Raw genomic sequence first — 108,293 nt, 5'->3', positions numbered from 1 at the left:
TGATGCGGAGGAACGAAGCCCCGCTCCTCACCCCCTCCTCTCTGCGGCACCGGCATTGTCACTGTGGGAGCCCGGCTGTGGCTTCACATCCGGGCACGAACTGCGCATGCCGTGACTGGCCGGGAAATCATCTGGGACCTGTGACGTGTCCCAGATGATTGCCGAGAGGGAGTGGGGGAGAGGTTAACTTGCTTCCGGTGCCGCAGTGCGCTGGGAGGAAGTGGGAGCTGGAACCCTCTAAAAAAAATGACATGCCAAAATGTGGCATGTCAGGGCGTCGCCTTCACTTAAAGTTCCATTTTTGGGTGGAACTCCGCTCTAATGTACACGGGACGTTTTTCCAACCACTCCAGAACGATTTAATTAGACAGATAGTAACCCACTTTTATAACGTCCGTTTTACCGCGTTTACATGCTGCATTTGCGTTTAGAAGCGTTTAAAAATATATATATATATTTTTTTCAAAATAGCCAACTATGAAAAACGCCTGTAAACGAAACGCGGCTAAATGCCAGTTACCGCGTTTAGCTGTGTTTAGAAGCGCTTGGTGCTTGAAATGCCTCTAAACTCATTTTTTTGCTTTGCAAAAAAGGCCTCTAAACTCAACTGCCTAGAAATGGCTGTAAATGACCCTGTGTACATGTACTGATAAGATAACAGAGGAGAGTTCAGGAGCAGTTGAAAAAAATGGCCAACTGCTCCTAAACATCCGTTTACCAGCAGCAGTGTACATGAGGATTTTCGTCTGGGTATTGTGTAATGACAGACTGTTTGCCTAAAATCCGACCATTAGTACGCTCCATCAGACAATTGTTGGCCAACTTTCCGCCAACAAATGTTGGATGGCAGACTAGTAAATTTTCGGCGGACAACAGTCTGTTGTCAGATTTTCTGAGTGTGTGTACACAAGTCCGTCACACAAAAGTCCAAAGTACAAACACGCATGCTCGGAAGCAAGGACGAGCCAGAAGCGGTCGGTCTTGTAAACTAGCGTTCGTAATGGAGAATTAACATTCGTGACGTGGCAAATTATGAAATCTAGAAATGTAGCGCACAATTTTCTTCTTTAATGGGATAATAATGAAGCTGCTTTGCTGGTGATACTGATGGAGTTCTGGCAAACAAATTTTTTTTCTAGTGATATCAAGAATAATATTATTATGCTTTTTTGTTTGTTTTTTGGCAAGTTATCACAACACCATTATCCCGTAGTTTTTAAGATCAAAGATACAACTATGTTGGTGTCCCATGTTAATTTTACATTGAATTTTTTAAAATGTAACTGCCTACTAGGGATGAGCTTCGAGTTCGAGTCGAAGATCGAACATTATGGGGCGTTCGCGCCAAATTTGAGTGGCGCGTCACACCCTATAATGCACTGTGTCATCGCAGTGCATTGCTGGCTGATGATTGGCCAAGCATGCACTATGACCCGCATGCTTTAGCCAATCACAGCGCCGTAAGCAAAGAGAGCCATAATTGGCCAAAGGCAGGGTGCCTTTGGCCAATTATGGCTCAGGGGGTTAAGTCCACGCCCCACACTATATAAGGCAGTCTGCACGTCGGCCTTGTGTAGTGTGTTGCTGGTGGAGAGAGAGATAGAGAAAGAGTGCCATTTCATTTACTTTGAGCAGGCAGTTTATTCAGTTAGCTAGATCTCTGCAGATCACTGCAGACCGTTTCTGCTGTACTGTTTCTAATCTACTTCAGGCAGGCAGTTGATTCAGTTAGCTGCAGTGTATTTTGTATATATATATATCTATATATATATCCCGGCTTTGTATATATATATAGATATATATATATATATATATATATATATATATATCTATATATATATATATATACACACACACACACTGTATCCAGTTTAGGTAGATCTCACTGCAGGCCATTCCTGGTGTACGTTTTCAAATACACTTTCAGGCAGGCAAGTGATTCAGTGATCTGCAGTGCATTAAATATATATATACAGTCTCCAACATATATATCCACTGCATTCTAGTCTAGCCAAGCCTATATCTGACTGCAGGTAGTTCCTGGTGTACATTTTCAAATGCACTTTCAGGCAGGCAGGTGATTCAGTGATCTGCAGTGCATAAAATATATATACAGTCTCCTACATATATATCCACTGCATTCTAGTCTAGCCAAGCCTACTGTATATCTGACTGCAGGCCATTGCTGGCGTACGTTTTCAAATACACTTTCAGGCAGGCAAGTGATTCAGTGATCTGCAGTGCATTAAATATATATACAGTCTCCAACATATATATATCCACTGCATTCTAGTCTAGCCAAATACACTTTTAGTAAGGCAGGTGATTCAGTGATCTGCAGTGCATAAAATATATATACAGTCCTCTACAAATATATATCCACTGCATTCTAGTCTAGCTAAGCCTATATCTGACTGCAAGTAGTTCCTGGTGTACGTTTTCAAATACGCTTTCAGGCAGGCAGGTGATTCAGTGATGTGCAGTGCATAAAATATATACAGTAAAACCTTGGTTTGAGAGTAACTTGGTTTGAGAGCGTTTTGCAAGACAAGCAAAATGTTTTAATAAATTTTGCCTTGATATACAAGCAATGTCTTGATATAAGAGTAGCGTCATGTCACAACTGAGTATAAAAAAGAAGAGAGGAGCCTCTAAGTGTAGCAATATGGTTACATTTAATGAAGGTACAACATTTAGCAACTTATTGCTACACTTAGAGGTGCCTTTCTTCTCTTTTATACCCTGTAAAAAAATGCTTTGATATACAAGTGCTTTGGATTACAAGTATGTCTCTGGAATGAATTATGCTTGCAAACCAAGGTTTTACTGTATACTGTCTCCTACATATATATCCACTGCATTCTAGTCTAGCCAAGCCTATACCTGACTATAGGCCATTCTTGGTGTACGTTTTCAAATACACTTGCAGGCAGGCAGGTGATTCAGTGATTTGCAGTGCATAAAATATAAATACTGTCTCCTACATATATATACACTGCATTCTGGTCTAGCCAAGCCTTTACCTGACTACAGGCCATTCCTTCTGTACGATTTCGAAGACACTTTCAGACAGGAAGGCCAGCCATGTGATTCAGTGATCTGCAGTGCATGAAGATATATATACAGTCTCCTACATATATATCCACTGCATTCTAGTCTAGCCAAGTCTATACCTGACTGCAGGCCATTCCTGGTGTAATTTTTCTAGTAAACTTCAGGCGGTGTTTTGCTAATCCAATTTTACAGCATGTCTAGAAGGCCACCAAGGAAAGGAAGATGTTCATAGGCCACTAAAAGAGGGCAAGCAGGCTCTGTGTCTACAGCCAACAGTGTTGGTTGTGGACACGGTGCATCCTCAGCACGTGGCCGTGGGGCACTCTTGTCCTTTTTTTTTACAGCTGGCCGTGTTGAGCCACAACATGCAGAGGAGTTGGTAGAGTGGATCACAAAGCCGTCCTCATCCTCTGTCACCCAGGCTAAGACAAGTTTGGCTGCCAATGCAGCTGCCAAAGCAGCCTATTCCATTGGCTCAATGGCATCAGTCACTCCTTCCCTAGCCCCACCATCATGTCCTGAGGAGTCCCCCGAACTGTTCGACCACAGTGTTGGGTACATGCTGCAGGAAGATGCGCAGCGTTTTGAAGGCTCTGATGATGGTACCCTGTTTGAGGATGAAGGCAGTAACATGAGCCCAGAGAGAGGGGGTGCCCAAGAAGGACAAGAAACTGGCAGTCATGTTCCCCCAGCTGTAGCATACTGCCAGGTTTGCTCCAGTGGCGAGGAGGGAGGGGATGATGAGGTCACTGACGTGGGTGCCTAATAGAAGAGAGGAGGAGGAGGCACATCTCCAACGAGGCAGGATGCCCTCCAGGGGCCAGCTTAAGGACAGCCAACTGACTGCATCAAACCACAGAGCTCCGCTTGTGCTGGGCGCTGCTGACCCTGCGCATTTTTTCAAAAGTTCTTTGGTGTGGGTCTTTTTTGAGACGTGGGCAGCAGATCACATCGTTGCTGTTTGCAACATATGTCTGAAGCGTATCAAGCGTGGCCAAAACAGCAGCCACTTGGGCACCACATGCTTGACCAGACATATGTCGAGCTCCTATGCAGTCCGTTGGAAACAGTACTTAAAAGACCCACACCAAAGAACAAGATGGACCTCTCCTTGCTCCTCATCAGCTGGGATCTCCAACCCCACTATACCTTCAGTCCTCTCAGAGACCTGCACTGAGAGGAATGAAGGTGTAGAATTAGGTGTCCCAATGGGCAATCTGCTAGCTGTACACCTAAATCCGATTGTAGCAGGCAAATTTCCCTACCCCAGTTGCTAAACCAGTGAAAGAAATTCAGTTCCAGCCATCCACATGCTCAGCGGCTGAATGCTACTTTGGCTAAATTGCTAGCAATCCATTTGCTGCCTTTTCAGCTGGTAGACTCTGCCCCCTTTCGAGAATTTGTGGAATATGCGGTACCTCAGTGGCAGGTTTCCAAACGCCATTTTTTTTCTCGGAAGGCCATTCCAGCTCTTTACCGGCATGTGGAAGGCAATGTCTTGGCTTCGTTGGACAAGGCGGTCAGCGGTAAGGTGCATATTACCGCTGACTCTTGGTCCAGCAGGCATGGACAGGGATGTTACCTTTCTTTCACGGCGCACTAGGTATCCCTGCTGGCAGCTGGGAAGGATACAGGACAGGGTGCAGTAATGTTGGAGCTTGCTCCACCACCACACCTCCAAAATGCTGGTAGTGGTGATTCTGCCACACCTCTCTTCACCGCCCCCTCTTCTTCTTCCTCTATGGCCTCTTCCTGTGCAGATTTGTCCTCAGAACCAGTGGTGCTCCATAGGTGTTCTAAGGGCTATGCAAGCACTCAGGCAAAAAGATGCCATGCGGTGTTTGAGTTGGTCTGCTTAGGGGACAGGAGCCACACTGGGGCAGAGATTCTGGCAGCTCTGCAGGGGCAGGCTCAGAGGTGGTTGACGCCACACCAGCTTCAGCCAAGAATGGTGGTTTGCGACAATGGCACCAACCTCCTCTCCGCCCTCCGACAGGGACACTTGACCCATGTTCCCTGTTTGGCTCACGTCCTTAATTTGGTGGTGCAGCAGTTCTTGTGCAGGTACCCAGGCTTACAGGATCTCCTGAGGCAGGCCAGGAAGGTCTGTGGGCATTTCCACCGGTCATATAATGCCAGTGCACGGCTGGCTGACCTTGAAAAGGAATGCAACCTGCCCAAGAACCACCTCATCTGTGACATGCCCACCAGGTGGAACTCAACATTGGCAATGCTGCAGCGGCTGCACATGCAGCAGGAGGGCCATCAATCAGTACCTGTGCGAGTATGGCACCAGGACAGGGTCAAGGGAGTTTGGCTTTTTTTTGCCACGCCAGTGGCTAATGATCAAGGATGCATGCACTGTCCTGTCACCATTTGAGGAGACCACGAGGATGGTGAGCAGTGACAGTGCATGCATCGGTGATACTGTCCCTGTTGTCTTCCTGTTGGAGCACACGCTGCGTGGAACAATGGACAAGGCACTTGAGGCAGAACAGAGGGAGGAAGAGGAGGATTTCCTTACCTCTCAAGGCCCCCTTTATCCAGACAGTATTCCTGCAGGCCCGCCTATCACACAGGAAGTGGAGGAGGAGGATTGTGTCAGCATGGAGGTTGAGCCTGGCACTCAGCATCAGTAGCAGTCTTCAAGGGATTGTTTTCAGTCCCCAGAAACCCATGAACTTGTACGTGGCTGGGAGGAGGTGGCTGCGGATCATTTTGTCCTTATTGACCCAGAGGACTCCGAACCGAATGCCTCAGCAAGCCTACGCTGCATGGCCTCCCTGATCCTGCAAAGCCTACGAAAGGACCCTCGGATTTGTGGTATCAGGGAGAGGGATCAGTACTGGCTGGCAACCCTTCTTGATCCACATTACAAGGGTAAGGTTGCGGAACTTATCCAGCCTTCCAGAGGGAGCAGAGGATGAAACATCTTCGGGAGGCCTTGCAGAAAGGTTTGTGCAATGCATTTCCAAAGCCTGGGAGGTTACAATTTCCTGGTCCTCCTGGACAACGTGTTGCTGAGGCTTCGGTCAGTCACAGAAGGAGCGGTGGAGAAGGTGGCCATCTGACCAATGCGTTCAGACAATTTTTTAGTCCGCAGCCCCAAGGTCTGATCGGTCCCAGCAACCATCGCCAGCGTCTGATTTACATGGTGCAGGAATACCTTGGGGCAAGATCAGACTTGGAGACCGTTCCAACCGAAAATCCACTGGGTTACTGGGTCTTGAGGATGGATCACTGGCCAGAGCTTGCACAGTATGCAATTGAGCTACTGGCCTGTCCTGTATCCAGCGTTCTATCTGAACGCACATTCAGTGCTGCTGGAGGCTTTGTAACCGATCACAGAGTGCACCTGTCCACAGACTCGATTGATCAGCTCACCTTCATAAAAATGAATCAGTCTTGGATCACCAGCTACCAAGCATCTGATGCTGATGTAACCAATTAATTTTTTTATGAATGTGAGATTCCTTGAAGACTGCCTATGCTGATGCTGAGTGACTATCCTATTCCTCCTCAATGTTCATGTCGATAGCTTCTAAGAACATTTTTGGTTCTGGGCACCAGCACCAGTGCCTAAAGCCCAATTGTTCTGCCCCTGTTTAACAGGGACATGTAATTACAATTTTTGCTGTAATATTTTGCAGCAGGGCTCGTTCCTGCGCTCAACTAGAGTATCTGTGAGGGGTTGCAGTGTTGTGGCACCAGTGCCTAAAGCCCAATTTTTCTGCCCCTGTTTAACAGGGGCGTGTAATTAAAATTTTTGCTATAATATTTGGCAGCAGGGCTCGTTCCTGCGCTCTACTAGAGTATCTGTGAGGGGTTGTAGTGTTGTGACACCAGCACCAGTGCCTAAGGCCCAATTTTTCTGCCCCTGTTTAACAGTGGCGCGTAATTACAGTTTTTGATCTAATATTTCACAGCATGGCTCGTTCCTGCGCTCAACAACAGAATCTGTGAGGGGTTACAGTATTGTGGCACCTCCACCACTGCCTAAGGCCCAATTTTTCTGCCCCTGTTTAACAGGGGCGTGTAATTACAATTTTTGATCCAATATTTCACTGCAGGGCCTGTTCCTGCGCCCACCAAGAGTAACTGTGAGGGTTTACAGTGTTGTGGCAACACCACCACACCACCACCAAAGGCCCAAAGGCTCCCGGAAAAAATGTCAGTTTTTAAAATTTTCTTTTGCATTGATACATGTCCCCTGGGGCAGGACCCGGGTCCCCAAACCCTTTTTAGGACAATAATTTACATATTAGCCTTTAAAATTCGCACTTTTGATTTCTCATGTTCGAGTCCCATAGACTTTACAGTGTTCAAATGTTCGCGCAAACTTTCGGTCCGTTCGCATGTTCTGGATGCGAACCGAACCGGCCAGTGTTCGGCTCATCCCTACTGTCTACTCCCAAACTGTCATTTGAGGTAAAACACATAGACAAGTATTACTCTACACAATTTTTTTTATTGTGCATTGAAAAACAAAACAAAATTTAATTATAGATGCTATCTGCCATCCAAATATAAGGAACTTAACCAAAAAGTGCATTCTATGCATACCAAGCTAAATAAAATATAACAAAGAAAATCATTATTCAACAAAACCATTAAAAAATAAAAATAAAGGGGGTAGGGGTGCAAATCCCCAGAACAGTGACCTTGTTGGGGGTCTTGTGGCTGGTATTGCCACTGACCGCCATGTTGCTGTGATGGATGGGGTGGCTGTGGTGGGTGGGATTGCTGTGGTGGGGGGGTGGATGTGGGGCCAGAAAATCACACACATGTGCATACCTCCCAACTTTTTGAGATGGGAATGAGGGGCACCTATCGGCAAAAGTATGCAGGCATAGGACAAACCCCTTGCCACGCCCCCTTAACCACTTCCCGCCCGGCCCATAGCAGATGACGGCCGGCGGTGGTTCAGTTATCCTGATTGGGCGTCATATGATGTCCAGCAGGATAACATGGGGGCGCGCATTGCGGCGATCGGTGGATCGGTGTGTCAGTCTGACACACCGCTACACCGATATTGGTAAAGAGCCTCCGGCGGAGGCTCTTTACCACGTGATCAGCCGTGTCCAATCACGGCTGATCATGATGTCAATAGGAAGAGCCGTTGATCGGCTTTTCCTCACTCGCGTCTGACAGACGCGAGTAGAGGAGAGCCGAACGGCGGTTCTCCAGACAAGGGGGGTCTGCACTGATTGTTTATCAGCGCAGCCCCCCCTCAGTTTACCACACTGGACCACCAGGGAGAGGGGCAACATGTGGATGGCCAGGTATGTACCCCATGGCCATCCACATGTGCCCAATGTGCCCAGTCAATGCCCAATCTGTGCCAATCAGTGCCCACAAATGGGCACTGATTGGCACCATTATATAGCACCGATGCCCAGCAATGCCACCCTTAGGGGCATCAGTGCCATCAATCAGTGTCACCCATCAATGTCCATCGGTGCCACCTGTCAGTGCCCATCCGTGCCACATAACAGTGCCACCTATCAGTGCCGCCAATGAGTGCCCATCGGTGCCGCATAACAGTGCCACCTATCAGTGCCCATCAGTGCCACCTATCAGTGCCCATCAGTGCCGCCTATCAGTGCTCATCATCAGTGCCACCTCATTGGTGCCACCTCATCGGTGCCCATCAGTGCCGCCGTATCAGTGCCCGTCAGTGCAGCCATATCAGTGCCCGTCATTGAAGAAAACGTACTTATTTCCAAAAATTTTTAACAGAAACAAAGAAAAACTTGTTTTTTTTCTAAATTTTCGGTCTTTTTTTATTTGTTGCACAAAAAATAAAAACTGCAGAGGTGATCAAATACCACCAAAAGAAAGCTCTGTTTGTGGGAACAAAATGATAAAAAAATTGTTTGGGTACAGTGTAGCATGACCGCGCAATTGTCATTCAAATTGCGACAGCGCTGAAAGCAGAAAATTGGCCTGGGCGGGAAGGTGTCTAAGTGCCTGGTATTGAAGTGGTTAAAGGAGAATTGTACAAAAAAACAAGATTGGTTAACCACTTGACTACCGCCTCACGCCGATGTACGTCGGCAAGGCGGCACGGACAGGCAAAATCACGTACATGTACGTGATTTGCCTTCCGCGGGTGGGGGGTCCGATCGGACCCCCCCCCCGGTGCCCGAGGCGGTCGTCTTTTGTCCCACGGCGATCGGAGGTGAGGGGGGGGCCATCCGTTCGTGGCCCCCCCCTCGCGATCGCCGCCGGCCAATCGAATCATTCCTTTGCTGCTGTATGCTAAACAGCAGCAAAGGAAATGATGTCATCTCTCCTCGGCTCGGTAATTTCCGTTCCGGCCCGAGGAGAGAAGACAGGTATGTGAGTGCACAACACTACACACACACAGTAGAACATGCCAGGCACACAAAACACCCCGATCCCCCCCCCCCGATCGCCCCCCCGATCCCCCCCCAATCACCCCCCCCCCCCCCCCGTCACAAACTGACACCAGCAGTTTTTTTTTTTTTTTCTGATTACTGCATTGATGTCAGTTTGTGACAGTTACAGTGTTGGGACAGTTAGTGTTAGCCCCCTTTAGGTCTAGGGTACCCCCCTAACCCCCCCTAATAAAGTTTTAACCCCTTGATCACCCCCTGTCACCAGTGTCGCTAAGCGATCATTTTTCTGATCGCTGTATTAGTGTCGCTGGTGACGCTAGTTAGGGACGTAAATATTTAGGTTCGCCGTCAGCGTTTTATAGCGACAGGGACCCCCATATACTACCTAATAAATGTTTTAACCCCTTGATGGCCCCCTAGTTAACCCTTTCACCACTGATCACCGTATAAATGTTACGGGTGACGCTGGTTAGTTTGTTTATTTTTTATAGTATCAGGGCACCCGCCGTTTATTACCGAATAAAGGTTTAGCCCCCTGATCGCCCGGCGGTGATATGCGTCGCCCCAGGCAGCGTCAGATTAGCGCCAGTACCGCTAACACCCACGCACGCAGCATACGCCTCCCTTAGTGGTATAGTATCTGATCGGATCAATATCTGATCCGATCAGATCTATACTAGCGTCCCCAGCAGTTTAGGGTTCCCAAAAACACAGTGTTAGCGGGATCAGCCCAGATACCTGCTAGCACCTGCGTTTTGCCCCTCCGCCCGGCCCAGCCCAGCCTACCCAAGTGCAGTATCGATCACTGTCACTTACAAAACACTAAACGCATAACTGCAGCGTTCGCAGAGTCAGGCCTGATCCCTGCGATCGCTAACAGTTTTTTTGGTAGCATTTTCGTGAACTGGCAAGCACCAGCCCCAGGCAGCGTCAAGTTAGCGCCAGTAGCGCTAACACCCACGCACGCACCGTACACCTCCCATAGTGGTATAGTATCCGAACGGATCAATATCTGGTCCGATCAGATCTATACTAGCGTCCCTAGCAGTTTAGGGTTCCCAAAAACGCAGTGTTAGTGGGATCAGCCCAGATACCTGCTAGCACCTGCGTTTTGCCCCTCTGCCCGGCCCAGCCCAGCCCACCCAAGTGCAGTATCGATCGATCACTGACACTTACAAAACACTAAATGCATAACTGCAGCGTTCGCAGAGTCGAGCCTGATCCCTGCGATCGCTAACAATTTTTTTGGTAGTATTTTGGTGAACTGGCAAGCACCAGCCCCAAGCAGCGTCAGATTAGCGCCAGTACCGCTAACACCCACGCACGCAGCATACGCCTCTCTTAGTGGTATAGTATCTGAACGGATCAATATCTGATCCGATCAGATCTATACTGGCGTCCCCAGCAGTTTAGGGTTCCCAAAAACGCAGTGTTAGCGGGATCAGCCCAGATACCTGCTAGCACCTGCGTTTTGCCCCTCCGCCCGGCCCAGCTCAGCCCACCCAAGTGCAGTATCGATCGATCACTGTCACTTAGCCCGGGTTCACACCTATGCGAATTAGATGCGGCTTACACCGCATCTAATTCGCAGGACATTTTAAAATACATTCATATGAATGCATCTGGTTCACATATGTGCGTTGCATTCGCACTGCGCATTGCACAAAAAACGTGTGCGTTTTTTGGGCATTGCGGTGCGAACTACAAGCCTATTATCTCCTATGGGAACGCATCTGATTCGCAGATGCATTGCGTTCTGAACAAGGAATTTCTACTTCTCTTCACTACATCTCCCCCTCCCCCCCCCCTCCCTCCCCCTCTCCCTGCTCTCTGATACTGAGCAAAAACGCAATGAATTCTTTGAACAGGAGATTTTTATCTCCCTAGTGAAACCTGAGCTTCAATTCGCACCGCACAAGTGTGAAACAGGGCTTACAAAACACTTAACGCATAACTGCAGCGTTCGCAGAGTCAGGCCTGATCCCTGCGATCGCTAACAGTTTTTTTGGTAGCTTTTTATTCAACTGGCAAGCGCCAGCGGCCTAGTACACCCCGGTCGTAGTCAAACCAGCACTGCAGTAACACTTGGTGACGTGGCGAGTCCCATAAGTGCAGTTCAAGCTGGTGAGGTGGCAAGCACAAGTAGTGTCCCGCTGCCACCAAGAAGACAAACACAGGCCCGTCGTGCCCATAATGCCCTTCCTGCTGCATTCACCAATCCTAATTGGGAACCCACCACTTCTGCAGCGCCCGTACTTCCCCCATTCACATCCCCAACCAAATGCAGTCGGCTGCATGAGAGGCATTTTCTTGATGTCCTCCCGAGTACCCCTACCCAACGAACCCCCCCAAAAAAGATGTCGTGTCTGCAGCAAGCGCGGATATAGGCATGACACCCGCTATTATTGTCCCTCCTGTCCTGACAATGCTGGTCTTTGCATTGGTGAATGTTTTGAACGCTACCATTCACTAGTTGAGTATTAGCGTAGGGTACAGCATGGCACAGACTAGGCACACTTTCACAGGGTCTCCCAAGATGCCATCGCATTTTGAGAGACCCGAACCTGGAACCGGTTACCGTTATAAAAGTTAGTTACAAAAAAAGTGTAAAAAAAAAAAAAATATATATAAAATAAAAAAAAATAGTTGTCGTTTCATTGTTCTCTCTCTCTCTATTCTCTATTGTTCTGCTCTTTTTTACTGTATTCTATTCTGCAATGTTTTATTGTTATTATGTTTTATCATGTTTGCAATTTTTTATACTTTACCGTTTACTGTGCTTTATTGTTAACCATTTTTTTGTCTTCAGGTACGCCATTCACGACTTTGAATGGTTATACCAGAATGATGCCTGCAGGTTTAGGTATCATCTTGGTATCATTCTTTTCAGCCAGCGGTCGGCTTTCATGTAAAAGCAATCCTAGCGGCTAATTAGCCTCTAGACTGCTTTTACAAGCCGTGGGAGGGAATGCCCCCCCCCCCCCCACCGTCTTCCGTGTTTTTCTCTGGCTCTCCTGTCTCAACAGGGAACCTGAGAATGCAGCCGGTGATTCAGCCAGCTGACCATAGAGCTGATCAGAGACCAGAGTGGCTCCAAACATCTCTATGGCCTAAGAAACCGGAAGCTACGAGCATTTTATGACTTAGATTTCGCCGGATGTAAATAGCGCCATTGGGAAATTGGGGAAGCATTTTATCACACCGATCTTGGTGTCGTCAGATGCTTTGAGGGCAGAGGAGAAATCTAGGGTCTAATAGACCCCAATTTTTTCAAAAAAGAGTACCTGTCACTACCTATTGCTATCATAGGGGATATTTACATTCCCCGAGATAACAATAAAAATGATTAAAAAAAAAAAAAAAAAAAAAGAAAGGAACAGTTTAAAAATAAGATAAAAAAGCAAAAAAATAATAAAGAAAAAAAAAAAAAAAAAAAAAAAAAAAGCACCCCTGTCGCCCCCTGCTCTCGCGCTAAGGCGAACGCAAGCGGCGGTCTGTCGTCAAACGTAAACAGCAATTGCACCATGCATGTGAGGTATCACCGCGAAGGTCAGATCGAGGGCAGTCATTTTTGCAGTAGACCTCCTCTGTAAATCTAAAGTGGTAACCTGTAAAGGCTTTTAAAGGCTTTTAAAAATGTATTTATTTTGTTGCCACTGCACGTTTGTGCGCAATTTTAAAGCATGTCATGTTTGGTATCCATGTACTCGGCCTAAGATCATCTTTTTTATTTCATCAAACATTTGGGCAATATAGTGTGTTTTAGTGCATTGAAATTTAAAAAAGTGTGTTTTTTCCCCAAAAAATGCGTTTGAAAAATCGCTGCGCAAATACTGTGTGAAAAAAAAAAATGAAACACCCACCATTTTAATCTGTAGGGCATTTGCTTTAAAAAAATATATAATGTTTGGGGGTTCAAAGTAATTTTTTTGCAAAAAAAAATAACTTTTTCATGTAAACAATGAGTGTCAGAAAGGGCTTTGTCTTCAAGTGGTTAGAAGAGTGAGTGATGTGTGACATAAGCTTCTAAATGTTGTGCATAAAATGCCAGGACAGTTCAAAACCCCCCCAAATGACCCCAGGCTTTCTAAGGGCGTGAATTTTTGATTTCACTCTTCACTGCCTATCACAGTTTCGGAGGCCATGGAAAGCCCAGGTGGCACAAAACCCCCCCAAATGACCCCATTTTGGAAAGTAGACACCCAAAGCTATTTGCTGAGAGGTATAGTGAGTATTTTGCAGACCTCACTTTTTGTCACAAAGTTTTGAAAATTGAAAAAAGAAAAAAAAAATGTTTTTTCTTGTCTTTCTTCATTTTCAAAAACAAATGAGAGCTGCAAAATACTCACCATGCCTCTCAGCAAATAGCTTGGGGTGTCTACTTTCCAAAATGGGGTCATTTGGGGGGGTTTTGTGCCACCTGGGCATTCCATGGCCTCCGAAACTGTGATAGGCAGTGAAGAGTGAAATCAAAAATTTTCACCCTTAGAAATCCTGAAGGCGGTGATTGGATTTCGGGGCCCCGTACGCGGCTAGGCTCCCAAAAAGTCCCACACATGTGGTATCCCCCTACTCAGGAGAAGCAGCTAAATGTATTTTGGGGTGCAATTCCACATATGCCCATGGCCTGTGTGAGCAATATATCATTTAGTGACAACTTTGTGCAAAAAAAAAAAAAAAAAAGTGTCACTTTCCCGCAACTTGTGTCAAAATATAAAATATTCCATGGACTCAATATGCCTCTCAGCAAATAGCTTGGGGTGTCTACTTTCCAAAATGGGGTCATTTGGGGGGGGGTTTGTGCCACCTGTGCATTCCATGGCCTCCGAAACTGTGATAGGCAGTGAGGAGTGAAATCAAAAATTTACACCCTTAGAAATCCTGAAGGCAGTGCTTGGTTTTCGGGGCCCCGTACGTGGCTAGGCTCCCAAAAAGTCCCACACATGTGGTATCCCCGTACTCAGGAGAAGCAGCTGAATGTATCTTGGGGTGCAATTCCACATATGCCCATGGCCTGTGTGAGCAATATATCATTTAGTGACAACTTTTTGTAAATATTTTTTTTTTTTTTTGTCATTATTCAATCACTTGGGACAAAAAAAAAAAATATTCAATGGGTTCAACATGCCTCTCAGCAATTTCCTTGGGGTGTCTACTTTCCAAAATGGGGTCATTTGGGGGGGTTTTGTACTGCCCTGCCATTTTAGCACCTCAAGAAATGACATAGGCAGTCATAAACTAAAAGCTGTGTAAATTACAGAAAATGTACCCTAGTTTGTAGACGCTATAACTTTTGCGCAAACCAATAAATATACGCTTATTGACATTTTTTTTACCAAAGACATGTGGCCGAATACATTTTGGCCTAAATGTATGACTAAAATTTAGTTTATTGGATTTTTTTATAACAAAAAGTAGAAAATATCATTTTTTTTCAAAATTTTCGGTCTTTTTCCGTTTATAGCGCAAAAAATAAAAACTGCAGAGGTGATCAAATACCATCAAAAGAAAGCTCTATTTGTGGGAAGAAAAGGACGCAAATTTCGTTTGGGTACAGCATTGCATGACCGCGCAATTAGCAGTTAAAGCGACGCAGTGCCAAATTGGAAAAAGACCTCTGGTCCTTAGGCAGCATAATGGTCCGGGGCTCAAGTGGTTAAACCCACAAGTGCTTTCTTTTTACCACTACTATTCCTTTATATTGGCTTTTGGAATTTACAAATGCAGCAATTTAGAAATCAGATGAAAGATTTAGCACTGGGAAACACTTTTTGATGGATAAAAAGTGCATATTATATACAACTTTATAGATCAGACCAAAATAAGGGACAAATGAGGAGGAATGAGGAACAGAGGGACATTGCTCCAAATCAGGGACAGTCCCTCAAAATCAGGGACAGTTGGGAGCTATGCAGGTGTGTGTTTTCAGAGATTTGGCCCCTCACCCCCTTGTTGAGGAGCTGCAGGATTAGTTCCTCAGACCTGCTTCTTTGCTCATCTTCCATCTGCCTTAATTTATTGGCAGTCAGCACTGCAAATCCCTCAGCCTCATCTGGGCTGTCCTGAGCGCAGTAGTGGCCTGGCTGAGGAAGGCAGCTGTGGCCTCCTCCAGATTCCTGCTCTTCCTGGCCCTTTTAGCAGGAGGGTGTAGGGGAGGGATCTGGGACTCCGTCTGTGTAAGAGTCCAGGGCTTACTACGCATGCACTAATGGCGCGTTGCCGCAAGAGGAAATCCGTGCCAACTGAGCATGCGCCAAAGACCCCACAGGGCGTCAACCCGCACTTGCGCAGAAGACTTGATGGAAAAAGGCAGGAAAAAGCCCAGGATGTGCACAGGAAGTGACTTCAAACTTCCCTATATAAGCCCAGCGCAGGCACTGCCAAATTGCTGGATTATCTTCAGTCTCCCCTTGATCCTGAGCTAGTGTGTGATCTGTCTGAGCCTGTTGTGACCTGGAAACCTATTTGACTACTCTTGATTGCTGCTTGCCATTGACCTCGCATTTGTACCTTAACCATTCTACTTCTTTGCCCGTTTTGTACTCAGCTGCCAGATTGGAACCGACCCCGGCTTGGATCTCAACCATCCTTTTTTGGGTTAACCCTTTTATGCTTCATTGCCCCGACTGGACTTGACCTCGGCTCGGATCTCAGACTAAGGCTTGCACGGTAATCCGCACCCCTGCCACTCGGTGTCCGCCAAGTCTCTGTCTCCATCCCCAGAGGCTTTAAGGACCCGAGGTGCAAGGGAGGCCTCCCCACTACTTCGATCTCACATCAGGTATGTGGCCCTTGTGACAGAATAATCCAGCCATGTTTGAGACTGAGGGGAGTGCTTCCGCCTTCGAGGCCCTGTGGCCTCTGTGCCTCAGGCCCTGATGTCCATACAAGAGGGGTACTTTCAACTGGAAGGTCGGCTGACTGCAATGGCCAATCCTTCAGTTCTGAGCCCTGCGGAACCACCTGCGATGGCTATGGAGTAGCCCATCTCTACTCCAGCTCCTGAACCATGGGTTCCTATGCCGGAACGCTTTTCAGGGGTTCGCCACAAGTTCCGGGCTTTCAGGAACGCCTGTCGGCTGTACTTTACCTTACAGCCCAGGACCTTCTCTTCAGAGGATACACAGGTCGGGTTCGTAGTAACCTTACTTACAGAAGAACCTCAAGCATGGGCTCATCAGCTATTGGAAAGGGAGAGTCCTATACTGCGCTCACTGTCTTCTTTCTTCGATGCCATGGCAATCCTCTATGATGACCCACAACGAACCACAACAGCTGAAACAGTGTTGACCTCTCTACAACAGGGGAAACACCCTGTTGAGGACTACGTAACGGAATTCCGCAAGTGGGCTGCAGACACTGCATGAAACAAAGCTGCCTTGCGCCATCAGTTTGGGCCTGTCCGAGCCCCTCAAAGACTAATTAGAAAGAGTGGGGCTCCCTGATACTTTGGAACCTACAATTCAGTTGGCTATCCAACTTGATTGCAGGACTCAGAGAACGTCGCAGGGAACGATCCAGTTTGGCCTGTTCCACATGGATGCTTCCACAAGTACCCATGGATCCACACCTGAGAACCCCTGAGACCCATGCATCAACCCCAATTCATGACGCAGAACCGATGCAACTCAGCTTAGTTCGTGCACCCCTCACACCGAAGAGCGACAACGCCGTCGCTTGAACAATTTATGCCTGTATTGTGGTGGAGCGGGTCACTTTCTTCAGGGATGTCCCATTAGGCCGAGTAAGTGGATCGAACCCCCATCTGTTTCACCGTACGCTGTTAAATCTTCACATCTCACTCTCTGCCTTTCTTTGCAGATACTGGGAAGGATAATCCGAGTAGCAGCCATTATTGACTCTGGGGCTTGCAGCTGCTTTATTGACATCCACTTCTCCAAAAAGTATGGAATCCCACTATGCAAGACACCCCAGCCATTTACCGTTTATATGGCAGATGGCTCCACACCAACCTCAGGTCCCATAACCCATGAGACCACCCTCATATTGGCCACCACCGAAGCAGACCATCGGGAATATCTTCGGCTGGACGTGATTTCTTCCCCCATTTTTCCGGTTATTTTGGGGTTACCGTGGCTTCAACAGCACCAGCCACAGATTGATTGGTCCACTGAAGTTGTGTCTTTCAGCTCACCCTATTGCTTACACCACTGTTTCCCACAACAAGCCTGTTTGATGGTTCAACGCCTTTCCACAGATGACAACACTCTTCTCCCCCAGGTTTACAGAGACTTCCTAGACGTCTTAGTTAAGAAGGGGGCTGAATCCCTGCCGCCTCACTGGCCGTATGATTGCCCCATTGAGATTCTTCTTGGTTTTGAAATACCATTTGGGAGGATCTTCCCACTCTCTGAGCCTGAATTAGAAGTCCTCCGAAAATACATTGATGACAATCTTAGGAAAGGGTTCATCCGGCCCTCTACCTCTCCTGCTGGCGCTGGACTCTTCTTTGTGAAAAACAAGGACCATTCTTTAAGACCATGTATCGACTACAGAGAATTAAACAGTATCACAATCAAGAATCGATACCCGTTGCCTCTAGTCCCTGAGATCATTCAGAGGTTCCGCACTGCTAAAGTCTTCTCAAAATTGGACCTACAGGGGGCCTACAATTTAATATGCATAAGAGAGGGCGATGAATGGAAAACGGTCTTTTGTACTAGGTTTGGCCATTTCGAGTATTTGGTCATGCCATTTGGGCTGTGTAACGCCCCAGCAACTTTCCAACACTTGGTGAACAACATCTTTCGGGATTTTCTTGACCTCTTTATGATAGTGTACTTAGATGACATCCTTGTTTTTTCAACTTCCCTCAAGGCACATCACATCCACATGCGAAAAGTCCTTTTTCGCCTGCGATCTCATAAACTCTACGCCAAGCTTGAAAAACGTGAGTTTGAGAAAGATACCATACAATTCCTTGGCCTCGTTATTTCGACTTCTGGCATCTCCATGGACCCCCAGAAGGTAACTGCAGTTCTTGAATGGCCAGTACTTTTGGACCGTAAGAGCGTCCAGAGGTTCGTGGGAGTCGCCAATTTTTATAGAAGCTTCTCGTCAATAATTTTACCTATCACATAACTCACCAAGCAAAACAGCCGTTTTCTGTGGTCCCCCTCAGCACAAACGGCTTTCGACAAACTCAAGAAGCAATTCACCTCTGCCCTGGTCCTTCGTCATCACGACCCAGCCCTACCTTATGTTTTGGAGGTCGATGCTTCAGAGATTGCGGTTGGGGCAGTCCTTTCTCAGTGCCATGAAAACACAGCCATCTTGCATCCTGTTGCCTCCTTTTCCAGGAAGTTGTCCCCAGCTGAAAGGAACTATGATGTTGGGGACTGGGAACTCCTTGCTATTAAACTGGCCCTGGAAGAATGGCGATATCTATTGAAAGGAGCCTCGCACCCTATACTACACTGATCATAGGAATTTGGAATACCTCCGTACAGCTAAACGTCTCAGACCTAGACAAGCCAGATGGGCTCTCTTCTTCACCCATTTTCAAATGCATATCATGTACCGTCAGGAATCCAAGAATTGTAAACCTGATGCTCTATCCCGCATGTATCCCACATCAGATAACTTGCCAAGAATGGACGCAATACTCCCTGCCTATAATTTCTTCCTACTTACAGATGGCCTCTTGTCCAGGATAAAACTGGCCTCCTCTCTAGACCCACTGCCCTCAGGAAAACATCTGCAAGAAAACGACGGACTTTTCTTCCACAACCATGCTGTGTTTGTGCCCCTTCAACTGAGAGTTCCTGTGCTCAAACTCTGCCATGACAACAAGTTAGCAGGGCATTTCGGGGTGGCCAAAACCACCGATCTGCTTTTGCGAACCTTTTGGTGGCCTACCCTCAAGGCAGACTGCCACGCTTATGTCAATTCCTGCCCGGTATGCAATCACAGCAAAACGGAAAGGAATAAATCATGGGGTCCTACGCCCCTTGCCTGTTCCCTCCAGACCCTGGGAACAGATCAGCATGGATTACATAGTGGAGCTACCACCCTCTGATGGGTTTGCATCCATATTTATTGTTGTGGACCGCCTTACAAAAATGGCTCATTTTATTCCTATGATTGGCACTCCTTCCGCCCCAGAAACAGCTCAGGCTTTTATCAAGGAGATCATACACCTCCATTGGGTCCCCAGCAATATTGTATCAGATCGTGGGGTCCAATTTACCTTTAAATTCTGGAAGGAGCTCTGTCTTGCTCTAGACATCGAGAACCACTACTCTTCGGCCTACCACCTTCAGACCAATGGACAAACGGAACGCACGAACCAAACTCTTGAACAGTACCTTCGTTGCTTCTCCACTGTCAGAGAGGTACTCACTGAGGCTGAGATGCTGAGAGCGGTTCACTCTTGCGACTAACTGCACTCCACCCCTAGTGGTGGTACAGAGGGTGAAGGGCACAAAGAGGCATGAGCCACCAGCAGGCTGGGCAGGTCTTGCGTGAAGGTCACTGGGAAGCTGGCAGCTGTGCAGGGACTGGTAGACACTGGAGCCCAATGAGGTAGATGAATAGCAGAGTCCAACAGCAGGCCGAGGGTCAAACACAGGAGACTGGTAGCAAGTCTCTAAACAGGCTGAGGAGTCTCGCACAGGAGACTGGTAACAAGTCTGTAAACAGGCTGGGGGTCAAGTACAGGAGACTGGTAGCAAAGTCCATAAGCAGGCTGAGGGTCAAGCACAGGAGACTGGTAGCAAAGTCTGTAAGCAGGCTGAGAGTCAAGCACAGGAGACTGGTAGCAAAGTCCGTAAGCAGGCTGAGGGTCAAGCACAGGATACTGGTAGCAAAGTCCGTAAGCAGGCTGAGGGTCAAGCACAGGAGACTGGTAGCAAAGTCCGTAAGGCAAGCTAAGGGTCAGGTGCAGGAGGAGATCAGAGCAGGTCAGGGTCAAGCCGGGTCACAATGGGTAATCACAAGGCAGGATACAGAGGTAAGGAACACAGGAAGCTGAGAGATAAACCAGCAATTTAAACATGGAATGGAGCAGCCTTTTATAGGCCAGCAAAGGAACTCACGTTATGCGTCTGCCAGTGCGCATGCGTGCGCGCCGTTCCATTGGATTGCGCACACGTATGCGCCGAAGCGCCGCTCTACCGCTAATGCGAGCAAGAAAGCGGCGATACTGGCAAGGCTGGTTCCTGTTTCTTCCCTGACATCCACCTTTCTCCAAGACAATTGAGCGTCCCTACTTCCTTGCGCAGAATTCACATACAACAGCGCAATACATTCTACCACTAAGCAATCAACTTAGAACTCCTAAAGGATACCATGGCTAAGGCACAGCTGGATTACAAGACCATCTATGATCAAAGGCAGCGGGGGGACCTGGATCTTTAACTGGGAGACAAGGTTTGGCTGTCTACCAGGCATTTCAAGTTGGCCTGTCCCTCCAAGAAATTGGGCCCTAAGTTCATTGGGCCCTTCCCTGTCCTGTCCCGATTCAACCCTGTTGTCTACAAACCTCAACTTACTGGATCCACCCTGTCTTCCATGCCTCCCTCCTGAAGCCCGTGGCCCCGAACCCCTTTGGGGAACGTGGGGCCTGTCCTCCGCCTCCCTCTATGATTAAAGGGATTCAGGAGTACGAGGTGGAGGCCATCCTGGACTGCTGTAGAAGGGGCCGCGGATGCCAATTTCTGGTACAGTGGAGGGGTTACAGCCCTGAAGAGAATTCCTGGGAACCTGAGTCACATATCCACGCTCCAGATCTTCTCTGGCAGTTCTTTCAGCGAGTTTTATCCCGGAAGAGTCCAGGATTTACTACACATGCACCAGCTGGGCCTGCCACTGTATGGTCTGCATCAGTTGGCACTGAGGCAAGGTAGAGGCTAGTATTCCTCCATAAAAAATTATGGAGGATAGAGCAGCACAATACCACATGGTTGATTTTGTATAGCGCAAAGTTAATTGGGGTTAAAAACAGCCTGAAACAACTGGAGAGGATGCCAAAGGCATTTTCAAACACCCTTCTGGCACGAGAGAGCCTGTAGTTAAATATTCTCTGCTCTGGGGTGAGGTTCCTCATAGGAAACTGCTTCATAAGATGTTCCCCCAGAGCAAAGGCCTCATCTGCAACAAATACAAAATTGAGGCCCTCAACATTCTCCTCAGCAGGTGGCAAGTTTAAGGTGCCATTCTGGAGCAGCTTGTAGAACTCTGTCTGCATAATGACTCCTCCATCAGAGTTGCGGCCGTTCTTCCCAACATCCAGATACAGGAACTCATATGTGGCAGACACTACAGCTAGCATGGCTATGCTGCAAAAGCACTTATGATTAAAATAATATGAGCCCGAGTTGGGTGGTGGGACAATCTGAACATGTTTTCCATCAATAGCACCACCACAGTTGGGAAAATCCCACTGGTGCTGGAACTGGGCTGTAATGTCCGGCCATTGCTGTGGGTTTTAAAGAAACTGTGGATTAAAAAAAGAAAAAATTACTACTTCTGCACATGCAAGCAGATTTGACACAAACATGGTTAGCCAACATAATGAGAAAATGTAAGTATTTAAAGACAAAAGGGTAAGGTCAACTTATCTGATCTCCCACTCTGGTGGCCCATTATCAAAATTTTCAGGTGGGGGGGGGAATGGGTAGATGTTTTGGACAGGTAACCCTCTCCACTTCCATGAGAGCTGTTTGCATAAATAATCTGGGATACTTTAGCCAGCCCCTCCTTACTTACTATTGGCAGCCCAGTGGACAGGTAAGAAGTGTCATAATCTAAAAATATGGATCCACACTGTCCAAATTGCAGCACATTTTGACATTCAGAAAATACATATCAGTATAATAGGAGACAAAAACTGTCTATGTTACAATTTGTAGGTAATCAGGCAGGCCCTTGTACTACATGGTTGGGTGAATTTATACAGAAATATGACCACAAAAGAGGGATAGTGTGTATGGGTTTTGCAAAGTCAGCAGATTTTGTATCTGTTGGCTTAGCATTTTGGGGGGGAGGGAGGGTTACAAATGAGTTTGGGTCCAAAAAAAATAGCCTCTTCCACTCTGCCTGAATTGAAGGACAACAATAACATTTGGACACATTTTAGGGGGAGTTTAATGTAAGCACAAAAATGTAGCTGACAAAATACATTGCTAAGTTACTAGGCTAGGTGTGTATGGGCCCAGGATAGCACGCTGGGGAGGTTAGTGAAGGAAAATATGCATGTAGGCCAAAAAAGGAGCAGGAAAAGCTTACAGCATGCATGAGGACAAAGAGGACATTCACAGCATATTACAATAATGTTCATTATGGAATCAAGAAATTAATACAATACATTAGCAAACATTAAATACATAGAATATGATGTTAAAGGCAAAAACTTACCGAATATAGTCCTTCTGCAGGACTTGAATAATGGCTGAGCAGGTGTCTGGAATAATGAGTCCCAGAGAACTTCTACTAACACAAAATTAGCAGAAGGAGCCCAAAGGGTGGCGCCTGCCAATTGAACTTTCTCTTTATCGGCTCGTAGTAAGTCTACTACATCAGTACGTTCGTGTTTGTTGGCCGACAATTGTGTACCATTTGTATGCAAGACAAAATCCAGGCACACGCCCTTCGGACAAAAGTCAGACGCTTTGTCTGCGGAAAATCAGATTGTGTGTATGAGGCTTAAGGAGTCTGCTCGCTATCTGATGTGTCTCCCCTCCTGGACGGCAGCCTGTTTCAGCACGGTGTCAGTGCACCAAAGCTGTCCCCTCCTCCTTCTTCTTTACACACAGAGGAGGAGGAGGGAGAGCAGGGACATGCACTGATTTCAGGTCTGTACAAAGTTTCCTATGCTCTGTAGATGGACAGGGGAGGGGGAAAGAGTGACTGGGAAGGAGAACAACCTTTAAAAATGTGTTGTTATTGGGGGGTTAGGAGGATATGTGCTGGGGGGCACTTTGGCAGGGGAAAGGACTAATGCTAGAAGTGTGGGTTGGCTTTTAAATCTGACAAGCCCATTTTGCCTGTGGATCAGGAATGCACCCGATTATGCATGTGGAATTGCTTGCCTCTTAAAAGTGATCTGCGATGGATCGCTTTTCAGAGGACAGTAGGTGAGAAGGTGTTATGTGGCCTCCTCACTATATGCTTGGGGCACTATTCCTCCCACTGATGCAAATGATGGGGCACTATTCCTCCCTCTAACACCAACAATGGGGCACTATTCCTCCCACTGACACCAACTATGGGGCACTATTCCTCCCATTGACACCAACAATGGGGCACTATTCCTCCCACTGCTACCAATGATGGGGCACTATTTCTCCCACTAATGATGGGGCACTATTTCTCCCACTGACACCATTCATGGGGTACTTTTCGTCCCACTGACCCCCCTTATACCAAAGAGGGGACACTGTTTACTTTCAGTGACACCGGGACATTTTCTACTCCTGCTGGCCACAGTCTGGCCCCCCCTAAAGTTTGAAGAACAGTAAACTGGTCCTTTGTTTATAAAGTTTGGAGACCCCTGCTCTACTGTCTAAATTTGTTCATGCCTCTAAATATATGTATGCACTTTCTGTCCCTGGTTGTTAGCTTGGAAGCCCCAGAAGGAGGAGGTGGAGAGAGAGAGAGAGAATGTCTCTGCTACATGTCCTGTCCATGGCTCTGGACCAAAAGAGACTATTATACACAACTACGGTGGGACTAATGCGTAGAGTAGATAGGCTGACAATTCAGACAAAAATTCGGACTGAAATTGGACCTGAACCGGGGAACGGGGATGCACCGGACCCCTGCAGCGAGCCGCTCTGTGCCGCAGTGTGAACCCAGCCTAAAATTTTTTCAAACACTTTGAAATTAACGTGCTGTGAGAGAAATACAGGGGCTGCCACCGAGTATTTTGTTTTGCTGACGTTCAAATGGGTGAGGTTAGACACAAGTTATGATGATCTGAAAAGTCGGAGAAATCTTCCTACTTGTTTTGGGTCAGGGACTGAAGAAGAACAAAGGTCATCCTGATATAGAAAGCCAACTAGCAGTTTTTAAAAGCAGAGGTCAATATTAGCAGCCTCCATGTCTTCACACCATGGTGGACAAATAAAATGGAACTCAGAAGCCAGACTGTCCAGGAGCCCACAGAATTTCTTTTAGAAGCCACCTCCATTGATAACTGGAGAAAACCTCAAAAATTATGTGCAGCTGTAATTTTTAAGGAGCATTGGTTACCTGGCTCCTAGGACTTGTCCTGCCTTATTTCACGATAGGTTTCCTTTGAACTTCCTGATCACTGTGATTGGCTGTCACATGATAGAAAGCCCATCCTGTTGGCTCCCAATCATAAACAGATGAGGAGCTGTCTGTGAAACCCTGGCCACAAAAAGCACTTATGTGGGCATTAAGGTCCACCCTCCTTGCTCCTGCACCTATGTATTACGTGATCGGTAAGAACTTACTCTTCAGTTTCCCATTGTGTCTGTTGTGGCTACTTGGCCTTGCCAGAGTCAGATCATTCACAAGGCATCCTAGGTGGGAGCTTGGGGCTACAACCTTTATATTGCTGCAGTAACCAGGGGTCTCCAAACTTTTAAACAAAGAGCCAGTTTACTGTCCTTTAGACTTTAGGGGACTGGAATGTGTCTTGTGGGGAAACCCCCCAGTATTAGTGGGAGAAAACAATGCCTTAGGCTTGGTGGTCAGTGAGAGTGAAAAAATGACATACCGCCTGTTGGCATTAGAAGGAGGAATCGTGCCCCAAAGCTTTGCCCAGTCAGGGCACAGTGTACCCTGGTTGTTAAGGAGCGGGGCCCTGGAAGCTGTCATCACTTTTTGGACCTTAAGCATAATTAAAACCACTGCTCCTGCAAAAATGATCGTTTAAAAAAAAAATAAAAATGGTTTGATACATGTCCCCCAGGGCAGTACCCAGACCCCCTTACCCCATTTATGGCCAATAACTTTCATATAAGCCTTCAAAATGGGCACTTTTGATTTCTCCTGTTCGGCTCCTATAGACTTCAATGAGATTCGTCGTTCAGGTTAGAACATTTCCACAACCTGCCCAACCTTACTCGCTTATTACAATTTTAAGGCTGGGTTCACACTAGAGATCGCAGCGGCTCATAGCAGGGTCAGGTGCGTTTCCATTCACCGTTTCAGGTCCGATTTCAGCTCGAACTTTAGGGCTGAATTCAGACCTGAAACGGACCAAAAGACGCACAGGACTTCTGTGCAATTCACATCGGAGATGTGTGAACCGGCTTCATAGTGAGCCGGTCACAATCTCCTGCTATGCGAACAAACCCACATCCAATTCGCACTAGTGTGAACCCAGCCTAATTGTACTAAGTTCTTGGGGATCCTAAGAAGGATAATAAGCAAAGAGAGGCATAACTGTGTGTAAACCTGTGTCGTACATCTGTAAAGATTCACATCAGGACTACATAAGACAAGGGGTTCCAGGCTTTTTTTTTTTGTTTATTAAAAGTCAGCAGCTACAAAAAGTTTAGCTGCTGACTTTTAATAAACAACCACTCACCTGTCCCGCGGTCTAGCAACGCGGCTGCACGGAGCCTCGCATCTCTCCCCCTTCTCTCCGCGGCACCTCCATTGAGACTGTGGGCACCTGGCCGTGACAGCTTGTGGCTTGATGGCTGGGCGTGCAATGCGTATTCACGAGTGGCGCTGCGCTCTCCGATTGGACAGGCAATCATCAGGGACCTGTGACGTGTTCCAGAAGATTGCAGAGAGGGAGGGGCTGCCTAGGGGGAGAGGAGGAGTCGCCTAGGCAGCCCGTAGTCAGAAGCAGGAAGTCCCACTCAAAGCTAAGCACCCACTCCCCCCCCCCCCCCAACAAAAATGACATGCCAAATGTGGCATGTAAGGGGGCGAGGAGCATTTAAAGCAGAAGTTCCACTTTTGGGTGGAACTCCGCTTTAAAGTAGACAAAATGGACAATGGACAAAACTTTTTTCTTCATTTTGGATAGAGTAAGAGAAGGTTAGAACACCTGTCAGATTTTTTTTTTCCTCACCATCTGTGTCTCATTGTGGAGATTTCCCTCTTCACTTCCTGTCCCATAGCCAAACAGGAAGTGAGAGGAAATGCCTGCAAATTAATGGAATCATTTGAGGTCCCCATTGGAAGATTTCCCCTCTATTACTTTTCTGGGGACAACCCAAAATTTGTGATTTTCATTTACTTTCAATGATAATGGTAAACAGAACAAATAGAGAGGTTGGATCTCTTCAACAGGGGCACAGACAGTAATACAAAAAAGAAGGAAAGTGGGACTTTGAATGAGATGGATGACTTTGTGGAGGCATGGGGTAAATTCATATATATACATGTGACATATAGACAGCAGCAGGAGTATGGATGTAGGAAATAAAACCATAATTGATAAATAAATGAATGTCAGAATTAATAATCTACTACTACCAGGATCAATGTGTCCTTTACAGACACAGGTCAGCATCACTTGTGCTCGACGCGTTTCGTGTAGAGACACTCCTCAGGGGCAGATGCTCAAATATGTCTGCAGAGTATAAAGGAAAAAATGGTGACATAGGTCTGGTTCAAATTGGTAATATAGAGATAAGGCTAATTAGCCCATCCTAAATACTCACAAAGGGTCCAATACGGTAAAATGCTGCGGCCATGTGATCAGAGTCCCAAAACAGTCTCAGGTCATCCACATTCGTTTGTCACTTTTGTTTGGTGTTTCTTTCCTCTTTTGGTCATCACTGTTGCCAATTTTTTTTGTTTCAACATTTACTTTCACTATTCATTAGTATTTTTTTCACCCATTTATGTAACTTTAGTAATGTCACATATTGAGTCAACACACACCCTTTTTTACATTTATTTTATATTTGTATATATATATATTTTTTTTCACATCATTTACACATTATTCTATTTTACACTTTTACAGATCACTCTAGGTTGCCCTCACAGGGCACCGCAGCTTTCCACTTATGCACCAGCATTTTGTGTCTTGGGTCATCGAGAGGTTGTGTTGCATGCGCCCTGCTGTGCGCGGCTGCATTTGCCTCAGTTCCCGGGGGAGATTGTTTTGGGACTCTGATCACATGGCTGCAGCATTTTACCGTATTGGACCCTTTGTGAGTATTTAGGACGGGCTAATTTGCCTTATCTCTATATTACCAATTTGAACCACACCTATGTCACCATTTTTTTCTTCATACTCTGCAGACATATTTGAGCATCTGCCCCTGAGGAGTGTCCCTACACGAAACGCGTCGAGCACAAGTGATGCTGACCTGTGTCTGTAATGGACACATTGATCCTGATCTGCAGATTATTAATTCTGACATTCATTTATTTATCAATTATGGTTTTATTTCCTACATCCATATATTCCTGCTGCTGTCTATATGTCACATGTATATATATGAATTTACCCCATGCAATGTATTATTGAACTGTTTTAGAAATATCATACTTATGCAATCTTTTACCCATGCCACACCTGTATGTTATGTGTGGGTGGAGCGAATATGAATTATTGTACTGACTGTATATGTGGTTTTAATATTGCCATATTCTCTATAAAGCTCTTCATTAATACAATTTGCAATTTTTTCAACTTCGCCTCCACAAAGTCATCCATCTCATTCAAAGTCCCACTTTCATTCATTTTTGCATACATTTTAGGGATGGAGGCACACCGCATATGTGCTTCATCTAAAGTCTCAAATCCCCCCTTCCATCAGACAGCAATACAAACTGACAGGTGTTCTAATAACTCTCCATTTTATTCAAAACAAAGAAAAAGGGGTTTTGCTTTTAGTCATACTTTAAGCTTTGTTAAAAGAAAAAAAAAAAATATATATATATGGCTCCTAACTTTTTTTTTAGCTGGCTCCTAGATTCAAAGCAAATGTATCAAGCCCTGGCTTAGAGTGTACTTGTACTGAAAATGTATTAAACTGCGGACAGAAGATAACTGAACAAACCTAGGTTTAGTCATCTTTAGGAACGCATGGCAAGCTTGGCCCCCTCCCACCTCCTGTGCCTCTCTTTTTTTGTCAGTAGGGGATCTATCATAGCAATAAAACATGAATGAGGGGCAGCAGGGAGTGCAGGCCTCATCTCACCATAAGGTCTTGAAGTTGGAAGGATAAAGTTCCTGGTTTTTGTTGCTGAAGGAAGTGACTTATGCTTTGTGCAGGTACCTCTAAGTGCATTGGACTCCTGCCAGGGGAGTTGTATGGTCAGTTGTATGTACAGTGGAGATTTGAAAGAGAATACTTTATAAACACGTATTGATTTACATTGCAGGATGTGTATGGGCGTTGTACCAGCATGCACAGGTAATGAAAAAAAAAAAAAAAAACACAAAACACAGAAGACTTTGCTTTGTTTCCATAAAATAAATTGCTGTATTGTTTATTACAAATCTTATTATACTTTGGTGATCAAAGCGTGAAACCATACTTTCCTTATTTACCTGAAGATAACCTCTTTTCAAACTTTCGAATCATAAAAAGGCACTTGATTTGTCGTCTTTAGAATATTTATTTACCCCGGCATTGCTTGCGTTCACTACACTGCTCCTCAACAACTCATTGGCTGCTAGTAGCAGTGTGGTATTCGCAATCAATGCTTCCAACTTTCCTATGGCCACCCCTGACAGTTCGAATCTCAGCCTGTTCAGCAGGAACCGGACAAAATTCGAACCATTAATGGGCAGGCTGAATGGACAGATCGTGTTGATGCGGGAATCTCTCCAGCTGGACCATTGTCTTCTCCTGGCAGGCAGGGGAAGACATCCCCACCGCGAGAAGACAGTGATTATCACTATTACAATTATCACAAGTGAATCCGGATTCCGCTCGTGATTATCGCAAGCAGCTGCTATAACTGCTAGTGATAATCACGGCCTTCTCACGGTGGGGATGACTTCTCCTGCCTGCCAGGAGAAGACAATGGTCCGGCTGGAGGAATTCCCGCATCAACACGATCTGTGTTGATGAGGGGAAATCGAGAAAATGTATTTCCTGCAAAATTCGCTCTGTGTATGGCCAGCCTTAGCAGACACATCTATATCCCAGCACTGCAAATTCAGTCCTTTGACTCCACTATTGAGATTCTATTGAATCGGTCAGGGTTCTTTCACACTCGCAGTAATGTTTATCACCCTCTGATCTGTGGTGGATTGCTTTTCTGTGGGCAGAAGCACTACTGCCACCTCCTGATGCCTCTTTTTTAAATTGCAGAATGTTAATTTTACTTTGCTCCACCAAACTGCAAGTCAAGAGCTTGGCTTGCAGTTGCAGTGTGGCCCCATTGATCTCAATGGACGGGTTTGACAGGTGATGCCGCCTGTCAAACTCTGCAGCCCAAGTTAAAAATGTCACGGCATAACTCTGCTGATGAATAACTTATTATTGCTGATTATTTCTTTGCACTACTTCCTTGTTAGGGGACCCAAGAGCATCTGGATATATCTCTTGTTTCCATTTTGCTTTTTCTGTGTTTTGTAAAAAAAAAAAAAAAAAAAAAAAAAAAAAAAAAAAAACCACAACAAATTAAATGCAAAAATAATAATAAAAAAATTATATATATATTATATTATATATTATATTATATATATTATATATATGATCTTTTCTATGACTGACTAAGCAAATTCCTTGTTTCACTCTTTAAAGCTCCATGAAAAAATAAAAAGAGAAGTTATCATTTCAGTGGGTTTCCCCTACCAACTGTAATGCTACGTACACACGATCGGACATTCCAAGAACAAAACCGTGTTTTTTTTTTCAACGGATGTTGGCTCAAACTTGTCTTGCATACACACGGTCACACAAATGTTGGAAATTCCAAACATCAAGAACGCAGTGACTTACAACGAGACGATAAGAATGAATTTCAATCGCCAGTGCGGCTCTTCTGCTTGCTTCAGAGCATGCGTGGAATTTTGTGTGTCGAAATTGTGCACACACGCTCAGAATTTGCGACAACGGATTGTGTTGTTGGAAAATTTGAGATCCAGATCTCAAACATTTGTTGTCGGAAATTCCGACAGCAAATGTCCAATGGACCCTTCACACGGTCGGAATTTCCTACAACAAGCTCACATCGAACATTTGTTGTCGATAAATCCGACCGTGTGTACGGCCCATAAGGGTTAACAGCTCAATTTGCCTAGGGGATTATGAATAGGGCGATATACTTACCTTATTCCTCACCCCCACAGCATCTTCCTTTTCATACAGTCAATCCCCAAAGTCTTTTTCTTCGCTGTCTGACTGATCTACATCTGACATGTCCAAGCTCTCTGACATCATACCGTACAACACAAGACCAGCAGTCCTCTATTGTATGGGAGGATACCCAAGGCCTGCTCCCATTCGAACATCTGACAGCAGTAGAGAGCACAGATTTCCAGGAAGCAGGAAACAATGACAGCAGATCACCTTATTCTTTATCTCCTAGGCAAAATAATCTTTGAAGAGGGGAGGAAAACCCACTGCAAGGGGCAATCTTTATTTCCTAGAGTCCAGCTTTAACATATAGGCGAGTACAAATCATAGTAAAAATTTAACAAAGTAAAAATAATCTAATACACCAAATCAGCTGCTTTATTTTAGATATCTTGAATCATATTTGTTAATGCTATGCTAATCCTTAAGAAAGTTTATTAGTTAAAAGAGGAGTCTCCAAACTACAGCCTGTGGGCCACATCTAGCCCACAGGTAGGGGCAGTGGTGTATCCTTGATGTGCACTGATTGTGGATTAAGGTCATCAGAGACTTCTTATGGTCTCTGCTTCTGATGTAACAGCGGGACTCTGATTTTTTTTTTTTTTCAGCCTGCAAATGTTTGTAAAATTCACTATATTTCCAAAAGTATTGGGACACCTGCCTTTACACGCACGTGAACTTTAATTGCACCCCAGTCTTAGTCCGTAGGGTTCAATATTGAGTTGGCCCACCCTTTGCAGCTATAACAGCTTCAACTCTTCTGGGAAGGTTGTCCACAAGGTTTAGGAGTGTGTCTATGGGAATGTTTGACCATTCTTCCAGAAGCGCATTTGTGAGGTCAGGCACTGATGTGTATGAGAAGGCCTGGCTCGCAGTCTCCACTCTAATTCATGCCAAAGTTGTTCTATCGGGTTGAGGTCAGGACTCTGTGCGGGCCAGTCAAGTTCCTCCACCCCAAACTCGCTAATCCGTGTCTTTATAGACATTGCTTTGTGCACTGGTGGGCAGTCATGTTGGAACACGAAGGGGCCATCCCTAAACTGTTCCTACAAAGTTGGGAATATGACATTGTCTAAAATGTCTTGGTATGCTGACGCCTTAAATTGATATTAAGTCTAATTTTTTTTTTTTTTAGTTAATAATAACAAACATGTTATACTTACCTGCTCTGTGTAGTGGTTTTGCACAGAGCAGCCCTGATCCTCCTCTTCTCGGGTCCCCGTCGGCGCTCCCGGCCCCTCCCTCCGGTTAAGTGTCCCCACAGCAAGCAGCTTGCTATGGGGGCACCCGTGCAGAAGCTCCGTGTCCATTCAGACACGGAGCCGCGGCCCGCCCACTTTCTCTCCTCATTGGCTGGCTGACAAAATGGTCAAACATTCCCATAGACACACTCCTAAACCTTGTGGACAGCCTTCCCAGAAAAGTTGAAGCTGTTATAGCTGCAAAGGGTGGGCCAACTCAATATTGAACCCTACAGACTAAAACTGGGATGCCATTAAAGTTTGTGTGTGTAAAAGCAGGCGTCCCAATACTTTTGGTAATATAGTGTATATCATGTGGCCATCATACTGAAAACTGGGTAGACTCCTGAGTTAAAAGACTCCTGCATAGAATTAATGCGGCCTCTTTTTTTATTATCTTATTCAGATTCATCGTCCATCCTTTAGTATTTAGGAGCGACACATATAATATACCAGTTGTGAACTCTGCACTTACTAGAGTGTTTTACAATGAAAATAACCGAGCTGGACTTGAAAGCAAAGAACACACAAACACTGTAAGACATTTATTCACAGCAACATTCTTACAGTTCCTCCACCGTTAGATATTTAGTACTTTACCTCCACCATTAGTTCTTCAGTATTATGGGTTACACAGAGCAGCAGGTCTTCTCTCTCCAACTGTCAGACACGGCTCAGAGTCTCTCCACCTCCAAATACCTAATTATGTTAAAAGCAGTCCACACCCAATGTACCTTTATATACAGCTTCCATAAAAAATGAACAGGTGGAATGGGCAGCCCCGAGGAGGTGACATGGTCCGGAGTGTTGTGCTTCCTCCTAACTGAAATCTTAGAGTAACAGTAATTATACAGATAGGTCTATGGTCCGGTTATTTCTCATAGCTGTCCAGAGGGTAATGCTCCCCATACAACTTCAGATGTTTCCCTAGGGACTCTTCCTGTTTTTTTATATGTTGTGGCATTTCAGCATAGACATCACTGAAAAGGTATTCGAGTTTGGGCTTACGTTTGCGTTCAGCCTCTTCAAAAGCTTCCATCACCTACAAAAAAAAAATGCATTGCTGTCATGGGTATAGGGACGCAAACATGCTAAACTCTGCAGCAAAAAAGCCTCCATACTCCATTGGCACCTGGTTAGTAGCTAAATATCGCTAACTCCAATACTACAACCATATTGCTTTGCCAGCCTACAGCGAAGAAACAATCCCTTTCCATAGCACTCCTGCCTTTCAGATTAACAGATGGTAAAAAAAGAAACCCTGAAAAAAGGCTGCTCAATGGCTGATCAAGTCATGTGACCAAAATTCTTGGCCACTGATAACGAGAGGTCTGTTAGAAGGAAATATCAGATTTTGGGCCTTAATGTCAGTTCCTGGAGCCTCTTCAGCTAGGATCACATGACCAATACCTACACATTTGATCATAGAACCTGCCACAGGGGGTCCAGGGAAGTCTTTTTTTCTGTAAAACAGATTTCAAGGTTCTCTTTTAAACATCTCCAGGAGAAATTAGGGGAGCAGGTTGGACAGGGGGGTTATTTTGCTAATGTGCTAGTTCTAGTTCAGTCGATCATTAGAGAAGGATCAGATAACAGTTCCAGAGCCCATACTTTAAAATACAAACAATGGCAGTATATATATATATCTATCTTGTGTGGGCTTTCAAGCCTAAAACTTTTTTTGTTTTGTTTTGGATGAAGTGGAGAGGGATTAGAACCCCTGTCAGTTTTTTTTTTTTCTGTCTGTGGCCCTATTTGGGAGATTCATCCTCTCTATTTGTCCTGTTTACCATTATCACTGGAAGTTAAAAAAACAAATTTTGGGTTGTCCCCAGAAAAGTAAAAAAGGGGAAATCTTTCAATGGGGACACTTAGTTCTGGTGACCTGGGGGGCCCAAGGAATTCCCTTAATTTGCAGGGATTTCCTCTCACTTCCTGTTTGGCTATGGGACAGGAATTGAAGGTAAATCTCCAGAATGGGACACAGATGGTGAACAAAAATCTGACAGGGGTTAAAACCCTCCCTTACTCTATCCAAAAAAAAAAAAAGTTTTGCCTATAGTTCTACTTTAACTCCAGTTAATTTGTGAAGAATAAAAAAATAATAATGTAGTGCAGCAGGATCACTTATAAAAAACACACAAATGTGCTATGTACACATATGCAAAAAAACAGGTAGGTGGCAGTTGATCATATTAGTTTAATGCCATTGGGCTTTAGCTCACTTAGGTTAGTGTGTGTGTGCACACACAGTATATATAGACATAGACCAGGGGTATTGAATTAAAATTTATAGAGATCCGATCATTAAAATTTTCTTCCAGCAGAGATCCAAACCACATATTTGTGCAAGGTCCTTTGCATCACAGCCCCCTCCTCTTATATCACAATCTCCCCTTCACAGCAGTGTCTTCACCCCCCCCCCCCCCCCCCCCAGTAATGTCCTCTGACCCCCTACACATCATTCCAGCCCGCCCTTCTTCACAGCTGTGCCCGCCCCCCCCCCCCATCACAGCATTGTCCTCTGCCCACCCCTTCACATCACAGTTGCCCACAGCTCTGCCCCCATACTTCACACCACAACCCCCCCCCCCCCATCCCCCTGGCAGCTCTGCCCCCACTTTACATTACAGACCTCCACAGCTCTGCCCCCTACTTCAAACCCCCATGCAGGTTTCCCCCCACAGCTCTGCCCCCCCACTTCACCCCCCTGAAGCCTTGCCCCCCACTTCATACCACAGCCCCCCCCCCACAGCTCTGCTCTCTACTTCACACCCCCCGCAACTCTGCCCCCCACAGCCATCTCCCACTTTACACCCTCTGCAGCTCTGCCCCCCACAGCCTCCCCTGTAGTTCTGCCCCCCCACTTCACACCCCCCTCTGCAGCTCTGCCCCCCATTACACACCACAGCCTCCGTGCAGCTCTGTCCCCACACACTCTTACCTTTCCACATGTGTTCTGCAGAGCACAGAGCTGGAGGCAGGACAGCTCTGGACAAAGGGTGGAAGTAGGAGCTACAGCTACTTTTCATATTAACAAGCAAATTGGTTGCTAGAACTGCCCTGCATCCTAGCAACCAATCACCTGCTGGTTAACCCGATAAGTTAACTCCGCTAGCTTCTGCTCCCTCTCTCCATCCACTACTGTTCCACCTCCAGCTCACCAGGAAAGAACAGGCTACTAAATGGTGGGACCGCGGTAGTCTGGGTGGGACAGTGACCCGGTCCGCCAATAATGATGCTTGATATAGACCATCTCACCAGTTTGCGGGACTTTTTCCTCCATATTTTCTCCTGATCCTCATCCCACCAGCCCTTGTGCCCCATGTAGTGACGAAGCCGAGAAATGGGGTGATCCTGTTTGTCCCAGTAGTTGACTTCATCCACTGACCGGTAGGCAGAACTGTCATCGCTGGTGCTGTGATGTCCAATCCTTTAATAACAATGGCATAAGGATCAGTCCTGTTCCCTGGAGAACCATCCCTCCCACATATCTAGTACATTCCTAAATTACCTGTACGTCATAGCCTCTATGAGGAATGGCTGGTTCTCTGCTACTGCTCTGCGTCTTGCCTCTTTGGTCGCATTGTACACTGCAAAGACATCATTTCCGTCCACTCGAATAGACATGATTCCATAACCAGGACCTCGGGCAGCTGCAATAATAGAATAAACTTTAAAAGGTACACTGTTATTAAATAAGAACATTCAGAACAGAACAAAATGGGGGAAGGAGGGGACACACATGATACCTGTCAAATTTATCATTCTGGCTGTCCTGCTATCAATGGACTTCTCCTGCTAGTATCTTTATTTCTCGGAGTCGGTGCAAAACTGCAGACCAGGTAATGCTCGGTTAACACACACCTCACTGCACTGCTCTTTTTTCTTGGAATGCACCCTTTGCTTCTGACTTTCTCGCCTAGATTTTCTGCCTGAAGCCACCTGGGATTCTCACATTCTGTATCTCAGAAGGCTTCAAGGCAATCTACACCACAATGTGTATGCGCTGCAGTGCATTATGAAGGGGTGGCTGCAAGAACCAAGGAGAGACAGCCAGTCCTCTGATGAAGAATGAGAAGATGAGGTCATAGGACCCGCCATACAGAAGCGGAGAAGCAGATTACATCAGACAATACTGGGTTCACTGGATGCATGTTTTCTGAAGACAACCCAGCAGAAAAGGTAAGAGAAAAGATTAAAAAAAAAAAAAAACAGTGTGGGGGCACTCGGCAGGAGGGAGGGGCCAGAAGCGGCAGCGAGGGACCAGAGAAGAGGATCTGGGCTGCTCTGTGCAAAACCACTACACAGAGCAGGTAAGTATAACATGTTTGTTATTTTTAAAGGAAAAATATCACTATAAAGTGGTTGCAAACCCCAATTATGAAATGTGACCTAAGCACATATATCTATAGTGTTTTCTTATTTCTCTCCAAAGCTCTAAGTGCGGTCGCTCTCACACATTGTAAGCCCAGACTCCACGCCCACCCCTATGTGCTGCTAAAACAGGAAGAAAGACTTAGTTAGACTAACCGTTGACAGTATTTCTAAGAGCCTTTCAGGACAACCTTGGAGAGCGCAGCTCTGCCCATTTTTTGCAGCCTTTAAATCCCTCCTATTCCACCATGGCTTAAGTTATTGTGTGGTCTCCGACATACTGGGAAACAAAGCACAGAAAACCAAACAACCATGATAGACACTTGAAACCACTTCTAAGATAAACAAGGGAGGGAATTAGCGGTTGTCCTGAAAGGCTCTTAGAAATACCGTAACCGGTAAGTCCAACCAAGTCTTTCTCAAATCGCCTTTCAGGACAACCTTGGAGAGGATAACCAAGAAACTTACCCTAGGGTGGTACTACTGCCTGCACTACCTTCCTGCCGAAGGCTTGATCTGCGGCGGACAGTAAGTCTAACCTATAATGTCTGAGAAATATCGAGTAGTTGGACCAAATGGCAGCCTTGCAAATTTGTTCAGGCGTAGCACCGCCCCTTTTCGGCCTAGGAAACTGCTGTTGATCTTGTAGAATGAGCAGGAATACCTGAGGGAGGCATTTCTCCCTTGGCCTTGTAGGCCTCTGTGATTGCCAATCTAAGTCATCTGCCCAGAGTGCTTTTGGAAGCTTTCTCCCCTTTATGAGAGCCTGAAAATATCACAAAGAATGCGTTTGACCTTCTGAATTCTTTAGTGAGTGTTAGAAAGTGTAACAAACATCTCCTCACGTCCAGTGTGTGAAGGGCTTCTTCCCCCCGGATTGGCAGGAGTTGAAGAGAAAGTGGGCAGGACTATTTTGTGAGCAGTGAAAGGTCAAAGAAACCTTGGGTAGGAACGCTGGGTCTGTTTGAAGGATCACTCTGTCTGAAAAGACCTTCAGAAAAGGTTCTGTGAGTGCCAGGGCCTGAAGCTCGTTGACTCTTCTTGCCGATGTGATGGCTACCAAAAAAAATTTTTACTTTCTCTAAGGGTTCAAATGGAGCTCCCGTGACACCCTGTAAAACAACAGGCAAATCCCAACTGGGAGAAACTTTGGGCTACTGGCCTATTTCATGCCAGTGCCCTAAAAAATCTTGAAATTAAGACTTCTCTGGATAAAGTCCTCTAAAAAAAAACTGATGGAGCCTCCACCTGGGTTTTCAGGGTGCTGGCTGCCAGCCCCTTCTCCATTCCATCATGGAGAAATTCTAAGACTGACACTAAACTTTTGACCTGGAGGCCCTTAGAAGTGCACCAGGAATTGATTTTTTTCCAAACCTTCAGGGATATGGCCCAAGTTACCTCTTTTCTACTGGAAAGTAGGGTCTTCACTAATTTATCAGAAAGTCCCTTGGGTTTCAGGAGGTCTTTCTCAGAAACCAAGCAGTTAGATGTAGTCGGGCAGCTTCCATGGAGGTTCTGTGGCCAGGTTTTTTGGCCACAAGGGAGTGACTAGGATCAGATTGATATTTTCCGCCTTGAATTTCCTTAGAACCAGTGGTATCAGGGGAAAGGCGTAGCACAGCTGGTAATCACGGATGGGCGAGAGCATCTATGCCTACTGCCTGGTCTTCTCGGTGGAGAGAGAAGAACTTCTGTAATTTCGAGTTCTGTTGGCTGGCGAACAGATCTATTTGAGGTTGCCCCCAAGCTTCGGAGATCATCAAGAAAACTTTTTGGTTTAGACTCCACTCTGATTCTACCAGTCTCCTTCTGCTTAGTAGGTCTGCTAGCAGATTCTGGGATCCCTTCAGATGGACTGCTGACAATGAGGCCACGTTCTGTTCTGCCCAGGTAAGTAGCTGACTGGCCAGCTCTAGGAGCCCTCTGCTCCTGGTTCCTCCTTGTTTCAACACATAAGCTACTGCAGTTGTATCGTCAGAGAACCTGAACATGTTGTCCCCTTACCACTTGTTGAAAGGCTAGGAGACCAAGATCGCCTTCAATTCCCGCCAATTTGAGGACTTTTGGGCTTCCGCTTTGGACCAGGCCCCCTGAGAGGTCTGACCATCCAGGTGGGCTCCCCAGCCCCAAGAACTCACGTCTGTTAGACATTTGTCAAGGGGAAAGACCCAGGAAAGACCTATTGCCAGGTTGGTTGAATTCCTCCACCACCAGAGCGCCCGCTTTACGTTTGAGATAAGTTTGATCTGTTTTTCTAGCGGCTTCTGGTGTGACCATCTTTGTAAGGTATTCATTTGGAGGGGTCTGGAATGTAATCTGGCCCACTGAATTGCTGGAATTGATGCCGTGAGGCCTAAGACTGCCATGGCTGATCTGACTGACACTGAGAGGTTGGTCTAAACCTGTCTCATCGCAGATCTTCTCCCTCTTCTCCTGTGGCAGAAAAACCTTTTTGAAACTCCAATTTTATGGTATAGCCCATCTCCTGCGTGGGCTCTAGATTTGATTTTTCTAAATTCAAGAGCCACCCTAAGTCTTTGAGGTGAGCCTGAGACACTTGGAGATTTGTCAAGACTTGTTCTATGCAGTCTGCGAAAAACTACAGGTCGTCCAGATATGGGATGACTGAAATCCCTCTCAGCTTCAGAGGTTCCAGAGCTTCTGCCATTATCTTTGTAAAAATTTTGGAGGAGGATGAAAGTCCGAATGGCAGAGCTCTGATTTGGAGAGGCCAGACTGAGGTCCCCAAGTTAAGGGCCAGACGTAGAAAGTATTGAGAAGCCTGAGTTATCAGGACATGTAAATAGGCACCCCTTAGATCTAGAAATGCCATGAAACAGTCTGGAGTCAGTAATTTCATGACTGAATGGATCGTGCCCATCCTGAAATGTTTGTAGCGGATCGATCTGTTCAGGATCTTTAAGTTCAGAATCAACCGATAGTTCCCTGAAGGCTTCTTCACCAGGAAGGTATGGGAAAAGAAGCCTGGGCCTTCCTGACTTTTTGGGACCTAGATAATCACTTCTGGTTGAATCAGATCCTGCAGCAGGCTCATCGTTGCAGAAGCCATAACATAGAATCTGCTCGGGGGTGGCTCTGAAAACTCCAGACTATATCCCTGGGAGATTACGTTTTTCACAAACAGGCTTGTAGTTGTTCTGTTCCACTGTAGGTGAAAGGCAGACAATCTTCCCCCTACTGGGGTAAGACTCGTTTGTTTTTAGGGGGCTGGTCTGGGGGAGATCTGAAGAGAACTCCTCTTCCCTTACCCCTTTGGGAGACCCAGCGGCTCTTGTGGTCTTGATCCCTATTTTTGTGGGGCTGTTGAACAGTACGAAAATTCTTTTTGATCGGTTGTTTCTTTTTGGAAGGGAAAGCCTTTTTCTTGTTGGCTATCCTGTCCAAGACTGTTCCACGATCCGGACCAAAGAGAAGATCACCCGAGAAAGGTAAGCTGCACAGCTTAATCTTGATAACTGTGTCACCAGACCAAGTTTTTAGCCAGATAGCACGTCTGGCTGAATTCACCAGCGCCGACGACCTTGCTGACACCTTAACTGATTCAGCAGATGCATCAGCCATGTACTTTACTGCCTTCTGTATCAATGGAAAGGACTCAAAAAGATCTTTCCATGATGTGCCTTCCTCTACGTAGCTTTTCAACTTCTCTACCCAGCATTCAAGGTTTCTTGTGGCAACCGTGGAAGCCATAGCAGGTTTGAGGCTGGCTGATGTGGAATCCTACGCTCTTTTCAGGAGGGAGTCTGCTCTTTTATCCATCGCATCCTTCAGCACCCCCATGTCCTCAAATGCTAGGTCTGTGTGTTGGGAAACCTGTGAAAATGCAGCATCTCATGGTTTCTTTTTCCATACCTCTGACTCTTTATCTTCGAAGGGAAACCTTCTCCTAAGGGTCTTGGAAAAGAAGGGGCCTCTCTCTCAGTCCACACTGCAGGGTTTGAGTGAAGTAACCTCTGACCGTGCATCTACAGGCTCCCTGCAGGGAGGACCCAACAAAACAGCAAAACATAAGCCCATATGGGTCAGAATAAAGGTACCACTGTACCCCTCTTACCTGGGCCTGACTGGTGCTTGGGGCGCCTGCTTCCGCCGTGGCTGTCGGTCTCTCCTCCATCTTTGGCAATGGACGCAGCAGAGTACTGAGAAACCATCTGGTTTTTTACTTTTCCCGGTCCCGGCATCTTTAACGAGGTCCGGAACCGGAAACGTCATTCGACATACCCGCCCCCTAGTTTCTGCGTTCCAGGCGCTTGGAACCACTAGCGCCATGCAGGAAGCTGCGTCACCAGATATGATGTCACCTATCGACTGGGACCCAGAACTGATAAGCAGGACACCCGGCTGACCAGCAGCGGCACCCACCCGGCCACCAGAGCCATGCCAGCGGACCCTGGGCACACAGACGCTGCGCCTCCTGCGGGCACTTACATTGCGGAACACCCTCCACCTTGGAGAGAGCACAGCCCCCTGGTTCCAGCATGGGCTTCCAACATAGCAGAGGAAACACAATAACTGAAGCCATGGTGGAAGAGGAGGGATTTAAAGGCTGCATGTGTTTCCTAGAAAATGGGCGGAGTTGCGCTCTCCAAGGTTGTCCTGAAAGGTGATTTAAGAATGATTTTAACACGATCTGCACTTTCCAAAGAGTGTAGAAAGGGAAAGACAGCAGATATACAAGTAAAACTTATGTAGGAGGATTTGTTTCATCTCTGTGTATCATCTGAGGCTATTCCCTTCACTGGGTATATGCAAGGGTTTACATCCACTTTAAGCCTAGTACACACTAATCGTTTTTCTGTTGTTTAACCCAGCACAGCTGAACAAAAAAAAAAAAAACTGACGGCTCCGGAGGAGCTGCTGTACTAACAATCTGAAGTTAGTACAGTGATTTCCCCTGCTGTGCTATTGTGTTCTGACAGGGGGAAGGCCCCCCCCACCAGAACACTCTGGTCAGCCACTGGCTGAGAGCGTCGATCGGGAGCCAATCGGCAGACCTATTTCGGTCATGCCTCATCGACAGAAGCTGGCTGAATGGCCGGCTTCTGTAAGACCGACTACAGTACACACGGGCCGAATGTCGGATAGTTTCTATTGAACCGGCCAATGCCACCCGACATTTGAGCCCGTGTGTACTAGCCTTTAGCATGTAAAAAAAAGAAATTGTGAAAAAATGCCAAAAATAACGCAAAATTTAAGTGATATATATAACAATAATATGAATTGACTGCTTTTGAGATAAATACCATCATTGGGTATTTTAACTCAAAAATACATGCAGGATTTATCTCTTGGTGAATTGACCCGATTAGGATCAACTAACAGCACAACAACCAGAAAATGTAACTATCAAATAAAGTCAATTAATGCATTTAATATATCGGATTCTGACCCAGGTGTACAGTGTGGTCCACATGTAAGACTCACCAATGCCATCCCCGCGGTACTGCTCAGAGGTCGGGGTGGATATGGCATATCCATTATTCCTACAGAAGAAGATCACTGGACACTCCAACGTGGCAGAAAAGTTAAAAGCAGCATGGGCGTCTCCTTCACTTGCTGCACCTTCCCCGAAGTAGCAAATGACGGCACGATCTACATTTTCGCGTTTTATGGCATATGCTGCACCCACAGCTATAAGGAAATTATCATAGGAAATTAATATATACTGTACATCAGGAAAGCTAGTATTATGTGCGGTACAGAATGATGGCAACAACAAAAATATGAAGGGGGGGGGGGGTTGGGGAAGGACAGGTTTTAAACAAAACTCAAAAAGCTGCTAAAAATACATCTGACATACATTTATTAGCACATCTACTAGCCAATGAGCTAGTAAATCCGTTCAACCAAACTTGCTATTTTCACACCTCTGCCACACTGCACAAGCAGCCAAGACACATATATATTTGCTGGATCAGCATTGCAGCTTCCTTTGTCGCTGGCCCACTTTTACTGAGCAGTGCAAGAGCATCAATGTACTGTCCAGTAAGCAAGCAGATGAAACTGGAAATTTAAAGGGGCAGTATTAAACCCCACAGCAAACATTATTTTGCAGCTTACCAATTCTTAGATATAATGGCTGCACTATTTTTCCTTTTAAGGTTTTCTTTGTATTATTTTCACCTGGTGATCCGGTCAGTAAGTCTGTTGTTTTTCAAAAGAACAAGCTCTCTTGCAGATGTAGCAGAGGAAAGAGAAAATCCATTTACCACTGACAGGGGTGTTTATAATGATCAGCTTTTATTTACAGTATTTCACAAAAGTGAGTACACCCCTCACATTTTTTGTAAATATTTCATTATATCTTTTCATGTGACAACACTGAAGAAATGACACTTTGCTACAATGTACAGTAGTGGCGAGGCCTGTTCTGAGTGGAACCTGTCCTGTTATATCGCTGTATGGTCTTGGCCACTGTGCTTCAGCTCAGTTTCAGGGTCTTGGCAATCTTCTTATAGCCTAGGCCATCTTTATGTAGAGCAAGAATTCTTTTTTTTCAGCTCCTCAGAGAGTTCTTTGCCATGAGGTGCCATGTTGAACTTCCAGAGACCAGTATGAGAGAGTGAGAGCGATAACACCAAATTTAACACACCTGCTCCCTATTCATACCTGAGACCTTGTAACACTAATGAGTCACATGACACCAGGGAGGGAAAATGGCTAATTGGGCCCAATTTGAACATTTTCACTTAGGGGTGTACTCACTTTTGTTGCCAGCGGTTTAGACATTAATGGCTGTGTGTTGAGTTCTTTTGAGGGGACAGCAAATTTATACTGTTATACAAGCTGTACACCCACTACTTTACATTGTAGCAAAGTGTTATTTCTTCAGTATTGTCACATGAAAAGATAGAATAAAATATTTACAAAAATGTAAGGGGTGTACTCACTTTTGTGAGATACTGTATATATGTAAATTTGTATATATGTAAAACCTTTATCCTAAAAGGAAAAAGGAAAAAAAAAAAAAAAAAAAACAAAAAAACTGTTTGCTGGAACTGATTGATGAAGTGTTAGCTGGAGTTCAGGTTCAGTTTGTTAGTGTATCTAAGTCTGCTAGTGTAACTAACACTTCCCTCCCCCAAGATTACCATAGCTGCTGTCGAAAAAATAGGTTAAAAATTAAAACTAATGCAATCATCACATCTAATGAATGGTATGCTGCATAATATTACGTTTTTTAAAGTGATTGTAAAGGCCCGTTTTTTAAAAATTTTTTTATTTAAAATAACAAACATGTCATAGTTACCTCCACTGTGCAGCTCGTTTTGCACAGAGTGGCCCCGATCATCCAATTCTGGGGTCCCTCGGCGGGACTGTTAGCTTCTCCCCGCATCAGATAACCCCCCAGGAGAAGCGCTTTCCCGGGGGGTTACCTTGTGGGCACGCTCCTAAATCCAGCATTTAGTCGATAGACGCGAATGCCGACTCGGCCCCGACCCCGCGTCATTGGATTTGATTGACAGCAGCGGGAGCCAATGGCTGCGCTGCTATCAATCTATCCAATCAAGAGCCAGGACCCTGTGTAGAGCGGGACAGCGCGTCTCCGCCGAGGGAAATTCGGGGCTCAGGTAAGTAAAATGGGGGGGCTGGGGGGTCGGTCATTGCCAGGTGTTTTTTCACCTTAATACATAGGATGCATTAAGGTGAAAACACACAAGGGTTTACAACCCCTTTAAAGTATAACTAAAGGCAAAACTTTTTGTTAAGTTTTTAGAGTGGGGAGAGATTAGACCCCCAGTCAGCTTTTATTGCTGTCTGTGTCCCTGTTAAAGTGATACTAAAGTCTAATTTTTTTTCTCTTTAAAAGTAACAAACATGTTATACTTACCTGCTCTGTGTAGTGTTTTTTGCACAGAGCAGCCCCGATCCTCTTCTTCTCAGGTCCCTCCCTCCTGTCAAGTGCCCCCACAGCAAGCAGTTTGCTATGGGTGCAGCCGAGCCGCTGCTCCCCACCCTACACTGTCCCCAACTTGTGTGGGCATAGTACCCAAACTGCCAACATGAAAACAACATAATCCAACCTGTGAAGGAAATGCATAGGATCCAATGAGAGCATGGCACAAGGTTGTAAGTAAAAGGAATATAACATATGGAATAAACAATAATGCATTCTAGCACAGGCTCGCAAAAGGGAAAAGGGGAGCGAAATTTCGCTGCATAACAAAACATACCATAGGACTCAGCCCACGTGTTGAAGTGAGCTTCTTGGTGAATTGTTCACGTTTCCGCCAAACAAAAGGAAGAAGTGCGACTAGTCCAACATCACCGAAAACAGAGGAGATGATTGGTTAGCACCCGGGGCGATGAAGGGAAGAAGACAAAAAGTTTTCGTGCAGTCTGACCGTAGGTGTACAGTATAAGCGTAGGTGGAGACAAAAGTGGAACAACAGTGACCTCCAGTGGTAAAGAAGTCAAAAGTCAGGGGGAGAAATTCCTGCATGTATAGGGACATGTACAAAACACAGGTACATAGTTTTGTCAGGCACAACAGGATAGGTCAGACTGCATGTCAAGGCTGTATAGCCGCATAACTAGGAGAGTGCAAAGGGCCGGGCATCAACCAATATTTGAAAAGGGGGGGGGGGAATGCACAATGTGAGGAGCTGGCACTCAGGCTGGGCAAAAGGGGTCATGGAAATGAAAATTAGTCAGCCAGTGATGCAGGTGAAGTATAGAGAAATAAGTGAATAACATACTTAATTGCGGGCATCTCCACGTTCAAGCCAGGCAATGGCTGCATCAAAAAAGTGTAATCTGTCCTCCCCCTCTACCCGTAGGCGAGCAGGAAAGAGCATGGCGTACTTCGCGTGTTTAATGCGGAGGGGTCTTTTGGCTTCAGTGAAGGTTTTCCGTCTGCGCTGTACCTCCGCAGAGAAATCCGGGAACACCGCAATCGTCTTGTTGCCGTATGGGATATTCCCCCTCTCTCTACTCAGACGCAATATGGTGTCACGGTCCCTGTAGTTTAGAAATTCAGCTATAAACGTATGTGGAGGAACCTCGGCCGGGGGAGGTTTACCAGAAATGTGATGAGCCCTCTCAACTACAAAAGGTGGGTGAAAAAGCCTCCTTAACCGGTTCCCATCCGGCTCCTGTACATTTACGTCGGCAGAATGGCACGGCTGCGCAAAGTAACGTACCCGTACGTTACTTTGAATTTGCCGCCGTGCGCGCGCCTGCCGCAATCTCCGTGAGTCGGGTTTGCGGGTCCCACGGACTCGATTGCTGCGGGCATACCCGCGATCGCCTCACGGAGAGGACGAGCGGGGAGATGCTGATGTAAACAGCATCTCCCCGTTCTGCCTAGTGACAGTGTCACTCGATCTCTGTCATCGGAGCAGAGATCAGTGACGTCACACACACAGCCCATCCCCCTGACAGTTAGAATCACTCCCCTAGGACACACTTAACCCCTCCCCACCCCCCCAGTGGTTAACCCCTTCACTGCCAGTGTCGTTTACACAGGAATCAGTGCATTTTTATAGCACGGATTGCTGTATAAATGACAATGGTCCCAAAAATGTGTCAAAAATGTCCGATGTGTCCCCCATAATGTCGCAGTCACAATAAAAATCGCTGATCTCCGCCAAAACTAGCAAAAAAAAAAAAAAAAAAAATATTAAAAAAAATGCCATAAAACTATCCCCTATTTTGTAAACGCTATAACTTTTGCGCAAACCATATGAGTTGCTCCAGGATTGAGGATGGGTCTGCTCCCTCCACTCCTTCAGGCAGACCAATGAACCTCAGATTGCTCCTTCTGAGTCTATTCTCCATTTCGTCTTGCTTCTGTAGGAGCGGATTCACTTGCAGCTGCATGTTGTCTGAGGAGTTTTGGAGAGGGGGGAGGGAATCCTCCACTGTGCTCAGTCTGTCTTCAGCGTCCTTGACTCTGTCTCGGAGCTTCTGGAAATCTTGTCTCACAAGGGATATGTCCACTTTTACCTCCTCAATCCTGGCGGTCAGAGTGGTTTGGCAGGACGCGATAGCTTCCTGGAAGGCTGTAATAACATCTAGCTCTTGCGCTGTGTCTGTCCCCACATTAGACTCCTCTCCCAGCGTGGCGCCGTCATCTTGCTCAGAGGGGTCCTGATCTCCTCTGCGATATTTGCCCAGCTTAGCCACCGAATCCGTAAGTTTTTTTTGCTTGGACATGGTCTCAGAGGGTTCCGGACTCATAGCCAGCCTCAGGTGGGTGGATTGCAGGGGATGGGGGTCACAGGATGTGTCTGAAAGGATATCGGTTCAGCGGAGCTCTGCTCACCAGCGTCCTACTTCATGCCGCTCCAGGCCACGCCCCCAAAATTTGGGATTTTCTTTTATTTTCACTTTCAATGATAATGGTAAACAGGACAATGAGAGAGGGTGAATCTCCTTAATGTGGACTCAGGCAGCAATAACAACAGACAAGAGCTCTAATCTATTTCCCCTTTATCAAAAACGAAAAAAAAAATTTTGCCTTTAGTTATACTTTAAGATGAAAAACCTTCTGCCTTTACAACCACTGTCCTGTTTGTCCTGTTTACCATTATCCTTGAAAGTGAAAGTAAAAGAAAAGAACAAGTTTTGGGTTGTACCCAAAAAAAGTATAAGAGGTGAAATCTTCCAATGGGAACATTAGTTAGGGTGACCTGGGGTCCCCAAGGGATCCTCTTAATTTGCAAGGATTTCTCTCACTTCCTGTTTGGGGATGAGACAGGAAGTGAAGGGAAATCTCCCCAATGGGACACAGATGGCGAAAAAAAAAGTGACGGGTTATAACCTTTCCTTGCTCTATTCAAAAATGAAAAAAAAAATGTTTTGCCCATAGTTCCACTTTAATAATTATAAACTGTAATGTTGAACCAGGAAATAAAGGAGTTTCTTCCTGGGTGATAGAACTGCTTGGAGAGTGTTGAATGAATGTTACATTGGGAATGTATGAGGGTATTTGGGTAAAGACATTTGGCTCAAATCACAAATCTAAAAACACACCGGGAAAAAAAGACCCCTATCTTTTAAAAAAGTTACCCTTACATTGGGTCATCCTCCACACCGCAACGGCTACATTGTTGTGTCTAGAGGGAGCGAAATAAGGTGAAACACCATATTCCTTTCTCCCAAAGGACTTCCTTCACGCAGCATGACTGGTCCCTTGAAGCTGCTTCTCTTCGCTGTACAACCGATGGCAGTTCTCCGACGTCATCTTGTACAATGCAGGACAAATGATCCTGCACTGTACTGTAGACCTTCAGGAACTTTCCTGTGCTTCACCGACAACAATGTGCCTGTGTAGTCGAATGTGGCTGTTTACGGGCACTTCCTGGTACCGTTGTCGGTGTCTGTGTGAGGCTGGCCATACATTATACAATTTTCTTATTTCATTTCCTTTAGATTTACCTTCAACTATGTAGTGCAAGGGCCTGCCTGATTGGATACAAATTGAAAGTGTTAAGGTTTGACCTAATATTATATGGTTTTGGGAAATCTAAAGGAAAATTTTATAACGTATGGTCAGCCTAACCAGCACACCATAGCTCCTCTCAGCCTTGCCCCCATCCTGTCCTGCATGTTCACACCCACCAGTGAGGCACTTCATATCTGGAAATTATGCTACTAGAAGGAAACAGTTATGTTCACAAGCCGCCTTACCTGTATAAACTTGCGGTCATGTGACATCAATGTTTTTTAACCCCTTCCTGCCACCACCTGGCCCTTTAAGAGCTTCTAGATGCCGTGAGGCAGAGGCGGACATTTGGGTCATGGGACCACTGTGATTGGCTGTCACAGGGGTCACATGACTGGAAAGCTAGCGATCGCAAGTATGCATGGTGAGCTTTCCCAACTTGGTTGGCAACTGTACTAGGAGCGTGCACTCTCAGCAAGGAAATGTTTACATTTAGGCTGCAAATATGCGTAAGGCCGGTGGTTAAAGAAAGGAGGAAACAAACATCTTTTAAACGTTTTACACATATGTATATGGTTTAACTGATTGCAGGAAGTTAAATTAAAAGAAAGCCTTTCCTTCCACTTAAATTTACCTTGTGGTATCTGTGTTGCTAATGGAGAAGAGATGGTAACGAAATTCCGTTCTTTACAGCCATAATGTACAGGCATTTGCCGTCCCTTGCCAGGGTCTAAGGCATTACCATAGCACTGTGCCATGAAGAGATCCAGAGGATACCCCCTGTACATCAGGACTCCTAAAAAGAAACATACAGGAAAACTGGTTACAAGAAGAATACACATTATATGTTTTAATTTAATTGCATATTTAGAAATTGTAGCTCACCTGCCTCTCGATACTGTCCAAATACCAAGTCTGTGTCATTAAGAGCTGCTGCGCTGCCCACATGAGTGCCCTCCTCACCATAATTTGTCATGTAGAATGAAATTCTTCCCTGGAACATAAGAAAATTAGATTTCACCAGTATAAGTATTTCTACAACATGGTGACACGGATGGAAGGGAGCTAGCAGACATGGAGTCTGTACCTGTCACTGCAGGGTGACACAGACAGAAGCCAGTATGATTAAGCCCCAAAAAGGGCGAAATGCCTCTGAGGAGTTCTCTACAGGTGAAGAACAGGAGCAGAAGCCATCTTTTACCCATTCTATTCACACTCATGCAACAGGGAGTCAGTGTCTGTGTGCAGACGGCCACCATTTTGTTATAGACAGAAAGGAGCTACGAGACATGGGGGTCTGTCAATCTCACTGGTGGGTGACACAGGAAGAGGACAGCTATGATATATGGAGTCCCTCCCTTCCAGTGCAGGGTGACACAGACAGAACTGCACTGTAAGACAAGGGGGGGGGGGGGGGGGGAGTGAGAGGGAGATTAAGGCCCCTTTCACACTGGGGCGGGGGCGCCGTCGGCGGTAATGCGCCGCTATTGAAAGCGGCGCTTTACCGACGGTATTCGGCCGCTAGCGGGGGGTGGTTTCACCCCCCCCGCGCTAGCGGCTGAGAAAGGGTTAAAAACCACCGCAAAGTGCCAGCGGTATAGCCACACTGTCCCATTGAATTCAATGGGCAGGAGCGGTGAAGGAGCGGTGTATACACCGCTCCTTCACCGCTCCGAAGATGCTGCTAGCAGGACTTTTTTTCCCGTCCTGCTAGCGTACCGCTCCAATGTGAAAGCCCTCGGGGCTTTTACACTGGAGAGACAGCAGCGGCTGTTTCGGGTCGGTTTGCAGGCGCTATTATTAGCGCAATAGCGCCTGCAAACCGCCCCAGTGTGAAAGGGGCCTTACTAAAACTGGAGCACTCAGAACCCTGTGCAGCTGTGCATGGTAACCAATCAGCTTCTAACTTCAGCTTGTTCAATTAAGCTTTGACAACAAGACCTGGAAGCAGATTGGTTTCTATACAGAACTGCACTAGATTTTGCACTCTCCAGTTTTAGTAAATCAACCCCTATTGGAGTCTGTCTCTCCCACTGCAGTATGACAGACAGAAGTGAGCTATGAAACATGGATTCTGTCCCTCTTACAGCAAAGTGACAGAAAGAAAGTAGATATGAGGCAGCTATAACACATAGAGTCTACTCCTCTCTGTGCAGGGTGAGACAGACAGGAGATTGCTATGAAAAATGCAGTCTACCCTTCCCATTGCAAGGTGACGCAGAACAAAAAGGAGACATGTAGTCTGTTCCATCCATTGCGCAGGATCACATAGAGGGGAACCATGAGATATGGGGTTTGTCCCTCCCACTTCTGGGTAACAGACACAAGGCAGCTATAAGGTAGCTATGGTATGGTCTTCACCACCCAATGCAAGCTAAAGAATTACGTACCTGTCTTTGAGACTCATACAGGATCCTATCCATAGTGTTGAGTAGGGTCATAGTGTGGTATAACTTAAGTACTTGCTCCTTAGGGATCTGAAAGAAGGGATAAGAACAAACATTGTAACTGGTTACTTATTAAAATGTACTCCTTAAAGTGGAGTTCCACACAAAAATGGAACTTCCGCTTTTTGGAACTCTCCCCCCCCCTCCGGTGTCACATTTGGCACCTTTCAGGGGGGAGGGGGGGTGCAGATACCTGTATAATCCACACAAGCAATGTGGATTGGGGAATTCTCCCGACTGTGTTATTTTATTATGTAAGTGTGACTCCTCCGCTGTCAGAATACAGCTGATGGCTGCATCGCTGATCAAAGGAAATTTTTCCAACAAGCTGGTCTGAGAGAAGTCAATTATTAGATTCTGTCAGAAACAGCCATAGATGGATAAAAAAATCTGGCTGGTCCCTGCGCAATCTGATAAATTTCGATCCATCTATGGCCAGCTTTACATTTGTTTTTTGACCCAGAGTTATATTGTATGCAACGTGGAATGGGGAACATAGGTACCAAACACAGTAAAGTGACTTTATTTAGGTACCAACACCTCAATGCGTTTCAACTCAGGAGTCTTCATTCTCCTGTTATAGGCGTTCCCCCGATGAAGACACATTATGAGTTGAGGTGCGGGTACAGACTCATATTTAAGATATTTGCACATGATAGAATGTATACATGTGCTATAAAAGGATTGCAATCCTTTTGTGTCAATATTTTAACTTTTAATTGCGAACTAATAAAGAGCTACCATATATACTCGAGTATAAGCCGAACCGAATATAAGCCGAGGCACCTAATTTTACCACAAAAAACTGGGAAAACTTATTGACTTAAGTATAGGCCTAGGGTGGGAAATGCAGCAGCTACTGTGTAAACAATGCCCATCTGCAGCTGTACCTTTGATAACCAAAAAATCGTGTGTCTCCCGCTGTGTCATGCAGTCTGTTCGGCGGCCGTCCACTGTAGCAAAGCCCCATCTCCTCCTCGTCCGTGATAGACGGAACACTGATACAATGCTGGGAAACTGAATCAGTGTTCCGTCTATCACGGACGAGGAGGAGGCGGGGCTTTGGTACAGTGGACAACCAACGAACAGACTACATGACCCAGCGAGAGATACCCGCTGTTTTGGTTATCAAAAGGTACAGCTGCAGATCGGCACAGTGAGGCTGCACCCTCACTCGAGTATAAGCCGAGGGGGGCTTTTTCAGCATAAAAAACGTGCTGAAAAAGTCAGCTTATACTCGAGTATATACGGTATATCTTTTTAGATAATTTATTTACTTTGTGTGTTTGGTACCTATATAAAGTCCTATTCCATGTTTGCATACAATATACATTTATTTGGGATGAGGTGCCTTTAATTATAATGGTCAGGTGAAGGCAATAAGAGTTTTTAGACCCAGAGTTAGCCAATAGCGGGCTATTGATGGGGCAGAGCCACTTCAGGCTCTGGGAGGATCCTGACAATATTGTCAGCAGCCACCCAGCTGCCTGACTGACAAGCTGGCTCCAGATCTCAGCGTGTGGCTAAGAACCAGAGCCAGTGGCACCTAACCTCCCCAGCTTGGTGCTCCAGTGAGCACTGGAAAAGAGAAGTGGATAGCAGTGACTGACAATCTTTGCTTTCCGCTTGGAGCAGACCGAGAACTGAGCAATCAACAGTCATGTGATCACTCAATTTTTCGGCTTAGAGCTGATGTGGAAGAACTACAGTATCACATATAGCTGCGGCATGGAGGGGAGTGTGTAGGTTTTTTTTTTTTTTTTTTTTCATAAGCCCATACTTCTCCTTTAACTCTTCTTCTGCATACTTAGTCCATGTCCAAACATGTAAAAAGGGCCAATACAAATGCCTGCTTTGATATAAGTGTACTGACCCCTTATTCAGAGATGACAGATCCTCCCTAGTAACAAAAAGCAATCTAATCCAAGCACGCAAACTGGCACATACATTGGGGTCTTCACTGGCGTTGAGAATCTGCCCCTGTCGGTCCATCACCCGATACACCGGAATCCCAGAGATGACATTGGGCTGAATAAACTCCAGAGAGTCCACAAACACAGCTGAGGCTCCCGGGAACTGCGACTTTTCCTCCAGAGATGTGAATTCACTGAGGGGGCGAGTAGCCTGGGATGACAAAGCACAATAAAGATAAAGAATTCAAATTGCTAACAGGAACAACAAGGCAGCTTATTTACCCAATACAGAGGCAACCATGAAAAACTGAAGGCCATACATTGCATTATAGTTTATCTATAGCCAAAACCTTTTTTTTTTCTATTGTGAAAAGAGCAGATAATGGTTAAAACTAAGTCAGTGTTTGTCCTGTAGGAGACATTTTCCTTCACTTCCTGCCCCAGAGATGAAACAGGAAGAGGAAATCTCTACAAAGTGAAGGGAATTCCCCTCTTAGACAGATGTCACCAGAATTGGTGTCCCCATTGGCAGTGCTCCCTTCCCCTCTTGTTCTTGTAAGAAATGTAAAATTGTGAATTTGCCGTCATTTTCTTCCCTGATGACAAAGATCACCGGGACAAATAGAGAGGGTGAATTTCCCCAACAGGTACACAGGTGTACTACAGCACACATCCGTACTCAGGTGCTGTGCATCCACATGGTTTTCAAATTGGGAGCAGCGCCTGTCTCTGTGCAACTGCTGCGTCCCAATCGACTTGAATGGGATTGCATGACTTGAATGGGATTGCATGACGGGGATACACAGAACACCTGTGCATCCCCCACCCATGCAGGTAAACATGACCCTCACACGTGTGTACCTTGTAGAATGCCCCTGTGAATGAGGCCCAATCCTTCCCTACTCCATTCAGAAATTAAACAAAAGCCATATGTACAATTTAACCACTTGCTGTCCTGGGCAATTCTTTTATTTATTTATTTTTTTTCCCTCACACGTTAAAATCAGCATTTTTTTTTCCTTTCTCAAGAAAATACTTAGAACCCAGAAGCATTACATATTTTCTGAAAGCAGAGGCCCTGAAGAATAAAATAGTGGGTGTTACAATTTTTTAAAGTACACGATTTGTGCAGCCGTTTATCAAACGCACATTTTCAAGAACAGATACACTAAAAATCAATTTTAGTGCAGACAAACACAATATGATACCAATTTTTTTTTTTTAAGCAAAAAATAAAATTTGAGGTTGTGTTGAGTAAATAGATACCAAACATGTCAGGGCTCAAAATTACATGTGCCCGTGAAATGGTGACAAAATACAATACCTAAAATCTCATTTTTATAGGTGTCGTTTTAAAAGTCTTTACAGGTTATCAGTTTAGAGTTAACTGTGAATTATGGCCCTGGAATTATTCCTCACACACCAATGCTCACAGTGATACCTCCTGTGTGGAGCCATTGCTGTTTACATACGCATGTGGGACTTATGTGCAGTGGCGCTTTAATATATATTTTTTTTAATTTGCTTTATTAAACTTTTTATTTGTATTGAACTTTATTGCTATTGCAAGGGGACTAGCAATGTTATAGCTTTGGGCAGTGACAGGTATTCCTTATGGAGACATCAAAGGTCTATTAGACCCTCGATATCTTCCCCCGCCCTCCAAACCAGCTAATGAAGCACAGGTCATGCTTGATTAGCAGGTTCCCTGGCTCACAGCTCTGAAACTGCAAGATTCATTAAAGTGGAGCTCCACCCAAAAGTGGAAGCTCTGCTTGTTCGCACCCTCCCCCCTCCACTGCCATATTCTGCACTTTTTTTTTGGGGGGGGAGCGGGTATCTGGTTTTGATAGGTACCCGCTCCCACTTCCAGGTAAGATCACCGATCTACAACATTTCCGGCCCCTCCTCCTTCCCCCAGCTGCCTTCTGGGACACACACAGGTCCTACAAGACAGGTCCATTCAGAAAGCGCAGCGCGACTCGTGAATGTGCAGTAGGAAACCAGCGGTGAAGCCTGAAGGCTTCACCGCTGGGTTTCCCTACCTACAATGCCGGTGCCAGCACCTGAAGCTGACTGATCAGGGTCGGCGACATTGCGGGCTCCCTGGACAGGCAAGTGTACTTATATTAAAAGTCAGCAGCTACAGTATTTGTAGCTGCTGACTTTTAATTTTTTTTTTTTTTTTTACAGACTAGAGCTCCTCTTCAATCACAGCAAAGAACAGGGAATTGATGCTACTCCATCTCCTCTGTGTAAAGCAATCCCAGTGGAACGAGAAATCCTTGGAACCATCGTAGGCGGTCAGAGGCGGAGTGGCCCTTCTCAGTACTGTATTTTTTGTTTTGTTTTACAGCCACCAATCAGCCGTTTAGCAAAAGTGATCTGAATGGCTCTGCAAAAAAAAAAAAAGGCACCAAGATCATGGCTGCAGCTAACAGGATGTATATCTACGTAAGAGGTCAGCAAATGGTTAAAGTTGAACTCCAGGAATTATCTCTATTACATAGTTACATTGGAGCAGTTCGCATACAGTAGATGGAAAGCTTTGGTTTCCTGCCACCACGGGTTGATGGGGGAAACCCTCCGTTTGTGTTGATAAGGGGGGGGGGGGGGGGTCGCAGGAAGCCCCCTGGCTGGAGGATCATAGTGATTATTGCTAGCAGCTATAGCCACTGGCAATAATCACGTGCCGAAATTCCAACATGCTTTTTTTTTTATCAATGTGGCTGTGGTTTGAGAAGGCGGTCATAAATGTTTTTTTTTCCCCATCCATTGTACTGAATGGGCTGCCTAAATGCAAAGATATAATACACTGCAGTGGATTGATTTAGTATATTATGGGCTCCGAGACTTACCCCCAGACACAATAATAAATAAAGCCGAAGTTTCATTTTTTTTTTTTAATCGGAGTAAGGGATGATAATTAGATTCAGGGCCAATTCACATTATGTGCTTTGGCAGACAGGAAACAATTGTTTCCTACGTGTCCAATTTACACTGCAGCGCACCCTAGCACTGTGCTAAAAAGCAGACATGCTGTATTTTATCATAGGGCACCGGTCCGAATCGCACTGCAATGTCAGAAAACGCAGCGCTGAACATTGCAGTGAATGAAGTGTAAGTTTTGTATACTTCAAATAAAGCTCATACAAAATTTTAAAAAAGGGAGTAGTGTGATGAATTGCGCACCACACTGCCCCCTAGTGCAGCCGACAACGCAGAGTGGTGAATCGCTCCTGCCGCTCTGTATTGTAGTGTGAATTGGCCCTCAGTAAGAAGTGTGCTTTGTTGTGGTCGCTCTCTTAAGTTGAAAGCTTCCATCCTCTGTCCAACACCCCCAACCGCGGCCATTTTCTGGGGGTTAATATAGCTGCTGGACCCATCACAGGCACTGTTAAAGCATACCACTATGCCCCTTCTCCTCCATTCACAGAAGCTGCACTATAGCTTCCACAAATAAAAAAACACTCTATAAGGCCTGGTTCACACCTCTGCATTTTTTAGTGCATTTCAGTTTTGCAGAAACAGTCCATTTAACATGGTTTCCTATGGGTCACGTTCACATCTGTGCATTTTATGGAAAGAGCCAGGGACTTCTGTTTTTTGGTTCCATAGAATTCAATGGATCAAAAATGCACCTGGAGTGTGCAAACTGCATAGGTGTGAACTCGGCCTGAATGGAGGAAGGGCAGATGGATGAAAGGTCCATTCATAGAGTGCTTTTTTATTGATGGAAACTATAGTGCAGCTTCTGTGAATGGAGGAGGGGTGTGATCCGACTTCCTGTTAGAGAGTGGCTACATTCATTCTTCATGTTCCCACCGTATGTATAGAAGTAGACACCCATTTCTTGCTCGCTCCTGGAGATAGACCATGGGATGTGAGTGTGTATGAGCAGTGTACAGGACCACAACAAATGTGCACTACTTGTTCTAAAACAAGGGAAGTGAGGAGGGAAAGGGAGAGGTTCAGGAACTCGCAGAGGATGTTACAAGGAGGCAGAAAAACACAGCAAGGGACAAATAAATGAAAAGTAGATTACAGGGACCTTAAGTACTGAATGGGGAATAATGATATTGTTTAGTGTCACTTTCACCACCTCCCGCCTGCCGGCCGTCATATGACGTCCTAGAATTTGTGGTGGTATATCTGAATGATGGGTGCAGCTACAGGCATCATTCAGATATTGTCTTTTTCAGCCGGCAATTCCCTCCACCATAAGAATGATCATAGCGGCTGGTCAGCCAATTGATCCTTCTTACAGGTGGTGAGAGGGGGCGTCCCCCGCTCCTGCCGCCCTCCGATGCTTCTACCGACTCACCGCTGCCATCGGGGAGTCGGAGAACAGCTCCCCTGGCCCAGGATGTTTACCATAGAGATTTCCGGTGGACCAGATGGTTGCCGGAGTCTCTATGATCGTTCGGAGGCCAGGCGCGATGTTATCACGTCCCGCCCGGCCTTTGCATTCAAACAACTGGCGTCGCCTCGGCTGGGGAGCTGAGAACATCTTTTTTTATTTCAGCCTTCCCAGCCTAGAGGTGAGATGTGGGGTCTTATTGACCCCATATCTCACTGTAAAGAGGTCCTGTCATGCGCTATTCCTATTACAAGGGCTGTTTACATTCCTTGTAATAGGAATTAAAGTGATCAAAATTTTTATTTATTTATTTTTTAAAAGTATCAAACTAAAAAATTTAAAGTAAAATTAACAATAAAAATAAAAAAAAAAAAATTAAAGCGCCCGTGTCCCCGCATGCAGAAGCGAACGCATACGTAAGTCCCGCCCACATATGAAAACGATGTTCAAACCACACATGTGAGGTGTCGCCGTGAACGTTAGAGCGAGAGCAATAATACTAGCCCTAGACCTCCTCTGTAACTCAAAACATGTAACAGTAAACATTTTTAAAGTGTCACCTATGGGGATTTTTAAGTACTGATGTTTGGCGCTATTCCACAAGTGTGTGCAATTTTGAAGCGTGACGTTAGGTATCTTTTTACTTGGCCTAACTTCATCTTTCACATTATGCAAAAAAATTGGGCTAACTTTACTGTTTTTTTTTTTTTTTTTTTAAAGCATGAAACTTTTTTTTTTTGGGAAAAAAAAACAAACGCGTTTGAAAAATTGTTACGCAAATACGGTGCGAGATAAAAAGTTGCAATGACTGCCATTGTATTCTCTAGGGCAGTGATGGCGAACCTTGGCACCTCAGCTGTTTTGGAACTACATTTCCCATGATGCTCCACTACACTGCAGAGTGCATGAGCATCATGGGAAATGTAGTTCCAAAACATCTGGGGTGCCAAGGTTCGACATCACTGATCTAGAGTCTCTGCTAAAAAAAAAAAAACATATATGATGATTGGGGGTTCTATGTAATTTTCTAGCAAAAAAATTATGATTTTTACATGTAGGAGAGAAATGTCAGAATTGGCCTGGGTGGCAAGTGATTAAGCAGCATAGAGCTCTGATTTTCTGATTAGTGATGATGTAGTGTGGCCATTGAAGCAGAACATCTGTTTGACAGGTGCAGAATTGTTATATCTTCTTTATTCCTGTACAAGCTCCATCCATGAACTCCTATGGGAAGTGAATGTAAAGGGTGAAATGTGTATGTGTACAGCTGTCAGCGTCCTGATAACAGGAAGGTCAGTTACTGCTAGAGGAGGCTCGTCTGCAACGTGAGTGCTGATTGGCTGACTCCCTAGGGGCGTAGGGAAGGCCGGTGTGACCGGTTCTGCCTCCTAGATAACAGATCAATGCAGCTTGTTGTGGCCTGGAGCATAGGAGACGACTCGTCTACATACACAACACATGCATTGAGTTAGAAACAAGAATGCTAGTGAATGCGTGAGAAGTCATTTTATGTTATGTTGGCTATTTACATTCTGAAAGGGGAATAATTATTTGCAGCTTCCCCAGCAGCTTTATAGATATGAATACTGACTTTAGCAGAGACTGGCTGAGATACGAACATATGTATGGGCAGGCTGAATGTACCCACGTTAATCCGTGCTGTGCGCTGCACTTTAGTGTACAGGGGGTTGGGATGTACATTACCGCCTGCTGGATGCAGTAGGAAGATAATTTTGCCACAAAGGATTACAACCTTTGCTTCTTAGAGGGAGCAGTTGGGGGGTGGTAAAAACGCAGCTCAGCTCAACCATGGGGTTGATTTACTAAAACTGCAGAGCGCAAAATCTGGTGCAGCTCTGCATAGAAACCAATCAGCTTCCAGGAATGTCAAAGCTTAATTGAACAAGTTGAAGTTGATTGGCTACCATGCACAGCTGCAACAGATTTTGCACTCTCTAGTTTTAGTAAATTAACCCCCCCCCCCATGTGTTTTTACCATCCCCAACTGCAAGTGTAAACCAGCCCTTACATTGGTCCAGTTTGGGACTGCTGTGGAAGCAGAGATCTATTGTAGTAGTCTACCACATTGATGGCCGCTGTCCTCCAGGTGCTGTGACTGGTGGCTGCCCCACTACACACTGATCACAGGGGGTCAATTGGTCAGCTTGGCACTGCAGCCATTCACAGATCACCTTGCATCTTTCTCAATGAATGCAGAACATTTTCTGATTGGATGAGGTGGAGATCGTGACACCACCACTCCCATCTCACCCAATTAGAGGACCCCTTGGCTCAGTTTACACTGCTGTGACTTGGGATCAGACTTGTGAGACCCCAAGTCGCATGACATGTGAAATCCCATGTTAGTCAACGAGAGACGTCTTTATTAACACTACTGAAGTCGCTCCGACTTTAGAAAAGGTTCCTGTACTACTTCAATGCGACTCCTGCAGCATAGTGACCCCAGGGGGTGGCTGGATTGGAGCGGGGGCCCGGAGGAAAGCATTGGCGCTACTACGGTGATTCCTGCCACATAGTGACCAAAGGGGGTGGCTGGCTTGGTAAGGTAGGACAGTGTTGGCACTACTACGGTGATTCCTGCCACATAGTCACTCCGGGGGGGTGGCTGGATTGGAGCGGGGGCCCGGAGGAAAGCATTGGCGCTACTACGGTGATTCCTGCCACATAGTGACCCCAGGGGGCAGCTGGCTTGGTGCGAGGGCCCAGAGAAGAGTGTTGGTGATACTACGGTGATTCCTGCCACATAGAGACTCCGGGGGGTGGCTGGCTTGGTGCGGGGGCCCGGAGGAAAGCGTCAACGCTACTACGGTGATTCCTGCCACATAGTGACCCCAGGGGGCAGCTGGCTTGGTGCGGGGGCCCGGAGAAGAGTGTTGGTGATACTACGGTGATTTCTGCCACATAGTGACCCCAGGGGGCGTCTGGCTTGGTGCGGGGGGGCCCGTAGGAAATCGTTGGCGCTACTATGGTGATTCCTGCCACATAGTGACCCCAGGAGGCGGCTGGCTTGGTGCGGGGGCCCGGAAGGCAGCGCTGGCGCTACTACAGTGATTTCTGTCACATAGTGACCCTGGGGGAAGGTCGCTCGCTCAGCACAGGACCAGAAGACAGCAGCCATCACAGTTGTTGCACTGACTACTACAACCATTGTCACCTTCCCCTCAGATGTATGGAATCTACACACCTATACCGTGCCAAGCTGGCCCATTGTCCCCATACAATACATTCCATAGCTGGAGGGGGCTGTACAGGAGACTGGATGGTGTATGGTCACCCCTACATACAGACCCTACCAATGTCTTCATTCTATACACCCCCCACCCCTATATACAGCCCATACTCAGCCCCTCTCACCTGCCTGCCCACCATCCCCCTCCATCCAGCCGGAGCCCGGATCCTCAGCAGTGCCCTCAGCGCCGCCATCTTCCCTCAGACTGCCCTTGACCTGCCCGATCTCATTTAGGACCCCGACTCCACACAGACATTTTTTGTCCCGAGCTCAGCATGCAGGGAACCCCTCACACACATCTAGGTGCTCACAATGACTGGGAATTTCACTATTCCGCCGATCAGGCAGGACAAGGGCAGCCCGGGGCGGGATGAGGACCCCGGAAGTGCTCCGCACGTGTAGCCAGGAGAAGGATGGAGGCGGCAGAATCGAGTCTGCGGGAGATTGGCTGTGAGCAGAACCTGCTGAGCCGGCCGGATGGCTCCGCCAACTTCATGCAGGGTAATGGCTTGTGAAAGGGAGGAGGGGAGTGAGCATGGTGTCCCCACTGACCGGATCCCAGCAGTGAGGACTACAACTCCCCGCTTCCCCATAGATCCCCGGGTTTAAAACGGAGATCTGTATAAACAAATAACAACTACATTCTCATGTAACCTTTTGGTTAAATCCGCTTCCCAACAAACACTGAAGGCTGTAGAGTTTGTTTTATTTAGAAAGCAGCCCCAGCCTGAGTAGAAAAGCTTCTTCTACCAGAATTCTGCAAAGTAGGACCCATGGGCTCTGTGTGGAAGCAGGGGTCTCTCTGCAGAGGTTTGACATACCTTCTTAGAGTCCATTCACACTGCAGCGTGTGCGGTGACAATACATTCACATGCTGTGTTGTGTTTTAGGCTCCATTCATGCCTGATCGCAGGAAGAATCACCACGATTCCAAATCATTGCAAAAACGCTTACTTACTTCTAATGACACCCCAATTGCGCTGCAATTTTGCTGTGTGGCCCAAAAGAAGCTCATGTTCCTTTTTGAGTGACAAGCATTGCGATTGCAACAATCGCGGCAAAATCTTGGCTGGATTGGGGTGCAGCGAATTCTGCCTGCGATCAAGTGTCATAGGAGCCTGAAGGTCTTGTTTACACAGGTGTACTTAAAGCAGTATGAACTGCTTACTATCCAGCCAAAATACGTTTACTGCAGCACGGGTCACATACGTATACAGCTTAAAGTGATTATTAATCCCCCAAAAAGATGTTCACAGATCCTGGTCCCTTAACCACCTCAATACAGGGTACTTACACCCCCTTCCTGCCCAGGCCATTTTTCAGCTTTCAGCGCTGTCACGCTTTGACAATTGCGCGATCATGCTACTCTGTAACCATGTGAAATTTTTATCATTTTCTTTACACAATTAGAGCTGTCTTTTGGTGGTATTTAATCACTCCTGGGTTTTTTATTTATATTTCTTAGTTTCTGTCAGTAAATCTTTCTCCTTCACTTATGGGCGCTAATTAGGTGGCACTGATGAGGAGGCACGAATATGCTACACTTATGGGCACTGATAGGTGGCACTGATAAGCGGCACTGGTGGGCACAGATAGTCGGCAGTGATGGGCAGCAGTGATAGCCAGCACCGGCATCACTAATGGCCACTGATTGCTGGCACTTGTGAGCACTGATTGGCACTCGTGGGCACAGATTTGTTGCAATTGTGGGCCCTTGTTGGCACTGATTACTGGCAGTGGTGGGCACACATTTCTGGCACTGGTCGGCACTTAATTGTAATTAGGGCACTGATGATCAGTGCCCTGATTACATCCCTAGCTGTCCCCTGTGAGGAGATGCCACTGATTGGCTCTCCTCACACTCTGTCAGTGTGAGGTGAGGAGCGCCAATGTTCTCCATGTTTACATGTGACCGGCTGTGATTGGACACAGCCGATCACATGGTTAAAGAGCTGCGGCCATGGCCCTTTACACAGATCGGGGTTGCGCCGTGTCCTAGCAACAGAACGAGAGCCGTGCCGCCCAGACGTCATTTGACAGCCGGCAGGCAGGAAGTGGTTAAAGCAGATTACACAGCACAGTGTTTGTGATGTGTAATCTGCCCCCCTCTAAACTGTAAAAAAAAAAAAAAAAAAAAAAAAACTTCCCTGAACCTGGCACTTCCTGTATCCACTCTCTATACTGACCACAAAAATCAGGGCTGCTCAGCCCTGACCACCGTGGTCAGAGTACGTCCCTCCGTCATACGTATCTGTCCCCCCTGCTCTCTCCCCCCTCCTTCCTGCCTGTCATCTTCCTCTCTGTGTCTGTCTCCACCCCACCCTTCCGCCGCTATTCTTGAAAAAAAAGGTACAATTGTCATGGCAAGCCCCTCTATTAGAGGCTGGTATAGCACATTATGTAAGGAGTTTTCAAAAACAAGCAGTCTAAATACTGAATTTGAGCTATCTTCAGGCCAGTCATATGACTCTCGGCCGCTTTCCAGCTATGAGACAGAGCTTTTGCGGAGGAGACGAGCGGCCACGTGATCTCCCCGGCTGACGTTCCTCGGCTCCTCCCACAGAAGACATCAATCAGAGCTATAAAGTGGCCGTGAGTCACGTGACCGGCCTGAAGACAGCTCAAATTCAGGATTTACAATGCTCGTTTTTTAAAACTACTTACATAGTGTGCTATGCCAGCCTCTAATAGAGGGTCTGGCATAGTTTTATTTTAATGGGTTAACAAACCCTTTAATGGAACGCCGCTCCCGCGACTGCTGTGTCCAGCAAACACCCCCTCACTGCCTACTCATCCCCCTCTGAATAGTGATCCACCGTGGATCTCTCTTCAGAGGGCTACTGTTATTGTAAATGAGCACTTACCATTACAAATTTGTCTGAGGAAAAAAAAGTCCATCCCTCTCCTTATATTTTCCTCATCGCTACATTTGAATGCGATTTGACCGCACTAGTACACTGAAAACCAGGGCACCGATTATCGGTACAGTCCCAAGAGTGCCCATCAGTGCAATAGTGCAATATCAGTGAAAGAGAAAAATTTCCTGTTTGCAAAATTTTATAACAAACTATGAAAAAAATTTTTTTTTTCAAAATTTTTTGTTTTTATTTGTTTAGCAAAAAAATACACAGTGGTGATTAAATACAACCAAATTTTTTGTGTGAAAATTATGATAAAAGCTTGGGTACAGTGTTGCATGACAGCGCCATTGTCATTAAAAGTGCAACAGTGCTGAAATGTGGCCTGGGCAGGAAGGGGGTAAAAGTGGTTAATGGCACGCCGATCCCGCGACCGCTGTGTCCAGCCAACACCCCCTCATTGCCTACTCATGATCCTCTGAATGGCGATACACCATGGATCTCTCTTCAGAGGGCTACTGCTAGTGTAAATGGGCACTTACAGTTAAAAATTTGTTTGAAAAAAATATTTCCACCCCGCTCCTTAAAATGTTCTTATCGCTACATTTGAACATGAATGTCGATTTGACCCCACTAACCATTAGCAAGTTGAGTAACTGTTCCTCAAAACAACATTTTTTAAATGAAATTCTACTAGGCAATGGCCAACTTTAGGGCCAGAGCTTTTCAATGAGCAGGTGGCTTATTTGAATGCAGAACTGTAGGTCTGGCTCAGCAGGGGGTGGGGGTTGCAGAAGGATCACTTCTTCCACTCGAAGAACAAGGATCCCACTTTGCAGCTGATGGAAAGAGACAGACATTTCTTAGGCTGCAGCAGCTATTAGAAATTAAACAAACTGTAAGATATTGAACACCTTTTGTTTTGATGCACCTGGAATGTATTTTGCTGATTTTAACCACTTGCCTACAGGGCACTTTTACCCCCTTCCTGCCCAGGCCAATTTTCAGCTTTCAGCACATTCACAGTTTGACAATTGCGCAGTCATGCAACACTGTACCAATATGTCATTTTTAGCATTTTTTCCACACAAATAGAGCTTTCTTTTGGTGGTGTTTAATCACCACTGGGTTTCTTTCTATTTTGTGCTAAAAAGACTGAATATTGTGGAAAAAAACTAAGCTTTTTTCATAGTTATAAAATTTTGCAAACGGGTAATTTTTCTCATGCAAATGAGGCGAAACAAATGTCAATGTAAAAAAAGAGACAAATAATTCCACAGTAGCGCACTAATTAAACTACAAATCTCTTAGCATTGTGAAATGATCAACATAAAACACCCATACAAAATGAAAAGTGTCCATATGGCATATCCAAAATATGCATATGCTCCAACATATGCAAATCAAGATGGTAATACAGTTCAATTTAAAGTGATAAAAAGATAGTGAAACAAGATCTCATTGATCCAACAAAATCCTTCACCAAAGTGATGTATGCCAACTCCACTCCCTGAAGAATAAAGCTCACCAGATGCTGTTGCCATTCACTCTTGTGTCTGGCAAATATCGCCAATAGTGTAAAAACACCTTAAGGTAATCGGTTTATTAAAAGTAATGCACTTACATCATAAAGGATTCAAAATCTCCTTATTAAAATTCCAAACATCCCAGGTGACTCGGTGTTGCGAATGGAATTTAGAACGGAAACATTTCCAACACTCAGTACAGGAATACTCTTTCTCACCCGTATGAGATTTTTTATGAGCATTAAATCTGCATTTATAATGAAAACACTTCCCGCACTCAGTACAGGAAAACCTCTTCTCTGTTGGAAGGACGGCACCGTCCCTCGCAGTCTGAGGTTCCCCAGGATAAGAGGAGTACGATGGTGCTTCCTTCGTGCATGTGGAGTCACCGTCTCAGTGTTGCCATGCAGCCACACACTGACGCGTTTCATCACTTTCGACTTCGTCACAGGGGCACCCCTGATGTGAGTGCATTACTTTTATTAAACCAATTACCTTAACCACTTCCCACCCAGCCTATAGCAGAATGGTGGCCGGGCGGTGGTTCTGTTATCCTGACTGGGCGTCATATGATATCCAGCAGGATAAAATGCTGGCACGCGCAGCGCGGTGATCGGTGGTGCTGTTTGCCACTCTGACACACTGCATCTCCGATCATAGTAAGGAGCCTCTGACGGAGGCTCCTTACCACGTGATCAGCTTTGTCCAATCGCAGAGTGAACCAGGAAGTGCCGGTAAATGGCTTTCCTCGGTTCGCGCTGACAAGGAGAGCCTCCCTGTCAGAGGGAGGGTCTGCGCCGATAATTGGTATATTACTTATCAACACAGCCCCATCAGATGTGCCACAAACAATGCCCATCAGCTGCCAGTCAGTGCCCACAACAGTGCCTGTCACAGTGCATATCATTGCCCATCAATAATACCTGTCAGTACCTCATCATCAGTGCTGCCCATCAGTGCCATCTATTAATGTCCATCGGTTCCGCCTGTCAGTGCCCATCAGTTCCTCATGTCAATGCCCATGAGTTCCGCCTGTCAGTGCCACTTATCAGTGCCGCCTATCGGTGCCCATCAATTCTACATATCGGTGCCAACTCATCAGTGCCTGTCAGTGAAGGAGAAAACAAAATTTTATAACAGATATAATTTGTTTAGCAAAAAATAAAAACCCCAGAGGTGATCAAATACCACCAAAAGAAAGCTCTACTTGTGGGAAGAAAATGATAAAAATGTAGTTTGGGTACAGAGTTACGTGATCGCACAATTGTCATTCAAAGTGTGACAACGCTGAAAATTGTCCTGGGCAGGAAAGTGCCCGATATTGAAGTGGTTAAGGTGTTTTTACACTATTGGAGGCTCTGTCTCGATTTCTATCCCTACATGCGGAGAGTGTCTTTATTGATCTGGATGGAGATTGGCGTGTATAAGTGGCTTTTCAATAACCTCTAATAAGGCGATATTTGCCAGACACGAGAGTGAATGACAACAGCATCTGATGAGCTTTATAAGGGAGTGGAGTTGGCACACATCACTTTGGTGAAGGATTTTGGTGGATCAACGAGATTTTGTTTCACTATCTTTTTATCACTTTAAGTTGGACTGTATTACCATATTGATTTGCATATGTTGGAGCATATATATATTTTTTCGATATGCCCTATGGTCACTTTTTTTATTATGTATGGATGTTTATGTTGATCATTTCACAATGCTAACATTTAGGAGATTTGTAGATTAATAAGTGCGCTACTGTGGAATTATGTCTCTTTTTTTTACATTGACAATTGTTTCACCTCATTTGCGTGTTTATTGCATATTAAGTGGCAGCACAAACAGGTGTTTTTCATTAGCGCAGTGCGCACACATATTGGTAATTTTTCTCCTTCACTGATAGTCGGCACTGATGGTCACGGATTGGCAGCACTGGTGGGCACTGTTGGGGCTGCCCTGATTATCATCGTAAATGCCCCTTTTACACAAGCTGGTTACTGATTCTCTTCTTCTCAATGCTGTCAGCATGAGGAAAGGATTGGTGATTAATGGCTTGTGTTTACATTGTGATCAGCTGTGATTGGACACAGCTGATCAAGTAGTAAATGGCTGCTGTGATTAGCTCTTTACCCCAATCTGTGATCAACTGTGTACTAAGGACACAGCAATCACAGAGCGCGATCACAGGAGGATGTCATGAACTAGCTGACTGTGCTGTAGACGTCATTCGGCTATAGTGTGGTAGGGAAGTGGTTAAACTGAAGCTCCAACAGGGCTTTACTATGAGCCAGAGAACAGGTGCTTTAAATGATTCGGTAGGCCAGGCTCCTGATCTTGCCTAACTGTGATTGGCTGCATGGTACTGACATCAATTTGCCCTACTGACATGTCCCATTGGCTGTTGACTCTGTGCGGTCAATGAGAGCTCAGTCACAGTTCTGGGGGTGCTGATGGAGTGTGCCCCACAACAAGACAGTGATGCATATATGCAGTGGCTTGGTGTTTAGGCCCTGCCGCCACATATAGACATATTGCTGATGGTTAAAATGGTTGTAAGGGCAGAAGGTTTTTACCTTTGTGCACAGAATGCATGAAGGTATAAAAACCTCTGTGCAGTATCCCCACCAGCCTGCTCTTAGGTTGCATTCACACCTGAACATAGCATTTTGCTGGCTTTTTTAAATGAGATTTTTTTTTTTTAATTTTGAGCGTTTTTAGAAGTGTACGGTATTACAAGTATTTTACAGCTTCAAGCGTTTTTGTTTAGCCAATAGAAAGATCCAGGGGGAGGAGAGGTGGAGGAGATTAGGGGTGGAGAGCTACTGTTTGAGCAGAAAACACGCTCATAAAACAGACCAGACACAGCCGAGGACTGATCAGCGTGCTAACCTGCTGCCGGTACCATGTAATCGCTGTGACCAATCACAGCAAATCGCATGACAATGTAAACAATAAATGGCTTTTGTTCATGCCATTTATTGTATACAATTGTGTTGCTAGCTGTGATTGGACAGTATGTAAAAAAAAATTGCGATAACACGTTGTAATTGGCTGAACAGTGCTGACATCTCCAGGAGTCCGTCCTACCAACTCCCGATTGTCAGTAGTTGACTGTGAGCTGCCAGTTCTTGTGGAGCAAAGCCTATGCAGCGGTTGGATGGTAAGGCCCACCCTCTATAACACTGCATTTATGTGTACAGTTGTGCTAAACGTGCAAAGGAGCATGGTGTAGTTTTTGTATGATGAAAACTCTTGTGGTGTAATGCTATAGACTAAATTTGAACTTAAAGCGGTTGTATAGTCAAAAAAAAAAAAACCTGTAAGGCAGAGGCATAATGAGCTAGTATGCACCGCATACTAGCTCATTCTGAAATACTTACATTAGAACGAAGCCCCTGCACCGTCTTCCGGTCACCGCAGAGGAAGCTGACGTTTTGCCTCTGCGATTCTTCCGAGAATCCGTCATTCTTCCGTCACTCATGCACATGTGCGTGGGAGCCCTCCATTCCGGCAAGCTCCAGCATGATACGCCAGGCCTTTGCCGGACCTTCACTGCATGCGTCGCTGTCGTCAGTGGCTGCATGCAAGGGAAATATCTCCTAAACGGTACAGGTTTAGGTGATATTCATTTTACCTACAGGTAAGCCTTATTTTAGGCTTGCCTGTATGTAAAAATGTGCTAAAGGGGTATACAGCCCCTTTAAACAATATTAAAGGGTTGCATGTGCATGCACTGTTCTGTTATTATAATCACCCTTATATGTTTTTGCACCTCAAGCTCTTTTTGGCAATTTCAGGTTCTTATAACTCTTTGAACGTATGTGTTGTGCATGCGTACCAGCTGCTGGATACAATAGCCAGCAGGGGAGAGCCTTTCATCCACGCTGTTTAGCAATTGGAGAAATCTATATGTGTATGCCTAAAGCCTAAATTTGCCACCTTGCCTAGAAATCTTTTTTTTTTTTTAATATCATTGGCAAGAAGGCATATTTTAGGTAGAGCTTTGTAAAGCCAGGCCACTGCTCTATTTCGTAAAAAAATTGAGGTAGGAAGGTAAGACAGGAAGTGGTGGACTAACCAGTGCCTTGTAGGGTGAGGGTCGGCAACATGTCAATTATGATCTACCTGTTGACCACAGGCCTTGCCAACCTAGTGCTTTCCCCCAGTGCTGTAGAGTGGCTTAGGCACACGTTCTGCCAATCCTGAGCTGCAGAGACAGCCCCTGGTTCTTGCATACCTAGGACTGTGGGGCAGGGAAAGCCTGTGCAAAAGCTTGGGTGAGTTCTTCCCCTGAGTGTAGTGCACTCACCCCACTTGTCCTCTTTTCCGATCCATCCCAGGCGGTTGTGGGATGAATGACAGAGGAGGGCTGGCAAGAATCAGAACATGCAGATTTGTAATGGTGGCTTCCTTGCACCACTTTGCATTAGGAAACAACTTCTGTGCCCTCTTGACACTCCAGTACCTTTCCCTCCTAACCCCCCCCCCATTCCTGATCCCCCAATACTGTGCCCTCCTGCCCCCCCCCCCCCCCCAAATACCATACCTTCCTGACCCCCCCCTGCACTCTTCCCTTTTGATCCCCCTGCACTCTTCCCTTTTGATCCCCCTGCACTCTTCCCTTTTGATCCCCCTGCACTCTTCCCTTTTGATCCCCCTGCACTCTTCCCTTTTGATCCCCCTGCACTCTTCCCTCTTGATCCCCCTGCACTCTTCCCTCTTGATCCCCCTGCACTCTTCCCTCTTGATCCCCCTGCACTCTTCCCTCTTGATCCCCCTGCACTCTTCCCTCTTGATCCCCCTGCACTCTTCCCTCTTGATCCCCCTGCACTCTTCCCTCTTGATCCCCCTGCACTCTGACCTTCCTGCACCATGCTCTACTGATCCTCCTGTAGAAAAGAAAGAATCTGACAAAGTAGATTAAGAGAGTGTGCCACATCCCATATACCTAAAAGAAAACATGGATTCCCCTATGGCGGGATTTTGAAGGCACTACCATACAAATCAATAGAGATCTAAACAGCCAAATATTAGAAATTATTGAAAGGTTTTTGTTTGGCCATAAGCTTTTGGTAAAGCCATAGATGTTCTGTATCATTGGCACTGGCCAATCTGGATGTGGGTGGTGAGGATACAGAGCTCATATACCATATAATATCATTTCATTCATTTATGTATTTTACAGGAGATACCTCAGTCCTGGCTGGAGTCTATGGACCGGTAGAAATTAAAATCAGCAGAGAGTTGCATGATAAATCCACCATTGAGGTGATGGTTAGACCCAAGGTGGGTTTACCTGGTAAGTACTCATTTTTTCTGAGCATATCTATTAGTTTTTTTGCCTGTATCTTAATTTTTGCCTTTTTGCCTTTTGCCTTTTTTTGCCTGTATCTTAATTTTTCGCTGACCACCTCCCGCTTAACATCCCTTGATTGAAACATCCAAGGAGATGGACAGCAGAAGATTCGTCCCTCCATGTTGTATAATGTGGATTAAGAATTTTGTTTGTTGTTCATTCAGCCAGTTTGTTGGCAGCTTTGTACATTTGCTAGCCAAGGGGGCACAGTACAGTGTTTTCATGGTCTTGCTTAGGCAGACATTACATGGTGTGAATATGTTTGCAGAGCAATTGTCTTCTCCTGGGGGGGGAACCCCGCTATAGCCGCTAGCGATGATCGTAAGATAATCTGGTTGTACCCAAGTTGATCGATCAATCAGCTTGGTACATTCAGCCTGCCCATCAACAGTTTGAATCTGGGCCTGTGCAGCAAGATCCAAACTGTGTATGGTCGGCCTTACTATTCTTAAAGTGATGGCAGAAAACAAATACTCCTGCGCACAAGTGGGCCAACCAGGTGGGTTACAGTTCGTAGTGGACAACGCCTCAGGCCTTGCTGCCCTCAAGGATAGGGGTATCCTGACAGTCAAAGGAGAAATAGAAAAAAGAGGGTGCACCAACCTTGTGCATTATCCTTGGATATATTTTATATATACTGTTTTGGGTCCTTACTGTTGTAAATCTGGGATGGCTATGAAATGATTGTCCAATGTTACTGTATAACTATTTATGGGATGAAATTCCGGACCACCAGGTTTGCCCAACTTTTGCTGTTTCTGACCTTTGTCTTTTGGTTACTTTTATCGTATCTGTTTGGTCTATGCACTGACAGAGGGAGATCTTTTGACAATTCACTGTGAGTACTGATGTCTGTAACATTATCTGCATTGTTCTATGGGCACCCAGCTAATTGATTATATAGGTGTGCATGTCCCCTTATGTCAATTGGGCGTCACCACTTTTGCCGAGTACTGCCCACAATTTGTGGGCGGGACCTCTGTACTCCTCTTAGAGGTGCCTCATTAGTGCACACTCTTGTATGCGTGTTTAATGTGTGTGTGTGTATATATATATATATATATATATATATATATATGTGTGTAACTGTGTGTATGTATATATGTATGTGTATATATATATATATATATATATATATATATATATATATATATATATATATATATATATATATATGAAGCTGAAGGAGACAACGCTGCTGGGCTCTGAAGAAGAAGGTATTCCTTCGAAACTCGTCAGCCGGCAGTGGCCCTTAAAATCTTCTCCATTACCATCTGGAGTCTTTTGTCGTGAGACTGATGGCCATCATCTGAAGGCTATTTATATTGTGGTTTTCTTTCACATGTTTGTGAGTAGTTTTTAATTTTACTTTTTTATTAAAATATATCCAAGGATAATGCAAAGGTTGGTGCGCCCTCTTTTTTGCTATTTCTCATTATTCTTAAAGTGACCCTGTCATTATAGCAAAGTTTTCAAGGCAAGCTAAGCTAAACAGGTAAGAGAGGAAACCTTCGCTCTCCTGCCTTCCATCACAGTTCCATTTAATGGATATCTTCTGAAAACTGACACTTCTGGGAGTGTTGATCTCCTCAGTTGCTCATTGCTCTGACTAGTTCCTCCTCTTGACGTTCGTGCCACCACTGTACCTTGTAGTGATGTGAAGGTCAGCAGGAGGAATGCATGAGGGCTGCGGGGAACCAAGGAGCTCAACACTTACAGTAGTGTCAATTTCTAAGTTGACTTCAATGTGCAATTTTTCAGGAACAGAGAAGCATTGGTGCTGTAGGAGAGGTACATATTACCATTCCTATTTTACTGTTACATGTAAAGTCTTACCTGCTGTAGGAGCTGCCACCACAAAATGATTCTTGTTACCTTTATTTAAAGTGGTTATTTTTCCAGCATGCCGGAAATGCTAACTGTCACATTTGCATGTGCTCTCAACCAACCTGTCAAACCATCAAATGGCTGGTGTCATAACTGATCACACCGCAGTTGCAAATCAAAAGTCCAAGATGGCAGCTTCCTTGAAAAGGATGGGACGGTTTAGTTCCACTTTAAGTTGAGGAAATTTGGGGGTTAGTAGCACAGTAGAACAGATTTTGGAGAGAGGCTCATAGGAAGCTTTTCTGGCTGGTATCATTATTAGCAGACATTTTGCAGTGTCTGTACTTTATGCAGATCTTTTATTGCCTATTCAAGGCAAAGTGACAGTCGCTTAAAAGCTCACCCTTGACCCGCCTATACTTTTGTTTGCATAACTGCCACTTTGTTGCTCGGTCTGAGCCCTTGTAAAATTCCTGTGTCTTCTGGGTATATGATCTCCTCTCAGCATGCAGTCCTTAGGTCTGAGCGGTGAGTCAGGCCTGAATAGTGTTACACAAAGGAGGGGATGAGAGTCTCACACTCGTGTATGCTCCAGTACAAAGTTCAATCAGGTTTAGTACTCTGCAATCCAGTGGGGTAGTGGAACAGCAGACAAGTGCAGGGAACATGAGTATCCGTGGGCCAACAGACACACAGTTTGCATTCTGTCATCAGTCTTGAAATCAAGGACCAGAGATGCCTCATGGTTGGTCACACATTTCAGAGCACCTTGGATGCTCTGTCTTGCAAATGTCAGACGGTATATGTAGTTGAGAGCTTGATCTTACCTTCTGTGCCTCACTATTGGCCCATAAGTTAGACTGGAGGCCTTACTGACCAGAGAGGAGGTGCAGGTATGGAGCCCAGTGCTTGACTCATAGCCACTATGCCCTGTGAGTCGGCATGGCTGTGTCAAACATTTCACAGAGTCTGCCTTCTGAACTACAGAGGTTTTGAGAGGAGGAGTTTCAGGAGGCGGAGTCAGTACAGGAATCACTGCTTCAGACAGCAATGTACCATGGGTTATGTAGTCCTTAGAAATTATAGAGAAACGGCAAAGCATGCAGGGAATCCAGAAAGCTGCGGATAGAGATGGCCAACAGATAGCAATCGCAGCATGAAAAGAGATTTTTCAAGTGAGCTTGCACTGATCGGCCATAACTTTATGAATATTGACAAGTTAAGTGAATTACATTTGATTGAAAATATTGAAAATAAAACCTGCGCCAACAAACAAAGGAAAAAAATGGAAATAAAGATGACCGATAGAGCTGCTCCCCTTAAAGTATACACATTCTAACTTTAGTAATAATGAACAGAAGTGAGGGGGCGCTAGTGATGTGAATATAATTGATTCAACAATAACATATAATAGACAATCAATTTCATAAACAATAGTAAGTGCACCGTGCTCAGTATTATTATGATCGAGTGATAAACCAATCCTTTGTGAAGTCCATAAGTTATTTAGTGGTAGATTTTCAAAGTGACATAAAAATTATGACACCTTCACCATATGGCAGTATACAGTTGTGCTCATAAGTTTACATACCCTGGCAGAATTTATGATTTCTTTGTCATTTTTCAGAGAATATGAATGATAACACAAAAACTTTTCTTTCACTCATGGTTAGTGTTTGGCTGAAGCCATTTATTATCAATCAATTGTGTTTACTCTTTTTAAATCATAATGGCAACAGAAACTACCCAAATGACCCTGATCAAAAGTTTATATACCCAGTTCTTAATACTGTGTATTGCCCCCTTTAACATCAATGGCAGCTTGAAGTCTTTTGGTGGTATTTGTGGATGAAGCTCTTTATCTTCTCAGATGGTAAAGCTGCCCATTCCTCTTGGCAAAAAGCCTCCAGTTCCTGTAAATTCTTCGGCTGTCTTGAATGAACTGCACGTTTGAGATCTCCCCAGAGTGGCTCCAATGATATTGAGGTCAGGAGACTGAGATGGCCACTCCAGAACCTTCACTTTATTCTGCTGTAGCCAATGACAGGGCGACTTGGCCTTTTGTGTTTTTGATCATTGTCATGTTGGAATGTCCAAGTACGTCCCATGCGCAGCTTCCTGGCTAATGAATGTAAATGTTCCTCCAGTATTTTTTGATAACATACTGCATTTTTCTTGCTATCATTTTTGACTAAATTTCCTGTGCTTTTGTAGCTCACACATCCCCAAAACATCCGCAATCCACCTCTGTGTTTCACAGTAGGAATGGTGTACCTTTCATCATAGGCCTTGTTTACTCCTCTCCAAATGTAGGGTTTATGGTTGTGGCCAAAAAGCTCAATTTTGGTCTTATCACTCCAAATGACTTGTGCCAGAAGGTTTGAAGCTTGCCTCTGTACTGTTTGGCGTATTGTAAATGGGATACTTTGTGGTAGTAATGGCTTTCTTCTGGTGACTCGACCATGCGGCCCATCTTTCAAGTGCCTCCTTGATGTGCATCTTGAAACAACCACACCACATGTTTTCAGAGAGTCCTGTATTTCACCTGAAGTTATTTGTGGGTTTTTCTGTGCATCATAAACAATTTTCCTGGCAGTTGTGGCTGAAATTTTAGTTGGTCTACCTGACCGTGGTTTGGTTTCAACAGAACCCCTAATTTTCCACTTCTTGATTAGAGTTTGAACACTGCTGATTGGCATTCTCAATTCCTTGGATATCTTTTTATATCCCTTTCCTGTTTTATACAGTTCAACTAACTTTTCCAGCAGATCCTTTGACAATTCTTTTGCTTTCCCCATGACTCAGAATCCAGAAACGTCAGTGCAGCACTGGATGAAAGATGCAAGGGTCTGTCAGGAGTCCAGAAACTCATTGAACTTTTATACACACATGCTAATTATAAGCAAACAGATCACAGGTGAGGATGGTTACCTTTACTAGCCATTCAAACCCCTTTGTGTCATGTTATTAGGCCAAAATCACCAGGGTTATTATGATTTAAAAAGAGTAAACACAGTTTATGGATGATAAATGGCTTCAGCCAACCACTAACCATGAGTGAAAGAAATGTTTTTGTGTTGTTATTCATATTCTCTGAAAAATGGCCAAGAAATCATAAATTCTGCCAGGGCATGTAAACTTATGAGCACAACTGTATCTGCAGAATATACTCTATGTGCTTGATAAATATTTCCTACTCACCAGACGAATATGACCTCTTTAATTAAAAAGGTCGTCAAGCAGCGCTTTAGTGGGTGGAGTCTTTAGACTTGCTTTAACAATGGAGATAACAGGAGACTTTGTTTATATCGACCTCTCCTCCATGATACCCCTCAAAAAAAAAGGGAAGGCAGGATCCATAGCGTAAAATTTTTTAATAATGAATAAAAACAAGTAACAAAATGCTTGCTTCTCACGGCACTCGGAATAGCCCACATGTATCACTAAGCAGGAACCATCACCACCCAGCTCACGTTTGTGGGTCTGCATGCGATCCACTGCCGTGGTTAGGATAAAACCGGAAGTTCGGGACCCAGAAGTATCACTAGTGCCTCCTCACTTCTGTTCATAACATATGATTATCTCTTTATAATGGAATCTGAAAGTTGGTGGGATATACAGTGGGGCAAAAAAGTATTTAGTCAGCCACCAATTGTTCAAGTTCTCCCACTTAAAAAGATGAGAGAGGTCTGTAATTGTCATCATAGGTATACCTCAACTATGAGAGACAAAATGTGGAAACAAATCCAGACAATCACATTGTCTGATTTTTGAAAGAATTTATTTGCAAATTATGGTGGAAAATAAGTATTAGGTCAATATCAAAAGTTCATCTCAATACTTTGTTATATATCCTTTGTTGGCAATGACAGAGGTCAAACGTTTTCTGTAAGTCTTCACAAGGCTGTCACACACTGTTGCTGGTATGTTGGCCCATTCCTCCATGCAGATCTCCTCTAGAGCAGTGATGTTTTGGGGCTGTTGCTGGGCAACACGGACTTTCAACTCCCTCCAAAAGATTTCTATGAGGTTGAGATCTGGAGACCTTGAAATGATTGAAATGCTTCTTACGAAACCACTCCTTCGTTGCCTGGGGGGTGTGTTTGGGATCATTGTCATGCTGAAAGACCCAGCCACATTTCATATTCAATGCCCTTGCTGATGGGAGGAGGTTTGCACTCAAAATCTCACAACACATAGCCCAATTCATTCTTTCATGTACACGGATCAGTCGTCCTGTTCCCTTTGCAGAGAAACAGCCCCAAAGCATGATGTTGCCACCCCCATGCTTCACAGTAGGTATGGTGTTCTTTGGTTGCAACTCGGCATTCTCTCTCCTCCAAACAGTTGTGTTTCTACCAAACAGTTCTACTTTGGTTTGACATTCTCCCAATCCTCTTCTGGATCATCCAAATGCTCTCTAGCAAACCTCAGACGGGCCCAGACATGTACTGGCTTAAGCAGGGGGACACGTCTGGCATGGCAGGATCTGAGTCTCTGGCGGCGTAGTGTGTTACTGATGGTAGCCTTTGTTACATTGGTCCCAGCTCTCTTCAGGTCATTCACTAGGTCCCCCCGTGTGGTTCTGGGATTTTTGCTCACCGTTCTTGTGATCATTTTGACCCCACGGGGTGAAATCCTGCGTGGAGCCCCAGATCGAGGGAAATTATCAGTGGTCTTGTATGTCTTTCATTTTCTAATTATTGCTCCCACAGTTGATTTCTTCACACCAAGCTGCTTGCCTATTGCAGATTCAGTCTTCCCAGCCTGGTGCAGGTCTACAATTTTGTTTCTGGTGTCCTTCGGCAGCTTATTGGTCTTCACCATAGTGGAGTTTGGAGTGTGACTGTTTGAGGTTGTGGACAGGTGTCTTTTATACTGATAACAAGTTCAAATAGGTGCCATTAATACAGGTAATGAGTGGAGGACAGAGGAGCCTCTTAAAGAAGAAGATACAGGTCTGTGAGAACCAGAAATCTTGCTTGTTTGTAGGAGACCAAATACTTATTTTCCACCATAATTTGCAAATAAATTCTTTCAAAAATCGGACAATGTGATTGTCTGGATTTGTTTCCACATTTTGTCTCTCATAGTTGAGGTATACCTATGATTACAATTACAGGCCTCTCTCATCTTTTTAAGTGGTGGCTTGGTGGCACAATTGGTGGCTGACTAGATACTTTTTTGTCCCACTGTATTAGGCAGCAAGTGAACATGTTCTTAAAGTTGGTGTGTTGAAAGCAGAAAAAATGGGCATCACATATTGTTTTGTATGGGTCTGTGTAGTTGCATACTGGTCAGGGTGCCCATGCTGACCCTTGTCCACAGCCAGTAGCTAGTACAATGGGCACGTGAACATCGGAGCAGGACCACAGAGCAATGGACGAAGGTGGTCTGGTCTGATGAATCATGTTTTCTTTTACATTATGTGGATGGCCGAGTGCATGTGCATCACTTACCTGGGGAAGAGATGGCACCAGGATGGGAAGAAGGCAAGCCGACGGGGGCAGTGTGATGCTTTGGGCAATGTTCTGCTTGGAAACCTTGGTTCTGCCATTCATTTGGATGTTACTTTGACACATATCACCTACCTAAACATTGTTGGTGATCAAGTACACCCCTTCATGGAAACAGTATTTCCTGATAGCCCTGGCCTCTTTCAGGAGGATAATGCACTCTATTACACTGCAGAAATGTTCAAGAATGGTTTGGGGATACAAGAATGAGCTTGAGGTGTGGCCTTCAAATTCTCAATCCAATCAAGCATCTGTGGGATGTCCTGTAAAAAGAAAGAGGCCCCACCTCAGAACTTACAGGACTTAAAGCGGAGCTCCACCGAAAAGTTTTGCTTCCTCTCCGCCTCCACTGCCACATTTGGCACCTTTTGGGGCGAGGTCCCCCAGAAGTTCACCCTTCCCCTGCCATTGGGCCATTCACACAGCGCAGCAGGGAACCGGTTGTGAAGCCGCAGGGCTTCACTGCCAGTTTCCCTTACAATGAATGGCGGCAGCAGCACCTGAGAGCCGATTGAAAAATCAGCTCTGGTGCCGACATCGCCTGGGGTCTGGACAGGTAAGTGTCCTAATATTAAAAGTCAGCAGCTACAGCATTTGTAGCTGCTGACTTTTAATCTTCTGGTAGGGGGGTGTTAAATATACCGTATTTATCAGCGTATAACACGCACATTCATTTTAAGAGGAAAATTTCAGGAAAAAAAACTTAAATTTTAAATGAGGAACGTTGAAGCAAAATAAGGGTCAGTGCCCATCTGCAGCCTCACCATTGCCATCAATGCAGCCTGATCGATGCCCATCTGCAGCCTCACAAGTGCCATCAATGCAGCCTCATCAGTCCACATCAATGCAGCCTCACCATTGCCATCAATGCAGCCTGATCGATGCCCATTTGCAGCCTAGAGGGGACAGGGAGGGGGGCGGGACGAGCGCCGACAGATTATGTACAGTGAGAATCTCCTATGATAGACAGAACAGTGGTCCAATGGCGGCCCAGGAGATGGGACTTCCTATTACAGAGGCCACCAAGTAAAGAGATTCTCACTGTATGTAATCTGAGGGCGCTCGTCCCGCCCCCCTCGCTGTCCCCTCCGAAGCAGCTAAAATTGAAGTATTGGCGTATAACACGCACACACGCTATTTTCACCCGATTTTTCATGGTGAAAAAGTAAGTGTTATACGCCAATAAATACAGTAATAATATTCTCTTGATTTTCTGTAAACTTATATTGATGAGAAAAGTTCCAAAAAAGTCCTTTCAGTTCTTATGTAAAAACTCAAAAATGGATTTAATAATAAAAAAGTATAAGATTACAAGAAGGATATTTAAAATACAAAATGTAACAATATCAATAATGTAGTTACAGTATATTTTCGAGATGGAGATTGTATATATAATCAGATTTGTGTGTCTGTGTAAGAAGCTGATAGCTTCCCCTATGTGTCTGTCTGACTCCCAATGTACATCTACCTTTTTCTCTATAAAACCGGCTGGTTTAAAGTACTTCTTTGTCTTTTAGTTCCACAAACTCCAATGTATTTCTACCTAACTCCTATCTCCCTTTACTCAACTTAGTGAAATATAATGCCATCTCTATTCACAGCATTCCAATAAGAACCTAGGGGGATGGGCAAGAATCATATGTAAAACCATTTAACTTATACAATATAACTTTATCTATCGTCTATATCAGGGGTAGGCAACCTGGACCCCTCCAGCTGTTCCCATGAGGCATTGCAAGGCTGGCAGTTACAATTACTCCCAGAGGCATGATGGGACTTGTAGTTCTGCAACAGCTGGAGGGCCCCAGGTTGCCTACCCCTGGTTCTAAATCAAATAATACATATACCAATATATGTATACATTATACTAATTGAAAAGCCATTGTTATTATTTATATCTTAATCAAGAAATATTATAGTATAAAGAACTTATATTCTTATGCATAATCAAACCTCTATGTATCTTCAAGAAATGTGATACCTTCTCCATTTGCGATGGGGGAGGAAGGATAGCCTAATTACTACCACATGTTAGCTCTCCAAAGCTATGCTTATGGTAATGAAAATTTTATATATATATTTTATTCATTCACAGAAACTGTAAAAACTACTTGTTACATTTCCAAATCTAGAAGAGATAAATATATATAACTCAATTATAATAAAGATCTAACCTATTCGTACATATGTTAATTGATAAATATTAGATTAAGGAAGGCTCCTAACAGGGGGTCTGTAGCTCCGCTTTAAAGTGGTTGTGAAGGCTGGAGGTTTTTTTTTTTTTTTTTTTTTTAACTTCTATGCACTCTATGTATGAAGGTAAGTAACCTTCTGTGTGCAGCAGCCCCCCCCCCCCCCCCCCCCCCCCAGCTTTCACTTATACTTACCTGAGCCCCATCGCTATCCAGCAATGTGCACAAGAGCATCGACTCTTGGGGACACTCCCTCCTCATTGGCTGAGACAGCAGTGGGAGCCATCACATCCCAGCCAATGAGGAGTGAGAGGGGCTGGGGCAGAGACGCGGCTCCGTGTCTGAATGGACATGCAGAGCAGTGGCTCGGGTGCCCCTATTGCAAGCTGCTTGCTGTGAGGGCACTCGACAGGAGGGAGGAGCCAGAGCGACCCGAGAAGAGGAGTGTTGGATCTGCTCTGTGCAAAACCACTGCACAGAGCAGGTGAGTATGACATTTTGTTGTTTTAAAAAAAAATAGCTTTTTAATATCACCTTTAGGCCTCGTTCACACCATGGTGCAGAGACATCAGTTTTTCTGCACACGTTCTGCAAGGGCACAAAAAAACAATTGTTCTCTATGTGCCCTGTTCACATCACAACACTGGTATCGCGTGCATACTTTTTCTCTACAGAAAAAAACCGACATGACATCAACATTGGTGTGACTAGGGCACATACCTGACCTGCATGAAAACTGTCTCTGCAAGTGAAATCGAAGTGGTTTTCCCGTCAGTTCCCATCTGTTTTCATGCACATATGGTTTGAAAGAGCCCTAAAGGATCTGCTACTGATAGCTTGGTGCCAGATATCACAGTATACCTTCATAGGTCTAGTGTAGTCCATGCCTTGATGGGTCAGAGCTGTTTAGGTGGCAAAAGTGGGAACTACTCAGTATTAGAGGAGGTATGTACCAATGTATTGGTGTATATTGGATTGTCAAAAATAACTATTTTTTTTGTATTGTTATTACAATGCTGATGTTCTAGAATGGAAATGTATGCTGTGACCATAGATTTCATTTAAAATAAATCGATTTTAAATAAGGTCCTTTTGTAATTGTGGTGGAAATGAGTACTTTCTGTTTGGAAGTGTTTGTAGTCCACAGCAATTTTGGAGCACATTTTGTTCCACTTTGACTCACCTGGTACTGTAAATAAGAAGGATCACTTGGTAATGCTCCACTATATACTTTTTCTAACTTCTTCATGTTGTTTCCAAATCAGCAATACAAGAGAAGAACCAGGAGCAGTTAATTCGAGAGACATGCGAGTCTGTAATTCTAGGCACCCTGCACCCCCGAACATCGATCACCATTGTACTACAGATTATTAATGATGCCGGTTCTGTATCCTTTGCTAAACGCTGGTTTTGTCTGAGCCATAATTTCTGTGTCGAGCCACTAGAGGGCACACTTTCCTTCCCTAAAGCCTTATGTAGAGCATCTGCAGTGTTTTCAATTACTCATTAATCCATCTCCCCTTGTTATTCACACAATGTTTTATTCCTTTTAATGTCTTCCACTGTGGGTGAACTTTCTTCCTCCTGCTGCCAGTTCCTCGTTTGTCTCGATTATTTTTAGCAATTTATTGATACAGTGCAGAAAGATTGTGAAGATTTACTGGTCCCTGAGGTCATAAACTTAGAGAGAATAATCAAGAGCAGCAATGGACATATTCTGAGATTCAGCAATCATTAGCCTAAAATATTTTCTTAGTATCTTCCTCCTTCTCCTCTGCCACTCTGGGCATTAACTGAGATCAGCCACAGACTGCTAATGCTGTAATAGAAGCATTGCCAATCTGTTAAAAGCAGAAACTTCACTTGGGTTACCATGAAATATTTTGGATTATTATTTCAGCTCCATATAGGTTAAAAGCAGAAAATGTTTGGTTGATATGGTCTTGATACCTGGGATTTGTATTAGAAGTGTTGCACACAGGTTATTTAATTTTTTAATAATTATTAATAAATTAAATGAATTATTTATAATTATTAAAGCAGTATTAAACCCAAAAACTGCCAAGCTGCAAGCTAACACAGCCATGTTAGTACACACTGCCATGGTTGCAAGGTGGCAAGATCTATTCTACAGGTTGCGTTGAGCAGGCAATACCACCGCCCAACATGACCTATTCATGTGAATGGGACCGTTCCCCCAACTGCTTTGCAGCCGTGTGTAATGTGGGTGGACGAGCCTTCCGTGGTTAACATGGGCATGGAGGAGGCAACATATCACCTGTGAGTCTCTGAGAACACTAATGGGGAGTTAGGGACACTAGTTCAGATGACTGGTGACACACCAGGATTCCCTCACTTTGCAGGGATTTTCTCTCACTTCCTGTTTTAGCAATGGGACAGGAAGTAAAGGGAAATCTCCTCAGTGGGGCACAGATGGCAAAAAAAAACCTGCCAGGGACTATAACCCTCCTTTACTCTATCCAAAATGGGAAAAACTATTTTTTTTGTCTTTAGCTACACTTTAAAGCTTCAGTCCCCCCCCCCCCCCCGAAGATTAAAACAAATTCAAAATCAGCAGCTACAAGTACTGTAGCTGCTGACTTTTAATAAAAGGACACTTGCCTATCCAGCGATCCAGCGCCATCCTCACCCAGGCCAGTTCTTCAATAGTCTTCGGGTCCCCAGCAGTAGCATATTAAGCAAAGGTGGCTGTGACACCTTGCAGCGTCACAGCCGGCTTCCCACTGCGCCTTGTGAATGGTTCCACAGCCTTTGACATGTCCCAGAAGGCTGCTGGGTGAGAGGGGGGCAGGCAAACTTCTGCATGGATTACCTAGGCTTAAGTGGGAGTGGATACCTGTCCAAACTAGGTACCGGCATTTGTCCAAAAGCGGAGGAGAGGAGGGAGGAGGCAAAAAAGCAGAAATTTTTGACCACGTTGAGCAGGAGCAGTATTGAAAATTATTCTCCTTTTTAATTATGTGAACCTGTATTGCACATAGTATATATCACCATGTACTGTTTGATTTTGCCACCCTGGTATTAGGCTTAATTCACACCTTTGCATTTTAAGTGCTTCTTGCATTTTGCAGATTTGCTCTACAGAACGTGTTCCATAGGAAACCATGTTAAATGCGCTGTAGTGCAAATCTGCAAAATGCAAAATGCAAAAAGCACTAAAAATGCATAGGTGTGAATCAAGCCTTAGCATTTGTAAAATGCGGTCTGACTGTCATAGGAGGTTATTGGAGTATAGCTCAGGAGATGTTCCAATCCTCCCTCTTTCTGAAGTCAAAGGTGTTCTAGAAATAGCCAAGCGCTTTGCTCCATTATACAGTCTCATGTACACACTAAACACTGTTATTGTACAAATAAATGTAATTCAGTGGTGTAGAGCAATCAAAGGTAAGATGGGAAGTATGTAATCATGGTACGTTATCTTTCAAACTCGCAAACTTGTAGAAAAAGGCTGCCAAGTAGAGAATCTTAAAGCTAAACTCTGGGGGGGGAATACTGGAAAGTTAGCCATACATTAGTAGAAATAGTATAAGGACTGCTTTAACCAACTGAAGCATTTTCTGACACTCTTTGTTTACAAGTTTAAATCCATATTTTGCAATCCGTGAACGCTAGTAAATTACTTATAACCCCCAATGAATGAATAATAAAAAATAAAAAAAACACAATGTATACCAAATTTTATTGTAAAATATGATGTTACGCCAAGTAAATAGATACCTAACATGTCGTGCGATAAAATTGCGCCAAACTACGGTACTTAAAAAAAATCTCCATAGGTGATGTTTTAATAATGTTTACAGGTTACCAGTTTTGAGTTACAGAGGTGGTCTAGTGTTAGAATCAATGCTCTCGCTGTAACATTCGCGGCAATACCTCACATGTGTAGTGCAAACTCCGTTTACATATTCATATGTGACCTATGTATGCGCGTTCTCTTCTGTGCATGAGCATGGAAGGATGGGGGTGCTTTAATTTTTTTTTTTTTTCCCTTCACTTTTACTGTAAACATCCCTTATAATAGAAATAAGGATTGCAGTTCCTCTTTATGGTGAGATCTGAGGTCAAAAAGACCCCAGATCTCACCTTTTACCTTTAAAAGCAAAAGATTAAAAAAATGTGATCTTTTGCTTTAAAAAAAAAAAAAAAAATATTCACTTCCACCCTGGACCAAAAGTGATGTCATGATGTCGCTCTGGTCCAAGGCCATAGAGGCAATCAAAGACTATCTAGTCTTTGATTGTCGCTGTGACCAGCCGGCCGCACAGTTGGATCATTTCTCTGGCGTGCTGGTGGAAAAGGTAAGCGTGATGAAGAACCGGCAGGAGGAGGGGGCATCCCCCCCATGATATGCCCCCCCTTTTTTGTGAGAAAGCCAGCCACTGGCTGGACAAAAGACAAATACCAGGGTTATAGCTTCAGCCATAACCCCAGTAAACCACTTGCAAACCGCAACGTAAGCATAAGTTCGCCTTTTGGAACATGTTACTTTTTCCACCCGTATTTTTGGTAGCAACCTCCCCTCCGAACCCCTCCCCATGACAGCGAGCCGGAAATCTTCTCTCCGTACCCTCTCTTACTATTTGAAAATTACGTGGCCGTACGGGGCTCTGCCCACACGGTCTCGTATTTCATTCACAATTTCCTGTGAATGCATGAACTACAACTATTTTCAGCTTTTGCAGCTGACGGCTTGTAGTTCTGAATGGACTGCGAGGTCACTAAAGAGCGGCCTTGTACTTCATTCACAAGCCCCGCAGCCCATATGCAGGTACTGGCTGAAAGCTGCAGGGCTTGTCTGCAGGAGTCTGCCATTGCACTTCTGATCCAATGATCATGGGTGCAATGCTTTCCAGGCTCCTTAAGAAAATAAATAAACGCACATTCTTTTTTTTTTCCTGCAAAAATTTGTGCATTTATTATTTTTTCCCAAAAGGTGCACTTATCCTTTGTCAGAGCTGGTTAATGGTTCTTTGCCAGAGCTGGTTCTAGTATCCCGGATTTGACAGATCTTTGTGCGTTAGATTATTCTGGTGAAATAGAAAACTTTAGAAATCAGGACTTGTGCTAATAAGACACAGGATCATTTTCCCTGCAGTTTGTCACAAATTAGCAAGTCAATTAACACCATACAGGTAGAGCGATAAATTAGGATGTCATAAACTCCTGAATGGAAGACGTCTGTGCTGCAGTAAACGCGCTTAAAATAGGACTGGGGAGAGACTTGTCAGAAATGTTATTTTCTAATTAGTCTGAATGCCATCCCCATCGTTCTTACTGACCTTCGCGCCAACGGTATTCATGTTTCCTCCCGGAGTGCTGAGTCAACACATTATTGGTTTTTGCTATCTTGATAATGAGAATACAGTATTGCTGTAACTTGTAGGCAATGTCCGATACATTGGCTAAGAATGACAGCGGGGAAATATCTGACCATCGTTCAGCCGGCGCTGAGATTGGAGGATTGAGCCCGGCTCACTCAGATCTTCTTTTTATGCAAACTATTACACTCCAAATGCAATAACAAACCCCTCCGTTGGCTCAAAGCTCTCCTTATTGTCCCCTACGCTTGAAGCATTGTTTTTGCTGATAGCGGGAACAATGTTTATTGCCACTCTTAGCATTTTATTTGCAACTAATGGAAGCAATCGTACGAGCGGTGCAACAAATTTCAGTGTCTCTGGCTGCTGTCCAGCAGTTCATGTTTACTCATTTACATGCACAAAAATGTGTAGACAGGAACATTGCAAGTGCTTAACACAGATGAGGCAATATATGTGGCCAATAGGCAGATACGCTTCCTCCACTACAAAAGATAAAACTGTTTTTCTTTTTTTTTTTTTTTTCTTTTTCTTTTCCGCTTCATCACACACGGACTACAGCGGTGCATTTTTTTGGAGTGTCACTTTCCCTGCTGGCATTTTACTTTTTGCAGTTAGGAGATTGCAGCATGGAGAAGTAAGACTTCAGCTGGAGGAGAGGAGTTCAACTCCATTCCCATAACCCGCATGCCCTTTGTTGACATACAAAGTTTGCAGTTGACAGTTGCGTCTTTATGTATAGATCAGTTGTCTCCAAACTGCAACCCATCCCTTGCCTTGAGACACTTGAGATTCCTCCCACTGACACCAACAATTGGGCACTATTCCTGCCACTGACACCAACAATAGGGCAAAATTCCTCCTCCTAATATAAGTAGGGGGGTACTATCCCTCCCACTGACACCAAAGATGGGGCACTATTCCCCTCACTGACACCAAAAAGGGGGCACTATCCCCCCCCCACTAACACCAATGGTGGGGCACTATTACCACTACTGACTCCAAAGATGGGGTACTATTCCTCCCACTGATACCTATGATGAGGCACCATTCCATCCACTGACACTAATGATGGGGCATGGTTCCTTCCATTGACACCAATGGTGCAGCACGGTTCTTTCCACCGGCACGAACGCTAGGACAGTATTCATTCCACTGACACCAGTCCTCCTAGTGACTCCAAAGATGGGGCACTGTTCCTTCCACTGATATCAAGGGTGGGCACTGTTCTTCCCGCCGACAACAGTGGTGGGGCAATATGAGGCACTATTCCTTCCACTGATACAGACGATGGTGCACTATTCCTTCCACTGAAACCATTCCTCCTAATGACTCCAAAGATGGGATACTATTCCTCCTACTGATGAGGCACTGTTCTTTCCACCGACACCAACGATGGGGCGCTATTCCTCTTGCCGACACCAACGATGGGGCGCTATTCCTCTTGCCGACACCAACGATGGGGCGCTATTCCTCTTGCCGACACCAACGTCTACGCTGACAAGCACCTACCGCTTCTACATGCTTTCTTGGTGTGTTTGATGCTTTAATGAAGCATTGCAAATGCTGTGTGTGTGTGTGTGTGTGTGTGTTGATTTTGTATTTGTTTTAAAGAGGCCCAGTAGAACCCCCAGATCATTAGTACCCCTATTCAACAGATCCCCAGCTCATTGATACCCTTGTTCAGAAGTTCCCCAGCTCATCGGTACTCTCGTTCAGCAGATCCCCAGCTTATTAGTACCTCATTCAACAGATCCCCCGCTCAGTAGTACTCCCAACTCAGCTGATGCCCCACTCAGTAGTATCCTCAGCTTTGCTGATACCCTGCTCAGTAGAAACCCCAAGCTATGCTGATCCCCCAGTCAGTAGTAACCTCCAGCTCTGCTGATCCCCCACCCAGTAGTAACCCCCAGCCCTGCTGATTGTCTGGTTTGCTGGTCCTCGCTCACCTCCCACTATATTGCTTCCACGCTGCGCACCACGTGTGACATTTCTAGTTTCTAGCTGCTCTGGTCCCCCAGCTCTGCTGATCCTCTGCTGCTCAGTACTCTCTCTTCCGTCCCCGCTCACCCTCCTCTATAGCGTTCCCATATTGCACACCGTGTGTCTGCTAGTTGCTGCACTCTGGTCCAGACCCCGCTCACCTTCCTGCTGCTCCTTGCTGCGCACCAGATGTGATGTCTGCACCAGACACTCCCAGAAAATATACACATGAATCAGAAGTGACTGTTTGACATCTTTCCAGTCTGCTTGTTGGCTTCCCAGTGCATCTTGGGATATCTCATACCTCCAAAACAAAATGAAGCTAAAGCTGAATAAAAGCTGCAGGTGCTGCTAGCGAGCTTTGTCATGGACTTCTATGAAGGCTATAGAGATGCTTTGAAGCACCAAGAAAGCAACATGGGGTATAATTTTTGAAGCAAAGCAAACTGAACGTGTACACAGGACTTTACGCTAACCATTTTATTTAGTGACTTAGGTGCTTTGATTGGCATTCAGGCCCGGTTCACACTGATGCGAATTCATAACGAATGTGATGCGTCAAAAACACTTTAAATTCGCATGTCATCCCTAAAGTCATTGTTTTCAATGACGGTCGTTCTCATACATGCGTTGCGATTCCTCTACGAATGCGATTAAAAAAAAAAGGGTCTTCTGCGAGTTTACTGCGTTGCATTGCGAATTTAGTCTCCATAGACATCAATGTAAATCGTTCTTGAATCGCATTGATGGTTCACATATGTGCGAATTCGTCACCTCCAGCTCCTCTTCCACACTCTCCACATACTCCACAAAAACCAGGAAGAGAACAGTAAGTTTGGGTTCCATTGGCCAGACAGAAATCGCAGTCGCCTCTCAAAATGACAACTCATTCCAGTAGAATCGCAGTAAAATCACAACCAAGACGTAATGAATTTGCAAAGAAGATTTGCAACGCAATCGGGTCAAAATCGCGCTAAATTCACAACACATTAGTGTAAACCGGGCCTGAGAGCGCTTTAAAAAAGTGTGTCTTTTGCCACATTTTGAAGCAAGTGTAAACAAGCCCTTACTAGTGCTAACATCATTGATGGGTGACAATTCTTTCTACTGACACCAAAGATGGGGCACTATTCCTTCCACTGACACCAGTGGTGGTGCACATTTACTTCTCCTACTGACTGCAGGCATTATGTATTTTTTTTTTTTTTTTTTTTTTTTTTTAAATGCTTTTTTTTTTACTTCTGACCATCAAGCCTGACACTGGGGAACTTTCTACTCTCACTGGCTACAGTCTAGTCCTCCTAAAGTCTGAGGGACAGTAAGCTGGCCCTTTGTTTAGAAAGTTTGTAGACCCCTGATCTAGATTGATAAGACTGCATATGACCCTTTTTTTTTTTTTTTTTTTTTTGCCATGCAGCCCATAATGACAGTGTGAGTAAATACAGACTATAAAGATTTTATGATTACACACTTTAGTATTTTCTTACTACTCACCAGATACCTCCATGCCCCAGGCAGTGAAAAACAGCTGTAAAATATATTGTAATGCACTGCTATATGCTCTGGCTTATAGCCTTTGTTTTTTTTTTGTTTTTTTCTTTTTTCTCACTCTTTTATCAGTTTATGCCAGTTGATTCAGAAACCTTAACTCTTCCCAGTTACTTGCCTGCTGTCTTAATGCGGCCTGCATGGGCTTGATGGATGCAGGGATCCCAATGCGCGCCCTTTTCTGTGGTGTCACATGTGCACTGGATGCCGATGATCAGTTAACCCTCGACCCCAGTTCTAAACAGCAAAAGGTCAGTCAATAAACCATTTTGGTAAACATTTAATTATTCTGTAATATGTTTTTCATGGATATTGATCCCCTGCTGCAGACAGGACCACTGCTATCTGTGTAAAGCTTAGCCATGTGTTGGTAGAATTTCATATTTGTTTTCAGAACGTTCATTCAATTTTCTATTAGTTAGTGGGGTCAGATTAACATTCGTTTTCAACCATAGTGAAGAAAAAATTTGAAGGAGCAGGATGGAAAATTTCGAACAGTGAATGTTACATAGTAGGTGAGGTTGAAAAATGACACAAGTCCATCAAGTCCAACCTATGTGTGATTATGTGTCAGTATTACATTATATATCCCTGTATGTTGCGGTCGTTCAGGTGCTTATCTAATAGTTTCTGGAAGCTATCAATGCTCCCCGCTGAGACCACCGCCTGTGGAAGGGAATTCCACATCCTTGCTGCTCTTACAGTAAAGAACCCTCTACATAGTTTAAGGTTAAACCTCTTTTCTTCTAATTTTAATGAGTGGCCACGAGTCTTGTTAAACTCTCTTCTGCGAAAAAGTTTCATTTCTATTGTAGGGTCACCAGTATGGTATTTGTAGATTGAAATCCTATCCCCTCTCAAGCGTCTCTTCTCCAGAGAGAACAAGTTCAGTGCTCGCAACCTTTCCTCATAACTAAGATCCTCCAGACCCTTTATTAGCTTTGTTGCCTTTCTTTGTACTTGCTCCATTTCCAGCACATCCTTCCTGAGGACTGGTGCCCAGAACTGGACAGCATACTCTAGGTGCGTCCGGACCAGAGTCTTGTAGAGCGGGAGAATTATCGTTTTATCTCTGGAGTTAATCCCCTTTTTTAATGGATGCCAATATTCTGTTTGCTTTGCTAGCAACATGCCATTGCTGAGCCAATCATCTAGTAGGACCTCCAGGTCCTTTTCCATCCTAGATTCCCCAAGAGATTCTCCCCCCAGTGTATAGATTGCATTCATACTTTTGCCACCCAAATGCATTATTTTACATTTTTCTACATTAAACCTCATTTGCCATGTAGTTCCCCACCCCATTAATTTGTTCAGATCTTCTTGCAAGGTTTCCACATCCTGCAGAGAAGTTATTGCCCTGCTTAGCTTAGTATCGTCCACAAATACAGAGATTGAACTGTTTACCCCATCCTCCAGGTCCAGGTTTACCCCATCCTCCTGGGACCAAATAGGATTGGTCCCAGGACAGAACCCTGGGGGACCCCATTACCCACCTCTGACCATTCCGAGTATTCCCCCATTTATCACCACCCTCTGAACTCGCCCTTGTAGCCAGTTTTCAATCCATGTACTCACCCTATGGTCCATGACAACGGACCTTACTTTGTACAGTAAAAGTTTATGGGGAACTGTGTCAAATGCTTTTGCAAAATCCAGATACACCACGTCTACAGGCCTTCCTTTATCTAAAATGTATTTTTCGGGAAAATTCATAGTTACATAGTAGGTGAGGTTGAAAAAAGACACAAGTCCATCAAGTCCAACCTATGTGTGTGATTATGTGTCAGTATTACATTGTATATCCCTGTATGTTGCGGTCATTCAGGTGATTATCTAATAGTTTCTTGAAGCTATCAATGCTCCCTGCTGAGACCACCGCCTGTGGAAGGGAATTCCACATCCTTGCCGCTCTTACAGTAAAGAACCCTCTACGTAGTTTAAGGTTAAACCTCTTTTCTTCTAATTGTAATGAGTGGCCACGAGTCTTATTAAACTCACTTTTGCGAAAAAGTTTTATCCCTATTGTGGGGTCACCAGTACAGAATTTGTAAATTGAAATCATATCCCCTCTCAAGCGTCTCTTCTCCAGAGAGAATAAGTTCAGTGCTCGCAACCTTTCCTCATAACTAAGATCCTCCAGACCCTTTATTAGCTTTGTTGCCCTTCTTTGTACTCGCTCCATTTCCAGTACATCCTTCCTGAGGACTTGTGCCCAGAACTGGACAGCATACTCCAGGTTCGGCCGGACCAGAGCCTTGTAGAGTGGGAGAATTATCGTTTTATCTTTGGCGTTGATCCCCCGTTTAATGCATGCCAATATTCTATTTGCTTTGTTAGCAGCAGCTTGGCATTGCATGCCATTGCTGAGCCTATCATCTACTAGGACCCCCAGGTCCTTTTCCATCCTAGATTCCCCCAGAGGTTCTCCCCCCAGTGTATAGATTGCATTAATCTTTTTGCCACCCAAATGCATTATTTTACATTTTTCTACATTGAACCTCATTTGCCATGTAGTTGCCCACCCCATTAATTTGTTCAGATCTTTTTGGAAGGTTTCCACATCCTGCGGAGAAGTTATTGCCCTGGTTAGCTTAGTATCGTCCACAAATACAGAGATTGAACTGTTTATCCCATCCTCCAGGTCGTTTATGAACAAATTAAATAGGATTGGTCCCAGCACAGAACCCTGGGGAACCCCACTACCCACCCCTGACCATTCCGAGTGCTCCCCATTTATCACCACCCTCTGAACTCGCCCTTGTAGCCAGTTTTCAATCCATGTACTCACCCTATGGTTCATGCCAACGGACCTTATTTTGTACAGTAAACGTTTATGGGGAACTGTGTCAAATGCTTTTGCAAAATCCAGATACACCACGTCTACGGGCCTTCCTTTATCTAGATGGCAACTCAGCTCCTCATAGAAGGTTAATAGATTGGTTTGGCAAGAACGATTCTTCATGAATCCATGCTGATTACTGCTAATGATACCGTTCTTATTACTAAAATCTTGTATATAGTCCCTTATCATCCCCTCCAAGAGTTTACATACTATTGATGTTAGGCTAACTGGTCTGTAATTCCCAGGGATGTATTTTGGGCCCTTTTTAAATATTGGTGCTACATTGGTTTTTCTCCAATCAGCTGGTACCATTTCAGTCAGTAGACTATCTGTAAAAATTAGGAACAACGGTCTGGCAATCACTTGACTGAGTTCCCTAAGTACCCTCGGATGCAAGCCATCTGGTCCCGGTGATTTATTAATGTTAAGTTTCTCAAGTCTAATTTTAATTCTGTCCTCTGTTAACCATGGAGGTGCTTCCTGTGTTGTGTCATGAGGATAAACACTGCAGTTCTGGTTACTGAAGCCCCCCCGATTTCACTCGTGAAGACTGAGGAGAAGAATAAATTCAATACCTTCGCCATTTCACCATCCTTTGTAACCAGATGTCCTTCCTCATTCTTTATGGGGCCAATATGGTCTGTCCTCCCTTTTTTGCTGTTTACATACTTAAAGAATTTCTTGAGATTTTTTTTGCTCTCCTCCGCTATGTGTCTTTCATGTTCTATCTTAGCCGTCCTAATTGCACTCTTACATTTCTTGTTGCATTCTTTATAAAGTCTGAATGCTTAGGATGATCCCTCAACCTTGAATTTTTTGAAGGCCTTCTCCTTTGCTTTTATATGCATTTTTACATTGGAGTTAAGCCATCCAGGATTTTTGTTCGCTCTTTTAAATTTATTACCCAATGGGATACATTGGCTAATGCCCTTATTTAATATGCTCTTAAAGCAAACCCATCTCTCCTCCGTATTCTTTGTTCCTAATATTTTATCCCAATTTATGCCTTTTAGCAAGGTTTGTAGTTTAGGGAAGTTGGCTCTTTTGAAATTGTGTCTTTGTATTCCCTTTATGTTTCCTATTTGTGTGATTTATACTGAAACTAATTGACCTGTGATCGCTGTTATCTAAATTGCCCCGTATTTCCACATCCGTGATCAGGCCTGTATTGTTGGTAATCAGTAGATCCAGTAATGTTTTATTTCTAGTTGGTGCGTCTACCATCTGACCCATAAAATTGTCCTGCAAGACAATAAGGAACTGGCGAGCCTTAAATGAATGCGCGGTTCCCTCCGCCCAGTCTATGTCTGGATAATTAAAATCCCCCATTATGATAACACTTCCCATCTTTGCTGCTAATCCAATTTGTGATAGGAGATCCGTCTCCACTTCCTCCCTCAGGTTAGAGGGTCTATAGCATACTCCCAGTATTATTTTCCCGTTAGCTTCATCCCTTTGGAGTTCTACCCATAAGGATTCCACCTCCTCTCTAGCTCCCTCAGTGATGTCATCTCTCACATTCACTTGTACATTATTCTTGATATATAGGCATACCCCTCCCCCTTTTTTACCCTCTCTATCCTTGCAGTATAGGGTATACCCTTGAATGTTTGCCAGCCAATCATGAGAGCTGTTGAACCAGGTCTCTGAAATTCCCACAAAATCCAAATCCTCCTTATACAACAGTATCTCTAGTTCACCCATCTTGTCCGCCATGCTCCTGGCATTGGTGAACATGCCAAGTAGTTTAGACCGGTCGCATATTGTCCTCGTATTGGGTGTTTTGAGATTGCAACTAGGACTTGCTACTATACTCACCTTGTGTTTTTGTGCTTTGGTTAACCTACCACTAATGCCCCCAATACTACCTTCTGGAATATCTTCCGTGCTGGCTATCTCTGTCTCTGGACCCTCCCCCCATCGCCTAGTTTAAAAACCCCTCTAACTTTTTGGCCATCTTCATTCCCAGCAGATCTGCACCCTCCTCATTTAGGTGCAGTCCGTCCCTTCTATAGTACCGGTTACCGACTGAGAAGTTGCCCCAGTCCTCCAGGAACCCAAACCCCTCCTTACTACACCAGCTCTTCAGCCACTTGTTTACTTCCCTAATCTCCCTCTGCCTTTCTGGTGTGGCTCGATGTACCGGTAGTATTCCTGAGAATACTACTTTAGAGGTCCTTTTCCTCAATTTAGCTCCTAAGTCCCTAAAATCGTTCTTTAGGACACTCCATCTGCCTCTGACTTTGTCATTGGTGCCAACGTGCACCATGACACCCGGGTCTTCCCCAGCCCCTCCCAGTAATCTGTCCACAAGATCCGGGATGTGCCGAACCCGAGCGCCCGGTAGACAACATACTGTTCGGCACTTCAGGTCTTGGTTACAGATTGCCCTCTCTGTCCTTCTAAGAATTGAGTCCCCTACCACCAGAATCTGTCTTTCCTTTCCCTTTGCTGCCCCCCCACTCTCACTGGAGGGGTTCTTCCCCCGGCAGCTAGGAGAGTCCCTCAGCTCCAGCAGTGCTGGTCCCTGACTGGTTTCACCAATGTCACTCAATGGAGCGTACTTATTGGGATGCTCCAGTCCTGGATCGGCCTCCCTGGCACTTCCCCCTCTACCCCTCCTGACTGTCACCCATCTACTCTTTGCTAGTGCCTGCACCTCTTTGTCTCCACCCGCCTCTGTGCTGGTCCCTGCTGGCACCTGCCGTGTACGTTCCTGGCTCCCCTTTAGTATGGAGGGACTTCTCAGTGCTGACAGTTGCTTCCCCAGATTCAGAACCTGGGCTTCCAGGGAAACAATGTGCTTACATTTTGCACAGCAGTATTCGCCCTCGATCAGATGATCAAGGAACGCATACATGCAGCAAGATGTACCTATTAAATTTAGTGAGGATTTGGGGATTTTACCCTATCCAAATTACCTAACAGCTAGCTTCCTGGCACTAATACTCAAGACAATACACAGGTACACAACAAGGCAATACACAGGTACTCGCAGACCTACGTGCAATCGCAGAACAGTCGCAGACCTACGTGCACTCGCAATACTCAAGTATACAGTACACAATACACAAGTACTAACGATCCACACACACTACTCAGAAAACACTCAGGTACTCACACTACACAGGTACTATGACCCCTGTTATAACCTCCTGTTTTAAACTCTGGTTTTTAACTCACCACTTAGACCAGACAGAAAAAGGTGATTGAAAAACTAAAAGGAAAAGCCCCAAAAATGCAACCCAGCAAACAAAAAGCAAGACTTGTTCACTCTCCCTCTGGTTTTTAACTCCCCACTTAGACCAGTTCCACTTGGACTAAGTTCCACAGCCTCACACTGAGCATCATTAATTCCAAAATCGAATGTTAAAAGCAAACATTTTTTGAAGCACTTTTTAAACGGCATTTGTCAAGTAATTGAATGTGCTGATGATGTATCCAGCTTAAGGCCCAGCCATACATTATGCAACCACAGGCTGAAGGAAAGAAAATTGCTCAATTTCCCCCATCCATACAATCAGAGATAGAGCTAGGCCACAGGTGGCAAATACAAGGCCCGTGGGCTGAATCCGACCCGCCAGGCCTTGTCATGTGGCCCTCTGCCAGGTATCCCAGGCAACAAGAAAACCTCCCCCCCTCGTGAGCGGCGTGGCCGGTCAGTCTCCATGGGAACGAGTAAACATCTCCCCCTCCGTGCTGTCTCCGCCTCCACCCCTGCCTCCCTCAGCTTTGCCTCAGCCAACAATGCCGCTCTGTCTCCGCCTCCACCCCCGCCTCCCTCAGCTTTGCCTCAGCCAACGATGCCGCTCTGTCTCCGCCTCCGCCCTGTCTCCGCCCCCGCCTCCCTCAGCTTTTCCTCAGCCAACGATGCCACTCTGTCTCCGCCTCCACCCCCGCCTCCCTCAGCTTTTCCTCAGCCAACGATGCCGCTCTGTCTCCACCTCAGCCTCCCTCAGCTTTGTCTCAGCCAACGATGCCACCCTGTCTCCGCCTCCGCCCTGTCTCCGCCCCCGCCTCCCTCAGCTTTTCCTCAGCCAACGAATGCCGCTCTGTCTCCGCCTCTGCCCTGTCTCCGCCTCCACCCCCGCCTCCCCAGTCCCTCCAGCGACGCCGGCTTTTTGCATAGTGGCATTTTTCATGCATAGTGGCATTCTTAGCATAGTGGCATTTTTCGTGCATAGTGCCATTTTTTGCATAGTGGCAGAGATTGCTGACAGCTCCTGGTTTTTTGGGGTTTTTTTTCCCCATTCAGCGGGCTGCGTCCTGAGGGCTTTTTATGTTGTGTTGATGAAGTGTGTGCTGCTTATTTTGAAGTGTTAGTGAAAAAAACAAAACTGAGTACTGATACTAAACACAGAAATCCGCCCACAGAGGGAGGTACCATATATAGCCCAATAAACAGGAAACTACTAACTATAGCCCAATACAAAGGGAGGGAGCCGCCTATACGGGGAGGTACCAGAGCTGGGCCAGGTAGGAATGTAGGAGAGAGAACAGATGTGAGGAAACTTGGGGCGCATTCCTGACCCCTGCACTGTGCACATAGCGCAATCCTGACCCCTGCACTCTGTACGTATCGCATTCCTGACCCCTGCACTCTGTACGTAGCGCATTTCTGATCCCTGCACTGTGTACGTAGGGCATTTCTGACCCCTGCACTATGTACGTAGCGCAATCCTGACCCCTGCACTCTGTACGTAGCGCAATCCTGACCCCTGCACTGTGTACGTAGCGCATTTCTGACCCCTGCACTATGTACGTAGCGCAATCCTGACCCCTGCACTGTGTACGTAGCGCATTCCTGACCCCTGCACTGTGTACGTAGCGCATTCCTGACCCCTGCACTGTGTACGTAGCGCATTCCTGACCCCTGCACTGTGTACGTAGCGCATTCCTGACCCCTGCACTGTGTACGTAGCGCATTCCTGACCCCTGCACTGTGTACGTAGCGCATTCCTGACCCCTGCACTGTGTACGTAGCGCATTCCTGACCCCTGCACTGTGTACGTAGCGCATTCCTGACCCCTGCACTGTGTACGTAGCGCATTCCTGACCCCTGCACTGTGTACGTAGCGCATTCCTGACCCCTGCACTGTGTACGTAGCGCATTCCTGACCCCTGCACTGTGTACGTAGCGCATTCCTGACCCCTGCACTGTGTACGTAGCGCATTCCTGACCCCTGCACTGTGTACGTAGCGCATTCCTGACCCCTGCACTGTGTACGTAGCGCATTCCTGACCCCTGCACTGTGTACGTAGCGCATTCCTGACCCCTGCACTGTGTACGTAGCGCATTCCTGACCCCTGCACTGTGTACGTAGCGCATTCCTGACCACTGCACTGTGTACGTAGCGCATTTCTGACCCCTGCACTGTGTACGTAGCGCAATCCTGACCCCTGCACTCTTTACGTAGTGCATTCCTGAAGCCTGCACTCTAAGGATATACATAGTCCTACAGATACAACCAGCCCTTTGAGGGCAACCATACTGCTGATGCGGCCCCCGATGAATTTGAGTTTGACACCCCTGAGCGAGGCAATCAACAGGAACTCTAGCTCTGACTTTATACATTATTCTAGTAGGGTTTGCAAGAACCCAGAAAAGTAAGACTTTGTCAGATGAATTTTTTCAGCACCCTAAATTTAAAGCCCAACTCCAGGCAACTAAAAAGTTATCCTTGTTGTGGGGGCTACACCTGCACTGAAAATGTTAATTGCTTATTTAGGTCTAGGGGATGTAAAAACGATTTACCTTCCCTATCTTCTACTCCTCCCCACTACTAGACTAGTCCCCACAACGTCTTATCCCCTACGATCCAACCATCTATGGTCCTGACATCATCAAAACCAAGGGTCTAACCACTGGTCTAGAGCCTTGCACTGATGATGATGATGCTGTGAGAGTTCACCACCGGAGCATGGAGGAGCACTGTCTGCTAAAGGATCAGGCTCAGTTCACATATATGCAAATCAGATGCATTTTTAATTGCATCTGCTTCCCATAACCTGTGAATTGGACCGGCTTTCAATGAAGCCAGTTCACACATCTATGGGATGGCCGTGATCCGTTTCTGAAAGGGGTCCTGTGTGATTTTTGGGTTCAGTTTAGGTGCAAATTTAGGTATAAATTTGCACCTGAACTTGTAAATAAAACTGCTCCAGACTGCAAACCGCAGCCGGACATGTGTGAACTTGGCCTCAGGTAAGTAAAAGCGCTTCTCCTCTCTCCTAGACAAAATGAGTCAATAACACTTAAAGTGCAGGAGCAGCCCCATTGCAAGGATAATTTAAAGTTTCCTAGAGTTGGGCATTTAAGGCAAAGTGCACCTTTTGGAAAAAATAAGTGCACATTTTTCTGCAAAAAAAAATGCAATTGTTATTCTTTCCCACAGGAGCCGTAAACGGTAGATTTTGGGTGCAATGTCGGACTCCTGCAGAATCTCAGTATAACTGTCTGATCGTACCTCCCATAAGAGCAGACCATTGCTGAAGAGCAGGAAGATCAATGAACTACGAGTGTGAACACTAGTGCCCTCGCAGTCCATTGAGAATTACAAGCTGTCTGCTGCAATGGAAAATGGGAGTTGTAGTTCAATCATCCACAGAACTTATGATTGAATAATTGCCATGGCTGTGTGGGCGAAGCCCCGAACAGCTGCGCTGTTTTTAAATTGTGACAGCGGGTGCGGGAAAACCCGCCGCCCTCTGTCACAAGGAGAGGATGGGGGGGGGGGGGGGGGTGTGTATGGGAGGATACTGCTGGAACTTGTTACACCCTAAATATGGGTGTAATGTGTGTAATATGCTCCCAAAGGTGAACTTCTCCTTTTAAGTTGTTGTTTTGTTGGCCGTTAACTTTCTGTAGAGTGAAAACCTTATTCAGTGGAAAAAAACTTGAGATGCAATCTTGAATGTCATGTTTTATTACCAGGAGAGCCGTGCGGTGTTAACCCTTGCAATAGAGAGTACAGAGAATAAGGTGTTAATGGTTTCCTCCCGAGGCATGTATTCACCTGCAGAGGTAAGGTTTTAAGATTTGTATTTAGTTCTTTTTTATTACAAGGGCAGTTCAAGCTTCCCTCTCCTCCTAATGCAGAGCTCTCCATTCCTCCTAATACACAGGCGTTGCAGAACTCTCACGTACTCCTAATACACAGACATTAGCACGTAATGACCCCTCCATAATACGAATATGAGGACGCAGACCCTTTGCCCTCCTCTTAGTACATTTATGTGGTAGAAAACGCACGGTACTTTAATGCATGATATCAAGATATCCCTTCTTCCTAATATAGAAAACTTCTGAGAGTGCTGACCCTCTTTTTCCTCTTATTACACTAACACGGCTTCCCTTATTAAACTGATGCGGCCCCTTTCCTTCTGATGCACAGGCATCTTACCATAGTATGAGTTATGATTTGCAAAAATAATCCTAGCATACACAACTCTGTAAAGTAACCGAGCTGCAGTGTCTGGGTCCTGAGTGTGGATGGCTCCTCTGTATTATGCAGATGGATGTATTGTATTGCAATGCTTGGATGGTCATGGTGCTGCATTATGCTATCATTTGTATTTTTGGACAGTACTGAGTGGCCTCTAAAGAGTGATGAGATATCTGGCAGTCTCTCAGTCTGCGCAGTAATGCAGAGTCTTCAGATGACCCCAGAGCTGCTCTGCTAAATGGTTCGGAGGATGCACTATGCTGCAGACACTTCTTGGGTCAGTCAATGGTGAGCTGTACAAAATGGAACACTTGTAGAAGCTGCCAAATAAAAGCAAAAATGGAAACATCTTTGCAACGGAGAGTATGAGAACACTGTGGGGTTGATTTGCTAAAGGCAAATAGACTGTGCAGTTGCTCCAGAGCTTAGTAAAAGAGCAGAAGCTCTGCTGACTTCTGTCCTTCAATCATGTGCAAGTAAAAATGCTGTTTTTTTTTTTTTTATATTTTCCTTGCACGTGGTTGGGTATTCTTTTCAAAGTGAAGCTTTACCTCATTTATTAAGCCCTGGAGCAACTGTACATGCAAAGTGCACAGTCTATTTGCCTTTAGTAAATCAACCCCAGTTTGTTCATGTATAATTAGAGGCAAAACTTTTTTTAAGTTTTGGATAGAGTGGAGAGGGATTAGAACACTTGTAAGGTTTTATTCTGCCTCCATTAGGGAGATTCACCCTCTCTATTTGTCTTGGTGACTTTTATCACTGAAAGTGAAAGAAAACCCAAAGGTCACCAGAACCGGAATAAAAGGGTAATCTTCTAGTGGGGACGTCAGTTCTGGTGACTGCCAGGGATTTTCCTCACGTTGGAGAGATTCCAATTGCGGCAATGAGACAGTAAGTGAAAGGACCCCCAATGAGACAGTAAGTGAAAGGACCCCCAATGGGACGGGAAGTGAAAGGACCCCCAATGAGACAGTAAGTGAAAGGACCCCCAATGGGACAGGAAGTGAAAGGACCCCCAATGAGACAGTAAGTGAAAGGACCCCCAATGGGACAGGAAGTGAAAGGACCCCCAATGAGACACGTGGCAACAGGCGAAATAACCCTCCCGTATTCTATCCAAAATGGGAAAAAATGAAATTTACCTTCAGCTATTTTTGGGGCTGAACTTTAGATAAACAGCAATACCCAGATGAAATATGTACATATAACAAAGCTGTTCTACCCGCCAAAGGATTTGTATGTACACTATATTACCAAAAGTATTGGGACGCTCGCTTTTACACACACATGAACTTTTTTGGCAACCCAATCTTAGTCTGTAGGGTTCAGTATTGGTTTGGCCCACCCTTTGCAGCTTCAACTCTTCTGGGAAGGCTGTCAACAAGGTTTAGGAGTGTGTCTATGGGGATGTTTGACCATTCTTCCAGAAGCGCATTTATGAGGTCAAGCACTGATGTGGATGAGAAGACTCGGCTCGCAGTCTCCGCTCGTATTCATCCCATAAGTGTTCTATCAGGTTGAGGTCGAGAGGTGGAGGTCGAGAGGTGCAGGCCAGTCAAGTTCCTCCACCCCAAACTCGCTCATCCATGTCTTTTTTGGACCTTGCTTTGTGCACTGGCCCAAATCATTTGGTGGAGGGGAGATTATGGTGTGGGGTTGTTTTTCAGGGGTTGGGCTTGGCCTCTTAGTTCCAGTGAAGGGAACTCTTAAGGTGTCAGCATACCAAGACATTTTGGATAATTTCATTCTCCCAACTTTGTGGGAACAGTTTGGAGATGGCCCCTTCTTGTTCCAACATGACTGCACACCAGTGCACAAAGCAAGGTCCACAAAGACATGGATGAGCGAGTTTGGGGTGAAATAACTTGACTGGCCTGTACAGAGTCCTGACCTCAACCCAAAAAAAAAAACACCTTTTGGATGAATTAGAGCAGAGACTGTGAGCCATGTCTTCTCATCCACATCAGTACCTGACCTCACAAATGCGCTTCTGGAAGAATGGTCAAACATTCCCATAGACACACTCCTAAACCTTGTGTACAGCCTTCCCAGAAGAGTTTGAAGCCGTTATAGCTGCAATGGGTGGGCCAATTCAATATTGAACCCTACAGACTAAGACTGGGGTGCCATTAAAGTTTGTGTGTATGTAAAGACAGGCGTCCTAATACTTTGGTAATATAGTGTATGTCTATCAGGTACTGAAATTTACAAAGGGTAACAGCACTTTCATGGGGAAAAAAAAAATGCAACTAATATGGCGTATACAATTGCGTCTTAAGTTATATTGTGATTAAATGTTATTAAAAATGTAACTTTCCTTTTCAATCTGCAGCCCTGTAATTTTCTGTAAAATGCAATATGGCTACCCAGAGGTACAGAAAACCCCCTAAAAATGTAATTTCCTGCTTGAGTGATTGGCTCACTGATTTTCCCAGGAGTCTGCACAAAGATGCAAGTCAGATTTTTGGCATCCCCTTAACAAAAATGTCATTTTTGGTGAGATACTCCCAAAGTAAAATCACGTCTAAAGGGATGCAGGCCCTGCCAATTTCCTCATTAGAGCCCTGCAGATGCAGCAGCTGATTTTTAATTATAAAACCACTCCCATACAGGTCCATTTTGCACATAGACACAGACAAACAACTATATTTTTAGAATAACAAAAGGGAGGAATCTGCAACAAAGTTTGTTAAAATCCTGGCAATGTACATTGTTCATCCAGAGGGGAATATTTTTTTCTTGACAAAATTGGAGTCACTCTTTAAGGAGCAAAGTGGTATCCTTCCTCCACCTGCCCAGCCAGCTAACTGGACAATGTAGGAGAAGCAGCTGACTGTTGAGCTCATCCTTCTTCTCACTCTGCTGTCTCCTTCATTGTATCTCCCTGTCTGCATTTTGCTGTATAGGACAAGGCAAGAGGCTGATACAAAGTTAAATTCGTATACTTACACTAGTTGCATTAAAAATACATAATGGTGTACTAATGAACGAATAGGTGCATTTATTTGTCTTTTTTTTTATCTGTCAGGAGCTATGACTCCAGTTGTTGATGCTTTGTCCTAAGCTTCATACCAATAGTACGATTGTCTGGTCAACCTAGAACAGTGACCCTCACTTCTTCCCCGGTCATGTGCCATTTAGGGGTGGTCAGTGCAGTGGCTTGGGTATCTAGGAGATTGGTATATGAGGACGGAGTGCTCAAATCTTTGGGAAGGTGCCCACAGTAAGCAAACACATTGGCTTTTTTTAGGTGCTGTTCCTGTACTGACCATGCATACATTTTTACATCCATTTGTCCCACTAATTTGCAGCATTAATACAACATCCGCAGAACACCATTTATCTTCATATAACTACCATACTGACATCACACAGCTCTGTCTCTGCACATGTACCCAAACTGGTAACCACAAACCAGTCCACCTGGGGTGGACTGTACATCTGGCCAGAGATGGATTGAATCTTGGCTGGTTCAGCAGGGATCTGGTTGTACCCGAGTCGATTCATCGACTGACTTGCATACAACCAGCCTGTTGGATTTTTTTTTTTAGATGCAATTACTGTCGGCAGGTATGGCCACCCACAGTATTCATTGTGTTCTGGCAGCCAGGAAGCCTACCCTCTGGCAGAACACAATATCTCTGAGGGAGTGATTCCCCCATCTGACACTGTTGATGGGGAATCGAGCCATTTTGGAGGGAAAGAAAATCGTATAATCTATGGGCTGCTTTAGGGCACTTTCACACCAAACTCAATTGGATGCATTTTGAACTGCACTCCAAATGCATAGACAGTCCAAAATCAAGGTAATCCTATGGGCATAGTTCACATCGTTAGTTCACCGCAGTTAAAAAAAATAAAAATAAAAAATAGAGCATGCTGCAGGTATCGCGCTACAAGTGTGCTTCAAATGTTCAAATGCACTGCACCATGCCTCTTTAAAGTGTAAGTAAACCCTCTTATCGTTTTCAGCCAAGGAAGCTGCCATCTTTGCCTCTGTTTAATCTACAACTGCCATGATGCTGCACATGTGATCAGTTATGACACCAGCCATTGGATGGCTTGACAGTTTGGTTGAGAGCACAACCAATGGGAGCGTTACATTTCCGGCACGTGCCGGAAATGAAACAGTTTTATGGATGGGTTTACTTCCGCTTTAAGCCCAGCCCAAAAAATGTATTGAAAAATGCACTGCAAACGCAGCACAAAATGCATGCAAAGCGCACTTCAAATGCATGTAAACATGCAGTCAAAAATGCACAGTTATGTGCAGTTTCTGGTGTGAATGGGCCCTTTAAGCCAAGCCCAAAAACGTATTGAAAAATGCACTGCAAACGCAGCACAAATGCATCCGTAGAGCGCTTCAAATGCATGTAAATATGCAATCAAAAAAGTGCAGTTTTTGGTGTGAATGGACCCTAAGAATACCCAGTTCCTCTACTTTTGCTATCACCATTTTGTTGTCCCTAGACCTATGTCTTATACTGTAGTCCTTCTCTCCTGCCCCTCTGATTCCTCACACTGCTGTCCCTACACCTCTACATCTTGGAAAAAATCTCTGCCAAATATCTGACATCCAGCTGTTGATGAATTCAGACCGATAATACACCGGCCATGTTTTTACCTATTCTAGTCCTGGTGGGGTGCCAAAAAATTCATAACATTCACAATGACTGCTGCCTCTTTCTATCCTATCGTATGTAATCTCTGTACAAATCTCTCTCTGCTGGAGTCTATCTTGCTTTATCTCATAACTTATAGATTGTCCCCCGCTGAATTCTGATTACATGGACCATAAACCTCTGTACGTGGTTCCAAGGTAGCCATCATTGCCTGCAATAGCTCATGTCTGTCATTGTGACCCTGAGCAGATGGCAAACAGTCTGTCTCACTGTTCCCTGCTGTCACCTTGCTGCAAGAAGAATGCTTACTCTGGCCTGTGACACCCTGCAGTAGCAATGACAGACTACAATGTCACAGCTACCTTCTGTATTACCCTGCGAAGGGAAAGGCAGACTCCATGTCTTAAAGCTCCTTTCTGGGTCACCCTGCAGTGGCAAGGATAGAATCCATACTATAGTTCCCCTCTTTGTGTCACCCGCAAATGAAGGGGGGTCTGTGTCACCCGGCAGTAGGAGAGAAAGACTCCATGTCTTTCCGTTTGTCTCACCCTGCAATGGAAGGGGTGGAGTCCATATCTCATAATTCCTCTCTTTGCCACCCTCCAGTAGGGAATGGAGAGAGACACCATGTCTCAAAGCTTCTCTGTCTGTCATCCTGTAATGGGCAGGACAGCTCCAGTGTCACCGTTTCCTTCTTCATCACCCTGCAATAAAAGGGATAGACTCCATAGATCATAGCTATGTCACCCTGCACTGGGAGGACAGATTCTTCTTGCTTTTGTCAGTGTCACCCTGCAGTAGGAAAGACAGACTCCATGTCCCATAGCCCCCTTCTGTCAGTGTCACCCTGCAGTGGAAGGGAGAGACCCACACATCTCATAGCCCCTATTTTGTCGGTGTCACCCAGCAGTGGGAGGGCAGACTCTGTCCCATAGGCCCCTTGTGTCGGTGTCCCCGTGCAGCGGGAGGGCAGACTCAATGTCTGACAGCCCCCATCTATCGGTGTCACCCTGCAGCGGGAGGGACAGACGCCACGTCTTAGTCCCCTTGTGTCGGTGTCACCCTGCAGAGGGGGGTACAGACTCCATGTCCCATAGCCCCCTTCTGTCAGTGTCACCCTACACTGGGGGTACAGACTTCATATCCCATAGTCCCCTTCTGTTGGTTTCACCCTGCAGTGGGAGGGAGACTCCACGTCTCAGAGTTCCCTTTTGTCAGTGTCACCCTGCAGTGGGAGGGACAGACTCCATGTCTCATAGCCCCCTTCTGGCGGTGTCGCCCTGCAGTGGGGGTACAGACTCCACATCTCGTAGCCCTCTTCTGTTGGTGTCACCCTACAGTGGGAGGGACAAACTTTACGTCTCATAGTCCTTTTCTGTTGGTGCCACCCTGCATTGGGGGGGGGGGGGGGGGAGACTCCACATCACATAGCCCTCTTCTGGCAGTGTCATCATACAGAGGGAGGGAGAGACTCCACCTCTCATAGCCCTCTTCTATTGGTATCACCCTACAGTGGGAGGGAGAGACTCCACATCTCATAGCTACATTTTGTCGTTGTCACCCTGCAGTGGGCTGATCTAAAACCGAGCTCATGTCTTTCTTCCTCATCACCCAGCAGTGGGAGGAACTGATGGTATTCGTCTTTCCCACTTGTCTCTGCTCCATTTGTACAGATTCTTGCTCTCTTGTGTTAGAACTCGCCCCCCCAGGCAGAGAGAGTGAGAGACAATTTAATAAAATGATGTTAAGAGAATCATTAAAATTGAACAAATAGCTGCAGCTCCCTCTGGCAGTTCATAAAGTGAGCGGGTAGATACGGGGGAGGGGGAGGCGGTGGGTGCGGGGAGCCTGGGGGTTTAATAATGTGTCTTCTACTTCGTGTGTAATACAGATAGCTGGCTTTTCTCTCTCCTTCCAGCTCCAGCAGTGTATTGCCGCTGCCCAGATCTCTGCCCAAAAAATCTTCCAGTTCTACAGGGACTCTGTGAAGAGGAGATATTCCAAATCGTGACCAAGGAGAGCTCTTCAGTTGCATCTTCCTGGAAGGAATCTTTGTACACACATCTGAATTAGCCTTTATTTCCTTATGCTAGAAAGAATTCCCCTGGCCCTTTATTCTTTTTTTATACTTGCTAAGTGTTTTATTTCGTAATATGCTTCTGTCCATGGCTTACAAATCATCTGCCCACATACAGCCCACCTTATCTGTCAATGTGATGAAGCACCAAGCATCCCTTAAAGGAGAACATCGGATACATTTGAATTTGCATATTCTCGGGTTGTGTATTTCTTTGGTTTAAAAGTCAACTTCATATTTAAAGTGGATCGATCAAAATAATCACACAATGCATATGAATCTTGTGGGGTGTTTATGAATAAAAAAAAAAAATACTGTTCCAAACTCTGTCTTAAGACCTAAAACTGGGGTGGTAAAAAAAAAGGAAAAACGCTGCGCTCTGAAAAATAGTTAAAAGAAGCAGCCAGCACTAAGAATCCAGATACAGAAAACAAAATGCTATAAATGTAGTACAGTGCTAAATACATTGAACAAATAGCATGAGGCGAGGAAACGAAACCATAAAACAGTGAAAACAGGTGATAAAGTATACACTGTGCTAATAAGTCCACCAAAATAATCCAATGGGTATCAATAAAGTGTTGTCCTTAGTGATCCGTGATGAAAATCATACAGGTGCAGGAACTGTAATGGTGGACCAGGATACCAGCAGTGGAGGTGCCATGCTCCTCCAAACCAAACGGTGTATTAAAACTGCTTACCAGACAAGGTTGACCACTAGATTATAGATGGTCAAAATGCACATGGGGAATTAAGGTCTCCCTCCGACCATGCTATATCCATCTGATTCCAGTGATACTCAAAAGTAAAATAGAGTGCTCTCATAGTCTAGTAAAATAAAAGAACTTTAAAAGCAAAGTAAGTAATGCACTTACAAGAAGGTGAAGTGTAAAAGCTCAGCATACAACATAAATGGTGTTCCTACGGGCTCTGCTTCGGGCACAAAACCAGCTGACCAATCAAAAGCAAGTAGCTTGATGACGCCGTTCATGATGAAACGCGTAGGGTGTGGCCTTCAACGGTGATGTCATCATGCTACTTGCTTTTGATTGGTCGGCTGGTTTTGTGCCTGGAGCGGAGCCCGTAGGAACGCCACCCCGATGTCCTGAAGCCATTTGATCAGCATAACTTGAGCTAGGGAAATAATCTTTTCAGAATGTGAGGTCAGCAATGGAAACCTCTATACCTTTTAGGCCTCTTTCATACAGGCACTGGGGGGCAATAAAATAGGTGGTTGACCTGCGTTTCTTCCTGGCCCTGAACTGCCCACCTTTAAGTGAACCTTTGGTGACCACGCAGCTGTAATGCTTTGCATGGTGGTGTGGCAATTTTAATTTGTCATTTGAGGTCAACAGGACTGTGCCATATCCTGCTGAATGCCCGCAAACTGCCTTTTAGACTATCCACTGCAGATCACTTTTCAGAGGGGCTGTGGGGACTTCTGACCCTGTGAGAGAGGCCTTAAAGTGAAATTTCACCCCCCAAAGGGAAGCCTCCTCTTCAACTTTTAGACAATTCTTTTTTTTGGGGGGGGGGGGGTTGTTGGGGAGTGAGTACTTGGTTTTGACAAGTACCCACTGCCACTTCTGCCTGGATCGCCTCCAAGTGAAAGTTCAGCCCCTTCAGAAGATGCAGCACAACTTGCGCATGCACAGTGGGGATCCAACTGTGAAGCTGTGAGGAGTCACAGCCAGCTTCCCACCATTAGCATGGAGGCGCCAGGGACCCCAAGACCGGTGACGAACCGGCCTGGGTGAGAACAGTGCTGGATCCCGGTACAGGTAAGTGTCCTTAGTGGGGGGTGCTGCAGAACCTTTTTAATGTGTTGACGCAATCTTTTGTGGTCCAAACACTGCTTACAAGACAAGCTAAGTCAAGTCAAGTAAAAATGTGTATCCTATCCTTCAAACCCAACATTACAGTGTGCTTGGCCGAATTTGGAAGTGTAGACTGATCACCTGCCGAAGGAGGTCTTCCTACCAATCTAGGTCATTCTTATTCCATTTTGCTTCTTTCACATATAAAAGAAAGTTCCCGTCACTTCCAATCCATTATCTCGGAGCTGTGTTGTTTCTCAGCATTTATCCTATCACTTCACAAGAAACTGAAGACATAATTGGTGTAATTGAGGCCTGAGTCATGCATCGAATATCGGAGCAGCGTTCCAATTGTCATATCCACTGTCTGCAGGTGACAGGTAAAGGTTAATTCTACAACACTTCCATCCCAGCTGTCTCCTTTTTCTGTTATATTCAGTATGCCCACTCCTTCACAAACAGCCTCTAGGAGGCCATATTGATTGTTTTCCAGAATCAGTTGTTGGAGCTCGGTGAAAGCATTCCTAATTTAGTTTGCTCTGACATTGACACATTGAAATAAAATGTACAGTTTACTGAATAGTGCAAGGTTATATCATTGTAAATAGTAGTTTTGTACACTGTTATTTTGTGTTGTGACTGTGTTGTTTTTTTAGTACAAATAACGTTTTTGATGTCTGTTGAAATAAAGGAACTATTTTATATCAGTTTGTTTTATTATCTACCAGAACCATTTTTTCAGGTTTTTGCACGTGTTAAAATACACATTTTGAGCCTGAAAATTAGTGGAAATTCCCCAAATATTCTGTACTTTCTGACAGCTGAGACTCTGGAGAATAAAATTGTGGTATTTGCATTTTTTTAATGTCATGTAATATTGGTGCACATTTATCAAACACATATTTTCAGTTAAAAAGAAAATATGCTGACGTTAAAGTGATAATAATAAAATAAAAAAAAACTTTACAAATAACAAACGTGTTATACTTACCTGCTCTGTGCAAGGGTTTTGCACAGAGCATCCCCATTCTCATTTTTCTGGGGTCCCCCTGCAGTGCTCCTGACTCCTTCCCTCCATTGTGTGCCCCCTCGGAGAAGCTCTTTCCCTGGGGGCACCCGTGCGGGCGCGCTCCTGAGTCCTGCTGCTGCATACATTTACACAGACAGCAGGACTCAGCCCCGTCTCCTGTGTCACTGGATTTGATTGACAGCAGCGGGAGCCAACGGTGGTGTTCCGGCAAAAAAAAAAAATTAAAAGGCAGCAGCTACACATACTGAAGCTGCTGGCTTTTAACAATCGGACACTTACCTGTCCTGGAGTGCCGCAATGTCGGCACCGCAGCTGATGTTTCCATCAGCTGTCGGGTGCTGCCGCCGCCATTGCAGGTAAGGGTACCCGGCAGTGTAGCCTTAAGGCTTCACGCCGGAAACCCTACTGCGCATGCACGAGGCCCAGCTCCTCTCTCCTACTGGCCGAGCGACAGGGAGAGGAGGAGGGAGCCCCGCGGTGATGTCACGTGGCCGTGGGCCGGACTCCCAGAAGCGGGAACAGGATACCGGTCTGAGACCAGTGTCCTGTCCCCCCTCCCCACCAAAAGGTGCCAATGGTGGCACTGGAGGGGGAGAGGAGACAAATGAGCGGAAGTTCCACTTTTGGGTGGAACTCCGCTTTAAGGCTGTATTCACACAGTAATACAGAGCTGACGGAGTGATGCAGCT

General features: G+C 45.2%; 2 protein-coding genes across 2 annotated transcripts; one reads left to right on the top strand and one right to left on the bottom strand.

Annotated features, from left to right (window-relative positions):
• Positions 1 to 32,405: 32,405 nt before the first annotated feature.
• On the bottom strand, positions 32,406 to 59,917 carry BCKDHA (branched chain keto acid dehydrogenase E1 subunit alpha). Its single transcript, XM_073598674.1, has 9 exons — positions 59,758 to 59,917; positions 52,057 to 52,233; positions 50,053 to 50,139; positions 48,548 to 48,656; positions 48,297 to 48,458; positions 41,698 to 41,904; positions 35,390 to 35,531; positions 35,137 to 35,308; positions 32,406 to 32,917 (listed from the first exon to the last, which is right to left on the bottom strand). Exons 1-9 carry the CDS (start codon positions 59,824 to 59,826, stop codon positions 32,747 to 32,749), a joined length of 1,296 nt encoding a protein of 431 aa, XP_073454775.1. The 5' UTR covers positions 59,827 to 59,917; the 3' UTR covers positions 32,406 to 32,746.
• Positions 59,918 to 59,975: 58 nt separating this feature from the next.
• EXOSC5 (exosome component 5) lies at positions 59,976 to 107,281 on the top strand. Its single transcript, XM_073598675.1, has 6 exons — positions 59,976 to 60,133; positions 69,193 to 69,306; positions 80,164 to 80,285; positions 87,879 to 88,019; positions 97,545 to 97,634; positions 104,599 to 107,281. The coding sequence occupies exons 1-6, from the start codon at positions 60,046 to 60,048 to the stop codon at positions 104,689 to 104,691; spliced, it is 648 nt and encodes a 215-aa protein (XP_073454776.1). The 5' UTR covers positions 59,976 to 60,045; the 3' UTR covers positions 104,692 to 107,281.
• The last annotated feature ends 1,012 nt before the right edge of the window (positions 107,282 to 108,293 follow it).

This window comes from Aquarana catesbeiana, linkage group LG09 (assembly GCF_042186555.1).
Source record: "Aquarana catesbeiana isolate 2022-GZ linkage group LG09, ASM4218655v1, whole genome shotgun sequence".
In the NCBI taxonomy this organism is placed as follows: domain Eukaryota; kingdom Metazoa; phylum Chordata; class Amphibia; order Anura; family Ranidae; genus Aquarana; species Aquarana catesbeiana.
This window is presented reverse-complemented; position numbering and strand designations above follow the sequence as displayed.

What these genes read in the sequence shown, in the direction of transcription:
- EXOSC5 (XM_073598675.1), top strand. Translation starts at nt 60,046, where the DNA reads ATGGAGGCGGCAGAATCGAGTCTGCGGGAGATTGGCTGTGAGCAGAAC. An exon ending in ACCCAAGGTGGGTTTACCTG is followed by an intron (nt 69,307 to 80,163) that starts GTAAGTACTCAT and finishes TTTCCAAATCAG; the next exon opens with CAATACAAGAGAAGAACCAG. An exon ending in CCAGTTCTAAACAGCAAAAG is followed by an intron (nt 88,020 to 97,544) that starts GTCAGTCAATAA and finishes TTTTATTACCAG; the next exon opens with GAGAGCCGTGCGGTGTTAAC.
- BCKDHA (XM_073598674.1), bottom strand. Translation starts at nt 59,826, where the DNA reads ATGGCGGCGCTGAGGGCACTGCTGAGGATCCGGGCTCCGGCTGGATGG. An exon ending in ACGCCAGTGAAGACCCCAAT is followed by an intron (nt 50,140 to 52,056) that starts GTATGTGCCAGT and finishes CCCTTCTTTCAG; the next exon opens with ATCCCTAAGGAGCAAGTACT. An exon ending in AGCAACACAGATACCACAAG is followed by an intron (nt 41,905 to 48,296) that starts GTAAATTTAAGT and finishes ATTTCCTTATAG; the next exon opens with CTGTGGGTGCAGCATATGCC.